The following is a 115,038-nucleotide window of genomic DNA, read 5'->3' as shown; positions in this document are numbered from 1 at the left end:
CTGTAGTAATGGCTGTAGGAGATTTCTGTTGATTGTTCCATCTCTATTGATGTCTGTTCTCATTTTAGTTCTTGTGCAGTCAATGGCAATAGAAAATGGCAGTTTGTTTGGGCGCTGGACTTTTAAAAGAAACATTTCTAAACACTGGGTCTATACTTGAACATAACCAAGGAAATAACCTGTAACACACTGAGAGACAGATGAACTGATATACTGGTAGACGTACATTGTAATGGAACAGGCTTTTAAACTTAAAAATGTGTGTGCCTATAGTTACACACTGGAATAAAAACACAAGTTGAACAACCACTTAAATATAAATGTTATCTCTAGGCTAGGGGCATAAACGTGATTTGAGCTCAACGTATTGCTTTTAACCATAATTGGTTAATCTGACTGTCATTCAGGAAACTGGCCAATGACAACTGTTCGCGCCTCTCAGGTCATGTTTGAACATTTCAGTGAGTGTGCTGACGGTCAGCCTACGAGCTGTGGTGGCTAGCTAGCTACCTGGATTATTTTACATCTACCTGCCAAATTATTATTTTGAGCGGATTATCGTTGGATGATTCAACAAAATAAGATGGAAACGGGGCACAGAGGAAGAAAATTTAAGTGAAGCATTATTGGTGACATCAGGTAAGAAAACGTCCTTACTTTATGTAAGCCAACGTTAGCTAGTTAACTAGCTAGTTAGCCCAGTTTAAAAACACATTTCACGTGAATGTTTCATTTGATAAAGATCGCAACACAGCCCAGAGCAGGAGCGCAACACAGCCCAGAGCAGGAGCGCAACACAACTCAGAGCAGGAGCATCACAGCCTAGCTCACAGTACAAATCAATCCGGCCATTATGCACTGAAGAAAGAAAGGGTGAAGGAGACCAGGTATGGTTTGTGTAAAAAATTAAAACACCATTATTGGGATCATTGTGAAGATTTTGTCCATTGCATTTTTACCCTTAGGGAATAAATATGCTTTTCTCATATGTTAAATATGTAAAGCAAAAAAATTATATGCACCAAGTTTGGCCTACATTTTGTTTACTGTACAGAGCTAGAGCGCAACACAGCCCAGAGCAGGAGCGCAACACAGCCCAGAGCAGGAGCGCAACACAGCCCAGAGCAGGAGCGCAACACAGCCCAGAGCAGGAGCGCAACACAGCCCAGAGCAGGAGCGCAACACAGCCCAGAGCAGGAGCATCACAGCCCAGAGCAGGAGCATCACAGCCTAGCTCACAGTACAAATCAATCTGGCCATTATGTTGAGGTGAGTGACTCTCCCTGCTGCACCACTACACTGGATCTTCAGGATCTGCCACCTCCTGAATCCCTCTTCACTGTTTATGTGTTTTCCAAGATTAAGTGCTATCATTGTCATGATTCAACATAACACAGAAGTGTGATCCCTTTTTGAAATGGCTTTGCTATATATTTGTACTATAATATTTGTAATGTTATTGGCACAAAATTAACAGCAGCTAACTTTGGATTTTGTCTGCAACTTTTTAACAGGCAGACTTCAGCTTTTCACTTCTGAGAGGCCAATGACCAGATCCTGCAGATTTCTTCTCTGCAACATACGGAGAATACAACCCTTTCTTTCACAGGAAGCTACCCAGGTGCTTTTACAGTCTCTCATCATCTCAAAGCTGGACTACTGCAACTGCTTACTTACGGATCTTTCTCTATGGGTCATCAGACCTCTACAAACTGATCCAGAATGCAGCTGCATGACTGGTCTTCAATCTCCCCAAGTTCACATGTCACTCCAGTGACACATGTCACTCCAGTGCTCTTTACTGCCTTCCAGTAGCTGCATACATCAGATCTAAAACCTCGATGCTTGCTTGCAAAGCCAAAAATGGACCAACCCCTCCCTACATGATGGCCATGGTCAAAGCCCCATCCAAACCTTGAGTACTTTGAACCTCAAGTACGGCTTGGCTTAAAACGCCATGCTTAAAGTCTCACGGAAAACAAACTTCAAGACCTGTCCTGGCTCCGAGATAGTGGAATGAGCTTCCATTGACTGTCCAGACTGCAGAGTCCTTAGCAGTCTTCAAATGACTGAAGACTCATCTGTAGAACAGACTAAATCTCTAGCACTTGTCATAGTTGTTTCCGTTGTATGATATAGTACCTATGTGAGTTTGCATTTCTTGTAGGTATCCATTTTAATTTCTGTAGTTTAGCAATATTCAGCCTATGTTTTTGTGTACTTCTAGGTATTTGCATTGATTTCTGTAGTTTAGTAGTATTCTGGTTCGAGGGTATCTTGAATTTTGACCTATCTATGTACTATTTAGAATTAATTCTGTGAACAGATGGCAAAGCACTTCGTAAGGCGCTCTGGATAAGAGTGTCTGCTAAATGTCCTACATGTAAATGAGAAGGAGTGTATCTTTCATGTCACATCAGTGTTATGTGTTTGTAGTTGTGTTCAGGCTACTGATATTGGTGATGGAGAAAGACACTGAGTACAGTCCTGGGGATTTAAATGATTAAAAGTGATGATAGAGGACATTGAGGTGCTCAACATTGGTATAATATACTTTTTCATTTGTATAAAATAACTTTGCAGTTTGCATTCCACATTTGAGTTTGTCCTGGAAGTCACGATGAATATGGACAGGAAAAATCTGTAAAATTACGGTACTTCTCTGCAGAACTTTTTGTGCTGTCACTTTATTGAAAGTGCTTAATTGTACTAATTCAGGGAAAAGTTGTAAAATAAAGGTATTTCTCTGCAAAACTATTAGTGCTGTCACTTTATTAAAAGTGCTAAATCATAATAATCCAGGAAAAATCTGTAAAATAACGGTATTTCTGCAGAATGTTTAATGAATTTTTCTGTAAATTTATTGTTTTTCCACTTAATTTAAATCAGGGTTTTTTACTTTAAAATTAAAGTTTTTGTTTGGCAGCCGCTGCTGCCAGTCGTTTACCGTTTTTTTACGATTTTTTTTTTAGTGTACTGTGCTCCGTTGGTAGTATTGCCAGTGAAATGATATGCCACTACTTGCTTCCACCGTGTTTGTGCTTCCAGCCAGCATAAAGACACAAGCATGCTACTCCTGTGTGACCTGGCAAAGTCACATCACCGTAGAGTTTGCCGGTAAGCATATGCAACTCCACACTTGGTGTGATTGCCATTTCATCCAAGGTCAACACACATTCCCGTTCAATCTCTGTCAACCCATCTACCTTCAGTTTAAGGAAATCAAACACCTCTGTCAGCACACCAGGCTCAAATCTAACGCATTGCATCCTTCTCTGTAGGGTTCTTATTCCTGGCAGGGGAAATTGCAGTTCCTGCAGGGTCTTGTAACCTGTCCCACCAGCAGTAAAGCCAATTTTCAACGCCTTCTTAATTGTCTCATTGCTCTATTTCATCCCTTTTGTGGTTAGTCTGCCTAATGCTTTCATTTGATCTTTTGAAAACGTTTTCTTAAGTTTTGTGTCCCTAACTTTCAGTGTCTCTTGAGAGTGGCATTTTCCTTCCTTATTTTTTGTAGTGCTGCCTTTGTTTTCCTCATGATTCTTTCTTGTCTCTTAAATTTATAAAGCTCTGATTGGCTGGCTTCTGGCTGATGGTTATGCTGACTGGCTGCTGGCTCACTGGGTTGTATTAGCTCTCCCTGTCTCTCCTCACTAGCCATGTTCTCTCTTTGTTCAATCTCACTTTCCCTTCTCTCTGTATCCTCATCCCTTATTTCCTCAGTTTTTGAAACTGCTGGATATAAAAGACATATACTATTTACTGTGATTACCTTTTAAATATTCTATCACTTAAAGAAATAATATAATTATTAGGAGTTCATACTTATTATACCTGGGTCACTTCTAACACTATAGCTATGATCAGCAGCTGTGGGCCCTGTCTTTACAGGTCCAGTGGTGCATCGTAGTGCAGGGGGCTTCCTCTTTCTGAGTGCGGGGCGATGCACAAAAATGGTGGGAACAGCATCTGCTCTCAGCCTGGTCTTGCCCTGTTTGGTTCTGATGAACTGCTCTGCCTCAAAATGTGCCTGCAGAGTGATGTGAGTTTACTCCTCACGTATGACAACTCAGTTTTGTCTACCCATATACATATCCCATAGTGGGTGAATACACAGTATTAGAGAACACTTACTGGATATGTATACACTCATTACACGTATAAAAAACAACCAAGGCTGTGCAACAAGTTCAAATTCATATCACATCAATACTCATAATAATCATTTTCTCCTGTCTTTTTCTCCTCTCTCTCTTTAAGCCAAAGAACCACAGGGGATTCAATGGAGCCTGCAACTAGATAGCACCCTCACCCTGCACCCGAGTCTGTCTGGAGTCTTTGATTTTTTTTGTTCACTATTCTGTATTTTAATAAATCAGGCATTAAGCTTTCCAATAGTGTGTTTATTGTGAAAAGTGCCAATGGAGTGTTTGATGATTACTTCAATTTTTTTTTTGCTATTCTAATCTTTAGTGAGGGTAAAATTGCTCGTGGTGAGTTGAGCCAACCATTTTTTTCTCCTCTCAGTATCAGTGGGGAAACCATACATTTTTGCTCCTTTCTCGGATCGATTGGAGCATCCCCATGCAGCACAGGAAACCATGGTGGACACTACACTAACAACACGGAGGAAAGGACACACAAAAACTGCTTGACATGATATTCATATTTGAGATTATTAGAGATTTATTTCATGAATTCATTGCTGTAAATAAGTGTGTATTAAAAAGACAAGCTATATATAATTTATCAATGTATTTTAACATGTCATATACCGTCTGGATGTAAATGTAATGTGTTTTAATGTACCCTTTTAAAGCAGATTTCTGCACAATGAAGTCAAAGAATTTCCTTCTGTCGTATCTGAAAGTCAGAAAATGTACGTTAGTCATTTAGATTACTTGGGTCCCCAATACCACGGGATTACAGAAATCACCATGATTTAAAGATATGTTAATGTTGGAAAATTAATCTGATCTGAATTTCTCACCCCTTCCTGTCCCTCTAAATATATAAATGAAAGTAATATATAACAATTATAAAACAATCAAAGCATTAAACAGCAATGTGCTCTCACATTAGCCTAAATTTGCTCGCTATAAGGTCACAATCCTCAAATCGTGATTCTGTCTCTGGGTTTATACGCTCAGATTGAACTTCCTGGAACTATCAGAAGCCTCCGTGAATCACGTGACCATCAAGCTGCCCCCGACTTGCTCAGTACAGTAGTGACTCTCCAGTGGCTCACAAACTGTATCTGATGTCCGTGTGCATTGTGTCTTTACTCTTACACCAGATCCTGGGGAAACACACACACACACACAACATTGCTCACATAAAGCACCATAACACAGTCTGACTCCATTATCAGTGTGTGATGTTCATACATGCAGCTCTAATCCTGTATTTGGCTTGTTGAGGCAGCTCTAGTGACTGTGTTGTTTAAGTCAGTACATGGCCCTCCTCTATCTAGCCAATCAATGCACAGCATGAATACTACCTGGCCAATCACAGTTGTAAGAAGTGACTGATTATTCTCGCAGTGATTCTGGAGCTAAAAAGGTCTGAATTTTGTTAAACTCATATCCAGTATTTTTGTTCAGAAGCTCACCTTTTTAGATAACTTTAAAGCAGCTACATTGACATTGTAAAACAGTCAGTCAAACTCATTTTTGCGCCTTAATGTGACAGCTCTGCTTTTTTGGGGGATGTGTGGACACACAAATCCTATCTTGTCAAAGCAAATTTGAGTCACTTTTGTTTGTGCTCTAGATCAGATTTCTACCAGCCAACACGGGCTTGAAATCATTGAGCACAGTGTACAAAAGTGCACAGCCTGGAGTTTTGTGGTAGCTAAAAACGAATGAAACAAAGTATCCCATGATGATAAGGCCCAATGTGGAGATTACAATTGCGCATTGTAGTAGAAATAACGGTTAGATGCCACCACAAGCAAGGTGGCATCTAACCATGTGTTGCAGGTCACTGGGAGCTCATACCTTCAATCCCATTCCTTCTGAAGGGAGCACACAGCCAGCGCTTCCCTGCAACATGGTTGATGAAGGCCATTTGTACATTATATATAGCACTGGAAATTCATATATGTCTCGATGATGGTATGCCAAAAAGTATATTAACCTAAATATATTTAGGAAACAGAATAGTTCTATATTACATATATATATTTTAGTTCTACATTAACTGTTTAAACATTATTCCATTTTTTCCCTGTGCAAAATAAGATTTCGGTACCACAATGCATTACTATTTTGCATAGTGAGGCTACTAAACCAATCAGCTTGAAGTCGGCATATTACGCCCTCTGACGTTTCTAGGAAGTAAACAGGAAACTAACGAGCTAACTGTGATGTTTCAAATGACAGCAAAACTGACCAATCATCTCTTCCATCTTAATGGGCGGGCTTAACTGTAGCCCGCTGTGGCGACGCTAGCTGTCATTAGCGTACCACCGCTAGCTAGTTCCGATTCAGTCCTTTGATGGCGTCGTGCGTGTTGTTTACATATTCCGCTCCCGAGGAACACGGAGCTGTGAACCTTATTTTGTTGGAACCTTATTTTTGCTTAAGACGTTATCTAGTACATATGTTACTGGTTTATTGCGTTTTTAAAGCTGTAATGTCGTCTCAATCTCAATCTTTTTCCGGGGGGGGGGGGGGGGGGGTGAGCGGGCCCAGCAGAGCCATATAGAGAGAGAGTCACGTCAACTCCGTTCACTCCAATGGAGCAGTTTTTTTTACAGCAATGGCAGATCGTGGAGCCTGTCAATAGTTCCCGGAAGTTAGCAGCAAATACGAGCAGCGCAGTCAAACTGGAGCAGTGGACCATCTGTGATACACTTTTACAGGTTAGTACGCTTAAAAAATCAGATTGTGTATTATAAGGACATCAGAATCAAATTAACATGTGCATTAAAATATTTTAGTGAATTATCCACCTCTTAATAAGCAGATTTAGGGAACTAAATGTATGCTAAGGCAACGTGAATACGGTTAGCGAGATTTCACATTAACCACTGACAGCCTATTAATTGTAAATTCCACTCTTAATGCCATTTCACCTAAACGCGATGTTTTTTGCGGGGCAGCTAAGTATTGGTTAAATATAACATTTGAGTGTGATTGTAGAGTGTGTTGGGTCGAGGAGCTGAAATGAGGATATCCATTTTGGAGTACCAGCTAACGTTAAGCTAACGCACAATAAGTAGGAGAGCCATTCTTGTGATACATCACTGCTGATATTGATTAGAATGCATATTTAAGACTTCTAAATAGTACACAACAGTGTAATTTATAGATCAAGTGTTTGTAGATTTTGTTATTCTGTTGACTATTATCTGTATTATGCTCAGCAGACTTTGGATTGATGGCAAAGGGAGAGGGAAGGTCATCAAGAGAGATTGAAAACACAAGGTAAGTTGAAACTAGGGTGGCACTTTTGATCAATGAATCTTACAAGACTAAAGAGGAATACAACATACTAAAATGTTATAGTACAGTATGATATATGTAATCATATGTAACCATACTAGACTTGTATTCTATTATTGTATTATTTATGTTGTATTTAATTTATCTTGTTGGTGTATATTAGTTGCCTGCTGTGGGATAATTGGGTGCTGACCATGATGAGATTGAAAACACAACAAGGTAAGTTTCAAATAGCAATAAGAAATCAATGTTTATTACACTGCCGTATGTTGGCTGTAGGAGTGTAGGAGTAGTGATGTTGGCTGGGGGGGTTGTAGGAGCAATGATTAGTCCAAATGTTTCTGTTGGAGTGACTAATGGGCTTGATGGCACATTTGGAGCTGTTTAGGGGTTGCCGGATTTTGAAGCTTGGCACCTGGAGTTGTTTTTCAACTTTCTGGATTGGCTCTTGCTTCCAAAATGACCATCTTTTAACTGTTTCTTCTTTCTGTCATTTGGTATTGTTGCCGCTTCAATTCTCAACCTTAGCCGTATGAATCTTTTCATGATTTTGTCTTGTACTTCACAGCAAGCTGGAAGCTTACTGTAAAGTGCCTGAGCTTGTTTCTCCAAGACCCTCACTGCATCAGGGAGTTCCATGAGGCAGGAACCAGTCTTGGTCCTAAATAGTTCCTCAATTTGGTGAATGAAATCATATGCGTCTTGGGAAGGATGACAAAGAGCACCTGCCTTGAACTCTTTTAAGTTCAATAAGATGCAATAATAAGCAAAGTCCACATAATCATAATTTCATTGTTTAATAATATTAGTCAAATTAATAATTCTTATAATAACCACACACGACACCTATCACCCGCGCGCCAACCCGCCCTCCCCCGCGTGCTCTGCGCACCTCGTTACTGTTTCTCTGTACACCACAGAATGAGTGACATCTCCCTGTAAAGACCTCAAAAAGGCAGAAAAACAGGTAGTAGTTTTTTTATTTTTATTTTAAATTTATTATTAATATTTAAAAGTTGTTCTCTGCACTACGTTATGTAAAATAGTTTTAAAATATTTTTTGTGCAACACCTTTATATTTATTGCTTGTTATATGGTAATATTTAAGTCATTTGCTTTTTATTTGTTTCTTTAATAGTGACACAATCAACACAATGATTGATGATGCAGGGGGCACCAACCAAAATCTCGCCTAGGGCACCACATTGGTCAGGGCCGGCTCTGGACATCAGGCATGAAATAAAGTTGTCTGTCTGGTGTTGATGGATGTGGCCCAGATGTTTTATTGAGGTTGACCCCAAAGGATCTCCACATGGCCTGCTTAGGGCTACCCATGTCAGTGGTGACGTTGAACACATGTAGCCCTATGGATGCTGCCCTTTGTATTAATTCAATAATTATTGGCCTGTACTGTGCTCTGTTGGTAGTATTGCCAGTGAAATGATATGCCACTACTTGCTTCCACCGTGTTTGTGCTTCCAGCCAGCATAAAGACACAAGCATGTGTTGCTACTCCTGTGTGACCTGGCAAAGTCACATCACCGTAGAGTTTGCCGGTAAGCATATGCAACTCCACACTTGGTGTGATTGCCATTTCATCCAAGGTCAACACACATTCCCGTTCAATCTCTGTCAACCCATCTACCTTCAGTTTAAGGAAATCAAACACCTCTGTCAGCACACCAGGCTCAAATCTAACGCATTGTATCCTTCTCTGTAGGGTTCTTATTCCTGGCAGGGGAATTTGCAGTTCCTGCAGGGTCTTGTAACCTGTCCCACCAGCAGTAAAGCCAATTTTCAACGCCTTCTTAATTGTCTCATTGCTCAATTTCATCCCTTTTGTGGTTAGTCTGCCTAATGCTTTCATTTGATCTTTTGAAAACGTTTTCTTAAGTTTTGTGTCCCTAACTTTCTGTGTCTCTTGAGAGTGGCATTTTCCTTCCTTATTTTTTGTAGTGCTGCCTTTGTTTTCCTCATGATTCTTTCTTGTCTCTTAAATTTTTTCAATAGCTCTGATTGGCTGGCTTCTGGCTGATGGTTATGCTGACTGGCTGCTGGCTCACTGGGTTGTATTAGCTCTCCCTGTCTCTCCTCACTAGCCATGTTCTCTCTTTGTTCAATCTCACTTTCCCTTCTCTCTGTATCCTCATCCCTTATTTCCTCAGTTTTTGAAACTGCTGGATATAAAAGACATATACTATTTACTGTGATTACCTTTTAAATATTCTATCACTTAAAGAAATAATATAATTATTAGGAGTTCATACTTATTATACACTGCTCAAAAAAATAAAGGGAACACTCAAATAACACATCCTAGATCTGAATGAATGAAATATTCTCATTGAATACTTTGTTCTGTACAAAGTTGAATGTGCTGACAACAAAATCACACAAAAATCATCAATGGAAATCACATTTATTAACCAATGGAGGCCGTCATTTGGAGCCACACACAAAATTAAAGTGGAAAAACACACTACAGGCTGATCCAACTTTGATGTAATGTCCTTAAAACAAGTCAAAATGAGGCTCAGTATTGTGTGTGGCCTCCACATGCCTGTATGACCTCCCTACAACGCCTGGGCATGCTCCTGATGAAGTGGCGGATGGTCTCCTGAGGGATCACCTCCCAGACCTGGACTAAAGCATCCGCCAACTCCTGGACAGTCTGTGGTGCAACGTGACGTTGGTGGATGGAGTGAGACATGATGTCCCAGATGTGCTCAATCAGGTCTGGGGAACGGGCGGGCCAGTCCATAGCTTCAATGCCTTCACATTGCAGGAACTGCTGACACACTCCAGCCACATGAGGTCTAACATTGTCCTGCATTAGGAGGAACCCAGGGCCAACCGCACCAGCATATGGTCTCACAAGGGGTCTGAGGATCTCATCTCGGTACCTAATGGCAGTCAGGCTACCTCTGGTGAGCACATGGAGGGCTGTGTGGCCCTCCAATGAAATGCCACCCCACACCATTACTGACCCACTGCCAAACCGGTCATGCTGAAGGATGTTGCAGGCAGCATATCGCTCTCCACGGCGTCTCCAGACTCTGTTATGTCTGTCACGTGCTCAGTGTGAACCTGTTTTCATCTGTGAAGAGCACAAGGTGCCAGTGGCGAATTTGCCAATCCTGGTGTTCTCTGGCAAATGCCAAGCGTGCTGCACGGTGTTGGGCTGTGAGCACAACCCCCCATCTGTGGACGTCGGTCTCTCATACCATCCTCATGGAGTCGGTTTCTAACCGCTTGTGCAGACACATGCACATTTGTGGCCTGCTGGAGGTCATTTTGCAGGGCTCTGGCAGTGTTCCTCCTGTTCCTGCTTGCACAAAGGCGGAGGTAGTGGTCCTGCTGCTGGGTTGTTGCCCTCCTACGGCCTCCTCCACGTCTCCTGGTGTACTGGCCTGTCTCCTGGTAGCGCCTCCAGCCTCTGGACACTACGCTGACAGACATAGCAAACCTTCTTGCCACAGCTCGCATTGATGTGGCATCCTGGATGAGCTGCACTACCTGAGCCACTCGTGTGGGTTGTAAAGTCCGTCTCATGCTACCACGAGTGTGAAAGGACCACCAACATTCAAAAGTGACCAAAACATCAGCCAGAAAGCATAGGTACTGAGAAGTGGTCTGTGGTCCCCACCTGCAGAACCACTCCTTTATGGGGGGGTCTTGCTAATTGCCTCTCATTTCTACCTGTTGTCTATTCCATTTGCACAACAGCAGGTTAAATTGATTCACAATCAGTGTTGCTTCCTAACTGAACAGGTTGGTTTCACAGAAGTGTGGTTGACTTGGAATTATATTGTGTTGTTTAAGGGTTCCCTTTATTTTTTTGAGCAGTGTATATTTGTAACCCCGTTTTGTCCCTTGTCTCAAGAATCACTGATTTGTAATTACACCTAAGCTGTAAGGTACTGGAAAATATTGAAAATAGAAATTGAAAGAAAATAGACATTGAAAGTGCCTGACTTTGACCAGGGAAAAGGTGTATGAAAGGTGTATACAAGCCAGGCTGCATCAGGTTATTGTAGCAGCCTGGCTGATTTGGTGTTTTGGTTAAAAAATTGGAAGTTGTGATATTACATGTGCTACTCAACTTTGGAATGTTTGGTTTAGAATGTTTGGTTGGGAAGGTGGAATGTTTTGATTTCAATTTTGATGCTGAAAAGCTCAGAATTGGTTGTATGAGATTTTGCTCTGTGACTTACAACCCTTACAAATTTTACAAATCTTACAAATAAGATCTGATTTACTTTCTATTTTTTGTAGATCTTTCTATCCTTTCTATCCTTTCTATTTTTCACCTTGAGAATGAGTTTTTACCCCTGCAGAATTGACCAGCCAAGGCCTGGGCAGGAACAAAACAACTTCATAGACACACCAGGTTGTACCACTCATGGTGAGAAAAATACATTTTCATATACTGTACATAATTTTATACTTCTATGTAAGACAGTATATTTAGTTCTTATGAGTATGGATTTCCATAGGCTTATTCATAATAATAAAAAATTAAATATACACATTTATGTAGTAGGTTTCTAAGGTTCAGAAAAATAACATGTATATTTATTCTATTGATGACTGTCAAGCTCTTTATTTCATGTGTACAGGATAATATAATTAATGGAGCATGGGTTATTTCTTTGATTTCTTTGACTCAGCACAATTTTCATAAATCCCACCATGTTACATATATGTGTTAACATTATGTGGCCATGAATAAAGCAAATAAAAATAAACATTTTTAAAAAGAAACAGATTTCCAACATCACAAATTCTTAAGCATTCTCCCCACATTCTAATGACATCACATGGCACCATAGCCCTTCTTATAATTACTTGTTCATTGGGAAACACTTACAAGGCATTTGAGCCTCACTGTGAGGCGTGCTGGGGTTCACTTTACCTGCTGTGGGATTTTCAGGTGTGTCCTACAACCCCCAAGAGCCAGTGATCCACGGCGGAAGTACGGCCGGACCCTTAAATGTCAGCCATGTTAGCATGCCTGCAGAAGGACCATCTATATGGGACATCCACCAGCCCACAGGTCCACTCCACACTGGTACTGTGTAACACTGAAGATTACATGCATATTCAACAAACCAAACAACCATGCATGATAAAGTAGAAAAAAAAACATTTATTTGTTTGTAAGGTCTGGCAGAGGTGCAGAACCATCAGCTTTCTGCACATGACCTGACCAGTAAAACATCAGTTTTATCAGAAAATGAGACATCACATAGTCTTCAACATTGTAATGAATTCACATGGCACTGTAGCCCTTCTTATAGACCTGATGATCTTAACAGTACACGCTCATGCATCTTCTGTGCCCTGGGTTGGTGTTTTGCATTTAGGCCCTGACATGGAGAGGCAGAGACACCTTGCTCAACCCCATGTTCAAGGCGAGGTTCTGAGGCAGATCCTCTTCTTTCATATAGACATTGATAAGATATTTTTACTAGGCACGCGTACTGTTTTTACAAACATTTGTGAATGGGTCACTCTCAGGAGCTCAGTGCTTTCCAGCGTGGAACTGTGACAATATGCCACCTGTGCAACAAATCCAGTCATGAAATTTCCTTGCTCCTAAACATTCGACAGTCAGCTGTATTATTATAAGGGAATGTGAATAACAACAACTCAGCCATGACTGCCAAGTGACCATGACTGCATATTTGTATTATGAAACATGTGGACAGTATTTATTACAAACAGGGGAAGACAAATGAACGAACCAGATGGACCAGAGGAAGACAAATGAATTTGAATGTATTTCATTTTTCACTATTTTAGTACACCCCCAAACAATCTAAACAAAACATTGTCATGCTGCTTTGCTGGCTTCTGATACCTCATCTGGACTGCTGCCAAAGCATATATCTATTAATCTTTGTAATCTATGTAACATGGCTTATTTAAGTATTGGGTATCACCTGGCCAGTTTTAAACAGTGGCATGCAGCAGCAGTCTGTGTGATATAAGGAGTTTGTGCTTTGTACCCACTTCTGTGGGCAAGGACAATGTGAGCTTACAAGCAAGACTAGACTTGAATGTTTTATTGCAGTCAGTTGATTGTGCTGGACCTCCGTGAAAAAATATTTTGTTGTCCACTCTTTTTTAGACACTCGGCATTCCGTGTCCACTTTTCTTTTCTTTTCTTTGCTCCTCTCATTTTTACCGAAGGGCAAAACGGCAGCAGGAAAGTTACACTCCAACGGAGGTCAATGTGTCTGGATTAATGCGCCATCTATTGGGGAAATGATGGTATTGCAGATGAAAGGGTAAAAAGGGAAAATGAATGACGTTCTTACTATCATTTAGACAGGTTTGGCGGGTCGGATTAAAAAGCCTAAGGGGCCGTAGTTTGGCCTATACAAACTAAATTGTGTTGGGTAATTTCCACTTCCACTGAGCTAACACATCCTACCTTGCATGTATCTTGCGATCGGAATTACTACTACAAATAAGGATACACACACTATATTTGCTCATATATATAATTCTCAGATATAATTATCGGGTGTGTTAGTAATGAAAGGCGTGGGAGTTTAAAATAAACTCTAGCTTCCGAACAAAGGCCTTATTCAACAAAATTCCACACTAGAGCCAACGGATGGGACTATTAACTTTTTTTAATCCACCTCGCAAGTAGGAGCAATCCACCGAACACAACGCGAGCTGTAATCTCGCCACTCCACAAAACACAAACCCCCCAAATGTCAAAATAAAAGACCCCCAATATAAATGATGCATTAACACAAAATGGTCTCTAAAATTACAACTAAAATTGCTGTCTCTCAGTAGTTTGTGTTTTGATACTGCCTATGTATCCTATGGTTTTAAAGCAAGCATTGAAGGAGTGCCTACATTTACTCCCTCTGTGGTTTACTGGCGAGATTGGCATAGGCTTCTGCAGTCTAATGTCTAAACAAAGAAAGATGAAATTGTATTTACAGTGCATATAGTACATATACATTTTCTTCAAGCACACGAGTTACATTTTCTTCAAAGAAATGATTTAGAAATGATTGAGGATGAGAAAGAGAGGATGCAGAAAAACATGGGGAAACAGCAGTGATTCATATTTCAACTAGTATTTCTATTTCAATTAAATTTATTTGTATTTGATTATATTCTGTTTGAAATGTGGAATATGTTTTTTTTTACTTGTATAATTCAGATGTGTCAACCATTGGTTAATGTTAAAATAATCCTAACGTTACTTAAAGGTTACATAAACATTGTGTTCTCTTCATTTTAGCTGAGCGCAAGGTGAGCAGAAGCTGCAAGTTGTCTGCAAAGCGAGGGCGAGAAGAGGAACCTCTGAGGCGGAGTAGGAAGAGGAAAGGGGATGCTCCTCAAGACTTGACACCCCACCCCATGGAGACGCGGGCAAAGAAGAAGAAGAGAGAGAAGAAAGAGGAGGAGTGCAAAGGTCTGTCTAGAATAGCACCCTCAACACTACCAGCATTTTACACCTGCTGAAATTTATTTTGACTGAATCTTATGTTGTACAATGATGTAACTTGTTTTTGTTTCATGTAGTGAGCTTCAATTCACGCTACACTGTGGGAGATCTCCTGGGCACAGGAGGATACGGCTCAGTGTATGCAGGAGTCCGCAAGGCTGATGGAAAACAGGTGAGCATCAGCACACAATACAAGAATGATTTTGGGACTTAATTTCTATTTTAGATTGTGATTAGAACTTTGAAAGGAGCTATTTTCCCTAGAGAGCCTTTGTTATTCACATGGCAATCAAGTGGTCAAATCTAATGTGCCTTGACCTTTTTCCACTTTTTGAACACAAAGATCCTGATTATACAATGTAATAAGCTTGACAATCTGTGGATGAGTATTTATCAGACTCCAGATTTATGAGTTACCTGAGAAGCTGTGGCTACCATCTGCAAGCCCTTAGATATATGTTAAATGTACTGACTGTTTTGTGTAAACAACTTCACTTGCTGTGTTTTTTATGTGACCAGATCGCCATTAAATTTGTGCCGAAGCATCACACAGAACGGTTCATCACTGTTGTAAGTTCAATATCTTTACTTATGTAATATTGCAACAATGTCTGGAACTTTTTAGATGGGTAAAACTGCAAAGGGACTATAAACGCAAAGCTGTTAATTTTCCATTCAGTGACTCCTCCCAACACGAATGGAAAACAGTTCACTTTTAGATTCAGGTTTCATCTAATGATTGGTACCAATCCAGATCCCTTTCATGTTAACCTGCTAACCATAATTCCACTATAAAACTTCAAACCCATACTAACCATGTGTTCCCTAATTTTAGCCCGGCGAAACTCGCAGTCTCCCCTTAGAGGTGGCTTTAATGGAGATGGTGTGCAAGCCACCTCGTTGTCAGCATATTGTGGAGCTGCTAGAATGGTTTGATTGCGACTGCTTCATCTTGATTCTGGAGCGACCCATCCCCTGCATGGACCTGTTTGATTTCTTGGACTTGCATCAATACCAACTACCTGAGCCACTGGCACGATTGATCATGCGTCAGGTGGTTCAGGCTGTCCTTCACTGCCGTGACCGTGGAGTTCTGCATAGAGACGTCAAGGAAGAAAACCTTCTGGTCAACACCGACACCCTTGACGTCAAGTTGATCGACTTTGGTTGTGGCGATCTGCTTAAGACCGGACCCTACAGGCGCTTTGAAGGTTATTCACCATAGGAATGAAATGTGCACCTCAAGTTAAAAAATGGGATCAAATTAGAGACTTAGTATTTTGTTACTGATGATTCTCTCGTTGTCTCAGGCACCAAGGTATACCGCCCACCTGAATGGCTGATTGACAGGACGTATGAGGGCCGTCAAGCCACCATCTGGAGTCTGGGTGTGCTCCTCTACAGCATTATCTGTGGAGATGTGCCCTTTGAGAAGGAGGAGGACATTGTTGAGGCAGACCTCTGCTTCAAGGGAAACCCATCCAGAGGTGAAAAGGCAGAAGCATCTTCAAGATAACTAGAAATTCTAAATTGCAAAATGATCATTTATGTAATTATTTCATCTGGTAATGTAATACACAACCACAGATTGATAAAATGTACTAATGAAGAATGGAGAATTGGCAATACAACATTTTGTAACCGTCTTAAAATTATAAAAAAGACTTGTTCAGTCTTTTTAGTTTTTGTTAGTGATGAAGGTTTCTGTACAGTTCTGTCATTTAAAAACTTTGAATAAGCCATTAGAACAGTCAGATCAGAGGTTTCAGATGGTAACTGATTTTCTTTCTCAACTAATCCCGTTGCTACACACACAGACTGCCGCCATCTGCTAACATGGTGTCTGCAAAAGGACCCTGAAAAACGTCCTGTGCTCGAGGATGTTCTGGCACATCAGTGGTTTTCAGAAGGTCTTCAGAACTAAGTCAGGTTAGTAAATGGAACTGGGCATGAGACTAGAGGACAGCCACCAAATTACATAGTCTGGGCCACTGATATTGAGTAATAAGCAAGGTGCAATGTAATATTGGATGAGCTTATCAAGTTGTTGCTTATGGACCAGAAAAATCTGGGTCAGGCATAGTGTACTATATAACAATTGAATGCTCTAAGTGGTATATGCTTATATGTAGTACTTTATTATTCAAAAATGCAATTTAGGATTGTTCTATCTGTACTGTTCCTCTATTTATTCTGAGTTCTAAATGGGTTTTTCCCCTATTCCATAGATTCAGTTTTGAGGGCAGCAGACGGAGGCAGTAAAGGTGTGCCAAACACACTAGCTGCCCTAATGATGCCTTGCTGGCTGTGTCAGGGCTGGCTTGGATGCCACACCTTCTACCTCCATAAGAGGCACCGAGTCAGTCCTAGTGCATTCCCGTGTGAATGTTTCTCTCCACCTTACTCTCTTTCTCTTGTTCTCTCTCTCTACCTTTTACTTTTACTTATTCGAGTATCTACCTCCTGCGCCACTTCTGGCCCATCTCAAGTTTTCCTCCAGTCTTATCTCTTCCTGTCAGTTACTCTTTTATTTTGGGAAGGGTTTTGTTTTGTTGCGGCGTTCGCCTGTTGCCGGTCACTTCCCCTGGCGTCCTTGGTTTCGTTTTACGCGTCGAGTTTCTTCCGCGTTCTTTCAGTTGCCTTTGTTATTTTCCTCCCGTGTCTATACGGTTTAGTTTTGCCTTTTCACATGTTGAGTATTCCACGTTGTTTTCCATTCTACGGTTGTGCTTTATTTTTATGCGTTGAGTTTTCCGCATCCTTTTGAGTTTCGTTTTGCCACTGTGTGTATGCATAGTGGTTTTATGCTGTGCTTTCTGTTTGTTTGCGTGTGTTTTATTTCATACACACAGTCCCAGTGATAAGCATTCATCCTTATTGGTTTCTAACGGCATTTGGGTTCAATTCTCCCTTCATATACGGTGTGTACCAGTCTGTACACTACGGTGGCCGTGAAGTGCCAACCACAATGATACTTACTAAGCACAATTACAAATGACAAAAACACAATGTCATTAACAAAAACACAATGACATTAACTAAACACAATTACAAATTACAAAAACCCAACGACATTAACAAAATCACAACATTAACTAAGCCCAATTACAAATTACAAAAACACAACAACATTAACAAAAACACGACATTAACAAACCGGAAAAGGTAGGTCCCAGTGGGAAAGCCTGGGAAATCGTTGATTGGACAACGCCACAACCCTGTGGTCCCTGATCCGTACACTCTGCCCGATCCGTACCGAGCATGCGTGAGAAAATGTGCGCATGCGTGTTGCGATTGGCCCAGGGACGTATCGGGCAGATATTTTGCGCATGCGTTAACACTTTACGACACTACTGCTACATTTTACGACACCTTTGTAAACTGTTTAAAATAATAACAATAGTAATAATAATAATTAAATAATAATAGTAATATAAATAATAATATAAATTATTATAATTGTAACTGCGGATATATACATACAGTTAGGGCCAGAAATATTTGGACAGTGACACAATTTTCGCGAGTTGGGCTCTGCATGCCACCACATTGGATTTGAAATGAAACCTCTACAACAGAATTCAAGTGCAGATTGTAACGTTTAATTTGAAGGGTTGAACAAAAATATCTGATAGAAAATGTAGGAGTTGTACACATTTCTTTACAAACACTCCACATTTTAGGAGCTCAAAAGTAGTTGGACAAATAAACATAACCCAAACAAAAGATTTTTATTTTCAATATTTTGTTGCGAATCCTTTGGAGGCAATCACTGCCTTAAGTCTGGAACCCATGGACATCACCAAATGCTGGGTTTCCTCCTTCTTAATGCTTTGCCAGGCCTTTACAGCCGCAGCCTTCAGGTCTTGCTAGTTTGTGGGTCTTTCCGTCTTAAGTCTGGATTTGTGAAATGCATGCTCAATTGGGTTAAGATCTGGTGATTGACTTGGCCATTGCAGAATGTTCCACTTTTTTGCACTCATGAACTCCTGGGTAGCTTTGGCTGTATGCTTGGGGTCATTGTCCATCTGTACTATGAAGCGTCGTCCGATCAACTTTGCAGCATTTGGCTGAATCTGGGCTGAAAGTATATCCCGGTACACTTCAGAATTCATCCGGCTACTCTTGTCTGCTGTTATGTCATCAATAAACACAAGTGACCCAGTGCCATTGAAAGCCATGCATGCCCATGCCATCACGTTGCCTCCACCATGTTTTACAGAGGATGTGGTGTGCCTTGGATCATGTGCCGTTCCCTTTCTTCTCCAAACTTTTTTCTTCCCATCATTCTGGTACAGGTTGATCTTTGTCTCATCTGTCCATAGAATACTTTTCCAGAACTGAGCTGGCTTCTTGAGGTGTTTTTCGGCAAATTTAACTCTGGCCTGTCTATTTTTGGAATTGATGAATGGTTTGCATCTAGATGTGAACCCTTTGTATTTACTTTCATGGAGTCTTCTCTTTACTGTTGACTTAGAGACAGATACACCTACTTCACTGAGAGTGTTCTGGACTTCAGTTGATGTTGTGAACGGGTTCTTCTTCACCAAAGAAAGTATGCGGCGATCATCCACCACTGTTGTCATCCGTGGACGCCCAGGCCTTTTTGAGTTCCCAAGCTCACCAGTCAATTCCTTTTTTCTCAGAATGTACCCGACTGTTGATTTTGCTACTCCAAGCATGTCTGCTATCTCTCTGATGGATTCTTTCTTTTTTTTCAGCCTCAGGATGTTCTGCTTCACCTCAATTGAGAGTTCCTTTGACCGCATGTTGTCTGGTCACAGCAACAGCTTCCAAATGCAAAACCACACACCTGGAATCAACCCCAGACCTTTTAACTACTTCATTGATTACAGGTTAACGAGGGAGACGCCTTCAGAGTTAATTGCAGCCCTTAGAGTCCATTGTCCAATTACTTTTGGTCCCTTGAAAAAGAGGAGGCTATGCATTACAGAGCTATGACTCCTAAACCCTTTCTCCGATTTGGATGTGGAAACTCTCATATTGCAGCTGGGAGTGTGCACTTTCAGCCCATATTATATATATGATTGTATTTCTGAACATGTTTTTGTAAACATCTAAAATAACAAAACTTGTGTCACTGTCCACTGTCTGGCCCTAACTGTACATACACATACATTTTATATATATAGTAGGGGTCTCAAAATCATCGTACCTGGGGGCCGCTGGAGGTAGAGTCTGGGTGAGGCTGGGCCGCATCAAATATTCCACAATAAAAGAACAATCCAATCTTCTCTAACTTAATTAACATTAATAACAATTCAGAACATGAACAGTTCTTCAGAACATTGGCTCCTCTTTCTTCCTCCTACTCCTTGCTACCAGAGACCTGGCAGCACTTCATCTTACACAGCTGAGCCACATCTGGCTTGAGGGAAGAAGCAACTGAGACCCTCAGTATGGCTTGAAGATGCTCATCAGTAAGTTTGGACCGGAACTTTGACTTATTAAAGTTCATGGTGGAGAAGAGCTTTTCACAGAGATAGGTACTTCCAAAAAGGCACATGGTCCGCTTGAACATCTTGGAAAGCTCAGGGAAGGTGGGGGACAATTCTCTCAAAAATTGTCCAAGGTTCTCTGCTTTTCCACTCACCTCCCTGAACTTGGCTTTGAGTTCAGAATTGCACTGCAGGTCAATTAGCTCCATTTGAAGCTCAGGAGGAGCATCTTTCACATCGAAGGAGAAGGGATCAGCAAAAATGTTTTGAAGTCTGCAAACCTGTGATCAAATTCTTCCTGGAGCTTTACAATGGCATCAGCATACTTCTCACCACTGAATGGTGTGCCTGAATCCATGAGTGCCTTGCATGCTGGGAAATGGCAGAGGTTTGTCTGAGAAAGCTGGGCTTTTCACAACCCAAGTTTTGTGGAGAATGCTCTGATGTTGTCATAGGCAGCACTCACAAGCTGCCCCTGGCCTTGTAATTTCTTCTTCAGTACATTCAGCTCCGGTGTGATGTCAACCAGAAAAGCTAAGTCCATGATCAACTTGGGATCACTAAGTACAGGAACAGCCATCCCATCCTTCTCCATGAAGGCTTTCACTTCTGCTCTCAACTCAAAAAACCTCTTCAAGACGTTTCCCCTGCTAAGCCAACGTATCTCTGTGAAGTAGAGCACATCCTCATATGATGAGTCTATTTCCCCCAAAACGGAACTGACGGTGCTTCAAGCCCCTGGTTCTGATATGTTTGATGCATTTCACAACATCAAACATCACACTGTCAAACGTCAGGCATTTGCTGCAAAGGGCCTGCTGATGGATAATGCAATGGAGAGCAATAGCCTCTTCCACACCTTCTTCCTCCAGTTTTCTTTGAACAAGTCCCACGAGTCCATTCTTCCTCCCTGTCGTTGATGGTGCTCTGTCGGTTGTTATTCCAGCAAAACTCTTCCATAGCAAGCCAGCATCCACAATGGCATCTTCCAAAATATCTCCTGAGCAGTGGTCTGGCCATGCATTGGAATCACTGTGAGCAACTCCTCCATTACTTCAAAACAACCGTCAACACCACGGACATAAATTGCGAGCTGCGTGTCAGTGACGTCTGTGCTCTCATCAAGAGCAACAGAGTATGCATGGAAATGTTTAGCTTTCTCACGCAGTTGATCATAAATGTTACCTGACAGGTCAGAAATGCGCTCTGCCACTGTGTTGGCTGAAAGGCTGATGTTACTAAACTGACCCTTCTTTTCTGGACAGACTACTTGCAGCATTTAACATGCACTTTTTGATGAACTCGCCATCTTTGAATGGCTTTCTAGCCTTAGCAATCACCTCACTCATCACGTAGCTTACTTCGACAGCAGCATCACTTTCTTTGCTTGCCTTCTTGGAAAAATCTTGTTGCCGCAGTAGACATGTTTTAAGCTTGGCGGCACAGCACTTTCTCTCTTCTCCCTGATATTTTGCATATTCCTCAGCATGTTTAGTTGTGTAATGACATCTGATATTGTACTCCTTGTGCACAGCAACTTTATCTGAGCATATAATACATGTCGACATGCCCCTGAGCTCTACGAAAAAGTAGTCTATCTCCCACTTCTCCAGATATTGTCTGTGCTCATGGCTAACCTTTCTGTTCACAGCAGGTTTTGAGGAAGACATGACATGAGCCGTAGAACAAGGCTCTTACTTAAACCTGGAGCCATAGAGGCAATAAAGTAAATCAAGTTTTACTTCAGTAAATATTATTTTATCTTAACCTAAATATAGTTAGTTCTGTAGGCCTCATCTCGAAAAACCATCAGGCAGTAAAGAGTCTAGAAAAATGATCTCTTTCTCTGCTACCAGTAAAACCTGCATTGGGCATATTTAAAAATGACCAGATAGGCAACTTATTATTTTGTTCTATCAGAATCAGAAAAGAATCTCTAAATATCTATCTTAATAATTGTAACTCAACGCATAGCAAAAAGTGATATGCCTGATCCTGTTGCCTATTCCATGCAGGAAACAAAATAGCATCCTTGGAGCACTGACTGTCCTGGTATTGTAGAGAAATATAAAAAGATTACTTCGTATTTGTACAAAATTATGTGCATTTATGAGTGTGACTTATATAAGTGCCTTATAACAATATTACCGGTAAGCTTGACAGTGGGTCCACATCCGATGTCTTCCACGTGGGAATGACATACATGTCCACAATGTGAACATCTTTGCCCCATTTAAAAAATAATTAGGAACTGTATAAAAATACCCATACAAAAAAAAAGGACATTAATCTGTAACGAGATTCGTTGGTAACCGGAGGCGGACACACATGCAAGGAGTCAGGGGTTTTATTTAAACATTCCACATTAACGGGGGTAGAATCCAGTGATACACATTCAACAGACAAACTTGGAGACGCACCACTGACAGACAATCTGGAAGCACGACGACGAGATCGACGGGGCATCTTGTATACAAGGGGTTACAGGAATCACAAGTGCTCAATAACAAAAGATCCCTATTCTAAACAAAGGCAGACTAAAGACTAACGAATAATACACGCGATGACTTAAAGAAAGGATAAGGATGTAAAAGAAACAACATACTCATGGTTTAAGAATTAAACATAACCAAACAAGAAAACAACAGACACAATGAATTGAACTTGATGATCATGACTAGTAGAACCAAGACACGAAAAAGGCAAACAATCCAACAAACGTAGTCTCACGACATACAACTACCGCGCTGTGAACCAACCAAACGGACTAACCTGCTGTACGTTGACACACACCTGTTGACTAGAACAGAACAACTCACAGCTAAAGGACAAAACATTACAAACAAAAACACCCGGAACAACCAAGACAACAATCGGCTAGGGACGAGGGTCTGGAAATTCTAAGAAATCGTAACTCACACCAAACACAAACAACTACCAGCAAAGACGGTATCCAAACTAAGGATTTAAATAGAAGATCTAAATGAGGAAAACGAGACACAGGTGATGCACTTACAAAAAGGGGGCGGATCTAGATGGAGAAAGGAAAACCCACTAAAACAGAAGAATGAAAATCATTGACAGGGGCAGGACGATGTGTTACATAAACCCACAAAACAATCTGACTCTTGATTACATGTCTTCGAGCAGCAGTGATGAGCTTAAAACATGCATTCCCAATCTATAAAAACAAAACGGAGTAAAATGCAAACAAAATCAATTTAGTTAGATTTTTCTTAGAGTAAACATTCTGCAACATATATAATATATACAGTAGATTCCACGCATCGGTTTAATCCGAGACTCCAGAAGTCCTCACGTCTTAGACAGACATCACCATCTTTAATGATAAGCTCTGTTTCTGGACGGCTAGTGTCCAAAATGTATTTCAGCTGAAATTAATAATAATTTAAATCAGTTATTTAATTTAGAGTGTGAGAGACGGTGCTTGATAGTGTGAGAGTGAGAGTTAAGTAATGTGACGAAGCGAAGGTCACATGACGAGTTTAGATGAAAGTGTCAGTTGCCAGTTTTTCTTCAATAGGACCCAAGTCTTTTTCCCATTTCTCCCCAGAGAAAGCATATAAATGCTCAGAATTTTTAGGTGTCCAGTATTCATGATCATTATTTTCTGTGTTTTTTATTGGGGTTTTGGAATATCAACACCTCATCACCTGCACTCGAAACTGCATGTTTAACATTGCGAGCTGCAAATATGTTCTCATTCAGCTGTGTAAATATCAAAGTAAAAATGTAAATATAAAATGTGATATGGTAAATATGATAATATAAAAGTTAAGTTATACATAGTTGTATGTACATATACATACATTATATATAAAATGTAAATAAAAATGTAATTGTGCCATATTTTGTCAATTGTGATTTTTCACCGCAATCGAAATTTGTCCTCCGCTTTTTACCCATCTGTGCAGTTAGAACACACACACACACACACACACACACACTAAATGATTACTAGGGGGCTGTGGATCACATGTGCCCAGAGCAGTGAGCAGCCCTAGCCCGGGGAGCAGATTTAGGGTTAGGTGCCTTGCTCAAGGGCACCTCAGTCATGGCCTCAGGTCTGTGAATCGAACCCACGACTCTCCGGTCACAAGACCAGTTCCCTACCACCAGGCCATGACTGCCCTGTATATACATAATAATAAAATATACAATATATATATATATATATATATATATATATATATATATATATATATATATATATATATATATATATATATATATATGTATATATATATATATTATACACGCACACACACATATATATATATATATATATATATATATATATATATATATATATATATATATATATATATATATATATATATATAATGAGACTGTGGTTTCCTATTTGTCTGAATTTTCCCATGATGCCAAAAAAATTCTACTACCACCCAAGAGTGGGTAGTCTTTGTTTATCCCCCGGTGCAAATGTAGACAGATTCTGCTGTACCATTTTTCAAAAATCCACATTGAAGTCTTAAATGTTCTTAGGGCTTGGAAATAAATTTCTCAGAAATTGGTTATCAGTTTCTCAGAAATCTCCCATAATTCCAAAAGAATTCCACTGCTGCATGAGAGTATGAATCCTTAACTATCATCACAGTAAGTTTGCACAGATTGCACTGTACCATTTCCTCATAAATCTATTTTAGGTTCATAATGCATTTAGGCGAATTAAAGCACTCATGTCAAATAGGCTGAATTAGGACATCAATTTATCAGAAATCATCCACTATAGTTTGTGACCCTCTCTTTATTTTCCCTAATCAACTATGTGCATAAGACAATCAACTTGTAAAAATTAAAAATCAGGTTACTCAAATGATAATTTTTGCTTGCTGTGGAACTTTGATCATGATTACAATGACAAAGAACTCTAGAAGCTTCTCTGGCCTCATATACCCATGATGCCTTGCAGAGATATGCCAGAGAAAGGCTCTAGATAGAACATGCTGATGTAGGTTCACCAGCAAAAGACCAACTGGCCACATATCTGCATATTCCCACTGAGGCCAACTCTGATATGGGCAGAAATGTATTTAAATGGTTAAATACATGAGTACATGCCACACTGTGTACAGTGGAAAAGAAGAGGAAATTGCAGGCAAAACTAGCATCCACTTCTAAAACATGCCGTTTCAGACTTGAGGTAAGAAGTTTCAAGGAATACGTCACCTATAAACACAAAAAACAAAACATCAACTAACTAGTCAGGAGCAGCCAGCATAATTTCAGCCAGCTCTGATTTCATTATTTCTAGGTGGAGGACTCCTACAATGTTCCTTGCCAAATGCTGGATGTGTTCAAAACATTCTTTCAGAGGACATACTGTAAACCCAAAGAATCATGGATAAAATAAGACCACCGTAGCTGCACCTCTCCAGATGACCAGTAAGCTGTTGAGAACCTGACAAAAGAAGCTTCTGCAGGTCATTTCCTAGACATTGACCTACAATCTCATAAGCACGAAACCTGCTGGCACCCAAATGGGGCGTGTGATGGAGCTACCCTTCACCACAATGTACACAACATAAGTATTGACATTGATTTCATTATGTAAGTTAAAAACTAAATGAAGACACATAGGATGCAATTTACTTTTTATTGAGTAATATTAATCAGCTTACCAAGGGAGAACCTGCACAGAAAAAAGTAAAGGTTATATAATGTATGTAATGAAAAATGTTCATTTTATTTGAGCAATACCAGTGACTGGTATGCAGAGAAAGGCAGCCATGTTGTTTTGTTGAGAAAACAGATTGGGTTCTGTAGAGTCAGGGTTGCCAGGTCCTACAAAAATATCCCGCACAAATTCAGTGTAAAACCCGCCCTTCAGTCAACAACTTTAGGGTTTGGGCTAGTTTAGGCTTCTGAAGGGCCTAAACTAAAATTGACTATTATATCGGGATCGATTCTTAGTTTTGATTTGTAACTCCTGCCCAAAAAACTGCACCCAGCAACCCCAGAATTTTTACCTGCGGTTGGATTTTCAAACCAGCCCAATTTGGCGTGAAAACTGCGAACCTGGCAACTATGTGTAGAGTGCTTTTATGGGTTGGGTTTTACCACCAAAAATCCAGGAAGTGACATCACACCACTTCCTGTGTAGCACTATAAAAGGCCTGATGAGACTTGTTTGAGCAGGTTTTTGGTGGGAGAGTATGTAATGCTGAAAGTAAGAAATGTTCTTGATGCTTGAACTGTGCAGTGTGACAATTGATGTGAGGAACTTGTGAACTATCACATTTTGGGTTTTTTATGTCTTGGTTTGTTTCTGTAAATAGTTTTCTTGCCTCTACATGGGGATTAAATAAACACATGCTACTTCTTGACACCCTACCTGAACCAGACCCTGTGCCTTGTCTGCCGGTCACTCACAGGGCGAACAGGTCAAGGCCATGCAGAAGTGTCAGAATGTTATGTTTCTGTGTGGGATGCAGGATTTGATGTTCCTGTGTTAAACCATGAGTGGTAACAGAGGGTGGTCTTTCCCTGGAGGTCATACATAGGCATAGTGGGGGAAGTGTGACTCAAGGAGTCCCCATTGAAATGGGCTAAAACTGACCGTTTGTGTTTTGGTTTATCTGTGTATTTGCCAGGCTTGCTTGGACTCATTTTGCAGCATGTTGTGTAGTGGGAAAGACTACGTCTTCAGTTCAGAAAGAAGGTAGAGACACAGAGGTGGGGGTCCTGTGTGTAAATGTACTATGTTGGTTATATCATCAAACAGATTCCCACAGATTAACCTGTTGTTGATAACTGCGGTTCCTTTGATATGCGCCGGGTGTTAAAGGAAGAAGAGTTTGGTGTAGGGTCTCTTCTGTTTTCCTCTCTTCCCCTCTGCTTTCTTGCACACTGAGACACCCTGCACTGGTCTGTATAACTGTTTCCATGAGAATAACTACCTTTTCATACATTGATTTAGAATAGTACTGTTTGATAATAAATTAATCTAGTTGTTAATAGATAAATCTAGTTAATTGCTTAACCAACTTTTCTTAGTTATATCCATAGCAGGCCAGATTAACTCCTAATAAGTATCAGATAAAGGTAAATGTATAATAACACCTATTCCCTATAAAATACTTAATCATACGTTTTATATGCCAACCCCTTAGTAACTGTAGCTGTATAGTAAACCTCTGACAAAGCAGGCTACTGTTTATAGCAAGGAACTTTGTGAAGTTGGTTAGTTATATCCCGTAACCTACAGTGAGCTATTGGATAAGTGAGTTCCCTTAACCTTTATTTAAACCTTAACCAAAACTATTACATATTATGCACATTAGTCCTTCATCTGCACCTATTTCCATCTTTAGTTGTAGGTAAGCAGGGTTGAGGAGTTAAGCATCAAAACAAAAACCCATACAGCCAACCAAGATGAGCTCTGTTCAGGCAGAAGACTCAGATGCAGTAGTAGAGATGGTGTACAGGAACCCAACCCTTTCTCCAAGACACAGCACACGCCCCCTACTGGCCTCCATAGGACCAGGACAGAGGAGAGCAGGATGAAAAGTGGAACAGTCACGTACAATCCTGCAGATACAATCCTGTCTTCACCAACGTGTTTACCCACCACTCAAGCTTGGTTGGTTCTTCCTTCAGGGTGCAGATGTCTGGCTAAACAACAATGAGGGAAAATGAAACATGATTAAAAAATGCAAAGAATCCACGTGTGCTGGTCATTCACCACTTTTCTTGAAGGATTTCAGTGTGGATCTGCAAACCCTTGTGTATCAGCAGGGTCTCAGAAGAAGAGGCATGATGGGCAGGAAGACGGCTCCTCCCCCTTGTCGAAGGTCTGCCCGCGGCGTTGCAGAATGGCAGCTTCTGCTTCAGTTCCATCTTTACTAGAGGAACCCCTTCCTGCACGTGTCCCACTTGAACAGCTCCTTGCTGCTGAGTGTGTGTTCCTTTATGTGCTTGTGCAGGCAGGCTGTCTGTTTGGTTGTATCATGAGCATTTGGGGGAATTTCCACTACACTCAAATATAACCGAATCTTGTATGTTTATTATGTATGGTGTATCCTTAATTTAGCTGTGACTGTAGTTAGTAGACTACTGTAAAATCTTTATTATCATTGTGCAATATTGTGTGCTGATGGTGATATTGTGCAATGAACCCAAGTGTTGGTTGGCTTTTCCTGCTCCCTGTAACAGGTGATGCCTGAAACTTTACAATGTTATTCATGTCCCAGCTTGTGCTTTGAACCAGCTACTTCATCAAGGTGGGGCTTTACATCTGATAGTGTCAGAGGTATTTTGTGTGTGTGTGTTTTTAACATGTTGTCTTCTCACTCACTCAGGTGCAGGTTTAAAAATGCTGGAAACACTGTCTCTCTGCCGTGCTACAGGCAATCATGCTCGACTGACTGACTTTCAGCAAAACGAAACCTAACTCAAATCCGACCACAAGGGGGTAGTAAATCAACAAAATATAATCACAGGCCTTTCTTATGAACATTTCTCAGTATCGCAGTACATGTACTCTGCCTCCAACCTGGCTTGAAACCCCTGTTCTCAGTGTCCACCTTACGTTTAGCCATTTTTGAGGAGGGGGATAGCTGAACGTTGATGTCTGCTTTGACTGCTGATTTAGGTTTATACTTTCGCGAGTGACCATAGTGCGCGACTCCGAATTTTAATGTTGCTTTGTGTTGCAGGTTTGAAAAGTGCTGGAATTTAGGCTAAAGTACTTGAAAATGCTTGAAATTGTAACTACTTCGTTTCACAACAAATTGCTGTATTACGTTACGTTAACAAATACGAGCCTCTTGTAATTCCAGGACGAAACATGAGAGATCATGAAGACGTTAAGATTGAGCGTTTTGAAAATAAAAAACAACCATTAAATAATGTGATAAAAAGCGAATTATTTCGAACCATTTCGAGTATATGTATAAATATTTAACTTAATTAAGTTTAACGTGCTGGGAAATATTGAAATGGACCTTTAAAGTGACGTACAAGTGCTTTAATTCCACCTTATAAAGGTGTATGAACCCTGCAAACATGACTTTGTTCATTGCGTTGAGGCGTGGCGCGCGCAAAGTTACAAAATTTGAGATGTGCACGACCTCGAGAATCGACAGCACGCGAGACCCTCGCGCACAGGCAGAGCCACTGCGATTACGTCATTTTCGCCGCGCGGACCCTCGCGGGCCTTGACTTTGACATATGTGTTTTAGATGAACTGAATCATTAGAATCAGTTCACTAAATAGATTCCTTCAAAAGATTCGTTCACCGAATCGTTAAGTGCTTGGCAGGACTCCGACACACCTGGGTCACTCCACTATAATGGTTCAAATTGGACTTTGACATTTTCAAATTTTTTGCTTAAATGTATAATTTCTCTGTATACATCACAGCATTAAGGATATTTTTACCAATCAGAAAATCATATTTCCTCATCTCAGGCATTAGCTCTTTATTATTATTGGTCATTTTTTCAAGATCTGGGCAATGTTTTTCTTCAACCCCATTACGTACACAGTGGAAGCTCTCTGAATATGATCATAAAATGCATTTCTGAAGAAATCAATATTTTCATATTCATCAGATATCCTCAACACTAATTCAATAACTGTGAATACAAATATGATATAGAATCTCACTTTTTTGCAATACCAAAGTCTGAAATGTCCCTTTTCATGAAAGCGCTCTTGTCATTTTTCATTAAAAGTGTGGTTCAACTAAAGAATCTTCACAAAAATCAATAAGCTTATAATAACTCAACATTTTAGACAGAAGTCAACAAACATTAAATTACTTTTCAATGCATTTTTTTAAAATTATGTATTAAAATGTAGGTGTGACAGGGTTGAGACTAGGGTAACGGGGTTGAAGATGGTAATGGGGTTGAAAGGACAAACAGGGCTTAGAGGACAGGATGCTGGAAATTCTGTCAGTCATCATTTCAGTCATCTTCACTTGGACCTGGCATGGAGTTGGGTTTAGGGGGATACTGCCCCTACTATACCTCAGTGAGAAGGTGAGCTCCTATCTTTGCATGTAGAAGAGCAGGTAGGCTGTTCTTGCCCTGCGCTTAAGGATTGCTGGCTCATTCATTTTTGAAACCTTTGAATCATTGAATGTTAACCAGCTTTCTCCTTTCTCCTCAGCTACGTCACTGATGTAGTGCCTTGTCAGGGTAGCAAGATGTCATTAGTCACTTTAGTTTCTACTGCATGTTTGTGGATAATGTCAGACTGCTCACCACTGAAAAATTTGCAACAGGGCAGATGTAAGAGAAGGAGGAAACCCTGAGTGTCTCTCCCTCCTTTTTCAGCTGAAGCAAACACATCATCAGGAACTCATGGGCATCCTGTGGAAGACAGTACATCAGAAGAGCATTGCTCCTGGACTTCAGCAGCAACAGAGTGAGAAAATAAAGAAGGTTGTGTGCAGTTCCTGCAGACTACTGCATGTGGTTCTGATGTGTTCTGAATGGCTCAGAGGTTGTTTAACTGAACCTGTTCGTAGTCCTCTCCAAACGCAAGGCATCTGACTGAAATACAGGCATTCAGGGCTCTCAGGAGCTTCTTCTTCTGTGAAGAGCTACGACTAGTGAGCCTGCCTTGCTGCAAATCTGCAAAACATCTACGCACGGTAACAGGGAGACCAATGTGGTTTATTTCTCTCTGCATTACAACACCTCCCTAAGCACTCATATTTGAACAGTTCAGTTAGACACGTGAATCCTCTGTTCCTGATCTGGTACCTGAGCATCTGGCAGCTGGATGTCCGCTTAGCAATCGACCCCCCACCCCCCCCTCAACAACTTTCGTTCCATTGATGTGTATCAATCTGGTAGCCCTCCGCTATAATTGGTATTCAAGAAGTAGCTCCCAGTTTCAAAAATGTTGGTGACCCCTGCAGTAGACACTGCAGGATTCAAGATACCATTGAGTCAGACTACTACTAAACTACAGGAGTCCATGTCATTATCTAGTGTTTTTGTAAGTTAGACATTTGCCAAGAAGCACAAATAACCATCGACAGACATACCATTTAAAGAACAACCTCAAGTGGTATCAGCTGAGTTAGTGCTCTGGTAAGAACTCAACAAACAGGTGGGTCTTCAGTCTACGCTTGAAGATAGCAATAGACTCTGCAGTCCTAGCAGCTTATGGAATATTGTTCCACCATCTTGGAGCCAGGACGGAGAATAGTCTGGAGCTTTATCTTCCATGAGACTTTAACCGTGGAGTTTCGAGTCGAGCCATCTTGAGTTTCTGAGTATTCGCTGTACGGATCGGCTTTTGACCATGGACATCATGTAGGGAGGGGCCAGTCCATTTTTGGCTTTGTAAGCAAGCATCAAGGTTTTATATCTGATGCGTGCCGCTACTGGAAGCCAGTGAAGAGAGCGTAGCAGAGGAGTCACATGTGAGAACTTGGGGAGATTGAAGACCAGTCATGCTGCAGCATTCTGAATTAGTTGTAGAGGTCTGATGAGGGTGACAGGAGCACTGATAATCAGCTGCTGATAACCAAAAATCCCATAACGGTCGAATCTGAAATCCTGATGGTTGTCCACGGTGATGATGAATAGTCCACGGATGGTGATTCTTTCTGGCTTTCCTCACAGTTCCTTGCACACTGACAATGGTGATTGTTCTAATAATCCCGACGATCAGTTCTTGATGTTGTTAAGTCCTCTGGTCTTGATACTTATAGTCAAGACTCTTCGTTACTTTGATGCAGGCCACGGCACTAGCGCTGGCAAAGTGGTGAAGGGTAAGCTACAACTACAAAGAAAAGATTAGGTTGAAGGGACGTTGACAGTAGCATGTCCATTCTTACTGAAATTGTGAACCTGTTCCCATGACTCACCTCTGCATCTATCCAGTAGAATTGTTGAGCACCCACCAGTGCTCACTCTGCCACCCACTGTAGATGGACTTGTGCTGAAGCTTCACCTCCACCACCTGCATTTTATGGGTTTTGCATCGTCAAAGTAGCAAAAAACTCATTTTGGTCTGGGGGCCGAATACAACTTAATCGGACCTCAAGGGGGCCAGACCAGTAAACTCATTACAAAAAATTACATGGAACTAATAATAATCAATCAATCAATCATCAGTTATTCATATACAGTGTTGCAAATAACAATAATTATTTATAATATAATTATTATTACAATAATAAGAATGCATTATTTTTAACAGCGTTAGGTAATGGCGTCATTTTGTCAGTAAAGGGATAATATAATTAATTACTTTTCCTGTCGTTACAACGCCGTTGACGTTACTGGTCATTAAAAGCGGTGCGTTACTATATATTGATATACTAACAGTAATGCGAGCGGACCGCTGCCCAGGCTAGTGAGGAGTAACAGATCTCGATAGGTCACAAGTTCTCGGTGTAACACCTGTTTATCTTAACAAGTCAGTAAGCGATTGGCTAAGGCAGCGTTATGGTAGCCAATCAGAGCCAGTGTTTTTACACGCGTGCCGAAGCACTCCAGTGACACGACACAAACGGAGAAGAGACAGAAATGGCGAGTCAGAAGTAAGCTGAAGAAAAATTTGCATATTCAAGTTGGCGATATAAACATTATTTAAGAAAATACTTGAAGTTCCTGAATGTCTACCAGACTGGGTATTTGATTTATTTAATTAAGAATAGAGGTTTAATTGTTAAGTTTACTTCTGTTGTGAACAAACCAGTTCTCAGGTTGAGAGAATTAAATTTAATTTGATAGATGTAAATGCACTTTATATAGTGTAACTGTTTACTTTTGTTTCTTTTTTTCCAAAGTTTTGGGATTATAAAGGATTTTATCCTGCACTGGTATGTTGATGTGCAATAAATGTCAAAATTTAAACACCTTTATGATCTACTCATTTCAACTGACTGTGAAAACTGCTTTTTCAAAAAATCCTTATTCATTGGCATATAACTTTTGTACTGTAATGCAAATAGTTACTTTCCCTGGTAACGAGTTACTTTTATTATAGAGTAATTCAGTTACTAACTCAGTTACTTTTTTGAACAAGTAGTGAGTAACTATAATTACTTTTTTAAAGTAATGTTCCCAACACTGCTCATACCTGAATACATTTAGACTTACTTATGGGGTATTTAGAAAATGATTCCTAAAGGCATCTTTACTTATTTTTACTCTTATTTGTGTTTTTCAGCAATCAGAATTTTCTGTGACGTATAAGGGTGTCTCCATCGATTCAGGTGGCCTTTTCAGGTCACATGAGTCTAATCACACCCAGACCCTGGAGACACCGGACCCTGCTGTTTTCTCCACCAGACCAGACCCACCAAGAGGACCCCCTCCACGCCCACCTCCAGGCTTTTAATCACCTACACAGCATTTTAATAGATTCTTATACAAAGTTCTAATCTCACTATGTATCATGCTTTTTACTTTTCCACATAAAAACAAAATGTTTTGAACTATGTTTGGTCTTTGTGGAGATGCCTTTGGGGGGGGGGGGGGGGGGGGGGGGTGGATGCGGCTTCACAACAATGTATACACTGAAAAGGCCAGGGTTTTCCCCGAAAACATGACTTAACTCCAACGATAGACTTCACCCATTGTTTTTTAATTTGTGCAACACACACATGAACATAGTCCCTTAAACTGGATAAAACATTGGTAAAACTGTGCAGTAAAAGCTTAGCGGCATGTCTGGCCACACTCGCTGCCCCCGTGAAGTTCTCCCTTGAAAGATCCTATGCTCGGCATTTAAATGAGTAGCCCCGGCCCCAACTTTGTTAGACTCTACCACCTACGTTGGAGCAGGACTACATACGTCGCCATTGAAACATGTACAACATACACAAACATAACTGTATGCTATTGTTTGCTAAACATCACATTCAGCATTACAACTTTTCCTGTCCTCCTCCTACAGGTTCAGTAGGACCTGCCTCCCCCCCTTCTGCCGATGACCGTGGGCTCTACCGGCCAGCACCAGGGAAGCCCTGGAAGACGGCCCTCCTCCCCTGAGGACGAAGGACCTCTAGTGAGTTATTCCTCTTATATATACACACATACACAGTCCAGGTGATGGGTCAGGTCTCTGACCCCATCAAAGTCTTTATTTTGCTTTTCTGTCTCTTTCTTACTCAATCATGTAGGTCTCCAGTGCTTCTTCCTGGAGTAGAGACCACAGACAGCTGTGCAACCTGATCTTCACCCAGATTTCCAGGAGAAGAGGAGTAATGCAGTTTGTGGACCAGGACACAATGCATATTGCCTTCTGTCATGCAGGTATCACAATGAAGCAGTCTGGTTCTCTTTTTTTCTTCATTTTAATTGAAAAACACATTTTCTACTTCCAGCAATGTAGGTGTTTTCCCCTCATTTTCTGCAGATCTTGGAGAAAGCCATTGCCAATCTGGAACGCATCTGTGACGGGCAGGTGTGAGCAACAAAAAGGAAGCGATCACGCCAAGTCTCAGGGAAAAAGGGTGGTTTAATATAAAGTGTGCAAAACCTAAAACCCGTGCAATAGATCCAAATTAAGGATATAATGACCAGCGGTCAACTGGTACAAAGACAAGACATATATAGGCAAACAAACGACCCTCAGGTGAGACGGATCACGGGCTCCGCCCACCTGAGGGACGCACATGACGTCACCAGACAATAACAACAACAGCCGCTGTGGACAGAGACGGCCGGTAGGGGGCCGCCTCACCGTGACAGCATCGACTTTCTCCTGAGCTTAGGGATGGTCTTGTCAGAGGTGGATGGTGCTTCAGCACTGGTAGACTGGAAACCTGCAAAGTCAAAGCAAATAGACGGCGTGAGAGGGATGCTGTGTGTAGTCTTCCATGCTGTTGTCATTATTGTTGTTCATGCCCTATTAGTTGTGCAGCAGGAAAGACTACTAAACCATGGAAGACTCGGTTCTTTATAAATAATACTGTCATGAATTAAACTTCATGAAATACTAAAATGCGTACCATCTGGAATATGTTTGTCCACCACCTGGTCCTCCGTGTGAACATGCACTTAGTTTGTCCGTTTCTTTAAAAAGAGCAGACAATTTGATATTAAAAAATCATTCAAAATATGATTGATGGTAGCATAAATGTATGGTTGAAAATCATTCAGAAGAGCAGAGTCTAAAGCTAATGGTGTGACTGGGAATAAATACATTTTAAAAACAGATACCTTGAATCTCCGCTTCAGAAATCTTGGAAACCTGAACCACCAAGATTTCTTCTCCAGCCCCACGTCCACTGTCTGTGCTGCACTCTGCAGAGCGGAGCCTGTATGGTCCTGTTCTGTCCGAGAGATGGTGATGCCAGCGACATCACCGAACAGAGTGAGGGCAATCAGAGCTGACAGCTCAGAGCAGCATCTCTGTAGTGACAGCTTCACTTCCACGTCAGCCTCCGTCACAGATGCGCTTCTAGAACCGTAGTGATCAGTGTCAGGCTTGGTCCAGGATGTCAACCCAAGGCGTTCTTGGAGAAAAGTTTCTGAAGCAGTCTTCACAAATCTCCTCACGATGCCCGACTGGAGTGCCTCCTCAGAAAGGTCAGACAGCACTGACCGAGTCTCCCTGCAGCTCATTTGTGCCTTTACTCGGTCCAGAGCCGCAATCCTTTCCAGCATCAGGTTCCTCACTATAGGGATGAGGTCCTGAGCAACCACCTCCTTCACTGCCACTTTGACCCATGCTGAGATTTTTTCCAGCACTTCAATCAAATCCTCCATTTTCATCTAGTTAGGTTAAAGGAAAGTGTAAAAAGTTCATCAGTATCCAAAAGCTTAATGATTTTTAATTATTACTTTTTTTAACCTTAAGCTGATTATTTCTTTAAGAAGTAAAATGCTAATGTAAAGAACATCTACTGTTGTGAAGGTCTGACCAGACATGGCCAAAGGCTCATGTTGCTATGGTAACTCAGACACACAGGCAGATAGGAAGACAGAGATACAGAGATTCGTACTCACATTGCTTGGCAGTGTATTCCTCAGCTCTTCAGTTAGAACAGCTGGATTAATCCCAGAGGTGGATACGACTCCACCACTTTTCCCACATGGAGGAGTGTTGAGATCCTCAATCACTGCCTCCTCCACTCTAGTACAGCAAATAGCTGTGGTGAAAGAAACATTTACTTTAAGCATCTATGAGGCAGAGACTAATGATGCACATAAGCAAATGTCACTAAAAACATAAATTGTGGAAAATTATAGTTATGAATAAATAACCTCATAATGCATCACGTTTTGGTAACATGTAATCACGCTAAATCTCACCTGAAAACCATCTGCTACGGTCTTTCTTTGCCTGCTTGTTTTTCACGCTGGGGGCCGACACATCACAGCCCTCAGGAAGCTCTTCTGCTGGCCCAGCTTTCTTAGACTGTAGTAGAGAAAAAGAAGAAAAAATGAGTTTCATGATGACTATCGCAGGGGTTCTCAACTGGTCTCAGCCCGGGACCCACTCCCCCCCCCCCCCCCCCCCCCCCCCCCCCCCCCATTGTCATTAAGTCGCGACCCACTTTTTAAAAAAAGTTGTCAGTTGCCGTACACCATGCACTTTATGTAATACAACTTGTTTGGTGGTCTTATGAAGGACCGTTTATAAGCTATTGAAATTATTACAAAAAACAGTATGTAGTGCTCTGGGGCCTTCACGACCGCCACTTGCGTCTGTGTTAAGGTCATTTGTAGACGGTGCCTTAGACGTTGCAGTGGTGAAAGTTGCACATTTAAAATACGTCTATTCCTGACGTAAACAAAGTTGTAGATGTTTATCTTGGTTGCCAGAAACAATAATTTTATTATAGCACTTTTGCTAATACTGTCTTAGTTATTGAAGAAAGAATTCCGAATATTCGAACGTGAAACAAACTTTACTGAAGTTTCCTAGTATGCATACGAGTGACTTTTGATCCCATTAAAATTAACTTAAAATTATGTACAGTTATAAAGAAGTGTGTCCTCTTTGGGTCCGACAGAGATGTAGACTGTGTGGGAAAAAATGCGATATTTTTCGCTTGGCCATTTTCAACGCTTAGTGCTAAAGTTTCAGCTCCGTTTTGCGAGTCATGCTGGTGATCGGATTCCTGCATTTGTTGATGGGCAGAGACGAACACGTGAGCGGGAGCTGGAGTCTATCGTTTAACTTTTAAAATACAAACTCAAAAGAAAAGGATGGATATTTTTCCAATTACAAAAAATCCTTACCCATAAAAAAATAATGCTGTCGCCAGTGGCGAGTGAAATAATTATAAAGTAAGCTACATTATGCATTAAACACGTTTCTGTGAAAATACAGGCTGCGGACATACGCGCAGACAGGATAGGGGGAATACGAACATTTCATAATTTGATTTTTTTTCTCAACACCGCTGGACTCTCAATGAGAGAATATTAATCTATCTTAATGACCTCAGATGGTTAATAACCAATATTAATTGGTTACACATCTTAAATGTGATAAGAGGCCGTAAAATGAAGTAACTGGGATGTAACCGGATAATTAATGTTAATGTGAGTCGCCATTTGTGGTCGAAAGCAATTTAGTTCTATTTTTGTGCAATATTCTACAATCACTGTTGCTACAAAGCAACTTTAGAGAACTGTCTCGACGAGGAATGTCATTTTCAATAAATAAACTGAGAAGCGGCTCTCTCGAACTTACTCGGACTAAAGTGAGATTATGGAAAAAGCTCAAAGGAACATGAACTTACCCTCATCATTTGTTGATTTGTTGATGATCACTTGGAATAGTCGCACAAGATATCGCTGAACCGCTGTAGTCGCTACTTCAACCTCGGTGACGATCAAACCATCTGTGGTTAAATTAAACACTGTCTGTGGCGACTTTTATAGGTCTCCTGCATTGTGACTTCATATGCCGTGTTGTCGTAGGGACGCAGTTAGATAATAACTAAAACTACTAATTGGCCGTGTTGTCATAGTGACAGTTAGATAATAACTAAAACTACTAATTGGCCGAGTCTTCAAGTGCAAATCACATTGGGCTGGCCCATGTTAATCTCAGTAGTTTGGGCTGGGACATTTATCACACCCACTCTGGCCCTGGACATGTATCAGATCCACTCCGGTGTTATAAAAATCTGTGCTACCCATCGAATGTCCTACTTAGGTATTTTCATGTCAGTGTACAACGTACACCTATAATTTTGCGTTGTCAGCATTTTTTTCTCTTGAATTCACAATGACTGTCCATTTATTTTGCCAATTTACTTTTTTGTCAACAATTATTAAATATTTTTGTGAATATCCTCGGAAAGACCTGAGAAATATCACTACTGCTTTGTTTCTAATACGTGGAGGTTCCAAATGTCTGCTAGTCAGTTTGTTTTATCCTTGCCAGCAAATAACTGTGCTCTCTTTTATCATTCCATCCTAAATGGTTTTAGTTGACTGACCTTGAAAATAGCACTTCGACGTTCGTTCAGTTGGGCTATTTTACATTTTGAATCAATTTTATTAAATACAAGTAAATAACCATGAAATGTTAATGACGCTTGCACTCATCGCAGTCATTTCTGCGATACTCAGTTAAACGTGCAATTGAGGAGAAGTGGGACACGATACCTGTTTCTGATAAAGGGGACATACCCAAAGAGCTTCAACAAATCACAGAGGCAAAATCTCAGAAGTCCCTCCAAGTTTCAAATAAAAGGTCAGTAAAGTTCAAACATATGTTAGTCCAAACATGCTTCCAGCATTAATACTGTAGATTTTATGGTCTATATCGGTTCTAGACTGCGTTAACATCGTATTTGGACTGCGCAGACAGATTACATGGAGAAACCTGTGCACTTCACCTGTTCCAAATGCTCAATTCGGATAACCTCATATTAAGGCTCTAACGTTGGAGGATCCGTGGCTCCGTCCGAAATGCCGTGCAGTAGGCACTAGATTTCAATGCATTACGTTCTGCTCAAATCTTAAAGCAGTGCGTTCTTTCAGTAGGCGACTGGGCAGTTTTCATAACCTCGAACATACCACGTCCGTCATTTACCTATGTTATATGATATGGCATATAACGTTATACCACCACAGTTTAAGGACCGCTATTAATTAAAAGCGCCATTCCATATTTGTGTTTTATATAGTTATATTGATTTAGAATCAGCATCAAGACGTCGTCGAGGACTAACAGAGTTACAATAACCATTAACCTCGATTTAGCCTTATTAATAATCCCAAAGCTAGATATATTTATATTTGCAAGGGTTATAATTTTCAAGGGGATAATTTGGCATTTCACTAGCATCACTGACAAGGTGAGGTGAATCCCCAACTTTGTTATATCAGTGTGACAATTAGGCAACCAAGATTTATAATAAACTAAAATAGAATTAACGTAAAATAATTTGACATACAAACCACTTCTAAACCAAATAAAGTTGGTCAAATCTTTAAAATCAAATCTTTAAATCACAGAAAGTAAAAGTGTCTAAAATTGATGTAAGTGTCATCACCATTGTAGTTTTTATTTTGTGGTTGTACAGGGTGTCCGCCGGGTCTTAAAAAGTACTATAAGTTGATAAATCAATATTGGAAAAATGAAGGCCCTTAAAAAGTATTTAAAAGCCTTAGTCGCGATTTTGGAGTAGGGCCTACTGGATTTTCGTTGATATTTTAGCTTTGCAACAAAAAGTATGCAACTATTAAAAATAAGATGTCCCTTTTTTACATCCGGTTTATGTAAAAACTTTTGGGAATCATTTTCACTATCAGTTCGTTTTTAAATTCTCTATTAAGGCTTTATTTTATTATTTTATTTTTCATACAGAAAATAATTCTGGAAATATAATGTGTCGTTTTGCAAATATAACACACGGCAAAGTGAAGGAAAAAAAACAATAAAATCCAGTCAGCTCGCGCTCTCCAAATACTTGATTAAAAAAACAAAAATGCTTTGGACGGAACGTACACGTACCATAAGGCCCGTTAGGCTTTTTAAAGGTAAAAATGAGTGGACTAAAGAAAAGAAAGTGGGAACTGAGTGCCGAGTGCTTAAAAAGTGTGTTGAGTGGACAACAAAATATTTTTCTCACTGAGCTTTGATCAACGGCTGTATGTGTGATATGCCAAGAAACGGTTGCAGTTTTCAAAGAGTACGAAATCAGCCGTCACTTTGCTACGATGCATGCAGACCATGCTAGCAAGCAGTCAACAGAAGGACGAACGGCTACTGCTCAGAGGTTGGCAGTTTCTCTACTGTGTTATGAAAAAAAAACATGGAAAGTTTGGAGGAGCAATGTGCGCATTTACGCACAGCAGGGGTACAGTAGCTTCATTAACTCACCGTACATCGCTCTCAATTTAAAGAGCCCTTTCTAGTTTCTGCTGCTGGCAGGATATTTAATGCAGTCTGTCTCTCAGGACAATCCGTCCATGTTTTTGCGAGGTTTAAAACAATTAGAAATTATTGAGCTTACACTGTAAAAAAAAAAAATCCTAATTTTATGTAAAATAACTGTAAATATTTAATGTATTTTAACATTTTTTCCAATTGTATGCAAAACTTTGTAAAATTACAGACATTTGTAATTTGACAAAATGTCTTTTATTTTAAGTATTATGACAATAATTACAAGTTACATGCTTTTCTCGTTTTTTTACGGAAATAATACAGTATTATTTATACGGTATTTTTCTGCTTTCTTAAATTATATACAGATTCATGTATAATTACAGCAATTATCTGCAATTAAACATTCGGTTGATTATATAAAGGTTTATGTCTGTAAGAACTAAAACGTTTTTTTCTCTGTCATTTTAATCAAAATCTTATGTCTTTTGGCACTGCTGGTTTAAACATGATTTTCAATGTCAGAAATGAATGTGGCTTACATGTATCAATACTCGTATTTTGATTGTTAGGCGTCCTCGTAATTCAGAGGATCCATTGATGTTCAGGAGAAAAATGAACAAAATATATAGGTTCGGACATATTAATTTGCCACAGAACGTGATGGTAATTGAAAATAATTTCTGCAGTTGAAAATGCTCATTTTTATGATGCCTACAGAATGAAGAGTGACTTCCTAATGTCAGTTCAGACATTAGATTTTTACATTGGCATATCTAAAGTATGTAACTGTAGTAATGGCTGTAGGAGATTTCTGTTGATTGTTCCATCTCTATTGATGTCTGTTCTCATTTTAGTTCTTGTGCAGTCAATGGCAATAGAAAATGGCAGTTTGTTTGGGCGCTGGACTTTTAAAAGAAACATTTCTAAACACTGGGTCTATACTTGAACATAACCAAGGAAATAACCTGTAACACACTGAGAGACAGATGAACTGATATACTGGTAGACGTACATTGTAATGGAACAGGCTTTTAAACTTAAAAATGTGTGTGCCTATAGTTACACACTGGAATAAAAACACAAGTTGAACAACCACTTAAATATAAATGTTATCTCTAGGCTAGGGGCATAAACGTGATTTGAGCTCAACGTATTGCTTTTAACCATAATTGGTTAATCTGACTGTCATTCAGGAAACTGGCCAATGACAACTGTTCGCGCCTCTCAGGTCATGTTTGAACATTTCAGTGAGTGTGCTGACGGTCAGCCTACGAGCTGTGGTGGCTAGCTAGCTACCTGGATTATTTTACATCTACCTGCCAAATTATTATTTTGAGCGGATTATCGTTGGATGATTCAACAAAATAAGATGGAAACGGGGCACAGAGGAAGAAAATTTAAGTGAAGCATTATTGGTGACATCAGGTAAGAAAACGTCCTTACTTTATGTAAGCCAACGTTAGCTAGTTAACTAGCTAGTTAGCCCAGTTTAAAAACACATTTCACGTGAATGTTTCATTTGATAAAGATCGCAACACAGCCCAGAGCAGGAGCGCAACACAGCCCAGAGCAGGAGCGCAACACAACTCAGAGCAGGAGCATCACAGCCTAGCTCACAGTACAAATCAATCCGGCCATTATGCACTGAAGAAAGAAAGGGTGAAGGAGACCAGGTATGGTTTGTGTAAAAAATTAAAACACCATTATTGGGATCATTGTGAAGATTTTGTCCATTGCATTTTTACCCTTAGGGAATAAATATGCTTTTCTCATATGTTAAATATGTAAAGCAAAAAAATTATATGCACCAAGTTTGGCCTACATTTTGTTTACTGTACAGAGCTAGAGCGCAACACAGCCCAGAGCAGGAGCGCAACACAGCCCAGAGCAGGAGCGCAACACAGCCCAGAGCAGGAGCGCAACACAGCCCAGAGCAGGAGCGCAACACAGCCCAGAGCAGGAGCGCAACACAGCCCAGAGCAGGAGCATCACAGCCCAGAGCAGGAGCATCACAGCCTAGCTCACAGTACAAATCAATCTGGCCATTATGTTGAGGTGAGTGACTCTCCCTGCTGCACCACTACACTGGATCTTCAGGATCTGCCACCTCCTGAATCCCTCTTCACTGTTTATGTGTTTTCCAAGATTAAGTGCTATCATTGTCATGATTCAACATAACACAGAAGTGTGATCCCTTTTTGAAATGGCTTTGCTATATATTTGTACTATAATATTTGTAATGTTATTGGCACAAAATTAACAGCAGCTAACTTTGGATTTTGTCTGCAACTTTTTAACAGGCAGACTTCAGCTTTTCACTTCTGAGAGGCCAATGACCAGATCCTGCAGATTTCTTCTCTGCAACATACGGAGAATACAACCCTTTCTTTCACAGGAAGCTACCCAGGTGCTTTTACAGTCTCTCATCATCTCAAAGCTGGACTACTGCAACTGCTTACTTACGGATCTTTCTCTATGGGTCATCAGACCTCTACAAACTGATCCAGAATGCAGCTGCATGACTGGTCTTCAATCTCCCCAAGTTCACATGTCACTCCAGTGACACATGTCACTCCAGTGCTCTTTACTGCCTTCCAGTAGCTGCATACATCAGATCTAAAACCTCGATGCTTGCTTGCAAAGCCAAAAATGGACCAACCCCTCCCTACATGATGGCCATGGTCAAAGCCCCATCCAAACCTTGAGTACTTTGAACCTCAAGTACGGCTTGGCTTAAAACGCCATGCTTAAAGTCTCACGGAAAACAAACTTCAAGACCTGTCCTGGCTCCGAGATAGTGGAATGAGCTTCCATTGACTGTCCAGACTGCAGAGTCCTTAGCAGTCTTCAAATGACTGAAGACTCATCTGTAGAACAGACTAAATCTCTAGCACTTGTCATAGTTGTTTCCGTTGTATGATATAGTACCTATGTGAGTTTGCATTTCTTGTAGGTATCCATTTTAATTTCTGTAGTTTAGCAATATTCAGCCTATGTTTTTGTGTACTTCTAGGTATTTGCATTGATTTCTGTAGTTTAGTAGTATTCTGGTTCGAGGGTATCTTGAATTTTGACCTATCTATGTACTATTTAGAATTAATTCTGTGAACAGATGGCAAAGCACTTCGTAAGGCGCTCTGGATAAGAGTGTCTGCTAAATGTCCTACATGTAAATGAGAAGGAGTGTATCTTTCATGTCACATCAGTGTTATGTGTTTGTAGTTGTGTTCAGGCTACTGATATTGGTGATGGAGAAAGACACTGAGTACAGTCCTGGGGATTTAAATGATTAAAAGTGATGATAGAGGACATTGAGGTGCTCAACATTGGTATAATATACTTTTTCATTTGTATAAAATAACTTTGCAGTTTGCATTCCACATTTGAGTTTGTCCTGGAAGTCACGATGAATATGGACAGGAAAAATCTGTAAAATTACGGTACTTCTCTGCAGAACTTTTTGTGCTGTCACTTTATTGAAAGTGCTTAATTGTACTAATTCAGGGAAAAGTTGTAAAATAAAGGTATTTCTCTGCAAAACTATTAGTGCTGTCACTTTATTAAAAGTGCTAAATCATAATAATCCAGGAAAAATCTGTAAAATAACGGTATTTCTGCAGAATGTTTAATGAATTTTTCTGTAAATTTATTGTTTTTCCACTTAATTTAAATCAGGGTTTTTTACTTTAAAATTAAAGTTTTTGTTTGGCAGCCGCTGCTGCCAGTCGTTTACCGTTTTTTTACGATTTTTTTTTTAGTGTACTGTGCTCCGTTGGTAGTATTGCCAGTGAAATGATATGCCACTACTTGCTTCCACCGTGTTTGTGCTTCCAGCCAGCATAAAGACACAAGCATGCTACTCCTGTGTGACCTGGCAAAGTCACATCACCGTAGAGTTTGCCGGTAAGCATATGCAACTCCACACTTGGTGTGATTGCCATTTCATCCAAGGTCAACACACATTCCCGTTCAATCTCTGTCAACCCATCTACCTTCAGTTTAAGGAAATCAAACACCTCTGTCAGCACACCAGGCTCAAATCTAACGCATTGCATCCTTCTCTGTAGGGTTCTTATTCCTGGCAGGGGAAATTGCAGTTCCTGCAGGGTCTTGTAACCTGTCCCACCAGCAGTAAAGCCAATTTTCAACGCCTTCTTAATTGTCTCATTGCTCTATTTCATCCCTTTTGTGGTTAGTCTGCCTAATGCTTTCATTTGATCTTTTGAAAACGTTTTCTTAAGTTTTGTGTCCCTAACTTTCAGTGTCTCTTGAGAGTGGCATTTTCCTTCCTTATTTTTTGTAGTGCTGCCTTTGTTTTCCTCATGATTCTTTCTTGTCTCTTAAATTTATAAAGCTCTGATTGGCTGGCTTCTGGCTGATGGTTATGCTGACTGGCTGCTGGCTCACTGGGTTGTATTAGCTCTCCCTGTCTCTCCTCACTAGCCATGTTCTCTCTTTGTTCAATCTCACTTTCCCTTCTCTCTGTATCCTCATCCCTTATTTCCTCAGTTTTTGAAACTGCTGGATATAAAAGACATATACTATTTACTGTGATTACCTTTTAAATATTCTATCACTTAAAGAAATAATATAATTATTAGGAGTTCATACTTATTATACCTGGGTCACTTCTAACACTATAGCTATGATCAGCAGCTGTGGGCCCTGTCTTTACAGGTCCAGTGGTGCATCGTAGTGCAGGGGGCTTCCTCTTTCTGAGTGCGGGGCGATGCACAAAAATGGTGGGAACAGCATCTGCTCTCAGCCTGGTCTTGCCCTGTTTGGTTCTGATGAACTGCTCTGCCTCAAAATGTGCCTGCAGAGTGATGTGAGTTTACTCCTCACGTATGACAACTCAGTTTTGTCTACCCATATACATATCCCATAGTGGGTGAATACACAGTATTAGAGAACACTTACTGGATATGTATACACTCATTACACGTATAAAAAACAACCAAGGCTGTGCAACAAGTTCAAATTCATATCACATCAATACTCATAATAATCATTTTCTCCTGTCTTTTTCTCCTCTCTCTCTTTAAGCCAAAGAACCACAGGGGATTCAATGGAGCCTGCAACTAGATAGCACCCTCACCCTGCACCCGAGTCTGTCTGGAGTCTTTGATTTTTTTTGTTCACTATTCTGTATTTTAATAAATCAGGCATTAAGCTTTCCAATAGTGTGTTTATTGTGAAAAGTGCCAATGGAGTGTTTGATGATTACCTCAAATTTTTTTTTTGCTATTCTAATCTTTAGTGAGGGTAAAATTGCTCGTGGTGAGTTGAGCCAACCATTTTTTTCTCCTCTCAGTATCAGTGGGGAAACCATACATTTTTGCTCCTTTCTCGGATCGATTGGAGCATCCCCATGCAGCACAGGAAACCATGGTGGACACTACACTAACAACACGGAGGAAAGGACACACAAAAACTGCTTGACATGATATTCATATTTGAGATTATTAGAGATTTATTTCATGAATTCATTGCTGTAAATAAGTGTGTATTAAAAAGACAAGCTATATATAATTTATCAATGTATTTTAACATGTCATATACCGTCTGGATGTAAATGTAATGTGTTTTAATGTACCCTTTTAAAGCAGATTTCTGCACAATGAAGTCAAAGAATTTCCTTCTGTCGTATCTGAAAGTCAGAAAATGTACGTTAGTCATTTAGATTACTTGGGTCCCCAATACCACGGGATTACAGAAATCACCATGATTTAAAGATATGTTAATGTTGGAAAATTAATCTGATCTGAATTTCTCACCCCTTCCTGTCCCTCTAAATATATAAATGAAAGTAATATATAACAATTATAAAACAATCAAAGCATTAAACAGCAATGTGCTCTCACATTAGCCTAAATTTGCTCGCTATAAGGTCACAATCCTCAAATCGTGATTCTGTCTCTGGGTTTATACGCTCAGATTGAACTTCCTGGAACTATCAGAAGCCTCCGTGAATCACGTGACCATCAAGCTGCCCCCGACTTGCTCAGTACAGTAGTGACTCTCCAGTGGCTCACAAACTGTATCTGATGTCCGTGTGCATTGTGTCTTTACTCTTACACCAGATCCTGGGGAAACACACACACACACACAACATTGCTCACATAAAGCACCATAACACAGTCTGACTCCATTATCAGTGTGTGATGTTCATACATGCAGCTCTAATCCTGTATTTGGCTTGTTGAGGCAGCTCTAGTGACTGTGTTGTTTAAGTCAGTACATGGCCCTCCTCTATCTAGCCAATCAATGCACAGCATGAATACTACCTGGCCAATCACAGTTGTAAGAAGTGACTGATTATTCTCGCAGTGATTCTGGAGCTAAAAAGGTCTGAATTTTGTTAAACTCATATCCAGTATTTTTGTTCAGAAGCTCACCTTTTTAGATAACTTTAAAGCAGCTACATTGACATTGTAAAACAGTCAGTCAAACTCATTTTTGCGCCTTAATGTGACAGCTCTGCTTTTTTGGGGGATGTGTGGACACACAAATCCTATCTTGTCAAAGCAAATTTGAGTCACTTTTGTTTGTGCTCTAGATCAGATTTCTACCAGCCAACACGGGCTTGAAATCATTGAGCACAGTGTACAAAAGTGCACAGCCTGGAGTTTTGTGGTAGCTAAAAACGAATGAAACAAAGTATCCCATGATGATAAGGCCCAATGTGGAGATTACAATTGCGCATTGTAGTAGAAATAACGGTTAGATGCCACCACAAGCAAGGTGGCATCTAACCATGTGTTGCAGGTCACTGGGAGCTCATACCTTCAATCCCATTCCTTCTGAAGGGAGCACACAGCCAGCGCTTCCCTGCAACATGGTTGATGAAGGCCATTTGTACATTATATATAGCACTGGAAATTCATATATGTCTCGATGATGGTATGCCAAAAAGTATATTAACCTAAATATATTTAGGAAACAGAATAGTTCTATATTACATATATATATTTTAGTTCTACATTAACTGTTTAAACATTATTCCATTTTTTCCCTGTGCAAAATAAGATTTCGGTACCACAATGCATTACTATTTTGCATAGTGAGGCTACTAAACCAATCAGCTTGAAGTCGGCATATTACGCCCTCTGACGTTTCTAGGAAGTAAACAGGAAACTAACGAGCTAACTGTGATGTTTCAAATGACAGCAAAACTGACCAATCATCTCTTCCATCTTAATGGGCGGGCTTAACTGTAGCCCGCTGTGGCGACGCTAGCTGTCATTAGCGTACCACCGCTAGCTAGTTCCGATTCAGTCCTTTGATGGCGTCGTGCGTGTTGTTTACATATTCCGCTCCCGAGGAACACGGAGCTGTGAACCTTATTTTGTTGGAACCTTATTTTTGCTTAAGACGTTATCTAGTACATATGTTACTGGTTTATTGCGTTTTTAAAGCTGTAATGTCGTCTCAATCTCAATCTTTTTCCGGGGGGGGGGGGGGGGGGTGAGCGGGCCCAGCAGAGCCATATAGAGAGAGAGTCACGTCAACTCCGTTCACTCCAATGGAGCAGTTTTTTTTACAGCAATGGCAGATCGTGGAGCCTGTCAATAGTTCCCGGAAGTTAGCAGCAAATACGAGCAGCGCAGTCAAACTGGAGCAGTGGACCATCTGTGATACACTTTTACAGGTTAGTACGCTTAAAAAATCAGATTGTGTATTATAAGGACATCAGAATCAAATTAACATGTGCATTAAAATATTTTAGTGAATTATCCACCTCTTAATAAGCAGATTTAGGGAACTAAATGTATGCTAAGGCAACGTGAATACGGTTAGCGAGATTTCACATTAACCACTGACAGCCTATTAATTGTAAATTCCACTCTTAATGCCATTTCACCTAAACGCGATGTTTTTTGCGGGGCAGCTAAGTATTGGTTAAATATAACATTTGAGTGTGATTGTAGAGTGTGTTGGGTCGAGGAGCTGAAATGAGGATATCCATTTTGGAGTACCAGCTAACGTTAAGCTAACGCACAATAAGTAGGAGAGCCATTCTTGTGATACATCACTGCTGATATTGATTAGAATGCATATTTAAGACTTCTAAATAGTACACAACAGTGTAATTTATAGATCAAGTGTTTGTAGATTTTGTTATTCTGTTGACTATTATCTGTATTATGCTCAGCAGACTTTGGATTGATGGCAAAGGGAGAGGGAAGGTCATCAAGAGAGATTGAAAACACAAGGTAAGTTGAAACTAGGGTGGCACTTTTGATCAATGAATCTTACAAGACTAAAGAGGAATACAACATACTAAAATGTTATAGTACAGTATGATATATGTAATCATATGTAACCATACTAGACTTGTATTCTATTATTGTATTATTTATGTTGTATTTAATTTATCTTGTTGGTGTATATTAGTTGCCTGCTGTGGGATAATTGGGTGCTGACCATGATGAGATTGAAAACACAACAAGGTAAGTTTCAAATAGCAATAAGAAATCAATGTTTATTACACTGCCGTATGTTGGCTGTAGGAGTGTAGGAGTAGTGATGTTGGCTGGGGGGGTTGTAGGAGCAATGATTAGTCCAAATGTTTCTGTTGGAGTGACTAATGGGCTTGATGGCACATTTGGAGCTGTTTAGGGGTTGCCGGATTTTGAAGCTTGGCACCTGGAGTTGTTTTTCAACTTTCTGGATTGGCTCTTGCTTCCAAAATGACCATCTTTTAACTGTTTCTTCTTTCTGTCATTTGGTATTGTTGCCGCTTCAATTCTCAACCTTAGCCGTATGAATCTTTTCATGATTTTGTCTTGTACTTCACAGCAAGCTGGAAGCTTACTGTAAAGTGCCTGAGCTTGTTTCTCCAAGACCCTCACTGCATCAGGGAGTTCCATGAGGCAGGAACCAGTCTTGGTCCTAAATAGTTCCTCAATTTGGTGAATGAAATCATATGCGTCTTGGGAAGGATGACAAAGAGCACCTGCCTTGAACTCTTTTAAGTTCAATAAGATGCAATAATAAGCAAAGTCCACATAATCATAATTTCATTGTTTAATAATATTAGTCAAATTAATAATTCTTATAATAACCACACACGACACCTATCACCCGCGCGCCAACCCGCCCTCCCCCGCGTGCTCTGCGCACCTCGTTACTGTTTCTCTGTACACCACAGAATGAGTGACATCTCCCTGTAAAGACCTCAAAAAGGCAGAAAAACAGGTAGTAGTTTTTTTATTTTTATTTTAAATTTATTATTAATATTTAAAAGTTGTTCTCTGCACTACGTTATGTAAAATAGTTTTAAAATATTTTTTGTGCAACACCTTTATATTTATTGCTTGTTATATGGTAATATTTAAGTCATTTGCTTTTTATTTGTTTCTTTAATAGTGACACAATCAACACAATGATTGATGATGCAGGGGGCACCAACCAAAATCTCGCCTAGGGCACCACATTGGTCAGGGCCGGCTCTGGACATCAGGCATGAAATAAAGTTGTCTGTCTGGTGTTGATGGATGTGGCCCAGATGTTTTATTGAGGTTGACCCCAAAGGATCTCCACATGGCCTGCTTAGGGCTACCCATGTCAGTGGTGACGTTGAACACATGTAGCCCTATGGATGCTGCCCTTTGTATTAATTCAATAATTATTGGCCTGTACTGTGCTCTGTTGGTAGTATTGCCAGTGAAATGATATGCCACTACTTGCTTCCACCGTGTTTGTGCTTCCAGCCAGCATAAAGACACAAGCATGTGTTGCTACTCCTGTGTGACCTGGCAAAGTCACATCACCGTAGAGTTTGCCGGTAAGCATATGCAACTCCACACTTGGTGTGATTGCCATTTCATCCAAGGTCAACACACATTCCCGTTCAATCTCTGTCAACCCATCTACCTTCAGTTTAAGGAAATCAAACACCTCTGTCAGCACACCAGGCTCAAATCTAACGCATTGTATCCTTCTCTGTAGGGTTCTTATTCCTGGCAGGGGAATTTGCAGTTCCTGCAGGGTCTTGTAACCTGTCCCACCAGCAGTAAAGCCAATTTTCAACGCCTTCTTAATTGTCTCATTGCTCAATTTCATCCCTTTTGTGGTTAGTCTGCCTAATGCTTTCATTTGATCTTTTGAAAACGTTTTCTTAAGTTTTGTGTCCCTAACTTTCTGTGTCTCTTGAGAGTGGCATTTTCCTTCCTTATTTTTTGTAGTGCTGCCTTTGTTTTCCTCATGATTCTTTCTTGTCTCTTAAATTTTTTCAATAGCTCTGATTGGCTGGCTTCTGGCTGATGGTTATGCTGACTGGCTGCTGGCTCACTGGGTTGTATTAGCTCTCCCTGTCTCTCCTCACTAGCCATGTTCTCTCTTTGTTCAATCTCACTTTCCCTTTTCTCATTGAATACTTTGTTCTGTACAAAGTTGAATGTGCTGACAACAAAATCACACAAAAATCATCAATGGAAATCACATTTATTAACCAATGGAGGCCGTCATTTGGAGCCACACACAAAATTAAAGTGGAAAAACACACTACAGGCTGATCCAACTTTGATGTAATGTCCTTAAAACAAGTCAAAATGAGGCTCAGTATTGTGTGTGGCCTCCACATGCCTGTATGACCTCCCTACAACGCCTGGGCATGCTCCTGATGAAGTGGCGGATGGTCTCCTGAGGGATCACCTCCCAGACCTGGACTAAAGCATCCGCCAACTCCTGGACAGTCTGTGGTGCAACGTGACGTTGGTGGATGGAGTGAGACATGATGTCCCAGATGTGCTCAATCAGGTCTGGGGAACGGGCGGGCCAGTCCATAGCTTCAATGCCTTCACATTGCAGGAACTGCTGACACACTCCAGCCACATGAGGTCTAACATTGTCCTGCATTAGGAGGAACCCAGGGCCAACCGCACCAGCATATGGTCTCACAAGGGGTCTGAGGATCTCATCTCGGTACCTAATGGCAGTCAGGCTACCTCTGGTGAGCACATGGAGGGCTGTGTGGCCCTCCAATGAAATGCCACCCCACACCATTACTGACCCACTGCCAAACCGGTCATGCTGAAGGATGTTGCAGGCAGCATATCGCTCTCCACGGCGTCTCCAGACTCTGTTATGTCTGTCACGTGCTCAGTGTGAACCTGTTTTCATCTGTGAAGAGCACAAGGTGCCAGTGGCGAATTTGCCAATCCTGGTGTTCTCTGGCAAATGCCAAGCGTGCTGCACGGTGTTGGGCTGTGAGCACAACCCCCCATCTGTGGACGTCGGTCTCTCATACCATCCTCATGGAGTCGGTTTCTAACCGCTTGTGCAGACACATGCACATTTGTGGCCTGCTGGAGGTCATTTTGCAGGGCTCTGGCAGTGTTCCTCCTGTTCCTGCTTGCACAAAGGCGGAGGTAGTGGTCCTGCTGCTGGGTTGTTGCCCTCCTACGGCCTCCTCCACGTCTCCTGGTGTACTGGCCTGTCTCCTGGTAGCGCCTCCAGCCTCTGGACACTACGCTGACAGACATAGCAAACCTTCTTGCCACAGCTCGCATTGATGTGGCATCCTGGATGAGCTGCACTACCTGAGCCACTCGTGTGGGTTGTAAAGTCCGTCTCATGCTACCACGAGTGTGAAAGGACCACCAACATTCAAAAGTGACCAAAACATCAGCCAGAAAGCATAGGTACTGAGAAGTGGTCTGTGGTCCCCACCTGCAGAACCACTCCTTTATGGGGGGGTCTTGCTAATTGCCTCTCATTTCTACCTGTTGTCTATTCCATTTGCACAACAGCAGGTTAAATTGATTCACAATCAGTGTTGCTTCCTAACTGAACAGGTTGGTTTCACAGAAGTGTGGTTGACTTGGAATTATATTGTGTTGTTTAAGGGTTCCCTTTATTTTTTTGAGCAGTGTATATTTGTAACCCCGTTTTGTCCCTTGTCTCAAGAATCACTGATTTGTAATTACACCTAAGCTGTAAGGTACTGGAAAATATTGAAAATAGAAATTGAAAGAAAATAGACATTGAAAGTGCCTGACTTTGACCAGGGAAAAGGTGTATGAAAGGTGTATACAAGCCAGGCTGCATCAGGTTATTGTAGCAGCCTGGCTGATTTGGTGTTTTGGTTAAAAAATTGGAAGTTGTGATATTACATGTGCTACTCAACTTTGGAATGTTTGGTTTAGAATGTTTGGTTGGGAAGGTGGAATGTTTTGATTTCAATTTTGATGCTGAAAAGCTCAGAATTGGTTGTATGAGATTTTGCTCTGTGACTTACAACCCTTACAAATTTTACAAATCTTACAAATAAGATCTGATTTACTTTCTATTTTTTGTAGATCTTTCTATCCTTTCTATCCTTTCTATTTTTCACCTTGAGAATGAGTTTTTACCCCTGCAGAATTGACCAGCCAAGGCCTGGGCAGGAACAAAACAACTTCATAGACACACCAGGTTGTACCACTCATGGTGAGAAAAATACATTTTCATATACTGTACATAATTTTATACTTCTATGTAAGACAGTATATTTAGTTCTTATGAGTATGGATTTCCATAGGCTTATTCATAATAATAAAAAATTAAATATACACATTTATGTAGTAGGTTTCTAAGGTTCAGAAAAATAACATGTATATTTATTCTATTGATGACTGTCAAGCTCTTTATTTCATGTGTACAGGATAATATAATTAATGGAGCATGGGTTATTTCTTTGATTTCTTTGACTCAGCACAATTTTCATAAATCCCACCATGTTACATATATGTGTTAACATTATGTGGCCATGAATAAAGCAAATAAAAATAAACATTTTTAAAAAGAAACAGATTTCCAACATCACAAATTCTTAAGCATTCTCCCCACATTCTAATGACATCACATGGCACCATAGCCCTTCTTATAATTACTTGTTCATTGGGAAACACTTACAAGGCATTTGAGCCTCACTGTGAGGCGTGCTGGGGTTCACTTTACCTGCTGTGGGATTTTCAGGTGTGTCCTACAACCCCCAAGAGCCAGTGATCCACGGCGGAAGTACGGCCGGACCCTTAAATGTCAGCCATGTTAGCATGCCTGCAGAAGGACCATCTATATGGGACATCCACCAGCCCACAGGTCCACTCCACACTGGTACTGTGTAACACTGAAGATTACATGCATATTCAACAAACCAAACAACCATGCATGATAAAGTAGAAAAAAAAACATTTATTTGTTTGTAAGGTCTGGCAGAGGTGCAGAACCATCAGCTTTCTGCACATGACCTGACCAGTAAAACATCAGTTTTATCAGAAAATGAGACATCACATAGTCTTCAACATTGTAATGAATTCACATGGCACTGTAGCCCTTCTTATAGACCTGATGATCTTAACAGTACACGCTCATGCATCTTCTGTGCCCTGGGTTGGTGTTTTGCATTTAGGCCCTGACATGGAGAGGCAGAGACACCTTGCTCAACCCCATGTTCAAGGCGAGGTTCTGAGGCAGATCCTCTTCTTTCATATAGACATTGATAAGATATTTTTACTAGGCACGCGTACTGTTTTTACAAACATTTGTGAATGGGTCACTCTCAGGAGCTCAGTGCTTTCCAGCGTGGAACTGTGACAATATGCCACCTGTGCAACAAATCCAGTCATGAAATTTCCTTGCTCCTAAACATTCGACAGTCAGCTGTATTATTATAAGGGAATGTGAATAACAACAACTCAGCCATGACTGCCAAGTGACCATGACTGCATATTTGTATTATGAAACATGTGGACAGTATTTATTACAAACAGGGGAAGACAAATGAACGAACCAGATGGACCAGAGGAAGACAAATGAATTTGAATGTATTTCATTTTTCACTATTTTAGTACACCCCCAAACAATCTAAACAAAACATTGTCATGCTGCTTTGCTGGCTTCTGATACCTCATCTGGACTGCTGCCAAAGCATATATCTATTAATCTTTGTAATCTATGTAACATGGCTTATTTAAGTATTGGGTATCACCTGGCCAGTTTTAAACAGTGGCATGCAGCAGCAGTCTGTGTGATATAAGGAGTTTGTGCTTTGTACCCACTTCTGTGGGCAAGGACAATGTGAGCTTACAAGCAAGACTAGACTTGAATGTTTTATTGCAGTCAGTTGATTGTGCTGGACCTCCGTGAAAAAATATTTTGTTGTCCACTCTTTTTTAGACACTCGGCATTCCGTGTCCACTTTTCTTTTCTTTTCTTTGCTCCTCTCATTTTTACCGAAGGGCAAAACGGCAGCAGGAAAGTTACACTCCAACGGAGGTCAATGTGTCTGGATTAATGCGCCATCTATTGGGGAAATGATGGTATTGCAGATGAAAGGGTAAAAAGGGAAAATGAATGACGTTCTTACTATCATTTAGACAGGTTTGGCGGGTCGGATTAAAAAGCCTAAGGGGCCGTAGTTTGGCCTATACAAACTAAATTGTGTTGGGTAATTTCCACTTCCACTGAGCTAACACATCCTACCTTGCATGTATCTTGCGATCGGAATTACTACTACAAATAAGGATACACACACTATATTTGCTCATATATATAATTCTCAGATATAATTATCGGGTGTGTTAGTAATGAAAGGCGTGGGAGTTTAAAATAAACTCTAGCTTCCGAACAAAGGCCTTATTCAACAAAATTCCACACTAGAGCCAACGGATGGGACTATTAACTTTTTTTAATCCACCTCGCAAGTAGGAGCAATCCACCGAACACAACGCGAGCTGTAATCTCGCCACTCCACAAAACACAAACCCCCCAAATGTCAAAATAAAAGACCCCCAATATAAATGATGCATTAACACAAAATGGTCTCTAAAATTACAACTAAAATTGCTGTCTCTCAGTAGTTTGTGTTTTGATACTGCCTATGTATCCTATGGTTTTAAAGCAAGCATTGAAGGAGTGCCTACATTTACTCCCTCTGTGGTTTACTGGCGAGATTGGCATAGGCTTCTGCAGTCTAATGTCTAAACAAAGAAAGATGAAATTGTATTTACAGTGCATATAGTACATATACATTTTCTTCAAGCACACGAGTTACATTTTCTTCAAAGAAATGATTTAGAAATGATTGAGGATGAGAAAGAGAGGATGCAGAAAAACATGGGGAAACAGCAGTGATTCATATTTCAACTAGTATTTCTATTTCAATTAAATTTATTTGTATTTGATTATATTCTGTTTGAAATGTGGAATATGTTTTTTTTTACTTGTATAATTCAGATGTGTCAACCATTGGTTAATGTTAAAATAATCCTAACGTTACTTAAAGGTTACATAAACATTGTGTTCTCTTCATTTTAGCTGAGCGCAAGGTGAGCAGAAGCTGCAAGTTGTCTGCAAAGCGAGGGCGAGAAGAGGAACCTCTGAGGCGGAGTAGGAAGAGGAAAGGGGATGCTCCTCAAGACTTGACACCCCACCCCATGGAGACGCGGGCAAAGAAGAAGAAGAGAGAGAAGAAAGAGGAGGAGTGCAAAGGTCTGTCTAGAATAGCACCCTCAACACTACCAGCATTTTACACCTGCTGAAATTTATTTTGACTGAATCTTATGTTGTACAATGATGTAACTTGTTTTTGTTTCATGTAGTGAGCTTCAATTCACGCTACACTGTGGGAGATCTCCTGGGCACAGGAGGATACGGCTCAGTGTATGCAGGAGTCCGCAAGGCTGATGGAAAACAGGTGAGCATCAGCACACAATACAAGAATGATTTTGGGACTTAATTTCTATTTTAGATTGTGATTAGAACTTTGAAAGGAGCTATTTTCCCTAGAGAGCCTTTGTTATTCACATGGCAATCAAGTGGTCAAATCTAATGTGCCTTGACCTTTTTCCACTTTTTGAACACAAAGATCCTGATTATACAATGTAATAAGCTTGACAATCTGTGGATGAGTATTTATCAGACTCCAGATTTATGAGTTACCTGAGAAGCTGTGGCTACCATCTGCAAGCCCTTAGATATATGTTAAATGTACTGACTGTTTTGTGTAAACAACTTCACTTGCTGTGTTTTTTATGTGACCAGATCGCCATTAAATTTGTGCCGAAGCATCACACAGAACGGTTCATCACTGTTGTAAGTTCAATATCTTTACTTATGTAATATTGCAACAATGTCTGGAACTTTTTAGATGGGTAAAACTGCAAAGGGACTATAAACGCAAAGCTGTTAATTTTCCATTCAGTGACTCCTCCCAACACGAATGGAAAACAGTTCACTTTTAGATTCAGGTTTCATCTAATGATTGGTACCAATCCAGATCCCTTTCATGTTAACCTGCTAACCATAATTCCACTATAAAACTTCAAACCCATACTAACCATGTGTTCCCTAATTTTAGCCCGGCGAAACTCGCAGTCTCCCCTTAGAGGTGGCTTTAATGGAGATGGTGTGCAAGCCACCTCGTTGTCAGCATATTGTGGAGCTGCTAGAATGGTTTGATTGCGACTGCTTCATCTTGATTCTGGAGCGACCCATCCCCTGCATGGACCTGTTTGATTTCTTGGACTTGCATCAATACCAACTACCTGAGCCACTGGCACGATTGATCATGCGTCAGGTGGTTCAGGCTGTCCTTCACTGCCGTGACCGTGGAGTTCTGCATAGAGACGTCAAGGAAGAAAACCTTCTGGTCAACACCGACACCCTTGACGTCAAGTTGATCGACTTTGGTTGTGGCGATCTGCTTAAGACCGGACCCTACAGGCGCTTTGAAGGTTATTCACCATAGGAATGAAATGTGCACCTCAAGTTAAAAAATGGGATCAAATTAGAGACTTAGTATTTTGTTACTGATGATTCTCTCGTTGTCTCAGGCACCAAGGTATACCGCCCACCTGAATGGCTGATTGACAGGACGTATGAGGGCCGTCAAGCCACCATCTGGAGTCTGGGTGTGCTCCTCTACAGCATTATCTGTGGAGATGTGCCCTTTGAGAAGGAGGAGGACATTGTTGAGGCAGACCTCTGCTTCAAGGGAAACCCATCCAGAGGTGAAAAGGCAGAAGCATCTTCAAGATAACTAGAAATTCTAAATTGCAAAATGATCATTTATGTAATTATTTCATCTGGTAATGTAATACACAACCACAGATTGATAAAATGTACTAATGAAGAATGGAGAATTGGCAATACAACATTTTGTAACCGTCTTAAAATTATAAAAAAGACTTGTTCAGTCTTTTTAGTTTTTGTTAGTGATGAAGGTTTCTGTACAGTTCTGTCATTTAAAAACTTTGAATAAGCCATTAGAACAGTCAGATCAGAGGTTTCAGATGGTAACTGATTTTCTTTCTCAACTAATCCCGTTGCTACACACACAGACTGCCGCCATCTGCTAACATGGTGTCTGCAAAAGGACCCTGAAAAACGTCCTGTGCTCGAGGATGTTCTGGCACATCAGTGGTTTTCAGAAGGTCTTCAGAACTAAGTCAGGTTAGTAAATGGAACTGGGCATGAGACTAGAGGACAGCCACCAAATTACATAGTCTGGGCCACTGATATTGAGTAATAAGCAAGGTGCAATGTAATATTGGATGAGCTTATCAAGTTGTTGCTTATGGACCAGAAAAATCTGGGTCAGGCATAGTGTACTATATAACAATTGAATGCTCTAAGTGGTATATGCTTATATGTAGTACTTTATTATTCAAAAATGCAATTTAGGATTGTTCTATCTGTACTGTTCCTCTATTTATTCTGAGTTCTAAATGGGTTTTTCCCCTATTCCATAGATTCAGTTTTGAGGGCAGCAGACGGAGGCAGTAAAGGTGTGCCAAACACACTAGCTGCCCTAATGATGCCTTGCTGGCTGTGTCAGGGCTGGCTTGGATGCCACACCTTCTACCTCCATAAGAGGCACCGAGTCAGTCCTAGTGCATTCCCGTGTGAATGTTTCTCTCCACCTTACTCTCTTTCTCTTGTTCTCTCTCTCTACCTTTTACTTTTACTTATTCGAGTATCTACCTCCTGCGCCACTTCTGGCCCATCTCAAGTTTTCCTCCAGTCTTATCTCTTCCTGTCAGTTACTCTTTTATTTTGGGAAGGGTTTTGTTTTGTTGCGGCGTTCGCCTGTTGCCGGTCACTTCCCCTGGCGTCCTTGGTTTCGTTTTACGCGTCGAGTTTCTTCCGCGTTCTTTCAGTTGCCTTTGTTATTTTCCTCCCGTGTCTATACGGTTTAGTTTTGCCTTTTCACATGTTGAGTATTCCACGTTGTTTTCCATTCTACGGTTGTGCTTTATTTTTATGCGTTGAGTTTTCCGCATCCTTTTGAGTTTCGTTTTGCCACTGTGTGTATGCATAGTGGTTTTATGCTGTGCTTTCTGTTTGTTTGCGTGTGTTTTATTTCATACACACAGTCCCAGTGATAAGCATTCATCCTTATTGGTTTCTAACGGCATTTGGGTTCAATTCTCCCTTCATATACGGTGTGTACCAGTCTGTACACTACGGTGGCCGTGAAGTGCCAACCACAATGATACTTACTAAGCACAATTACAAATGACAAAAACACAATGTCATTAACAAAAACACAATGACATTAACTAAACACAATTACAAATTACAAAAACCCAACGACATTAACAAAATCACAACATTAACTAAGCCCAATTACAAATTACAAAAACACAACAACATTAACAAAAACACGACATTAACAAACCGGAAAAGGTAGGTCCCAGTGGGAAAGCCTGGGAAATCGTTGATTGGACAACGCCACAACCCTGTGGTCCCTGATCCGTACACTCTGCCCGATCCGTACCGAGCATGCGTGAGAAAATGTGCGCATGCGTGTTGCGATTGGCCCAGGGACGTATCGGGCAGATATTTTGCGCATGCGTTAACACTTTACGACACTACTGCTACATTTTACGACACCTTTGTAAACTGTTTAAAATAATAACAATAGTAATAATAATAATTAAATAATAATAGTAATATAAATAATAATATAAATTATTATAATTGTAACTGCGGATATATACATACAGTTAGGGCCAGAAATATTTGGACAGTGACACAATTTTCGCGAGTTGGGCTCTGCATGCCACCACATTGGATTTGAAATGAAACCTCTACAACAGAATTCAAGTGCAGATTGTAACGTTTAATTTGAAGGGTTGAACAAAAATATCTGATAGAAAATGTAGGAGTTGTACACATTTCTTTACAAACACTCCACATTTTAGGAGCTCAAAAGTAGTTGGACAAATAAACATAACCCAAACAAAAGATTTTTATTTTCAATATTTTGTTGCGAATCCTTTGGAGGCAATCACTGCCTTAAGTCTGGAACCCATGGACATCACCAAATGCTGGGTTTCCTCCTTCTTAATGCTTTGCCAGGCCTTTACAGCCGCAGCCTTCAGGTCTTGCTAGTTTGTGGGTCTTTCCGTCTTAAGTCTGGATTTGTGAAATGCATGCTCAATTGGGTTAAGATCTGGTGATTGACTTGGCCATTGCAGAATGTTCCACTTTTTTGCACTCATGAACTCCTGGGTAGCTTTGGCTGTATGCTTGGGGTCATTGTCCATCTGTACTATGAAGCGTCGTCCGATCAACTTTGCAGCATTTGGCTGAATCTGGGCTGAAAGTATATCCCGGTACACTTCAGAATTCATCCGGCTACTCTTGTCTGCTGTTATGTCATCAATAAACACAAGTGACCCAGTGCCATTGAAAGCCATGCATGCCCATGCCATCACGTTGCCTCCACCATGTTTTACAGAGGATGTGGTGTGCCTTGGATCATGTGCCGTTCCCTTTCTTCTCCAAACTTTTTTCTTCCCATCATTCTGGTACAGGTTGATCTTTGTCTCATCTGTCCATAGAATACTTTTCCAGAACTGAGCTGGCTTCTTGAGGTGTTTTTCGGCAAATTTAACTCTGGCCTGTCTATTTTTGGAATTGATGAATGGTTTGCATCTAGATGTGAACCCTTTGTATTTACTTTCATGGAGTCTTCTCTTTACTGTTGACTTAGAGACAGATACACCTACTTCACTGAGAGTGTTCTGGACTTCAGTTGATGTTGTGAACGGGTTCTTCTTCACCAAAGAAAGTATGCGGCGATCATCCACCACTGTTGTCATCCGTGGACGCCCAGGCCTTTTTGAGTTCCCAAGCTCACCAGTCAATTCCTTTTTTCTCAGAATGTACCCGACTGTTGATTTTGCTACTCCAAGCATGTCTGCTATCTCTCTGATGGATTCTTTCTTTTTTTTCAGCCTCAGGATGTTCTGCTTCACCTCAATTGAGAGTTCCTTTGACCGCATGTTGTCTGGTCACAGCAACAGCTTCCAAATGCAAAACCACACACCTGGAATCAACCCCAGACCTTTTAACTACTTCATTGATTACAGGTTAACGAGGGAGACGCCTTCAGAGTTAATTGCAGCCCTTAGAGTCCATTGTCCAATTACTTTTGGTCCCTTGAAAAAGAGGAGGCTATGCATTACAGAGCTATGACTCCTAAACCCTTTCTCCGATTTGGATGTGGAAACTCTCATATTGCAGCTGGGAGTGTGCACTTTCAGCCCATATTATATATATGATTGTATTTCTGAACATGTTTTTGTAAACATCTAAAATAACAAAACTTGTGTCACTGTCCACTGTCTGGCCCTAACTGTACATACACATACATTTTATATATATAGTAGGGGTCTCAAAATCATCGTACCTGGGGGCCGCTGGAGGTAGAGTCTGGGTGAGGCTGGGCCGCATCAAATATTCCACAATAAAAGAACAATCCAATCTTCTCTAACTTAATTAACATTAATAACAATTCAGAACATGAACAGTTCTTCAGAACATTGGCTCCTCTTTCTTCCTCCTACTCCTTGCTACCAGAGACCTGGCAGCACTTCATCTTACACAGCTGAGCCACATCTGGCTTGAGGGAAGAAGCAACTGAGACCCTCAGTATGGCTTGAAGATGCTCATCAGTAAGTTTGGACCGGAACTTTGACTTATTAAAGTTCATGGTGGAGAAGAGCTTTTCACAGAGATAGGTACTTCCAAAAAGGCACATGGTCCGCTTGAACATCTTGGAAAGCTCAGGGAAGGTGGGGGACAATTCTCTCAAAAATTGTCCAAGGTTCTCTGCTTTTCCACTCACCTCCCTGAACTTGGCTTTGAGTTCAGAATTGCACTGCAGGTCAATTAGCTCCATTTGAAGCTCAGGAGGAGCATCTTTCACATCGAAGGAGAAGGGATCAGCAAAAATGTTTTGAAGTCTGCAAACCTGTGATCAAATTCTTCCTGGAGCTTTACAATGGCATCAGCATACTTCTCACCACTGAATGGTGTGCCTGAATCCATGAGTGCCTTGCATGCTGGGAAATGGCAGAGGTTTGTCTGAGAAAGCTGGGCTTTTCACAACCCAAGTTTTGTGGAGAATGCTCTGATGTTGTCATAGGCAGCACTCACAAGCTGCCCCTGGCCTTGTAATTTCTTCTTCAGTACATTCAGCTCCGGTGTGATGTCAACCAGAAAAGCTAAGTCCATGATCAACTTGGGATCACTAAGTACAGGAACAGCCATCCCATCCTTCTCCATGAAGGCTTTCACTTCTGCTCTCAACTCAAAAAACCTCTTCAAGACGTTTCCCCTGCTAAGCCAACGTATCTCTGTGAAGTAGAGCACATCCTCATATGATGAGTCTATTTCCCCCAAAACGGAACTGACGGTGCTTCAAGCCCCTGGTTCTGATATGTTTGATGCATTTCACAACATCAAACATCACACTGTCAAACGTCAGGCATTTGCTGCAAAGGGCCTGCTGATGGATAATGCAATGGAGAGCAATAGCCTCTTCCACACCTTCTTCCTCCAGTTTTCTTTGAACAAGTCCCACGAGTCCATTCTTCCTCCCTGTCGTTGATGGTGCTCTGTCGGTTGTTATTCCAGCAAAACTCTTCCATAGCAAGCCAGCATCCACAATGGCATCTTCCAAAATATCTCCTGAGCAGTGGTCTGGCCATGCATTGGAATCACTGTGAGCAACTCCTCCATTACTTCAAAACAACCGTCAACACCACGGACATAAATTGCGAGCTGCGTGTCAGTGACGTCTGTGCTCTCATCAAGAGCAACAGAGTATGCATGGAAATGTTTAGCTTTCTCACGCAGTTGATCATAAATGTTACCTGACAGGTCAGAAATGCGCTCTGCCACTGTGTTGGCTGAAAGGCTGATGTTACTAAACTGACCCTTCTTTTCTGGACAGACTACTTGCAGCATTTAACATGCACTTTTTGATGAACTCGCCATCTTTGAATGGCTTTCTAGCCTTAGCAATCACCTCACTCATCACGTAGCTTACTTCGACAGCAGCATCACTTTCTTTGCTTGCCTTCTTGGAAAAATCTTGTTGCCGCAGTAGACATGTTTTAAGCTTGGCGGCACAGCACTTTCTCTCTTCTCCCTGATATTTTGCATATTCCTCAGCATGTTTAGTTGTGTAATGACATCTGATATTGTACTCCTTGTGCACAGCAACTTTATCTGAGCATATAATACATGTCGACATGCCCCTGAGCTCTACGAAAAAGTAGTCTATCTCCCACTTCTCCAGATATTGTCTGTGCTCATGGCTAACCTTTCTGTTCACAGCAGGTTTTGAGGAAGACATGACATGAGCCGTAGAACAAGGCTCTTACTTAAACCTGGAGCCATAGAGGCAATAAAGTAAATCAAGTTTTACTTCAGTAAATATTATTTTATCTTAACCTAAATATAGTTAGTTCTGTAGGCCTCATCTCGAAAAACCATCAGGCAGTAAAGAGTCTAGAAAAATGATCTCTTTCTCTGCTACCAGTAAAACCTGCATTGGGCATATTTAAAAATGACCAGATAGGCAACTTATTATTTTGTTCTATCAGAATCAGAAAAGAATCTCTAAATATCTATCTTAATAATTGTAACTCAACGCATAGCAAAAAGTGATATGCCTGATCCTGTTGCCTATTCCATGCAGGAAACAAAATAGCATCCTTGGAGCACTGACTGTCCTGGTATTGTAGAGAAATATAAAAAGATTACTTCGTATTTGTACAAAATTATGTGCATTTATGAGTGTGACTTATATAAGTGCCTTATAACAATATTACCGGTAAGCTTGACAGTGGGTCCACATCCGATGTCTTCCACGTGGGAATGACATACATGTCCACAATGTGAACATCTTTGCCCCATTTAAAAAATAATTAGGAACTGTATAAAAATACCCATACAAAAAAAAAGGACATTAATCTGTAACGAGATTCGTTGGTAACCGGAGGCGGACACACATGCAAGGAGTCAGGGGTTTTATTTAAACATTCCACATTAACGGGGGTAGAATCCAGTGATACACATTCAACAGACAAACTTGGAGACGCACCACTGACAGACAATCTGGAAGCACGACGACGAGATCGACGGGGCATCTTGTATACAAGGGGTTACAGGAATCACAAGTGCTCAATAACAAAAGATCCCTATTCTAAACAAAGGCAGACTAAAGACTAACGAATAATACACGCGATGACTTAAAGAAAGGATAAGGATGTAAAAGAAACAACATACTCATGGTTTAAGAATTAAACATAACCAAACAAGAAAACAACAGACACAATGAATTGAACTTGATGATCATGACTAGTAGAACCAAGACACGAAAAAGGCAAACAATCCAACAAACGTAGTCTCACGACATACAACTACCGCGCTGTGAACCAACCAAACGGACTAACCTGCTGTACGTTGACACACACCTGTTGACTAGAACAGAACAACTCACAGCTAAAGGACAAAACATTACAAACAAAAACACCCGGAACAACCAAGACAACAATCGGCTAGGGACGAGGGTCTGGAAATTCTAAGAAATCGTAACTCACACCAAACACAAACAACTACCAGCAAAGACGGTATCCAAACTAAGGATTTAAATAGAAGATCTAAATGAGGAAAACGAGACACAGGTGATGCACTTACAAAAAGGGGGCGGATCTAGATGGAGAAAGGAAAACCCACTAAAACAGAAGAATGAAAATCATTGACAGGGGCAGGACGATGTGTTACATAAACCCACAAAACAATCTGACTCTTGATTACATGTCTTCGAGCAGCAGTGATGAGCTTAAAACATGCATTCCCAATCTATAAAAACAAAACGGAGTAAAATGCAAACAAAATCAATTTAGTTAGATTTTTCTTAGAGTAAACATTCTGCAACATATATAATATATACAGTAGATTCCACGCATCGGTTTAATCCGAGACTCCAGAAGTCCTCACGTCTTAGACAGACATCACCATCTTTAATGATAAGCTCTGTTTCTGGACGGCTAGTGTCCAAAATGTATTTCAGCTGAAATTAATAATAATTTAAATCAGTTATTTAATTTAGAGTGTGAGAGACGGTGCTTGATAGTGTGAGAGTGAGAGTTAAGTAATGTGACGAAGCGAAGGTCACATGACGAGTTTAGATGAAAGTGTCAGTTGCCAGTTTTTCTTCAATAGGACCCAAGTCTTTTTCCCATTTCTCCCCAGAGAAAGCATATAAATGCTCAGAATTTTTAGGTGTCCAGTATTCATGATCATTATTTTCTGTGTTTTTTATTGGGGTTTTGGAATATCAACACCTCATCACCTGCACTCGAAACTGCATGTTTAACATTGCGAGCTGCAAATATGTTCTCATTCAGCTGTGTAAATATCAAAGTAAAAATGTAAATATAAAATGTGATATGGTAAATATGATAATATAAAAGTTAAGTTATACATAGTTGTATGTACATATACATACATTATATATAAAATGTAAATAAAAATGTAATTGTGCCATATTTTGTCAATTGTGATTTTTCACCGCAATCGAAATTTGTCCTCCGCTTTTTACCCATCTGTGCAGTTAGAACACACACACACACACACACACACACACTAAATGATTACTAGGGGGCTGTGGATCACATGTGCCCAGAGCAGTGAGCAGCCCTAGCCCGGGGAGCAGATTTAGGGTTAGGTGCCTTGCTCAAGGGCACCTCAGTCATGGCCTCAGGTCTGTGAATCGAACCCACGACTCTCCGGTCACAAGACCAGTTCCCTACCACCAGGCCATGACTGCCCTGTATATACATAATAATAAAATATACAATATATATATATATATATATATATATATATATATATATATATATATATATATATATATATATATATATATATATATATGTATATATATATATATTATACACGCACACACATATATATATATATATATATATATATATATATATATATATATATATATATATATATATATATATATATATATATATATATATATATAATGAGACTGTGGTTTCCTATTTGTCTGAATTTTCCCATGATGCCAAAAAAATTCTACTACCACCCAAGAGTGGGTAGTCTTTGTTTATCCCCCGGTGCAAATGTAGACAGATTCTGCTGTACCATTTTTCAAAAATCCACATTGAAGTCTTAAATGTTCTTAGGGCTTGGAAATAAATTTCTCAGAAATTGGTTATCAGTTTCTCAGAAATCTCCCATAATTCCAAAAGAATTCCACTGCTGCATGAGAGTATGAATCCTTAACTATCATCACAGTAAGTTTGCACAGATTGCACTGTACCATTTCCTCATAAATCTATTTTAGGTTCATAATGCATTTAGGCGAATTAAAGCACTCATGTCAAATAGGCTGAATTAGGACATCAATTTATCAGAAATCATCCACTATAGTTTGTGACCCTCTCTTTATTTTCCCTAATCAACTATGTGCATAAGACAATCAACTTGTAAAAATTAAAAATCAGGTTACTCAAATGATAATTTTTGCTTGCTGTGGAACTTTGATCATGATTACAATGACAAAGAACTCTAGAAGCTTCTCTGGCCTCATATACCCATGATGCCTTGCAGAGATATGCCAGAGAAAGGCTCTAGATAGAACATGCTGATGTAGGTTCACCAGCAAAAGACCAACTGGCCACATATCTGCATATTCCCACTGAGGCCAACTCTGATATGGGCAGAAATGTATTTAAATGGTTAAATACATGAGTACATGCCACACTGTGTACAGTGGAAAAGAAGAGGAAATTGCAGGCAAAACTAGCATCCACTTCTAAAACATGCCGTTTCAGACTTGAGGTAAGAAGTTTCAAGGAATACGTCACCTATAAACACAAAAAACAAAACATCAACTAACTAGTCAGGAGCAGCCAGCATAATTTCAGCCAGCTCTGATTTCATTATTTCTAGGTGGAGGACTCCTACAATGTTCCTTGCCAAATGCTGGATGTGTTCAAAACATTCTTTCAGAGGACATACTGTAAACCCAAAGAATCATGGATAAAATAAGACCACCGTAGCTGCACCTCTCCAGATGACCAGTAAGCTGTTGAGAACCTGACAAAAGAAGCTTCTGCAGGTCATTTCCTAGACATTGACCTACAATCTCATAAGCACGAAACCTGCTGGCACCCAAATGGGGCGTGTGATGGAGCTACCCTTCACCACAATGTACACAACATAAGTATTGACATTGATTTCATTATGTAAGTTAAAAACTAAATGAAGACACATAGGATGCAATTTACTTTTTATTGAGTAATATTAATCAGCTTACCAAGGGAGAACCTGCACAGAAAAAAGTAAAGGTTATATAATGTATGTAATGAAAAATGTTCATTTTATTTGAGCAATACCAGTGACTGGTATGCAGAGAAAGGCAGCCATGTTGTTTTGTTGAGAAAACAGATTGGGTTCTGTAGAGTCAGGGTTGCCAGGTCCTACAAAAATATCCCGCACAAATTCAGTGTAAAACCCGCCCTTCAGTCAACAACTTTAGGGTTTGGGCTAGTTTAGGCTTCTGAAGGGCCTAAACTAAAATTGACTATTATATCGGGATCGATTCTTAGTTTTGATTTGTAACTCCTGCCCAAAAAACTGCACCCAGCAACCCCAGAATTTTTACCTGCGGTTGGATTTTCAAACCAGCCCAATTTGGCGTGAAAACTGCGAACCTGGCAACTATGTGTAGAGTGCTTTTATGGGTTGGGTTTTACCACCAAAAATCCAGGAAGTGACATCACACCACTTCCTGTGTAGCACTATAAAAGGCCTGATGAGACTTGTTTGAGCAGGTTTTTGGTGGGAGAGTATGTAATGCTGAAAGTAAGAAATGTTCTTGATGCTTGAACTGTGCAGTGTGACAATTGATGTGAGGAACTTGTGAACTATCACATTTTGGGTTTTTTATGTCTTGGTTTGTTTCTGTAAATAGTTTTCTTGCCTCTACATGGGGATTAAATAAACACATGCTACTTCTTGACACCCTACCTGAACCAGACCCTGTGCCTTGTCTGCCGGTCACTCACAGGGCGAACAGGTCAAGGCCATGCAGAAGTGTCAGAATGTTATGTTTCTGTGTGGGATGCAGGATTTGATGTTCCTGTGTTAAACCATGAGTGGTAACAGAGGGTGGTCTTTCCCTGGAGGTCATACATAGGCATAGTGGGGGAAGTGTGACTCAAGGAGTCCCCATTGAAATGGGCTAAAACTGACCGTTTGTGTTTTGGTTTATCTGTGTATTTGCCAGGCTTGCTTGGACTCATTTTGCAGCATGTTGTGTAGTGGGAAAGACTACGTCTTCAGTTCAGAAAGAAGGTAGAGACACAGAGGTGGGGGTCCTGTGTGTAAATGTACTATGTTGGTTATATCATCAAACAGATTCCCACAGATTAACCTGTTGTTGATAACTGCGGTTCCTTTGATATGCGCCGGGTGTTAAAGGAAGAAGAGTTTGGTGTAGGGTCTCTTCTGTTTTCCTCTCTTCCCCTCTGCTTTCTTGCACACTGAGACACCCTGCACTGGTCTGTATAACTGTTTCCATGAGAATAACTACCTTTTCATACATTGATTTAGAATAGTACTGTTTGATAATAAATTAATCTAGTTGTTAATAGATAAATCTAGTTAATTGCTTAACCAACTTTTCTTAGTTATATCCATAGCAGGCCAGATTAACTCCTAATAAGTATCAGATAAAGGTAAATGTATAATAACACCTATTCCCTATAAAATACTTAATCATACGTTTTATATGCCAACCCCTTAGTAACTGTAGCTGTATAGTAAACCTCTGACAAAGCAGGCTACTGTTTATAGCAAGGAACTTTGTGAAGTTGGTTAGTTATATCCCGTAACCTACAGTGAGCTATTGGATAAGTGAGTTCCCTTAACCTTTATTTAAACCTTAACCAAAACTATTACATATTATGCACATTAGTCCTTCATCTGCACCTATTTCCATCTTTAGTTGTAGGTAAGCAGGGTTGAGGAGTTAAGCATCAAAACAAAAACCCATACAGCCAACCAAGATGAGCTCTGTTCAGGCAGAAGACTCAGATGCAGTAGTAGAGATGGTGTACAGGAACCCAACCCTTTCTCCAAGACACAGCACACGCCCCCTACTGGCCTCCATAGGACCAGGACAGAGGAGAGCAGGATGAAAAGTGGAACAGTCACGTACAATCCTGCAGATACAATCCTGTCTTCACCAACGTGTTTACCCACCACTCAAGCTTGGTTGGTTCTTCCTTCAGGGTGCAGATGTCTGGCTAAACAACAATGAGGGAAAATGAAACATGATTAAAAAATGCAAAGAATCCACGTGTGCTGGTCATTCACCACTTTTCTTGAAGGATTTCAGTGTGGATCTGCAAACCCTTGTGTATCAGCAGGGTCTCAGAAGAAGAGGCATGATGGGCAGGAAGACGGCTCCTCCCCCTTGTCGAAGGTCTGCCCGCGGCGTTGCAGAATGGCAGCTTCTGCTTCAGTTCCATCTTTACTAGAGGAACCCCTTCCTGCACGTGTCCCACTTGAACAGCTCCTTGCTGCTGAGTGTGTGTTCCTTTATGTGCTTGTGCAGGCAGGCTGTCTGTTTGGTTGTATCATGAGCATTTGGGGGAATTTCCACTACACTCAAATATAACCGAATCTTGTATGTTTATTATGTATGGTGTATCCTTAATTTAGCTGTGACTGTAGTTAGTAGACTACTGTAAAATCTTTATTATCATTGTGCAATATTGTGTGCTGATGGTGATATTGTGCAATGAACCCAAGTGTTGGTTGGCTTTTCCTGCTCCCTGTAACAGGTGATGCCTGAAACTTTACAATGTTATTCATGTCCCAGCTTGTGCTTTGAACCAGCTACTTCATCAAGGTGGGGCTTTACATCTGATAGTGTCAGAGGTATTTTGTGTGTGTGTGTTTTTAACATGTTGTCTTCTCACTCACTCAGGTGCAGGTTTAAAAATGCTGGAAACACTGTCTCTCTGCCGTGCTACAGGCAATCATGCTCGACTGACTGACTTTCAGCAAAACGAAACCTAACTCAAATCCGACCACAAGGGGGTAGTAAATCAACAAAATATAATCACAGGCCTTTCTTATGAACATTTCTCAGTATCGCAGTACATGTACTCTGCCTCCAACCTGGCTTGAAACCCCTGTTCTCAGTGTCCACCTTACGTTTAGCCATTTTTGAGGAGGGGGATAGCTGAACGTTGATGTCTGCTTTGACTGCTGATTTAGGTTTATACTTTCGCGAGTGACCATAGTGCGCGACTCCGAATTTTAATGTTGCTTTGTGTTGCAGGTTTGAAAAGTGCTGGAATTTAGGCTAAAGTACTTGAAAATGCTTGAAATTGTAACTACTTCGTTTCACAACAAATTGCTGTATTACGTTACGTTAACAAATACGAGCCTCTTGTAATTCCAGGACGAAACATGAGAGATCATGAAGACGTTAAGATTGAGCGTTTTGAAAATAAAAAACAACCATTAAATAATGTGATAAAAAGCGAATTATTTCGAACCATTTCGAGTATATGTATAAATATTTAACTTAATTAAGTTTAACGTGCTGGGAAATATTGAAATGGACCTTTAAAGTGACGTACAAGTGCTTTAATTCCACCTTATAAAGGTGTATGAACCCTGCAAACATGACTTTGTTCATTGCGTTGAGGCGTGGCGCGCGCAAAGTTACAAAATTTGAGATGTGCACGACCTCGAGAATCGACAGCACGCGAGACCCTCGCGCACAGGCAGAGCCACTGCGATTACGTCATTTTCGCCGCGCGGACCCTCGCGGGCCTTGACTTTGACATATGTGTTTTAGATGAACTGAATCATTAGAATCAGTTCACTAAATAGATTCCTTCAAAAGATTCGTTCACCGAATCGTTAAGTGCTTGGCAGGACTCCGACACACCTGGGTCACTCCACTATAATGGTTCAAATTGGACTTTGACATTTTCAAATTTTTTGCTTAAATGTATAATTTCTCTGTATACATCACAGCATTAAGGATATTTTTACCAATCAGAAAATCATATTTCCTCATCTCAGGCATTAGCTCTTTATTATTATTGGTCATTTTTTCAAGATCTGGGCAATGTTTTTCTTCAACCCCATTACGTACACAGTGGAAGCTCTCTGAATATGATCATAAAATGCATTTCTGAAGAAATCAATATTTTCATATTCATCAGATATCCTCAACACTAATTCAATAACTGTGAATACAAATATGATATAGAATCTCACTTTTTTGCAATACCAAAGTCTGAAATGTCCCTTTTCATGAAAGCGCTCTTGTCATTTTTCATTAAAAGTGTGGTTCAACTAAAGAATCTTCACAAAAATCAATAAGCTTATAATAACTCAACATTTTAGACAGAAGTCAACAAACATTAAATTACTTTTCAATGCATTTTTTTAAAATTATGTATTAAAATGTAGGTGTGACAGGGTTGAGACTAGGGTAACGGGGTTGAAGATGGTAATGGGGTTGAAAGGACAAACAGGGCTTAGAGGACAGGATGCTGGAAATTCTGTCAGTCATCATTTCAGTCATCTTCACTTGGACCTGGCATGGAGTTGGGTTTAGGGGGATACTGCCCCTACTATACCTCAGTGAGAAGGTGAGCTCCTATCTTTGCATGTAGAAGAGCAGGTAGGCTGTTCTTGCCCTGCGCTTAAGGATTGCTGGCTCATTCATTTTTGAAACCTTTGAATCATTGAATGTTAACCAGCTTTCTCCTTTCTCCTCAGCTACGTCACTGATGTAGTGCCTTGTCAGGGTAGCAAGATGTCATTAGTCACTTTAGTTTCTACTGCATGTTTGTGGATAATGTCAGACTGCTCACCACTGAAAAATTTGCAACAGGGCAGATGTAAGAGAAGGAGGAAACCCTGAGTGTCTCTCCCTCCTTTTTCAGCTGAAGCAAACACATCATCAGGAACTCATGGGCATCCTGTGGAAGACAGTACATCAGAAGAGCATTGCTCCTGGACTTCAGCAGCAACAGAGTGAGAAAATAAAGAAGGTTGTGTGCAGTTCCTGCAGACTACTGCATGTGGTTCTGATGTGTTCTGAATGGCTCAGAGGTTGTTTAACTGAACCTGTTCGTAGTCCTCTCCAAACGCAAGGCATCTGACTGAAATACAGGCATTCAGGGCTCTCAGGAGCTTCTTCTTCTGTGAAGAGCTACGACTAGTGAGCCTGCCTTGCTGCAAATCTGCAAAACATCTACGCACGGTAACAGGGAGACCAATGTGGTTTATTTCTCTCTGCATTACAACACCTCCCTAAGCACTCATATTTGAACAGTTCAGTTAGACACGTGAATCCTCTGTTCCTGATCTGGTACCTGAGCATCTGGCAGCTGGATGTCCGCTTAGCAATCGACCCCCCACCCCCCCCTCAACAACTTTCGTTCCATTGATGTGTATCAATCTGGTAGCCCTCCGCTATAATTGGTATTCAAGAAGTAGCTCCCAGTTTCAAAAATGTTGGTGACCCCTGCAGTAGACACTGCAGGATTCAAGATACCATTGAGTCAGACTACTACTAAACTACAGGAGTCCATGTCATTATCTAGTGTTTTTGTAAGTTAGACATTTGCCAAGAAGCACAAATAACCATCGACAGACATACCATTTAAAGAACAACCTCAAGTGGTATCAGCTGAGTTAGTGCTCTGGTAAGAACTCAACAAACAGGTGGGTCTTCAGTCTACGCTTGAAGATAGCAATAGACTCTGCAGTCCTAGCAGCTTATGGAATATTGTTCCACCATCTTGGAGCCAGGACGGAGAATAGTCTGGAGCTTTATCTTCCATGAGACTTTAACCGTGGAGTTTCGAGTCGAGCCATCTTGAGTTTCTGAGTATTCGCTGTACGGATCGGCTTTTGACCATGGACATCATGTAGGGAGGGGCCAGTCCATTTTTGGCTTTGTAAGCAAGCATCAAGGTTTTATATCTGATGCGTGCCGCTACTGGAAGCCAGTGAAGAGAGCGTAGCAGAGGAGTCACATGTGAGAACTTGGGGAGATTGAAGACCAGTCATGCTGCAGCATTCTGAATTAGTTGTAGAGGTCTGATGAGGGTGACAGGAGCACTGATAATCAGCTGCTGATAACCAAAAATCCCATAACGGTCGAATCTGAAATCCTGATGGTTGTCCACGGTGATGATGAATAGTCCACGGATGGTGATTCTTTCTGGCTTTCCTCACAGTTCCTTGCACACTGACAATGGTGATTGTTCTAATAATCCCGACGATCAGTTCTTGATGTTGTTAAGTCCTCTGGTCTTGATACTTATAGTCAAGACTCTTCGTTACTTTGATGCAGGCCACGGCACTAGCGCTGGCAAAGTGGTGAAGGGTAAGCTACAACTACAAAGAAAAGATTAGGTTGAAGGGACGTTGACAGTAGCATGTCCATTCTTACTGAAATTGTGAACCTGTTCCCATGACTCACCTCTGCATCTATCCAGTAGAATTGTTGAGCACCCACCAGTGCTCACTCTGCCACCCACTGTAGATGGACTTGTGCTGAAGCTTCACCTCCACCACCTGCATTTTATGGGTTTTGCATCGTCAAAGTAGCAAAAAACTCATTTTGGTCTGGGGGCCGAATACAACTTAATCGGACCTCAAGGGGGCCAGACCAGTAAACTCATTACAAAAAATTACATGGAACTAATAATAATCAATCAATCAATCATCAGTTATTCATATACAGTGTTGCAAATAACAATAATTATTTATAATATAATTATTATTACAATAATAAGAATGCATTATTTTTAACAGCGTTAGGTAATGGCGTCATTTTGTCAGTAAAGGGATAATATAATTAATTACTTTTCCTGTCGTTACAACGCCGTTGACGTTACTGGTCATTAAAAGCGGTGCGTTACTATATATTGATATACTAACAGTAATGCGAGCGGACCGCTGCCCAGGCTAGTGAGGAGTAACAGATCTCGATAGGTCACAAGTTCTCGGTGTAACACCTGTTTATCTTAACAAGTCAGTAAGCGATTGGCTAAGGCAGCGTTATGGTAGCCAATCAGAGCCAGTGTTTTTACACGCGTGCCGAAGCACTCCAGTGACACGACACAAACGGAGAAGAGACAGAAATGGCGAGTCAGAAGTAAGCTGAAGAAAAATTTGCATATTCAAGTTGGCGATATAAACATTATTTAAGAAAATACTTGAAGTTCCTGAATGTCTACCAGACTGGGTATTTGATTTATTTAATTAAGAATAGAGGTTTAATTGTTAAGTTTACTTCTGTTGTGAACAAACCAGTTCTCAGGTTGAGAGAATTAAATTTAATTTGATAGATGTAAATGCACTTTATATAGTGTAACTGTTTACTTTTGTTTCTTTTTTTCCAAAGTTTTGGGATTATAAAGGATTTTATCCTGCACTGGTATGTTGATGTGCAATAAATGTCAAAATTTAAACACCTTTATGATCTACTCATTTCAACTGACTGTGAAAACTGCTTTTTCAAAAAATCCTTATTCATTGGCATATAACTTTTGTACTGTAATGCAAATAGTTACTTTCCCTGGTAACGAGTTACTTTTATTATAGAGTAATTCAGTTACTAACTCAGTTACTTTTTTGAACAAGTAGTGAGTAACTATAATTACTTTTTTAAAGTAATGTTCCCAACACTGCTCATACCTGAATACATTTAGACTTACTTATGGGGTATTTAGAAAATGATTCCTAAAGGCATCTTTACTTATTTTTACTCTTATTTGTGTTTTTCAGCAATCAGAATTTTCTGTGACGTATAAGGGTGTCTCCATCGATTCAGGTGGCCTTTTCAGGTCACATGAGTCTAATCACACCCAGACCCTGGAGACACCGGACCCTGCTGTTTTCTCCACCAGACCAGACCCACCAAGAGGACCCCCTCCACGCCCACCTCCAGGCTTTTAATCACCTACACAGCATTTTAATAGATTCTTATACAAAGTTCTAATCTCACTATGTATCATGCTTTTTACTTTTCCACATAAAAACAAAATGTTTTGAACTATGTTTGGTCTTTGTGGAGATGCCTTTGGGGGGGGGGGGGGGGGGGGGGGGGGGTGGATGCGGCTTCACAACAATGTATACACTGAAAAGGCCAGGGTTTTCCCCGAAAACATGACTTAACTCCAACGATAGACTTCACCCATTGTTTTTTAATTTGTGCAACACACACATGAACATAGTCCCTTAAACTGGATAAAACATTGGTAAAACTGTGCAGTAAAAGCTTAGCGGCATGTCTGGCCACACTCGCTGCCCCCGTGAAGTTCTCCCTTGAAAGATCCTATGCTCGGCATTTAAATGAGTAGCCCCGGCCCCAACTTTGTTAGACTCTACCACCTACGTTGGAGCAGGACTACATACGTCGCCATTGAAACATGTACAACATACACAAACATAACTGTATGCTATTGTTTGCTAAACATCACATTCAGCATTACAACTTTTCCTGTCCTCCTCCTACAGGTTCAGTAGGACCTGCCTCCCCCCCTTCTGCCGATGACCGTGGGCTCTACCGGCCAGCACCAGGGAAGCCCTGGAAGACGGCCCTCCTCCCCTGAGGACGAAGGACCTCTAGTGAGTTATTCCTCTTATATATACACACATACACAGTCCAGGTGATGGGTCAGGTCTCTGACCCCATCAAAGTCTTTATTTTGCTTTTCTGTCTCTTTCTTACTCAATCATGTAGGTCTCCAGTGCTTCTTCCTGGAGTAGAGACCACAGACAGCTGTGCAACCTGATCTTCACCCAGATTTCCAGGAGAAGAGGAGTAATGCAGTTTGTGGACCAGGACACAATGCATATTGCCTTCTGTCATGCAGGTATCACAATGAAGCAGTCTGGTTCTCTTTTTTTCTTCATTTTAATTGAAAAACACATTTTCTACTTCCAGCAATGTAGGTGTTTTCCCCTCATTTTCTGCAGATCTTGGAGAAAGCCATTGCCAATCTGGAACGCATCTGTGACGGGCAGGTGTGAGCAACAAAAAGGAAGCGATCACGCCAAGTCTCAGGGAAAAAGGGTGGTTTAATATAAAGTGTGCAAAACCTAAAACCCGTGCAATAGATCCAAATTAAGGATATAATGACCAGCGGTCAACTGGTACAAAGACAAGACATATATAGGCAAACAAACGACCCTCAGGTGAGACGGATCACGGGCTCCGCCCACCTGAGGGACGCACATGACGTCACCAGACAATAACAACAACAGCCGCTGTGGACAGAGACGGCCGGTAGGGGGCCGCCTCACCGTGACAGCATCGACTTTCTCCTGAGCTTAGGGATGGTCTTGTCAGAGGTGGATGGTGCTTCAGCACTGGTAGACTGGAAACCTGCAAAGTCAAAGCAAATAGACGGCGTGAGAGGGATGCTGTGTGTAGTCTTCCATGCTGTTGTCATTATTGTTGTTCATGCCCTATTAGTTGTGCAGCAGGAAAGACTACTAAACCATGGAAGACTCGGTTCTTTATAAATAATACTGTCATGAATTAAACTTCATGAAATACTAAAATGCGTACCATCTGGAATATGTTTGTCCACCACCTGGTCCTCCGTGTGAACATGCACTTAGTTTGTCCGTTTCTTTAAAAAGAGCAGACAATTTGATATTAAAAAATCATTCAAAATATGATTGATGGTAGCATAAATGTATGGTTGAAAATCATTCAGAAGAGCAGAGTCTAAAGCTAATGGTGTGACTGGGAATAAATACATTTTAAAAACAGATACCTTGAATCTCCGCTTCAGAAATCTTGGAAACCTGAACCACCAAGATTTCTTCTCCAGCCCCACGTCCACTGTCTGTGCTGCACTCTGCAGAGCGGAGCCTGTATGGTCCTGTTCTGTCCGAGAGATGGTGATGCCAGCGACATCACCGAACAGAGTGAGGGCAATCAGAGCTGACAGCTCAGAGCAGCATCTCTGTAGTGACAGCTTCACTTCCACGTCAGCCTCCGTCACAGATGCGCTTCTAGAACCGTAGTGATCAGTGTCAGGCTTGGTCCAGGATGTCAACCCAAGGCGTTCTTGGAGAAAAGTTTCTGAAGCAGTCTTCACAAATCTCCTCACGATGCCCGACTGGAGTGCCTCCTCAGAAAGGTCAGACAGCACTGACCGAGTCTCCCTGCAGCTCATTTGTGCCTTTACTCGGTCCAGAGCCGCAATCCTTTCCAGCATCAGGTTCCTCACTATAGGGATGAGGTCCTGAGCAACCACCTCCTTCACTGCCACTTTGACCCATGCTGAGATTTTTTCCAGCACTTCAATCAAATCCTCCATTTTCATCTAGTTAGGTTAAAGGAAAGTGTAAAAAGTTCATCAGTATCCAAAAGCTTAATGATTTTTAATTATTACTTTTTTTAACCTTAAGCTGATTATTTCTTTAAGAAGTAAAATGCTAATGTAAAGAACATCTACTGTTGTGAAGGTCTGACCAGACATGGCCAAAGGCTCATGTTGCTATGGTAACTCAGACACACAGGCAGATAGGAAGACAGAGATACAGAGATTCGTACTCACATTGCTTGGCAGTGTATTCCTCAGCTCTTCAGTTAGAACAGCTGGATTAATCCCAGAGGTGGATACGACTCCACCACTTTTCCCACATGGAGGAGTGTTGAGATCCTCAATCACTGCCTCCTCCACTCTAGTACAGCAAATAGCTGTGGTGAAAGAAACATTTACTTTAAGCATCTATGAGGCAGAGACTAATGATGCACATAAGCAAATGTCACTAAAAACATAAATTGTGGAAAATTATAGTTATGAATAAATAACCTCATAATGCATCACGTTTTGGTAACATGTAATCACGCTAAATCTCACCTGAAAACCATCTGCTACGGTCTTTCTTTGCCTGCTTGTTTTTCACGCTGGGGGCCGACACATCACAGCCCTCAGGAAGCTCTTCTGCTGGCCCAGCTTTCTTAGACTGTAGTAGAGAAAAAGAAGAAAAAATGAGTTTCATGATGACTATCGCAGGGGTTCTCAACTGGTCTCAGCCCGGGACCCACTCCCCCCCCCCCCCCCCCCCCCCCCCCCATTGTCATTAAGTCGCGACCCACTTTTTAAAAAAAGTTGTCAGTTGCCGTACACCATGCACTTTATGTAATACAACTTGTTTGGTGGTCTTATGAAGGACCGTTTATAAGCTATTGAAATTATTACAAAAAACAGTATGTAGTGCTCTGGGGCCTTCACGACCGCCACTTGCGTCTGTGTTAAGGTCATTTGTAGACGGTGCCTTAGACGTTGCAGTGGTGAAAGTTGCACATTTAAAATACGTCTATTCCTGACGTAAACAAAGTTGTAGATGTTTATCTTGGTTGCCAGAAACAATAATTTTATTATAGCACTTTTGCTAATACTGTCTTAGTTATTGAAGAAAGAATTCCGAATATTCGAACGTGAAACAAACTTTACTGAAGTTTCCTAGTATGCATACGAGTGACTTTTGATCCCATTAAAATTAACTTAAAATTATGTACAGTTATAAAGAAGTGTGTCCTCTTTGGGTCCGACAGAGATGTAGACTGTGTGGGAAAAAATGCGATATTTTTCGCTTGGCCATTTTCAACGCTTAGTGCTAAAGTTTCAGCTCCGTTTTGCGAGTCATGCTGGTGATCGGATTCCTGCATTTGTTGATGGGCAGAGACGAACACGTGAGCGGGAGCTGGAGTCTATCGTTTAACTTTTAAAATACAAACTCAAAAGAAAAGGATGGATATTTTTCCAATTACAAAAAATCCTTACCCATAAAAAAATAATGCTGTCGCCAGTGGCGAGTGAAATAATTATAAAGTAAGCTACATTATGCATTAAACACGTTTCTGTGAAAATACAGGCTGCGGACATACGCGCAGACAGGATAGGGGGAATACGAACATTTCATAATTTGATTTTTTTTCTCAACACCGCTGGACTCTCAATGAGAGAATATTAATCTATCTTAATGACCTCAGATGGTTAATAACCAATATTAATTGGTTACACATCTTAAATGTGATAAGAGGCCGTAAAATGAAGTAACTGGGATGTAACCGGATAATTAATGTTAATGTGAGTCGCCATTTGTGGTCGAAAGCAATTTAGTTCTATTTTTGTGCAATATTCTACAATCACTGTTGCTACAAAGCAACTTTAGAGAACTGTCTCGACGAGGAATGTCATTTTCAATAAATAAACTGAGAAGCGGCTCTCTCGAACTTACTCGGACTAAAGTGAGATTATGGAAAAAGCTCAAAGGAACATGAACTTACCCTCATCATTTGTTGATTTGTTGATGATCACTTGGAATAGTCGCACAAGATATCGCTGAACCGCTGTAGTCGCTACTTCAACCTCGGTGACGATCAAACCATCTGTGGTTAAATTAAACACTGTCTGTGGCGACTTTTATAGGTCTCCTGCATTGTGACTTCATATGCCGTGTTGTCGTAGGGACGCAGTTAGATAATAACTAAAACTACTAATTGGCCGTGTTGTCATAGTGACAGTTAGATAATAACTAAAACTACTAATTGGCCGAGTCTTCAAGTGCAAATCACATTGGGCTGGCCCATGTTAATCTCAGTAGTTTGGGCTGGGACATTTATCACACCCACTCTGGCCCTGGACATGTATCAGATCCACTCCGGTGTTATAAAAATCTGTGCTACCCATCGAATGTCCTACTTAGGTATTTTCATGTCAGTGTACAACGTACACCTATAATTTTGCGTTGTCAGCATTTTTTTCTCTTGAATTCACAATGACTGTCCATTTATTTTGCCAATTTACTTTTTTGTCAACAATTATTAAATATTTTTGTGAATATCCTCGGAAAGACCTGAGAAATATCACTACTGCTTTGTTTCTAATACGTGGAGGTTCCAAATGTCTGCTAGTCAGTTTGTTTTATCCTTGCCAGCAAATAACTGTGCTCTCTTTTATCATTCCATCCTAAATGGTTTTAGTTGACTGACCTTGAAAATAGCACTTCGACGTTCGTTCAGTTGGGCTATTTTACATTTTGAATCAATTTTATTAAATACAAGTAAATAACCATGAAATGTTAATGACGCTTGCACTCATCGCAGTCATTTCTGCGATACTCAGTTAAACGTGCAATTGAGGAGAAGTGGGACACGATACCTGTTTCTGATAAAGGGGACATACCCAAAGAGCTTCAACAAATCACAGAGGCAAAATCTCAGAAGTCCCTCCAAGTTTCAAATAAAAGGTCAGTAAAGTTCAAACATATGTTAGTCCAAACATGCTTCCAGCATTAATACTGTAGATTTTATGGTCTATATCGGTTCTAGACTGCGTTAACATCGTATTTGGACTGCGCAGACAGATTACATGGAGAAACCTGTGCACTTCACCTGTTCCAAATGCTCAATTCGGATAACCTCATATTAAGGCTCTAACGTTGGAGGATCCGTGGCTCCGTCCGAAATGCCGTGCAGTAGGCACTAGATTTCAATGCATTACGTTCTGCTCAAATCTTAAAGCAGTGCGTTCTTTCAGTAGGCGACTGGGCAGTTTTCATAATCTCGAACATACCACGTCCGTCATTTACCTATGTTATATGATATGGCATATAACGTTATACCACCACAGTTTAAGGACCGCTATTAATTAAAAGCGCCATTCCATATTTGTGTTTTATATAGTTATATTGATTTAGAATCAGCATCAAGACGTCGTCGAGGACTAACAGAGTTACAATAACCATTAACCTCGATTTAGCCTTATTAATAATCCCAAAGCTAGATATATTTATATTTGCAAGGGTTATAATTTTCAAGGGGATAATTTGGCATTTCACTAGCATCACTGACAAGGTGAGGTGAATCCCCAACTTTGTTATATCAGTGTGACAATTAGGCAACCAAGATTTATAATAAACTAAAATAGAATTAACGTAAAATAATTTGACATACAAACCACTTCTAAACCAAATAAAGTTGGTCAAATCTTTAAAATCAAATCTTTAAATCACAGAAAGTAAAAGTGTCTAAAATTGATGTAAGTGTCATCACCATTGTAGTTTTTATTTTGTGGTTGTACAGGGTGTCCGCCGGGTCTTAAAAAGTACTATAAGTTGATAAATCAATATTGGAAAAATGAAGGCCCTTAAAAAGTATTTAAAAGCCTTAGTCGCGATTTTGGAGTAGGGCCTACTGGATTTTCGTTGATATTTTAGCTTTGCAACAAAAAGTATGCAACTATTAAAAATAAGATGTCCCTTTTTTACATCCGGTTTATGTAAAAACTTTTGGGAATCATTTTCACTATCAGTTCGTTTTTAAATTCTCTATTAAGGCTTTATTTTATTATTTTATTTTTCATACAGAAAATAATTCTGGAAATATAATGTGTCGTTTTGCAAATATAACACACGGCAAAGTGAAGGAAAAAAAACAATAAAATCCAGTCAGCTCGCGCTCTCCAAATACTTGATTAAAAAAACAAAAATGCTTTGGACGGAACGTACACGTACCATAAGGCCCGTTAGGCTTTTTAAAGGTAAAAATGAGTGGACTAAAGAAAAGAAAGTGGGAACTGAGTGCCGAGTGCTTAAAAAGTGTGTTGAGTGGACAACAAAATATTTTTCTCACTGAGCTTTGATCAACGGCTGTATGTGTGATATGCCAAGAAACGGTTGCAGTTTTCAAAGAGTACGAAATCAGCCGTCACTTTGCTACGATGCATGCAGACCATGCTAGCAAGCAGTCAACAGAAGGACGAACGGCTACTGCTCAGAGGTTGGCAGTTTCTCTACTGTGTTATGAAAAAAAAACATGGAAAGTTTGGAGGAGCAATGTGCGCATTTACGCACAGCAGGGGTACAGTAGCTTCATTAACTCACCGTACATCGCTCTCAATTTAAAGAGCCCTTTCTAGTTTCTGCTGCTGGCAGGATATTTAATGCAGTCTGTCTCTCAGGACAATCCGTCCATGTTTTTGCGAGGTTTAAAACAATTAGAAATTATTGAGCTTACACTGTAAAAAAAAAAAATCCTAATTTTATGTAAAATAACTGTAAATATTTAATGTATTTTAACATTTTTTCCAATTGTATGCAAAACTTTGTAAAATTACAGACATTTGTAATTTGACAAAATGTCTTTTATTTTAAGTATTATGACAATAATTACAAGTTACATGCTTTTCTCGTTTTTTTACGGAAATAATACAGTATTATTTATACGGTATTTTTCTGCTTTCTTAAATTATATACAGATTCATGTATAATTACAGCAATTATCTGCAATTAAACATTCGGTTGATTATATAAAGGTTTATGTCTGTAAGAACTAAAACGTTTTTTTCTCTGTCATTTTAATCAAAATCTTATGTCTTTTGGCACTGCTGGTTTAAACATGATTTTCAATGTCAGAAATGAATGTGGCTTACATGTATCAATACTCGTATTTTGATTGTTAGGCGTCCTCGTAATTCAGAGGATCCATTGATGTTCAGGAGAAAAATGAACAAAATATATAGGTTCGGACATATTAATTTGCCACAGAACGTGATGGTAATTGAAAATAATTTCTGCAGTTGAAAATGCTCATTTTTATGATGCCTACAGAATGAAGAGTGACTTCCTAATGTCAGTTCAGACATTAGATTTTTACATTGGCATATCTAAAGTATGTAACTGTAGTAATGGCTGTAGGAGATTTCTGTTGATTGTTCCATCTCTATTGATGTCTGTTCTCATTTTAGTTCTTGTGCAGTCAATGGCAATAGAAAATGGCAGTTTGTTTGGGCGCTGGACTTTTAAAAGAAACATTTCTAAACACTGGGTCTATACTTGAACATAACCAAGGAAATAACCTGTAACACACTGAGAGACAGATGAACTGATATACTGGTAGACGTACATTGTAATGGAACAGGCTTTTAAACTTAAAAATGTGTGTGCCTATAGTTACACACTGGAATAAAAACACAAGTTGAACAACCACTTAAATATAAATGTTATCTCTAGGCTAGGGGAATAAACGTGATTTGAGCTCATTGCTTTTAACCATAATTGGTTAATCTGACTGTCATTCAGGAAACTGGCCAATGACAACTGTTTGCGCCTCTCAGGTCATGTTTGAAAATTTCAGTGTGTGCTGATGGTCAGCCTACGAGCTGTGGTGGCTAGCTGGCTACCTGGATTATTTTACATCTACCTGCCAAATTATTATTTTGAGCGGATTATCGTTGGATGATTCAACAAAATAAGATGGAAACGGGGCACAGAGGAAGAAAATTTAAGTGAAGCATTATTGGTGACATCAGGTAAGAAAACGTCCTTACTTTATGTAAGCCAACGTTAGCTAGTTAACTAGCTAGTTAGCCCAGTTTAAAAACACATTTCACGTGAATGTTTCATTTGATAAAGATGAAAACAATAAAATATTAATATCTAATATTTTCCGATGCTTTAAAATACTTTAATTCGGTCACTGTTAAATACATAATGGGTTAAATAATGCTCTATGCGGTAATCAAGTCTTTGTTATAAGGTTCATTGAACATAACTAAATCTAGCGACAGCTAGTTCCTCAAATTCGGTCTCGGTCTCATCGGACGTAATTTCTACATTTTTAGCACTCTGGATCTGTATTTTGAGTGGCAGACATTAATGGGGTTTAAAAAATCCGCCTCCATCACGTTCTGCGTGGCTGAATATTGTACCGTCCGCCAATGGGCAGCGACGAGGGGTGGAGTCTACAGGCCTCCCAGCAGGACCCGCGGTGAGTTCCCTGTTTCCCTGGATGTGTGTTGTATGTGTTAGTGTTCCCCCTCCCTTTTCCCATTAGAATCAGTGTATTTGGCACTTGTTTATGCTTTTAGCGTGTTGCTTATAAAATAACAGTTCGCTAACATTGGTGTCATGATTCATTCTGGTCCTTCTGACTCAACACCGTTACAATATGTAATGAATATGAATAGACTTAAAACTGCAGCATTTTTTTTGTCGAAACCTTTCCAGATTAATGGAGGAAATCCTATGCAATTAAAATTCATGTTGCTGCTGGACCACTTCTCAGTTAAGCTAATGCAGATCTGCACTGAAGAAAGAAAGGGTGAAGGAGACCAGGTATGGTTTGTGTAAAAAATTAAAACACCATTATTGGGATCATTGTGAAGATTTTGTCCATTGCATTTTTACCCTTAGGGAATAAATATGCTTTTCTCATATGTTAAATATGTAAAGCAAAAAAATTATATGCACCAAGTTTGGCCTACATTTTGTTTACTGTACAGAGCTACAGCGCAACACAGCCCAGAGCAGGAGCGCAACACAGCCCAGAGCAGGAGCGCAACACAGCCCAGAGCAGGAGCATCACAGCCTAGCTCACAGTACAAATCAATCTGGCCATTATGTTGAGGTGAGTGGCTCTCCCTGCTGCATCACTACACTGGATCTTCAGGATCTGCCACCTCCTGAATCCCTCTTCACTGTTTATGTGTTTTCCAAGATTAAGTGCTATCATTGTCATGATTCAACATAACACAGAAGTGTGATCCCTTTTTGAAATGGCTTTGCTATATATTTGTACTATAATATTTGTTATGTTATTGGCACAAAATTAACAGCAGCTAACTTTGGATTTTGTCTGCAACTTTTTAACAGGCAGACTTCAGCTTTTCACTCCTGAGAGGCCAATGACCAGATCCTGCAGATTTCTTCTCTGCAACATACGGAGAATACAACCCTTTCTTTCACAGGGAGCTACCCAGGTGCTTTTACAGTCTCTCATCATCTCAAAGCTGGACTACTGCAACTGCTTACTTACGGATCTTTCTCTATGGGTCATCAGACCTCTACAAACTGATCCAGAATGCAGCAGCATGACTGGTCTTCAATCTCCCCAAGTTCACATGTCACTCCAGTGCTGCATTCTCTTTACTGCCTTCCAGTAGCTGCATACATCAGATCTAAAACCTCGATGCTTGCTTGCAAAGCCAAAAATGGACCAACCCCTCCCTACATGATGGCCATGGTCAAAGCCCCATCCAAACCTTGAGTACTTTGAACCTCAAGTACGGCTTGGCTTAAAACGCCATGCTTAAAGTCTCACGGAAAACAAACTTCAAGACCTGTCCTGGCTCCGAGATAGTGGAATGAGCTTCCATTGACTGTCCAGACTGCAGAGTCCTTAGCAGTCTTCAAATGACTGAAGACTCATCTGTAGAACAGACTAAATCTCTAGCACTTGTCATAGTTGTTTCCGTTGTATGATATAGTACCTATGTGAGTTTGCATTTCTTGTAGGTATCCATTTTAATTTCTGTAGTTTAGCAATATTCAGCCTATGTTTTTGTGTACTTCTAGGTATTTGCATTGATTTCTGTAGTTTAGTAGTATTCTGGTTCGAGGGTATCTTGAATTCTGACCTATCTATGTACTATTTAGAATTAATTCTGTGAACAGATGGCAAAGCACTTCGTAAGGCGCTCTGGATAAGAGTGTCTGCTAAATGTCCTACATGTAAATGAGAAGGAGTGTATCTTTCATGTCACATCAGTGTTATGTGTTTGTAGTTGTGTTCAGGCTACTGATATTGGTGATGGAGAAAGACACTGAGTACAGTCCTGGGGATTTAAATGATTAAAAGTGATGATAGAGGACATTGAGGTGCTCAACATTGGTATAATATACTTTTTCATTTGTATAAAATAACTTTGCAGTTTGCATTCCACATTTGAGTTTGTCCTGGAAGTCACGATGAATATGGACAGGAAAAATCTGTAAAATTACGGTACTTCTCTGCAGAACTTTTTGTGCTGTCACTTTATTGAAAGTGCTTAATTGTACTAATTCAGGGAAAAGTTGTAAAATAAAGGTATTTCTCTGCAAAACTATTAGTGCTGTCACTTTATTGAAAGTGTTTAATTGTAATAATTTAGGGAAAAGTTGTAAAATAAAGGTATTTCTCTGCAAAACTTTTAGTACTGTCACTTTATTGAAAGTGCTTAATTGTAATAATTCAGGGAAAAGTTGTAAAATAACAATATTTCTCTGCAAAAATATTAGTGCTGTCACTTTATTAAAAGTGCTAAATCATAATAATCCAGGAAAAATCTGTAAAATAACGGTATTTCTGCAGAATGTTTAATGAATTTTTCTGTAAATTTATTGTTCTTCCACTTAATTTAAATCAGGGTTTTTTACTTTAAAATTAAAGTTTTTGTTTGGCAGCCGCTGCTGCCAGTCGTTTACCGTTTTTTTACGATTTTTTTTTTAGTGTACTGTGCTCCGTTGGTAGTATTGCCAGTGAAATGATATGCCACTACTTGCTTCCACCGTGTTTGTGTTTCCAGCCAGCATAAAGACACAAGCATGCTACTCCTGTGTGACCTGGCAAAGTCACATCACCGTAGAGTTTGCCGGTAAGCATATGCAACTCCACACTTGGTGTGATTGCCATTTCATCCAAGGTCAACACACATTCCCGTTCAATCTCTGTCAACCCATCTACCTTCAGTTTAAGGAAATCAAACACCTCTGTCAGCACACCAGGCTCAAATCTAACGCATTGTATCCTTCTCTGTAGGGTTCTTATTCCTGGCAGGGGAATTTGCAGTTCCTGCAGGGTCTTGTAACCTGTCCCACCAGCAGTAAAGCCAATTTTCAACGCCTTCTTAATTGTCTCATTGCTCTATTTCATCCCTTTTGTGGTTAGTCTGCCTAATGCTTTCATTTGATCTTTTGAAAACGTTTTCTTAAGTTTTGTGTCCCTAACTTTCAGTGTCTCTTGAGAGTGGCATTTTCCTTCCTTATTTTTTGTAGTGCTGCCTTTGTTTTCCTCATGATTCTTTCTTGTCTCTTTAATTTTTTCAATAGCTCTGATTGGCTGGCTTCTGGCTGATGGTTATGCTGACTGGCTGCTGGCTCACTGGGTTGTATTAGCTCTCCCTGTCTCTCCTCACTAGCCATGTTCTCTCTTTGTTCAATCTCACTTTCCCTTCTCTCTGTATCCTCATCCCTTATTTCCTCAGTTTTTGAAACTGCTGGATATAAAAGACATATACTATTTAGTGTGATTACCTTTTAAATATTCTATCACTTAAAGAAATAATATAATTATTAGGAGTTCATACTTATTATACCTGGGTCACTTCTAACACTATAGCTATGATCAGCAGCTGTGGGCCCTGTCTTTACAGGTCCAGTGGTGCATCGTAGTGCAGGGGGCTTCCTCTTTCTGAGTGCGGGGCGATGCACAAAAATGGTGGGAACAGCATCTGCTCTCAGCCTGGTCTTGCCCTGTTTGGTTCTGATGAACTGCTCTGCCTCAAAATGTGCCTGCAGAGTGATGTGAGTTTACTCCTCACGCATGACAACTCAGTTTTGTCTACCCATATACATATCCCATAGTGGGTGAATACACAGTATTAGAGAACACTTACTGGATATGTATACACTCATTACACATATAAAAAACAACCAAGGCTGTGCAACAAGTTCAAATTCATATCACATCAATACTCATAATAATCATTTTCTCCTGTCTTTTTCTCCTCTCTCTCTTAGTGTCGACATTGGGAGCAGACCTGGAACAACAAATCAAAGATGGGTTTAACGAGAGAAGGCAGTCCTGCCTAAAAAGCTAAGCGTACGTGTGAGTACCTTGACGAATGGGACAGGGAATTTACTTTCCTAAAGAGGAGCATGAAGGGGCATAGCTACTCATTCTGTAAGATATGTAGCTGTGATTTTAGTGTCTCTCATGGGGGAAGGAACGATGTCCGTCAGCACGAACAATCTGCCAAGCACAAACGGGGGCTAAAGGCACAGAAATATGCCCAGGAGATGTCCCCATTTGTAGCTAGAAATACCACTAGAAAATTTAAATTTTTTAATTCATTTGTAGTTCAAAACATATTTGGGGTAGTTTTTTAGAGCAGTTTTTTTTACAGCAATGGCGGATCGTGGAGCCTGTCAATAGTTCCCGGAAGTTAGCAGCAAATACGAGCAGCGCAGTCAAACTGGAGCAGTGGACCATCTGTGATACACTTTTACAGGTTAGTACGCTTAAAAAATCAGATTGTGTATTATAAGGACATCAGAATCAAATTAACATGTGCATTAAAATATTTTAGTGAATTATCCACCTCTTAATAAGCAGATTTAGGGAACTAAATGTATGCTAAGGCAACGTGAATACGGTTAGCGAGATTTCACATTAACCACTGACAGCCTATTAATTGTAAATTCCACTCTTAATGCCATTTCACCTAAACGCAATGTTTTTGCGGGGCAGCTAAGTATTGGTTAAATATAACATTTGAGTGTGATTGTAGAGTGTGTTGGGTCGAGCAGCTGAAATGAGGATATCCATTTTGGAGTACCAGCTAACGTTAAGCTAACGCACAATAAGTAGGAGAGCCGTTCTTGTGATACATCACTGCTGATATTGATTAGAATGCATATTTAAGACTTCTAAATAGTACACAACAGTAATTTATAGATCAAGTGTTTGTAGGTTTTGTTATTCTGTTGACTATTATCTGTATTATGCTCAGCAGACTTTGGATTGATGGCAAAGGGAGAGGGAAGGTCATCAAGAGAGATTGAAAACACAAGATAAGTTGAAACTAGGGTGGCACTTTTGATCAATGAATCTTACAAGACTAAAGAGGAATACAACATACTAAAATGTTATAGTACAGTATGATATATGTAATCATATGTAACCATACTAGACTTGTATTCTATTATTGTATTATTTATGTTGTATTTAATTTATCTTGTTGGTGTATATTAGTTGCCTGCTGTGGGATAATTGGGTGCTGACCATGATGAGATTGAAAACACAACAAGGTAAGTTTCAAATAGCAATAAGAAATCAATGTTTATTACACTGCCGTATGTTGGCTGTAGGAGTGTAGGAGTAGTGATGTTGGCTGGGGGGGCTGGAGCATTTGTAGGAGCAATGATTAGTCCAAATGTTTCTGTTGGAGTGACTAATGGGCTTGATGGCACATTTGGAGCTGTTTAGGGGTTGCCGGATTTTGAAGCTTGGCTCTTGGAGTTGTTTTTCAACTTTCTGGATTGGCTCTTGCTTCCAAAATGACCATCTTTTAACTGTTTCTTCTTTCTGTCATTTGGTATTGTTGCTGCCTCAATTCTCAACCTTAGCCGTATGAATCTTTTCATGATTTTGTCTTGTACTCCACAGCAAGCTGGAAGCTTACTGTAAAGTGCCTGAGCTTGTTTCTCCAAGACCCTCACTGCATCAGGGAGTTCCATGAGGCAGGAACCAGTCTTGTTCCTAAATAGTTCCTCAATTTGGTGAATGAAATCATATGCGTCTTGGGAAGGATGACAAAGAGCACCTGCCTTGAACTCTTTTAAGTTCAATAAGATGCTGTTTTCTCCAGCAGGATTGTCATCACTGTGCTGTGCTGCAATTTTGCATTTTTCACAGATGCCGGCAAACCTGATGACCTTGTGGACGATGTAGCCAGCAAGATGGAAGAGAATGCATTTCTCGCTCTTTGTGAGGTCAGGTGCAGCTCTGTTGACCGCCATTAGCTGTTCCACTCTGACTGATGGTATGACATTTTGCTCCACTGTGTCCAAGAAGTCTGCCAAAAAGCTACTGTTGTTTTCCAGGTAGCTCCCAGACCTGATGGCTGTGAGGAACTGTCCCACAGATATGATCCTCAGTGCACGATGGAATTCCACTGGAGTTGGGACAGGATTTTTAGACCTCACACAGCTGAAGGTATTTTCAAGGCAGTCTTGTGTGAAACTTGATGTTAACACAAACCTGTGTCCTCTAGTCAGCATCTCTTCTCGTATGGCTAAAATTGATGTTGTTGCCATTATCACCCCAGTCTGAACAGGCTTCCAGTGTCCCTTCTGACCAATCTTCATCCCACGGAACAGATGGACAATGTCCTGGAGGAAGGTGATGGCCTTTTGCTACTCCTCCATCTTCAGTCTGCTCAAGGCCCTAATTGGATGACGAGATGACATTTGATTGAACCAATGATCAACTTGCTCCAGTAGCCACGCTGTAGTTGTGTAGGACAGAGGGCGTTTTTCTTGCTGCACCATGTGTTTCAGCCCAGCACTTGTTGCCTTACTGAATACATTTAGAGCAGGACCAACCTTCATCTTGTCAAAGTGACTTGGCTCGATGGCTGCAGCTGACAGATGTGGAGCTATTTTTAATGCCATCCCTTCCTGAAAGGCCACTAGGTCTTTAATAGGGACCACTGAAACCTCATTAGAGAGGAGGTTCTCTTTGTTTACAATGTCCTCAGGAATTTTGAACACATGTCCACGGACAAGGGCACGTTTTAAGCTCTTTACCAGATGTGGGACATCAGCTGGGCCGGCCCTTCCATTAGGCGACATAGGCAAATGCTAGGGGCGCCGGCTGTCCAGGGGGGCGCTCGCGTGCATGCGGTTTTTATTTTTAACAAATGAACAATTAATAAATGTGAAAACAAGCAAAGTCCACATAATCATAATTTCATTGTTTAATAATATTAGTCAAATTAATAATTCTTATAATAACAACACACGACACCTATCACCCGCGCGCCAACCCGCCCTCCCGCGCGCTCTGCGCACCTCGTTACTGTTTCTCTGTACACCACAGAGTGAGTGACATCTCCCTGTAAAGACCTCAAAAAGGCAGAAAAACAGGTAATATAATGGCAATATGTGGTGAATTAACACTATACCATTGGCGAATCGTCAGGGACTTCAACGCCTTCTCTGAAGGTTAATTGATCTTAAAAAGGATGCTTTATCTATTATATGTAATATATGTTAATAACGCTTCACCAATAATTTGTATTTTTCCTATAAATCGGCTTTCAAATCCACTTTTCGTACTTGTGCTGGAAAACAACCTCAGCAGTGAAATAAAAAATCTACCAATCAGAATATTTCACACCGTTGTTTCTAGGTAAAAGAGAGAAAGGCCCTTTTACATTGAGAGCTTTTATTATAGATTGGCAGTTTTATCAACCAATCATATTATCGAATTAAAATCGTGGGGGCGTGCTCCAATGGTCTCCTTTTTATTTGAAACAAATCCAAAATGTTGCCAATCTGTAGCTGTTGTGTTTTTCTTTGAAACCAGCTCGCTTGACTCACAACACTCAATTGTCATTGTGGCTTTTTCCCCTCTGTATGATCTTGGTGAAAAGAGTCATCATACTGCCCAATCCTAGGAGGTGCTATGATTAGCTTAGCTTAAAATAAATACATACTAACCCTCTGTTCATTGCGAATGCACTTTTGAAATAATAATGTTGCAGTAGGCAAATTGCCCTGATTTGCACTGGTGGTAGTTTTTTTATTTTTATTTTAAATTTATTATTAATATTTAAAAGTTGTTCTCTGCACTACGTTATGTAAAATAGTTTTAAAATATTTTTTGTGCAACACCTTTATATTTATTGCTTGTTATATGGTAATATTTAAGTCATTTGCTTTTTATTTGTTTCTTTAATAGTGACACAATCAACACAATGATTGATGATGCAGGGGGCACCAACCAAAATCTCGCCTAGGGCACCACATTGGTCAGGGCCGGCTCTGGACATCAGGCATGAAATAAAGTTGTCTGTCTGGTGTTGATGGATGTGGCCCAGATGTTTTATTGAGGTTGACCCCAAAGGATCTCCACATGGCCTGCTTAGGGCTACCCATGTCAGTGGTGACGTTGAACACATGTAGCCCTATGGATGCTGCCCTTTGTATTAATTCAATAATTATTGGCCTGTACTGTGCTCTGTTGGTAGTATTGCCAGTGAAATGATACGCCACTACTTGATATGCCACTACTTGCTTCCACCGTGTTTGTGCTTCCAGCCAGCATAAAGACACAAGCATGTGTTGCTACTCCTGTGTGACCTGGCAAAGTCACATCACCGTAGAGTTTGCCGGTAAGCATATGCAACTCCACACTTGGTGTGATTGCCATTTCATCCAAGGTCAACACACATTCCCGTTCAATCTCTGTCAACCCATCTACCTTCAGTTTAAGGAAATCAAACACCTCTGTCAGCACACCAGGCTCAAATCTAACGCATTGCATCCTTCTCTGTAGGGTTCTTATTCCTGGCAGGGGAAATTGCAGTTCCTGCAGGGTCTTGTAACCTGTCCCACCAGCAGTAAAGCCAATTTTCAACGCCTTCTTAATTGTCTCATTGCTCAATTTCATCCCTTTTGTGGTTAGTCTGCCTAATGCTTTCATTTGATCTTTTGATCAGTTTTGTGTCCCTAACTTTCAGTGTCTCTTGAGAGTGGCATTTTCCTTCCTTATTTTTTGTAGTGCTGCCTTTGTTTTCCTCATGATTCTTTCTTGTCTCTTTAATTTTTTCAATAGCTCTGATTGGCTGGCTTCTGGCTGATGGTTATGCTGACTGGCTGCTGGCTCACTGGGTTGTATTAGCTCTCCCTGTCTCTCCTCACTAGCCATGTTCTCTCTTTGTTCAATCTCACTTTCCCTTCTCTCTGTATCCTCATCCCTTATTTCCTCAGTTTTTGAAACTGCTGGATATAAAAGACATATACTATTTACTGTGATTACCTTTTAAATATTCTATCACTTAAAGAAATAATATAATTATTAGGAGTTCATACTTATTATACACTGCTCAAAAAAATAAAGGGAACACTCAAATAACACATCCTAGATCTGAATGAATGAAATATTCTCATTGAATACTTTGTTCTGTACAAAGTTGAATGTGCTGACAACAAAATCACACAAAAATCATCAATGGAAATCACATTTATTAACCAATGGAGGCCGGGATTTGGAGCCACACACAAAATTAAAGTGGAAAAACACACTACAGGCTGATCCAACTTTTGATGTAATGTCCTTAAAACAAGTCAAAATGAGGCTCAGTATTGTGTGTGGCCTCCACATGCCTGTATGACCTCCCTACAACGCCTGGGCATGCTCCTGATGAAGTGGCAGATGGTCTCCTGAGGGATCACCTCCCAGACCTGGACTAAAGCATCCGCCAACTCCTGGACAGTCTGTGGTGCAACGTGACGTTGGTGGATGGAGTGAGACATGATGTCCCAGATGTGCTCAATCAGGTCTGGGGAACGGGCGGGCCAGTCCATAGCTTCAATGCCTTCACATTGCAGGAACTGCTGACACACTCCAGCCACATGAGGTCTAACATTGTCCTGCATTAGGAGGAACCCAGGGCCAACCAGCATATGGTCTCACAAGGGGTCTGAGGATCTCATCTCGGTACCTAATGGCAGTCAGGCTACCTCTGGTGTGCACATGGAGGGCTGTGTGGCCCTCCAATGAAATGCCACCCCACACCATTACTGACCCACTGCCAAACCGGTCATGCTGAAGGATGTTGCAGGCAGCAGATCGCTCTCCACGGCGTCTCATGTTATGTCTGTCACGTGCTCAGTGTGAACCTGTTTTCATCTGTGAAGAGCACAAGGTGCCAGTGGCGAATTTGCCAATCCTGGTGTTCTCTGGCAAATGCCAAGCGTCCTGCACGGTGTTGGGCTGTAAGCACAACCCCCCATCTGTGGACGTCGGTCCCTCATACCATCCTCATGGAGTCGGTTTCTAACCGCTTGTGCAGACACATGCACATTTGTGGCCTGCTGGAGGTCATTTTGCAGGGCTCTGGCAGTGCTCCTCCTGTTCCTGCTTGCACAAAGGCGGAGGTAGCGGTCCTGCTGCTGGGTTGTTGCCCTCCTACGGCCTCCTCCACGTCTCCTGGTGTACTGGCCTGTCTCCTGGTAGCGCCTCCAGCCTCTGGACACTACGCTGACAGACATAGCAAACCTTCTTGCCACAGCTCGCATTGATGTGCCATCCTGGATGAGCTGCACTACCTGAGCCACTCGTGTGGGTTGTAGAGTCCGTCTCATGCTACCACGAGTGTGAAAGGACCACCAACATTCAAAAGTGACCAAAACATCATCCAGAAAGCATAGGTACTGAGAAGTGGTCTGTGGTCCCCACCTGCAGAACCACTCCTTTATAGGGGGGGGGGGGGGGGGGGGGGTCTTGCTAATTGCCTCTCATTTCTACCTGTTGTCTATTCCATTTGCACAACAGCAGGTTAAATTGATTCACAATCAGTGTTGCTTCCTAACTGAACAGGTTGGTTTCACAGAAGTGTGGTTGACTTGGAATTATATTGTGTTGTTTAAGGGTTCCCTTTATTTTTTTGAGCAGTGTATATTTGTAACCCCGTTTTGTCCCTTGTCTCAAGAATCACTGATTTGTAATTACACCTAAGCTGTAAGGTACTGGAAAATATTGAAAATAGAAATTGAAAGAAAATAGACATTGAAAGTGCCTGACTTTGACCAGGGAAAAGGTGTATGAAAGGTGTATACAAGCCAGGCTGCATCAGGTTATTGTAGCAGCCTGGCTGATTTGGTGTTTTGGTTAAAAAATTGGAAGTTGTGATATTACATGTGCTACTCAACTTTGGAATGTTTGGTTTAGAATGTTTGGTTGGGAAGATGGAATGTTTTGATTTCAATTTTGATGCTGAAAAGCTCAGAACTGATCGTATGAGATTTTGCTCTGTGACTTACAACCCTTACAAATCTTACAAATCTTACAAATAAGATCTGATTTACTTTCTATTTTTTGTAGATCTTTCTATCTTTCTATCCTTTCTATTTTTCACCTTGAGAATGAGTTTTTACCCCTGCAGAATTGACCAGCCAAGGCCTGGGCAGGAACAAAACAACTTCATAGACACACCAGGTTGTACCACTCATGGTGAGAAAAATACATTTCCATATACTGTACATAATTTTATACTTCTATGTAAGACAGTATATTTAGTTCTTATGAGTATGGATTTCCATAGGCTTATTCATAATAATAAAAAATTAAATATACACATTTATGTAGTAGGTTTCTAAGGTTCAGAAAAATAACATGTATATTTATTCTATTGATGACTGTCAAGCTCTTTATTTCATGTGTACAGGATAATATAATTAATGGAGCATGGGTTATTTCTTTGATTTCTTTGACTCAGCACAATTTTCATAAATCCCACCATGTTACATATATGTGTTAACATTGTCCATGTGGCCATGAATAAAGCAAATAAAAATAAACATTTTTAAAAAGAAACAGATTTCTAACATCACAAATTCTTAAGCATTCTCCCCACATTCTAATGACATCACATGGCACCATAGCCCTTCTTATAATTACTTGTTCATTGGGAAACACTTACAAGGCATTTGAGCCTCACTGTGAGGCGTGCTGGGGTTTCACTTTACCTGCTGTGGGATTTTCAGGTGTGTCCTACAACCCCCAAGAGCCAGTGATCCACGGCGGAAGTACGGCCGGACCCTCAAATGTCAGCCATGTTAGCATGCCTGTAGAAGGACCATCTATATGGGACATCCACCAGCCCACAGGTCCACTCCACACTGGTACTGTGTAACACTGAAGATTACATGCATATTCAACAAACCAAACAACCATGCATGATAAAGTAGAAAAAAAAACATTTATTTGTTTGTAAGGTCTGGCAGAGGTGCAGAACCATCAGCTTTCTGCACATGACCTGACCAGCAAAACATCAGTTTTATCAGAAAATGAGACATCACATAGTCTTCAACATTGTAATGAATTCACATGGCACTGTAGCCCTTCTTATAGACCTGATTATCTTAACAGTACACGCTCATGCATCCTCTGTGCCCTGGGTTGGTGTTTTGCATTTAGGCACTGACATGGAGAGGCAGAGACACCTTGCTCAACCCCATGTTCAAGGCGAGGTTCTGAGGCAGATCCTCTTCTTTCATATAGACATTGATAAGATATTTTTACTAGGCACGCGTACTGTTTTTACAAACATTTGTGAATGGGTCACTCTCAGGAGCTCAGTGCTTTCCAGCGTGGAACTGTGACAATATGCCACCTGTGCAACAAATCCAGTCATGAAATTTCCTTGCTCCTAAACATTCGACAGTCAGCTGTATTATAAGGAAATGTGAATAACAACAACTCAGCCATGACTGCCAAGTGACCATGACTACATATTTGTATTATGAAACATGTGGACAGTATTTATTAGAAACAGGGGAAGACAAATGAACGAACCAGATGGACCAGAGGAAGACAAATGAATTTGAATGTATTTCATTTTCCATTCATTACTTTGCTGTGATATGTTTGGTGTAGAGTAGAGCACTTTAGAGTGGGCACCTTGACGACCCACATACAGTGTGGGTGTACTGTGACACTCGTTATCTGCTAGGTGGGTGTGTTTAGTCTAAGGTGATAATGCTTCGAATCATTGTTATACCAGCATAGTATAATACTGATAATACGGGTAATACTGATAATATGGATTACAGATGTCATTTTTCACTATTTTAGTACACCCCCAAACAATCTAAACAAAACATTGTCATGCTGCTTTGCTGGCTTCTGATATCTCATCTGGACTGCTGCCAAAGCATATATCTATTAATCTTTGTAATCTATGTAACATGGCTTATTTAAGTATTGGGTATCACCTGGCCAGTTTTAAACAATGCAGCAGCAGTCTGTGTGATATAAGGAGTTTGTGCTTTGTACCCACTTCTGTGGGCAAGGACAATGTGAGCTTACAAGCAAGACTAGACTTGAATGTTTTATTGCAGTCAGTTGATTGTGCCGGACCTCCGTGAAAAAATATTTTGTTTTCCACTCTTTTTTAGACACTCGGCACTCCGTGTCCACTTTTCTTTTCTTTTCTTTGCTCCTCTCATTTTTACCGAAGGGCAAAACGGCAGCAGGAAAGTTACACTCCAACGGAGGTCAATGTGTCTGGATTAATGCGCCATCTATTGGGGAGACGATGGTATTGCAGATGAAAGGGTAAAAAGGGGAAATGAATGACGTTCTTACTATCATTTAGACAGGTTTGGCAGGTTGGATTAAAAAGCCTAAGGGGCCGTAGTTTGCCCGTGTATGGCCTATACAAACTAAATTGTGTTGGGTAATTTCCACTTCCACTGAGCTAACACATCCTACCTTGCATGTATCTTGCGATCGGAATTACTACTACAAATAAGGATACACACACTATATTTGCTCATATATATAATTCTCAGATATAATTATCGGGTGTGTTAGTAATGAAAGGCGTGGGAGTTTAAAATAAACTCTAGCTTCCGAACAAAGGCCTTATTCAACAAAATTCCACACTAGAGCCAACGGATGGGACTATTAACTTTTTTTAATCCACCTCGCAAGTAGGAGCAATCCACCGAACACAACGCGAGCTGTAATCTCGCCACTCCACAAAACACAAACCCCCCAAATGTCAAAATAAAAGACCCCCAATATAAATGATGCATTAACACAAAATGGTCTCTAAAATTACAACTAAAATTGCTGTCTCTCAGTAGTTTGTGTTTTGATACTGCCTATGTATCCTATGGTTTTAAAGCAAGCATTGAAGGAGTGCCTACATTTACTCCCTCTGTGGTTTACTGGCGAGATTGGCATAGGCTTCTGCAGTCTAATGTCTAAACAAAGAAAGATGAAATTGTATTTACAGTGCATATAGTACATATACATTTTCTTCAAGCACACGAGTTACATTTTCTTCAAAGAAATGATTTAGAAATGATTGACGATGAGAAAGAGAGGATGCTCACATTTAAAATTATTATTGCAGAAAAACATGGGGAAACAGCAGTGATTAAGATTTCAACTAGCATTTCTGTTTCAATTAAATTTATTTGTATTTGATTATATTCTGTTTGAAATGTGGAATATGTTTTTTTTTTACTTGTATAATTCAGATGTGTCAACCATTGGTTAATGTTAAAATAATTCTAACGTTACTTAAAGGTTACATAAACATTGTGTTCTCTTCATTTTAGCTGAGCGCAAGGTGAGCAGAAGCTGCAAGTTGTCTGCAAAGCGAGGGCGAGAAGAGGAACCTCTGAGGCGGAGTAGGAAGAGGAAAGGGGATGCTCCTCAAGACTTGACACCCCACCCCATGGAGACGCGGGCAAAGAAGAAGAAGAGAGAGAAGAGAGAGGAGGAGTGCAAAGGTCTGTCTAGAATAGCACCCTCAACACTACCAGCATTTTACACCTGCTGAAATTTATTTTGACTGAATCTTATGTTGTACAATGATGTAACTTGTTTTTGTTTCATGTAGTGAGCTTCAATTCACGCTACACTGTGGGAGATCTCCTGGGCACAGGAGGATACGGCTCAGTGTATGCAGGAGTCCGCAAGGCTGATGGAAAACAGGTGAGCATCAGCACACAATACAAGAATGATTTTGGGACTTAATTTCTATTTTAGATTGTGATTAGAACTTTGAAAGGAGCTATTTTCCCTAGAGAGCCTTTGTTATTCACATGGCAATCAAGTGGTCAAATCTAATGTGCCTTGACCTTTTTCCACTTTTTGAACACAAAGATCCTGATTATACAATGTAATAAGCTTGACAATCTGTGGATGAGTATTTATCAGACTCCAGATTTATGAGTTACCTGAGAAGCTGTGGCTACCATCTGCAGGCCCTTAGATATATGTTAAATGTACTGACTGTTTTGTGTAAACAACTTCACTTGCTGTGTTTTTTATGTGACCAGATCGCCATTAAATTTGTGCCGAAGCATCACACAGAACGGTTCATCACTGTTGTAAGTTCAATATCTTTACTTATGTAATATTGCAACAATGTCTGGAACTTTTTAGATGGGTAAAACTGCAAAGGGACTATAAACGCAAAGCTGTTAATTTTCCATTCAGTGACTCCTCCCAACACGAATGGAAAACAGTTCACTTTTAGATTCAGGTTTCATCTAATGATTGGTACCAATCCAGATCCCTTTCATGTTAACCTGCTAACCATAATTCCACTATAAAACTTCAAACCCATACTAACCATGTGTTCCCTAATTTTAGCCCGGCGAAACTCGCAGTCTCCCCTTAGAGGTGGCTTTAATGGAGATGGTGTGCAAGCCACCTCGTTGTCAGCATATTGTGGAGCTGCTAGAATGGTTTGATTGCGACTGCTTCATCTTGATTCTGGAGCGACCCATCCCCTGCATGGACCTGTTTGATTTCTTGGACTTGCACCAATACCAACTACCTGAGCCACTGGCACGATTGATCATGCGTCAGGTGGTTCAGGCTGTCCTTCACTGCCGTGACCGTGGAGTTCTGCATAGAGACGTCAAGGAAGAAAACCTTCTGGTCAACACCGACACCCTTGACGTCAAGTTGATCGACTTTGGTTGTGGCGATCTGCTTAAGACCGAACCCTACAGGCGCTTTGAAGGTTATTCACCATAGGAATGAAATGTGCACCTCAAGTTAAAAAATGGGATCAAATTAGAGACTATTATAAACTTGTTATTTTGTTACTGATGATTCTCTCTCGTTGTCTTAGGCACCAAGGTATACCGCCCACCTGAATGGCTGATTGACAGGACGTATGAGGGCCGTCAAGCCACCATCTGGAGTCTGGGTGTGCTCCTCTACAGCATTATCTGTGGAGATGTGCCCTTTGAGAAGGAGGAGGACATTGTTGAGGCAGACCTCTGCTTCAAGGGAAACCCATCCAGAGGTGAAAAGGCAGAAGCATCTTCAAGATAACTAGAAATTCTAAATTGCAAAATGATAATTTATGTAATTATTTCATCTGGTAATGTAATACACAACCACAGATTGATAAAATGTACTAATGAAGAATGGAGAATTGGCAATACAACATTTTGTAACCGTCTTAAAATTATAAAAAAGACTTGTTCAGTCTTTTTAGTTTTTGTTAGTGATGAAGGTTTCTGTACAGTTCTGTCATTTAAAAACTTTGAATAAGCCATTAGAACAGTCAGATCAGAGGTTTCAGATGGTAACTGATTTTCTTTCTCAACTAATCCCGTTGCTACACACACAGACTGCCGCCATCTGCTAACATGGTGTCTGCAAAAGGACCCTGAAAAACGTCCTGTGCTCGAGGATGTTCTGGCACATCAGTGGTTTTCAGAAGGCCTTCAGAACTAAGTCAGGTTAGTAAATGGAACTGGGCATGAGACTAGAGGACAGCCACCAAATTACATAGTCTGGGCCACTGATATTGAGTAATAAGCAAGGTGCAATGTAATATTGGATGAGCTTATCAAGTTGTTGCTTATGGACCAGAAAAATCTGGGTCAGGCATAGTGTAGGCTACTATATAACAATTGAATGCTCTAAGTCAGGCGTACTCAACTAAATTTGTCCGCGGGCCAATTTTGGCAGATACCTTTGACCTGAGGTCCGGGGGGGGGGGGTTGTGGTGTTTTGTTCGAAACGATATGTGGTAGAAACACCCCTCAAAACAGTGGAATGGACATTTACCTGACCAATTTTAATGTTGCTATGTGTTTCAGGTTTGAAAAGTGCTGGAATTTAGGTTAAAGTACTTTATAATGCTTGAAATTGTAACTACTTGGTTTCACAACAAATATGTCTGACTGAATAGTTCTCTTGTATTAGGTTAACAAATACGAGCCTCTTGTAATTCCAGGACGAAACATGAGAACGTGAAGACGTGAAGATTGGGCGTTTTTAAAATAAACAACCATTAAATAATGTGATAAAAAGCGAATTATTTCGAGTATATGTATAAATATTTAACTTAATTATGTTTAACATGCTGGGAAATATTGAAATGGACCTTGAAAGTGACGTACAAGTGCTTGAACTCCACCTTATAAAGGTGTATGAACCCTGAAAACGTGACTTTGTTCATTGCGCTGAAGCGCGGCGCGAAGTTACAAAATTCGAGAGGTGCACGACCTCGCGAACCGACAGCGCGCGAGGCACTCGCGCACACGCGGAGCCTCAGCGATTACGTTATTTTCGCCGCGCTGACCCTCGTACACTCGTGACGGGGGGCGCGAACGTAAGTTGTTGAGCGGGGTGGCAAACGTACACTCGTGACGGAGTGTTTTTTCAATAGCCCTGAAATAAATGTTACGGTTTTGTTTTGGTCCGTATCCAGTTAATCAGGAATGAGATTGGGTCCGGACAGGACTGCGTTCGGGTCCGGATCCGGACCGCGGTCCGCCAGTTGAGTACCCCTGCTCTAAGTGGTATATGCTTATATGTAGTACTTTATTAATCAAAAATGCAATTTAGGATTGTTCTATCTGTACTGTTCCTCTATTTATTCTGAGTTCTAAATGGGTTTTTTTTCCCTATTCCATAGATTCAGTTTTGAGGGCAGCAGACGGAGGCAGTAAAGGTGTACCAAACACACTAGCTCCCGTAATGATGCCTTGCTGGCTGTGTCAGGGCTGGCTTGGATGCCACACCTTCTACCTCCATAAGAGGCACCGAGTCAGTCCTAGTGCGTTCCCGTGTGAATGTTTCTCTCCACCTTACTCTCTTTCTCTTGTTCTCTCTCTCTACCTTTTACTTTTACTTATTCGAGTATCTACCTCCTGCGCCACTTCTGGCCCATCTCAAGTTTTCCTCCAGTCTTATCTCTTCCTGTCAGTTACTCTTTTATTTTGGGAAGGGTTTTGTTTTGTTGCGGCGTTCGCCTGTTGCCGGTCACTTCCCCTGGCGTCCTTGGTTTCATTTTACGTGTTGAGTTTCTTCCGCGTTCTTTTAGTTACCTTTGTTATTTTCCTCCCGTGTCTATACGGTTTAGTTTTGCCTTTTCACATGTTGAGTATTCCACGTTGTTTTCCATTCTACGGTTGTGCTTTATTTTTACGCGTTGAGTTTTCCACATCATTTTGAGTTTCGTTTTGCCACTGTGTGTATGCATAGTGGTTTTATGCTGTGCTTTCTGTTTGTTCGCGTGTGTTTTATTTCATACACACAGTCCCAGTGATAAGCATTCATCCTTATTGGTTTCTAACGGCATTTGGGTTCAATTCTCCCTTCATATACGGTGTGTACCGGTCTGTACATTACAGTGGCCGTGAAGTGCCAACCACAACGATACTTACTAAGCACAATTACAAATGACAAAAACACAATGTCATTAACAAAAACACAACGACATTAACTAAACACAATTACAAATAACAAAAACCCAATGACATTAACAAAATCACAACATTAACTAAGCACAATTACAAATTACAAAAACACAGCGACATTAACTAAGCCCAATTACAAATTACAAAAACACAACAACATTAACAAAAACACGACATTAACAAACCGGAAAAGGTAGGTCCCAGTGGGAAAGCCTGGGAAATCGTTGATTGAACAACGCCACCCAATAGCGGTAATAACACGGAAAGGCATTGGCATCTTACGTAAAGGTTACGCTGGCATATGTCATTAACATCGACATCTTACGTACAGATGTCAGTGGCATATGCCACTGTGATTCCCTGATCCGTACACTCTGCCCGATCCGTACCGAGCATGCGTGACAAAATGTGCGCATGCGTGTTGCGATTGGCCCAGGGACGTATCGGGCAGATATTTTGCGCATGCAAACTTTGCGTTAACACTTTACGACACTACTGCTACATTTTACGACACCTTTGTAAACAGTTTAAAATAATAACAATAGTAATAATAATAATTAAATAATAATAGTAATATAAATAATAATAATATAAATTATTATAATTATTATAATTGTACCTGCGGATATATACATACAGTTAGGGCTAGAAATATTTGGACAGTGACACAATTTTCGAGTTGGGCTCTGCATGCCACCACATTGGATTTGAAATGAAACCTCTACAACAGAATTCAAGTGCAGATTGTAACGTTTAATTTGATGGGTTGAACAAAAATATCTGATAGAAAATGTAGGAATTGTACACATTTCTTTACAAACACTCCACATTTTAGGAGGTCAAAAGTAGTTGGACAAATAAACATAACCCAAACAAAAGATTTTTATTTTCAATATTTTGTTGCAAATCCTTTGGAGGCAATCACTGCCTTAAGTCTGGAACCCATGGACATCACCAAACGCTGGGTTTCCTCCTTCTTAATGCTTTGCCAGGCCTTTACAGCTGCAGCCTTCAGGTCTTGCTTGTTTGTGGGTCTTTCCGTCTTAAGTCTGGATTTGAGCAAGTGAAATGCATGCTCAATTGGGTTAAGATCTGGTGATTGACTTGGCCATTGCAGAATGTTCCACTTTTTTGCACTCATGAACTCCTGGGTAGCTTTGGCTGTATGCTTGGGGTCATTGTCCATCTGTACTATGAAGCGCCGTCCAATCAACTTTGCAGCATTTGGCTGAATCTGGGCTGAAAGTATATCCCGGTACACTTCAGAATTCATCCGGCTACTCTTGTCTGCTGTTATGTCATCAATAAACACAAGTGACCCAGTGCCATTGAAAGCCATGCATGCCCATGCCATCACGTTGCCTCCACCATGTTTTACAGAGGATGTGGTGTGCCTTGGATCATGTGCCGTTCCCTTTCTTCTCCAAACTTTTTTCTTCCCATCATTCTGGTACAGGTTGATCTTTGTCTCATCTGTCCATAGAATACTTTTCCAGAACTGAGCTGGCTTCTTGAGGTGTTTTTCGGCAAATTTAACTCTGGCCTGTCTATTTTTGGAATTGATGAATGGTTTGCATCTAGATGTGAACCCTTTGTATTTACTTTCATGGAGTCTTCTCTTTACTGTTGACTTAGAGACAGATACACCTACTTCCCTGAGAGTGTTCTGGACTTCAGTTGATGTTGTGAACAGGTTCTTCTTCACCAAAGAAAGTATGCGGCGATCATCCACCACTGTTGTCATCCGTGGACGCCCAGGGCTTTTTGAGTTCCCAAGCTCACCAGTCAATTCCTTTTTTCTCAGAATGTACCTGACTGTTGATTTTGCTACTCCAAGCATGTCTGCTGTCTCTCTGATGGATTCTTTCTTTTTTTTCAGCCTCAGGATGTTCTGCTTCACCTCAATTGAGAGTTCCTTTGACCGCATGTTGTCTGGTCACAGCAACAGCTTCCGAATGCAAAACCACACACCTGGAATCAACCCAGACCTTTTAACTACTTCATTGATTACAGGTTAACGAGGGAGACGCCTTCAGAGTTAATTGCAGCCCTTAGAGTCCATTGTCCAATTACTTTTGGTCCCTTGAAAAAGAGGAGGCTATGCATTACAGAGCTATGATTCCTAAACCCTTTCTCCGATTTGGATGTGGAAACTCTCATATTGCAGCTGGGTGTGTGCACTTTCAGCCCATATTATATATATAATTGTATTTCTGAACATGTTTTTGTAAACAGCTAAAATAAGAAAACTTGTGTCACTGTCCAAATATTTCTGGCCCTAACTGTACATACACATACATTTTATATATATAGTAGGGGTCTCAAAATCATCGTACCTGGGGGCCGCTGGAGGTAGAGTCTGGGTGAGGCTGGGCCGCATCAAATATTCCACAATAAAAGAACAATCCAATCTTCTCTAACTTAACTAACAATAATAACAATTCAGAACATGAACAGTTCTTCAGAACATTGGCTCCTCTTTCTTCCTCCTACTCCTTGCTACCAGAGACCTGGCAGCACTTCATCTTACACAGCTGAGCCACATCTGGCTTGAGGGAAGAAGCAACTGAGACCCTCAGTATGGCTTGAAGATGCTCATCAGTAAGTTTGGACCGGAACTTTGACTTATTAAAGTTCATGGTGGAGAAGAGCTTTCCACAGAGATAGGTACTTCCAAAAAGGCACATGGTCCGCTTGAACATCTTGGAAAGCTCAGGGAAGGTGGGGGGGCAATTCTCTTAAAAATTGTCCAAGGTTCTCTGCTTTTCCACTCACCTCCCTGAACTTGGCTTTGAGTTCAGAATTGCACTGCAGGTCAATTAGCTCCATTTGAAGCTCAGGAGGAGCATCTTTCACATCGAAGGAGAAGGGATCAGAATTCTTCCTGGAGCTTTACAATGGCATCAGCATACTTCTCACCACTGAATGGTGTGCCTGAATCCATGAGTGCCTTGCATGCTGGGAAATGGCAGAGGTTTGTCTGAGAAAGCTGGGCTTTTCACAACCCAAGTTTTGTGGAGAATGCTCTGATGTTGTCATAGGCAGCACTCACAAGCTGCCCCTGGCCTTGTAACTTCTTGTTCAGTACATTCAGCTCCGGTGTGATGTCAACCAGAAAAGCTAAGTCCATGATCAACTTGGGATCACTAAGTACAGGAACAGCCATCCCATCCTTCTCCATGAAGGCTTTCACTTCTGCTCTCAACTCAAAAAACCTCTTCAAGACGTTTCCCCTGCTAAGCCAGCGTATCTCTGTGAATTAGAGCACATCCTCATATGATGAGTCTATTTCCCCCAAAACGGAACTGACGGTGCTTCAAGCCCCTGGTTCTGATATGGTTGATGCATTTCACAACATCAAACATCACACTGTCAAACTTCAGGCATTTGCTGCAAAGGGCCGGCTGATGGATAATGCAATGGAGAGCAATAGCCTCTTCCACACCTTCTTCCTCCAGTTTTCTTTGAACAAGTCCCACGAGTCCATTCTTCCTCCCTGTCGTTGATGGTGCTCTGTCGGTTATTCCAGCAAAACTCTTCCATAGCAAGCCAGCATCCACAATGGCATCTTCCAAAATATCTCCTGAGCAGTGGTCTGGCCATGCATTGGAATCACTGTGAGCAACTCCTCCATTACTTCAAAACAACCGTCAACACCACGGACATAAATTGCGAGCTGCGCAGTGTCAGTGACGTCTGTGCTCTCATCAAGAGCAACAGAGTATGCATGGAAATGTTTAGCTTTCTCACGCAGTTGATCGTAAATGTTACCTGACAGGTCAGAAATGCGCTCTGCCACTGTGTTGGCTGAAAGGCTGATGTTACTAAACTGACCCCTTCTTTTCTGGACAGACTACTTGCTGCATTTAACATGCACTTTTTGATGAACTCGCCATCTTTGAATGGCTTTCCAGCCTTAGCAATCACCTCACTCATCACGCAGCTAACTTCGACAGCAGCATCACTTTCTTTGCTTGCCTTCTTGAAAAAATCTTGCTACCGCAGTAGACATGTTTTAAGCTTGGCGGCACAGCACTTTCTCTCTTCTCCCTGATATTTTGCATATTCCTCAGCATGTTTAGTTGTGTAATGACGTCTGATATTGTACTCCTTGTGCACAGCAACTTTATCTGAGCATATAAGACATGTCGGGATGCCCCTGAGCTCTACGAAAAAGTAGTCTATCTCCCACTTCTCAAGATATTGTCTGTGCTCATGGCTAACCTTTCTGTTCACAGCAGGTTTTGAGAAAGACATGACATGAGCCGTAGAACAAGGCTCTTACTTAAACCTGGAGCCATAGAGGCAATAAAGTAAATTAAGTTTTACTTCAGTAAATATTATTTTATCTTAACCTAAATATAGTTAGTTCTGTAGGCCTCATCTCCAAAACCATCAGGCAGTAAAGAGTCTAGAAAAATGATCTCTTTCTCTGCTACCAGTAAAACCTGCATTGGGCATATTTAAAAATGACCAGATAGGCAACTTATTATTTTGTTCTATCAGAATCAGAAAAGAATCTCTAAATATCTATCTTAATAGTTGTAACTCAACGCATAGCAAAAAGTGATATGCCTGATCCTTTTGCCTATTCCATGCAGGAAACAAAATAGCATCCTTGGAGCACTGACTGTCCTGGTATTGTAGAGAAATACATATAAAAAGATTACTTCGTTTTTGTACAAAATTATGGGCATTCATGAGTGTGACTTATATAAGTGCCTTATAACAATATTACCGGTAAGCTTGACAGTGGGTCCACATCTGATGTCTTCCACGTGGGAATGACATACATGTCCACAATGTGAACATCTTTGCCCTATTTAAGAATAATTAGGAACTCTATAAAAATACCCATACAAAAAAAGGACATTAAACCCACAAAACAATAATTTGACTCTTGATTACATGTCTTCGAGCAGCAGTGATGAGCTTAAAACATGCATTCTCAATCTATAAAAACAAAACGGAGTAAAATGCAAACAAAATCAATTTAGTTAGATTTTTCTTAGAGTAAACATTCTGCAACATATATAATATATACAGTAGATTCCATGCATCGGTTTAATCCGAGACTCCAGAAGTCCTCACGTGTTAGACAGACATCACCATCTTTAATGATAAGCTCTGTTTCTGGACGGCTAGTGTCCAAAATGTATTTCAGCTGAAATTAATAATAATAATCAGTTACTTAATTTAGAGTGTGAGAGACAGTGCTTGACAGTGTAAGAGTGAGAGTTAAATAATGTGAGGAAGCGAAGTTCACATGACGAGTTTAGATGAAACTGTTTTTCTTCAATAGGACCCAAGTATTTTTCCCATTTCTCCACAGAGAAAGCATATAAATGCTCATAATTTTTAGGTGTCCAGTATTCATGGTCCTGATGCGACATGAAACTGGTTGGTCCATAGTCTGACAAGAGAAATTAGGAATATTATTAAGAGTAGAAATTTCCCAATATACAATAATCTTGAACACCAATGACGACAAAACTTTTCAATTGGTAGAAAGGCCTAAGACGTGAGACATTAATGCAGCAACGAGTCCCTTAGTCTTTCACCACAGTTGTCACACCTTTAGCAGTGATGGTATCTACAGAAAAAGGCCCTTGATGCCGGTCTGCAAGGGAGTCTTTTCTGTGTGTTTTATTAGGGTTTTGGAATATCAACACCTCATCACCTGCACTCGAAACTGCATGTTTAACATTGCGAGCTGCAAATATGTTCTCGTTCAGCTGTGTAAATATCAAAGTAAAAATGTAAATGTAAAATGTGATATGGTAAATATGATAATATAAAAGTTAAGTTATACTGAATATTAACCTCATTAACAAACTCTCTTCCCTGGTCAGTAATAATTTTCTTGACCATGCCGAACAAGTACAGCTTCTTAATGATTGCAGCTGACACTTCACTTGTGATCTTAGATTGCAGAGGCTCAGCAACAACCCATTTTGTATACAAGTCCGTCATAGTCACATATTTGTTGTATGTACATATACATACATTATATATAAAATGTAAATAAAAATGTAATTGTGCCATATTTTGTCAATTGTGATTTTTCACCGCAATCGAAATTTGTCCTCTGCATTTTACCCATCTGTGCAGTTAGAACACACACACACACTAGTTATTACTAGGGGGCTGTGGATCACATGTGCCCAGAGCAGTGAGCAGCCCTAGTCCGGGGAGCAGTTGGGGTTAGGTGCCTTGCTCAAGGGCACCTCAGTCATGGCCTCAGGTCTGTAAATCGAACCCACGACCCTCCGGTCACAAGACCAGTTCCCTACCACCAGGCCATGACTGCCCTGTATATACATAATAATAAAATATATATATATATATAAATATTATACACGCACACACACACACACACACGCACGCACACACACACACACACACACACACACATATATATATATATATATATATATATATATATATATATATATATATATATATATATATATATATATATAATGAGACTGTGGTTTCCTATTTGTCTGAATTTTCCCATGATGCCAAAAAAATTCTACTACCACCCAAGAGTGGGTAGTCTTTGTTTATCCCCCGGTGCAAATGTAGACAGATTCTGCTGTACCATTTTTCAAAAATCCACATTGAAGTCTTAATATGTTCTTAGGGCTTGGAGATAAATTTATCAGAAATTGGTTATCAGTTTCTCAGAAATCTCCCATAATTCCAAAAGACTGCTGCATGAGAGTATGAACCCTTAACTATCATCACAGTAAGTTTGCACAGATTGCACTGTACCATTTCCTCATAAATCTATTTTAGGTTCATAATGCATTTAGGCGAATTAAAGCACTCATGTCAAATAGGCTGAATTAGGACATCAATTTATCAGAAATCATCCACTATAGTTTGTGACCCTCTCTTTAATTTCCCTAATCAACTATGTGCATAAGACAATCAATTTGTAAAAATTAAAAATCAGGTTACTCAAATGATAATTTTTGCTTGCTGTGGAACTTTGATCATGATTACAATGACAAAGAACTCTAGAAGCTTCTCTGGCCTCATATACCCATGATGCCTTGCAGAGATATGCCAGAGAAAGGCTCTAGATAGAACATGCTGATGTAGGTTCACCAGCAAAAGACCAACTGGCCACATATCTGCATATTCCCACTGAGGCCAACTCTGATATGGGCAGAAATGTATTTAAATGGTTAAATACATGAGTACATGCCACACTGTGTACAGTGGAAAAGAAGAGGAAATTGCAGGCAAAACTAGCATCCACTTCTAAAACATGCCGTTTCAGACTTGAGGTAAGAAGTTTCAAGGAATACGTCACCTATAAACACAAAAAACAAAACATCAACTAACTAGTCAGGAGCAGCCAGCATAATTTCAGCCAGCTCTGATTTCATTATTTCTAGGTGGAGGACTCCTACAATGTTCCTTGCCAAATGCTGGATGTGTTCAAAACATTCTTTCAGAGGACATACTGTAAACCCAAAGAATCATGGATAAAATAAGACCACCGTAGCTGCACCTCTCCAGGTGACCAGTAAGCTGTTGAGAACCTGACAAAAGAAGCTTCTGCAGGTCATTTCCTAGACATTGACCTACAATCTCATAAGCACGAAACCTGCTGGCACCCAAATGGGGCGTGTGATGGAGCTACCCTTCACCACAATGTACACAACATAAGTATTGACATTGATTTCATTATGTAAGTTAATAACTAAATGAAGACACATAGGATGCAATTTACTTTTTATTGAGTAATATTAATCAGCTTACCAAGGGAGAACCTGCACAGAAAAAAGGAAAGGTTATATAATGTATGTAATGAAAAATGTTCATTTTATTTGAGCAATACCGGTGACTGGTATGCAGAGAAAGGCAGCCATGTTGTTTTGTTGAGAAAACAGATTGGGTTCTGTAGAGTCAGGGTTGCCAGGTCCTACAAAAATATCCTACACAAATTCAGTGTAAAACCCGCCCTTCAGTCAATAACTTTAGGGTTTGGGCTAGTTTAGGCTTCTGAAGGGCCTAAACTAAAATTGACTATTATATCGGGATCGATTCTTAGTTTTGATTTGTAACTCCTGCCCAAAAAACTGCACCCAGCAACCCCAGAATTTTTACCTGCGGCTGGATTTTCAAACCAGCCCAATTTGGCGTGAAAACTGCGAACCTGGCAACTATGTGTAGAGTGCTTTTATGGGTTGGGTTTTACCACCAAAAATCCAGGAAGTGACATCACACCACTTCCTGTGTAGCACTATAAAAGGCCTGATGAGAATTGTTTGAGCAGGTTTTTGGTGGGAGAGTATGTAATGCTGAAAGTAAGAAATGATCTTGACGCTTGAACTGTGCAGTGTGACAATTGATGTGAGGAACTTGTGAACTATCACATTTTGGGTTTTTTATGTCTTGGTTTTTTTCTGTAAATAGTTTTCTTGCCTCTACATGGGGATTAAATAAACACATGCTACTTCTTGACACCCTGCCTGAACCAGACCCTGTGCCTTGTCTGCCGGTCACTCACAGGGCGAACAGATCAAGGCCATGCAGAAGTGTCAGAATGTTATGTTTCTGTGCGGGATGCAGGATTTGATGTGTTAAACCATGAGTGGTAACAGAGGGTGGTCTTTCCCTGGAGGTCATACATAGGCATAGTGGGGGAAGTGTGACTCAAGGAGTCCCCATTGAAATGGGCTAAAACTGACCGTTTGTGTTTTGGTTTATCTGTGTATTTGCCAGGCTTGCTTGGACTCATTTTGCAGCATGTTGTGTAGTGGGAAAGACTACGTCTTCAGTTCAGAAAGAAGGTAGAGACACAGAGGTGGGGGTCCTGTGTGTAAATGTACTATGTTGGTTATATCATCAAACAAATTCCCACAGATTAACCTGTTGTTGATAACTGCGGTTCCTTTGATATGCGCTGGGTGTTAAAGGAAGAGGAGTTTGGTGTAGGGTCTCTTCTGTTTTCCTCTCTTCCCCTCTGCTTTCTTGCACATTGAGACACCCTGCACTGGTCTGTATAACTGTTTCCATGAGAATAACTACCTTTTCATACATTGATTTAGAATAGTACTGTTTGATAATAAATTAATCTAGTTGTTAATAGATAAATCTAGTTAATTGCTTAACCAACTTTTCTTAGTTATATCCATAGCAGGCCAGATTAACTCCTAATAAGTATCAGATAAAGGTAAATGTATAATAACACCTATTCCCTATAAAATACTTAATCTGTTGCATACGTTTTATATGCCAACCCCTTAGTAACTGTAGCTGTATAGTAAACCTCTGACAAAGCAGGCTACTGTTTATAGCAAGGAACTTTGTGAAGTTGGTTAGTTATATCCCGTAACCTACAGTGAGCTATTGGATAAGTGAGTTCCCTTAACCTTTATTTAAACCTTAACCAAAACTATTACATATTATGCACATTAGTCCTTCATCTGCACCTATTTCCATCTTTAGTTGTAGGTAAGCAGGGTTGAGGAGTTAAGCATCAAAACAAAAACCCATACAGCCAACCAAGATGAGCTCTGTTCAGGCAGAAGACTCAGATGCAGTAGTAGAGATGGTGTACAGGAACCCAACCCTTTCTCCAAGACACAGCACACGCCCCCTACTGGCCTCCATAGGACCAGGACAGAGGAGAGCAGGATGAAAAGTGGAACAGTCACGTACAATCCTGCAGATACAATCCTGTCTTCACCAACGTGTTTACCCACCACTCAAGCTTGGTTGGTTCTTCCTTCAGGGTGCAGATGTCTGGCTAAACAACAATGAGGGAAAATGAAACATGATTAAAAAATGCAAAGAATCCACGTGTGCCGGTCATTCACCACTTTTCTTGAAGGATTTCAGTGTGGATCTGCAAACCCTTGTGTATCAGCAGGGTCTCAGAGGAAGAGGCATGATGGGCAGGAAGACGGCTCCTCCCCCTTGTCGAAGGTCTGCCCGTGGCGTTGCAGAATGGCAGCTTCAGGTTCAGTTCCATCTTTACTAGAGGAACCCCTTCCTGCACGTGTCCCACTTGAACAGCTCCTTGCTGCTGAGTGTGTGTTCCTTTATGTGCTTGTGCAGGCAGGCTGTCTGTTTGGTTGTATCATGAGCATTTGGGGGAATTTCCACTACACTCAAATATAACCGAATCTTGTATGTTTATTATGTATGGTGTATTCTTAATTTAGCTGTGACTGTAGTTAGTAGACTACTGTAAAATCTTTATTATCATTGTGCAATATTGTGTGCTGATGGTGATATTGTGCAATGAACCCAAGTGTTGGTTGGCTTTTCCTGCTCCCTGTAACAGGTGATGCCTGAAACTTTACAATGTTATTCATGTCCCAGCTTGTGCTTTGAACCAGCTACTTCATCAAGGTGGGGCTTTACATCTGATAGTGTCAGAGGTATTTTGTGTGTGTGTGTTTTTAACATGTTGTCTTCTCACTCACTCAGGTGCAGGTTTAAAAATGCTGGAAACACTGTCTCTCTGCCGTGCTACAGGCAATCATGCTCGACTGACTGACTTTCAGCAAAACGAAACCTAACTCAAATCCGACCACAAGGGGGTAGTAAATCAACAAAATATAATCACAGGCCTTTCTTATGAACATTTCTCAGTATCGCAGTACATGTACTCTGCCTCCAACCTGGCTTGAAACCCCTGTTCTCAGTGTCCACCTTACGTTTAGCCATTTTTGAGGAGGGGGATAGCTGAACGTTGATGTCTGCTTTGACTGCTGATTTAGGTTTATACTTTCGCGAGTGACCATAGTGCGCGACTCCGAATTTTAATGTTGCTTTGTGTTGCAGGTTTGAAAAGTGCTGGAATTTAGGCTAAAGTACTTGAAAATGCTTGAAATTGTAACTACTTCGTTTCACAACAAATTGCTGTATTACGTTACGTTAACAAATACGAGCCTCTTGTAATTCCAGGACGAAACATGAGAGATCATGAAGACGTTAAGATTGAGCGTTTTGAAAATAAAAAACAACCATTAAATAATGTGATAAAAAGCGAATTATTTCGAACCATTTCGAGTATATGTATAAATATTTAACTTAATTAAGTTTAACGTGCTGGGAAATATTGAAATGGACCTTTAAAGTGACGTACAAGTGCTTTAATTCCACCTTATAAAGGTGTATGAACCCTGCAAACATGACTTTGTTCATTGCGTTGAGGCGTGGCGCGCGCAAAGTTACAAAATTCGAGATGTGCCCGACCTCGAGAATCGACAGCACGCGAGACCCTCGCGCACAGGCAGAGCCACTGCGATTACGTCATTTTCGCCGCGCGGACCCTCGCGGGCCTTGACTTTGACATATGTGTTTTAGATGAACTGAATCATTAGAATCAGTTCACTAAATAGATTCCTTCAAAAGATTCGTTCACCGAATCGTTAAGTGCTTGGCAGGACTCCGACACACCTGGGTCACTCCACTATAATGGTTCAAATTGGACTTTGACATTTTCAAATTTTTTGCTTAAATGTATAATTTCTCTGTATACATCACAGCATTAAGGATATTTTTACCAATCAGAAAATCATATTTCCTCATCTCAGGCATTAGCTCTTTATTATTATTGGTCATTTTTTCAAGATCTGGGCAATGTTTTTCTTCAACCCCATTACGTACACAGTGGAAGCTCTCTGAATATGATCATAAAATGCATTTCTGAAGAAATCAATATTTTCATATTCATCAGATATCCTCAACACTAATTCAATAACTGTGAATACAAAAATGATATAGAATCTCACTTTTTTGCAATACTAAAGTCTGAAATGTCCCTTTTCATGAAAGCGCTCTTGTCATTTTTCATTAAAAGTGTGGTTCAACTAAAGAATCTTCACAAAAATCAATAAGCTTATAATAACTCAACATTTTAGACAGAAGTCAACAAACATTAAATTACTTTTCAATGCATTTTTTTAAAATTATGTATTAAAATGTAGGTGTGACAGGGTTGAGACTAGGGTAACGGGGTTGAAGATGGTAATGGGGTTGAAAGGACAAACAGGGCTTAGAGGACAGGATGCTGGAAATTCTGTCAGTCATCATTTCAGTCATCTTCACTTGGACCTGGCATGGAGTTGGGTTTAGGGGGATACTGCCCCTACTATACCTCAGTGAGAAGGTGAGCTCCTATCTTTGCATGTAGAAGAGCAGGTAGGCTGTTCTTGCCCTGCGCTTAAGGATTGCTGGCTCATTCATTTTTGAAACCTTTGAATCATTGAATGTTAACCAGCTTTCTCCTTTCTCCTCAGCTACGTCACTGATGTAGTGCCTTGTCAGGGTAGCAAGATGTCATTAGTCACTTTAGTTTCTACTGCATGTTTGTGGATAATGTCAGACTGCTCACCACTGAAAAATTTGCAACAGGGCAGATGTAAGAGAAGGAGGAAACCCTGAGTGTCTCTCCCTCCTTTTTCAGCTGAAGCAAACACATCATCAGGAACTCATGGGCATCCTGTGGAAGACAGTACATCAGAAGAGCATTGCTCCTGGACTTCAGCAGCAACAGAGTGAGAAAATAAAGAAGGTTGTGTGCAGTTCCTGCAGACTACTGCATGTGGTTCTGATGTGTTCTGAATGGCTCAGAGGTTGTTTAACTGAACCTGTTCGTAGTCCTCTCCAAACGCAGGGCATCTGACTGAAATACAGGCATTCAGGGCTCTCAGGAGCTTCTTCTTCTGTGAAGAGCTACGACTAGTGAGCCTGCCTTGCTGCAAATCTGCAAAACATCTACGCACGGTAACAGGGAGACCAATGTGGTTTATTTCTCTCTGCATCACAACACCTCCCTAAGCACTCATATTTGAACAGTTCAGTTAGACACGTGAATCCTCTGTTCCTGATCTGGTACCTGAGCATCTGGCAGCTGGATGTCCGCTTAGCAATCGACCC

General features: G+C 40.5%; 3 protein-coding genes and 6 long non-coding RNA genes across 9 annotated transcripts; all 9 read left to right on the top strand.

Annotated features, from left to right (window-relative positions):
• Nucleotides 1-3,863: 3,863 nt before the first annotated feature.
• LOC143496541 (uncharacterized) lies at nucleotides 3,864-4,391 on the top strand. The gene is made up of 2 exons (XR_013125635.1): nucleotides 3,864-4,042; nucleotides 4,261-4,391. It is a non-coding gene; the product is annotated as an uncharacterized LOC143496541 (long non-coding RNA).
• A 2,334-nt stretch (nucleotides 4,392-6,725) lies between these two features.
• LOC143496570 (uncharacterized) lies at nucleotides 6,726-9,109 on the top strand. The gene is made up of 4 exons (XR_013125655.1): nucleotides 6,726-6,865; nucleotides 7,373-7,430; nucleotides 7,612-8,415; nucleotides 8,587-9,109. It is a non-coding gene; the product is annotated as an uncharacterized LOC143496570 (long non-coding RNA).
• Nucleotides 9,110-9,457: 348 nt separating this feature from the next.
• LOC143496556 (serine/threonine-protein kinase pim-2-like) lies at nucleotides 9,458-24,105 on the top strand. The gene is made up of 9 exons (XM_076992728.1): nucleotides 9,458-11,853; nucleotides 12,382-12,519; nucleotides 14,722-14,895; nucleotides 15,006-15,100; nucleotides 15,448-15,498; nucleotides 15,764-16,139; nucleotides 16,239-16,415; nucleotides 16,746-16,857; nucleotides 17,157-24,105. The coding sequence occupies exons 1-8, from the start codon at nucleotides 11,766-11,768 to the stop codon at nucleotides 16,850-16,852; spliced, it is 1,206 nt and encodes a 401-aa protein (XP_076848843.1). The 5' UTR covers nucleotides 9,458-11,765; the 3' UTR covers nucleotides 16,853-16,857; nucleotides 17,157-24,105.
• Nucleotides 24,106-45,356: 21,251 nt separating this feature from the next.
• Nucleotides 45,357-45,884, top strand: LOC143496537 (uncharacterized). The gene is made up of 2 exons (XR_013125631.1): nucleotides 45,357-45,535; nucleotides 45,754-45,884. It is a non-coding gene; the product is annotated as an uncharacterized LOC143496537 (long non-coding RNA).
• Nucleotides 45,885-48,218: 2,334 nt separating this feature from the next.
• On the top strand, nucleotides 48,219-50,602 carry LOC143496568 (uncharacterized). The gene is made up of 4 exons (XR_013125654.1): nucleotides 48,219-48,358; nucleotides 48,866-48,923; nucleotides 49,105-49,908; nucleotides 50,080-50,602. It is a non-coding gene; the product is annotated as an uncharacterized LOC143496568 (long non-coding RNA).
• Nucleotides 50,603-50,950: 348 nt separating this feature from the next.
• On the top strand, nucleotides 50,951-65,394 carry LOC143496555 (serine/threonine-protein kinase pim-2-like). The gene is made up of 9 exons (XM_076992727.1): nucleotides 50,951-53,142; nucleotides 53,671-53,808; nucleotides 56,011-56,184; nucleotides 56,295-56,389; nucleotides 56,737-56,787; nucleotides 57,053-57,428; nucleotides 57,528-57,704; nucleotides 58,035-58,146; nucleotides 58,446-65,394. The coding sequence occupies exons 1-8, from the start codon at nucleotides 53,055-53,057 to the stop codon at nucleotides 58,139-58,141; spliced, it is 1,206 nt and encodes a 401-aa protein (XP_076848842.1). The 5' UTR covers nucleotides 50,951-53,054; the 3' UTR covers nucleotides 58,142-58,146; nucleotides 58,446-65,394.
• Nucleotides 65,395-83,330: 17,936 nt separating this feature from the next.
• LOC143496515 (uncharacterized) lies at nucleotides 83,331-84,278 on the top strand. Its single transcript, XR_013125624.1, has 3 exons — nucleotides 83,331-83,423; nucleotides 83,736-83,881; nucleotides 84,121-84,278. It is a non-coding gene; the product is annotated as an uncharacterized LOC143496515 (long non-coding RNA).
• Nucleotides 84,279-87,667: 3,389 nt separating this feature from the next.
• LOC143496565 (uncharacterized) lies at nucleotides 87,668-91,808 on the top strand. Its single transcript, XR_013125652.1, has 8 exons — nucleotides 87,668-87,757; nucleotides 88,056-88,160; nucleotides 88,662-88,959; nucleotides 89,318-89,430; nucleotides 89,567-89,643; nucleotides 89,755-89,866; nucleotides 89,979-90,052; nucleotides 91,616-91,808. It is a non-coding gene; the product is annotated as an uncharacterized LOC143496565 (long non-coding RNA).
• A 2,886-nt stretch (nucleotides 91,809-94,694) lies between these two features.
• On the top strand, nucleotides 94,695-101,209 carry LOC143496548 (serine/threonine-protein kinase pim-2-like). The gene is made up of 9 exons (XM_076992721.1): nucleotides 94,695-94,891; nucleotides 95,425-95,562; nucleotides 98,011-98,184; nucleotides 98,295-98,389; nucleotides 98,737-98,787; nucleotides 99,053-99,428; nucleotides 99,540-99,716; nucleotides 100,047-100,158; nucleotides 101,136-101,209. The coding sequence occupies exons 1-8, from the start codon at nucleotides 94,804-94,806 to the stop codon at nucleotides 100,151-100,153; spliced, it is 1,206 nt and encodes a 401-aa protein (XP_076848836.1). The 5' UTR covers nucleotides 94,695-94,803; the 3' UTR covers nucleotides 100,154-100,158; nucleotides 101,136-101,209.
• Nucleotides 101,210-115,038: the final 13,829 nt, after the last annotated feature.

The sequence above is a fragment of the Brachyhypopomus gauderio genome, unplaced genomic scaffold (genome assembly GCF_052324685.1).
Source record: "Brachyhypopomus gauderio isolate BG-103 unplaced genomic scaffold, BGAUD_0.2 sc96, whole genome shotgun sequence".
In the NCBI taxonomy this organism is placed as follows: domain Eukaryota; kingdom Metazoa; phylum Chordata; class Actinopteri; order Gymnotiformes; family Hypopomidae; genus Brachyhypopomus; species Brachyhypopomus gauderio.
The sequence above is the reverse complement of the archived record's forward strand: the minus strand, read 5'-3'. Positions and strand labels throughout refer to the sequence as shown.

Excerpts from the sequence above, each read along its gene's own strand:
- LOC143496556 (XM_076992728.1), top strand. The coding sequence starts at position 11,766 with ATGAGTTTTTACCCCTGCAGAATTGACCAGCCAAGGCCTGGGCAGGAA. Across the intron at positions 15,499-15,763 it reads CAGAACGGTTCATCACTGTT|CCCGGCGAAACTCGCAGTCT; the intron begins GTAAGTTCAATA and ends CCCTAATTTTAG. Across the intron at positions 16,416-16,745 it reads CAAGGGAAACCCATCCAGAG|ACTGCCGCCATCTGCTAACA; the intron begins GTGAAAAGGCAG and ends CTACACACACAG.
- LOC143496555 (XM_076992727.1), top strand. The coding sequence starts at position 53,055 with ATGAGTTTTTACCCCTGCAGAATTGACCAGCCAAGGCCTGGGCAGGAA. Across the intron at positions 53,143-53,670 it reads ACCAGGTTGTACCACTCATG|GTGTGTCCTACAACCCCCAA; the intron begins GTGAGAAAAATA and ends TGGGATTTTCAG. Across the intron at positions 53,809-56,010 it reads CACAGGTCCACTCCACACTG|CTGAGCGCAAGGTGAGCAGA; the intron begins GTACTGTGTAAC and ends TCTTCATTTTAG.
- LOC143496548 (XM_076992721.1), top strand. The coding sequence starts at position 94,804 with ATGAGTTTTTACCCCTGCAGAATTGACCAGCCAAGGCCTGGGCAGGAA. Across the intron at positions 98,185-98,294 it reads GAGAGAGGAGGAGTGCAAAG|TGAGCTTCAATTCACGCTAC; the intron begins GTCTGTCTAGAA and ends TGTTTCATGTAG. Across the intron at positions 98,788-99,052 it reads CAGAACGGTTCATCACTGTT|CCCGGCGAAACTCGCAGTCT; the intron begins GTAAGTTCAATA and ends CCCTAATTTTAG.